Here is a 136,453-nt window from a genome sequence, read left to right as displayed (position 1 = left end):
GATGTTACATGCCCAGCTGTTACTTTGCACATGCAGATGGCAGAGCAGGAGCCACACCCTGCAGCTGCTGAGACCACAGCTTTCCAACTGCATGAACCTGCTGGGTCAGAACATGACTGTCATCAAGGGCCAGACGCTACAGGTGTCCCCCTGACCTTCCCCAAGTGGCAACCTCCAGCTCTATTTACCCTCATTGCCTCGGGCGTGTCCAGATCTGTCCATTTCAACCAGCAGTATCCCTGGCTGCCTGTTTTCTATACTCCTTCCCCATAGAAGGCATTGTCCTTAGCCCGGCGGTGGTGGTGCACGCCTTTAATCCAGCATCGGGAGCAGAGGCAGCGATCTCTGTGAGTTCGAGCCAGCCTACCGAGTGAGTTCAGGAAGGCACAAAGCTACACAGAGAAACCCTGTCCAAAAACAAAAAAAAAAAAAAAAAAAAAAAAGAAGGCATTGTCCAAGACAGGTCGAAGTCTCCACAGCCGGCTTTGGCCTGAGCCCCCAACTTATACTTCAGGCATCTGTTCTATGTCTCACTGGGCACCACTTGCTGACCCCTCTATCCAGACAGGACTCAGGGTCTCCACCTCCCAGGGCACAAAAACTGAGCCCTAAGAAGCAACTTTGAGTCTATCTACAGCCTAAGCAGAAACCTGGTCGGCCCCCCAATTTCTCCCTTCCCTCTGCCCCCAAACCCTGGCACCTAATCCAGGACAGTCCTTGAAGTTCTTCCAGGAAGGCATTCAATTTCCTTTTAGATAAGTGATGTAGCCCAGGATAGCCTTCTACTCACAATCCTCCTGCCTCAGCCTTTGGAGGGCTGGGATTACAGATGTGTTTCCCCAGGATCAACTCATCACTGAAACTCCCCTAGCGACCCTGTTTGAAGTCCCCACAGCCGTGACTGAGGTCTGTGCCCAATTCTAACCCCATCTATCTCGCAGACAAGGCATTGCCTGCTGTCCCCTGCCTCCTGCTTGAACCTCTGCTGTGTATTAATGATGGCCTGGGGTGGCTCTTCTTCCTTCTCCAGTTTTCTGCCTCTCTCCTGTTTGACTGTCGGCCTCCCCTCTGCACGGGCATGTCAAGGCAGGGGTAAGGCGACCTCCCCTCTGCACGGGCATGTCAAGGCAGGGGTAAGGCAGCCTCCCCTCTGCACGGGCATGCCAAGGCAGGGGTAAGGCAGCCTCCCCTCTGCACGGGCATGTCAAGGCAGGGGTAAGGCGGCCTCCCCTCTGCACGGGCATGTCAAGGCAGGGGGAAGGCGGCCTCCCCTCTGCATGGGTATGTCAAGGCAGGGGTAAGGCGGCCTCCCCTCTGCACGGGCATGCCAAGGCAGGGGTAAGGCGGCCTCCCCTCTGCACGGGCATGTCAAGGCAGGGGTAAGGCGGCTCGGCAGGTGCTTATCTGGGCTATGGGCATCTGGGTATGTTTTCTGAGAGCAGGTGACAAAGTAGTGGCATTTGATCCCCATGGTGGGTGGATAATAGTTTCTGGAAACAATACCTCCTAACTCAAGGGGCCTGCGAAGGTGAAACTGTGGGAGAAAGGGTCTTTCTTTTCTTTTTTTAATGTGTATTGATTAATGTGCTTTTTTTTTTTGTTCTTTATGTGTATTGGTGTTTGACCTGCATGTCTTTGTGAGGGAGTTGGATCCACTGGAACTTGAGTTATAGACAGTTGTGAGCTACCCTGTGGGTGCTGGGAATTGAACCCGGGTCCTCTGAAAGAGCAGCCAATGCTCTTAACTGCTGAGCCATCTCTCCAGCCCAGAGAAAAGGGTCTTTCTAGGTGTGATGAAGTTAAGGATCTTGGCAATAGGGTCATTCAGGTAGGTGATAACTTGAGTCACAGGTGTCCTCATAAGAGAGGCAGGTGGGCTTGGCATGTAGCTCAGGGGTGGGGCACACGCTGAGCATGCAGGAGGCCCTGGGTCCCATTCCCAGCACCGTGATGAGTGGGGGTGGGGGACAGTGGATGTGTTCTGAGACAAAAGTCATGTAAAGCTAGAGGCAGAGATTGAAGTGGTGAGACCATGAGCCAAGGGTTGCTGGTAGTCACCTGAGGCTAGAAGAGACAGAGGACGGTCTTGAGAAGCCCTGCATGAGAACTGGACGCCATCTAATCTCAATGGCTGGTAGTACTTTTCTTTTCTTTTTTTCTTTCTTCCTTTCTCTCTCTCTCTCTCTCTCTCTCTCTCTCTCTCTCTCTCTCTCTCTCTCCCCCTTTCTCTCTTTTTAAATTTTGAGACAAGGTTTCACTCTGTAGCCCTGACTAAACTATTTTATTTATTTATTTTTTTGGTTTTTCGAGACAGGGTTTCTCTGTGTAGCTTTGCGCCTTTCCTGGAACTCACTTGGTAGCCCAGGCTGGCCTCGAACTCACAGAGATCCGCCTGGCTCTGCCTCCCGAGTGCTAGGATTAAAGGCGTGCGCCACCACCGCCCGGCAGCCCTGACTAAACTAAACTCTGTGTGGACCACGCTGTCCTTGAACTCATGGCAACGCTCCTGGCTCAGCTGCGTGAGGACTGGAGCTACACATGTGAGCCACCCTACTTGGCTCCATTGTGGATTTCTCTCTTCAGTGTGGTGAGAGAACACAGCTCTGCTCTCTCATCCACTTGGAGTCTTTTGTCACAGCAGCCCCAGGACAGGACAGAGCAGGGTCCAGGAAGCTCCTTAATGATTTGATTTCACACTCTGCCCACTGCTGTTGGGATCTGGGATATTTTATTCACAGTCTGTGTGGGTTCCTCCATGGTTTAGTTTTCTTGAGATGGCAGCTCTACTGAGTTAGGATTCACACAGCCTGTAGCCTGCACACTGTCTAGCTTCACAACTGGGCATGGGAAATCATCTCTGGGACCCTCCTGCTGCTCTTAGGCAAGGCCACCCCTGAGACACCATCCTCTGGCCCCCTGGCTCACACTGTGCTCCCTTCCTGGGCCCACATTGGGCATTTAGCTCTAAAACTAGCAAAGATTCAGGGGTCAGGGGTTTGTAGTGTGCTGTGGCTCCCCCTGACTCAGATCCAACCACAAGGAAGGGTTATGGCAGACACCTGCTGGCCCAGAGACACCCTCTCTGCAACCCTGAACTGGGGGTGTATAGATGTCTGGGTCAGGGAGGGTGGGGACAGGGTCTGGCCATCAGTGAGAGACAGCAGCAGGGCCTGAGCTCAGTCTCCTGCTTCTCAGACCCGAGGAGAAGAACCTCAGTGAGTGTCCACAGACACACTGGGATCCACCAGTGCCGCAGCCCCAGAAACTCTGACTTGTGCCAGAAGCTGAGATCGCGTCTTCCCACTCCCAGGACAGTCTCAAAACAATCACAATTACACTCAGGTTAAATAACCCAGCTTGGTGCCACACAGAAAATGGGAAATACAGATATGAGTGACATCCACCTGGGTGTGCTCCCTCCCCTCACCAACAGAGTCTCCTCTACCACAGGCAGGGCCCCTTCCTCTGCCCCTGTGTGCCATTTGGTCACAGGTGGAAATGAAGGTGCCTCAATTATGCAGGGATACCCTGCTTGTGCATGCGTGTGAGGGTGGGGATGATGATGAACCTGTGAGGGCTTCCTGGAGGAGGTAGCATTGCTGGTAGAGCTCTGGTGAGGTTTGTCCTGGGACTGCCCCCTCCTGGGGGGGTTTTTCTCCTTCCAGCTAGCTTCCTGCCTGCCCCTCACAACTCTGTAGCCCAGACAGCAGCCTGCAGGTCCTGTCACTCCAGTTTCCCTCAGTGGAACCAGGAAGGAATTCTGATTGGAAGGGCGTAGGGTTTAAAGGCAGCTGCCCAACCAAGATAGAATCACGGTGCTATCTGGCGTGGGCGCAGGAGTGTGGTCGGGGGCACTTGGAGGGACTGGCAGCGGCAGAGGCAGGAGTCAGAAGGGTAGCAGAGGCGCTGCACATCTGGAGCCAGAATGTCCACCAAGGGCAAATACCCAGAAGCCGAGCAGAGGTAGGTGAACCTTCTGGCAGAGGACACTAGGGCCCCAGATTGGGACCAGTGGCTGATGGGAATGGGATGTCTTGGTCACAGGAGACGGGCAGGACCAGGACTCCAGGGGTTGAGACCACCAAGGAGCCTAGGTCTGCAGAGTAATAGGTGGCCCAGTGGGCTCGTGGCAGAGGTGTGGCCGCCTTCTTCCTTGCCCTGAGCCTCACATCCCTGTGACCCCTGTGACAGACAGGTTCCCCGGGGTAGGAACAAAACCCCATCTTTCCTGGAGGAGTTCCAGGCTGTGTGGGCAGACGGGATCCTGGCAGGATGCTGGAGCTGTGACCAGGTTGTGAGAAAGAAGGGGGCTTCTTGGGAGATGAGTCCAGAGCTGAGTTTCTGGTTCTGTGTTTAAAAGGGCCACATGTTTATTTTATTTTAGGGACACAGTGGCACAAACCTGTAATCCCAGCTCTCTAGAGACTAAGGCAGGAGTCTGAACTCAAGGACTGGGCTATGTAAAAAAAAAAAAAAATATGTATCAAAGATGAAGAGACAGAAGGGAGGGAAGGAGGGAGGCAGGGCGGTCTGGGAGTACAGATGAGTTTCCCCAGGACCAGCCCATCCAAAGCCACTGAAACTCCCCTAGCGACCCTGTTTGAAGTCCCCACAGCCGTGACTGAGGTCTGTGCCCAATTCTAACCCCATCTATCTATCAGACAAGGCATTGCTGGCTGTCCCCTGCCTCCTGCTTGAACCTCTGCTGTGTATTAATGATGGCCTGGGGCGGCTCTTCTTCCTTCTCCAGTTCTCTGCCTCTCTCCTGTTTGACTGTCGGCCTCCCCTCTGCACGGGCATGCCAAGGCAGGGGTAAGGCTGCCTCCCCTCTGCACGGGCATGTCAGTAAACAGAGTACTTGCCTAGTGTGCAAGAAGCCCTGGGTTTCACCCCCTAGCACCATGTAAATAGATCATGCTGACACATGCCAGTCATCCTAGCACTTGGGAGGAGGTGGAGGCAGATGGGATGAGGTGGTCAAGGTCATTCCTGGCTGCATAGCAAGTCTGAAGCCAGCCCAGGCAGCATAAGATTCTGTCTCAAAAAAAGAGCCAGCAGTGGAGGATGTTCCTGTGTTTCTTTTAATTTCTTTACATTTATTTAGTGTGTGTGCATGTGCATGTGCGCACCAGCAAGCATATGTAAGTGCAGTGGCCTGACTGTGGAGGGCGGAGACCAGAGCACAGTTTGCCTGAGTTATTCTCTTCTTTGACCATGAGGGTTCCAGGTCATCCGGCTCGGTGGCGAGTGCTCCTTTCTGAGACATCTCACCAACCTGAAGAATTACATTCTTATTATAGAAAAATCTTGAAGTTACAGAAAGGTGATGATGATGAAAATGTGCTCCTAGCACTTAGGAGCAGAGACAGGAGGATTGCCACAAGTTTGAGGCTACATAGAGAGTAGCCAAGTAGGCAGCTAAGGCTGCACAGTGAGACCCGTCTCTAAACACAGACCCACATGGGGCTGGAGAGGTGATTCAGTGGAGAAGGGATTGCCACACAAGTGTGAAGGTCAGAGATCAGAGTTCAGATCCCCTGCCCTCAAGAAAAAGCTGAATAGGTGTAGCAGCCCACGTGTTAACCCAGAGCTCAGAAGTCAGAGAAGAGGGGCCCCTGGGCCAGGCCAGCTAGCTAGACTAGCCAAGTGAGAGAGCTCTGGGTCAGTGAGAGACCTGCCCACAGCAAGAGAGGAGAGCCGCAGGAGACGGCACTCAGTGCCAGCCTGTAGTCTCCACATAGCTCCTCATGCACCTGCACATACACACGAGCTCACCTACATTTGAACACATACACACACCACGGTTTGCACATTGGCACAGGATCATAATGTTGGTGAGAGGAGAGGCCTGTGGGGTCCAAAAGAGCCGTTGTTTAGCAGCCACTGTGAGTAAGACACATCAGCTGGCCTCTCAAAGCCTCAGTTTCTTCATCCTTACAATGGGGTAGCAGTATCTGCCAGGCTTAAACATCGCCCCTCCTTCCATCTTTACCCCAGCTCTGTATTTGATGTCCACAGACTCTACCACAGCTCCCTCTTAGAGGTCCCATCACGACACCTGCCCCGCGGCATCTCATCGCTCAAAATCTGCCCCACAGGCCTTTGCACCGGCTGCCTCACATCCACAAAGCCCCGTGTCCCTGGGTCTCACCGCAGGGAGAGCCGGGCTGATGACTCTCTGGCCTGCCTCCAGAGGTGTCTGTGTGTGCTGATCCCGAATAATCACAGTCTCGTGCCACATCACTGACATGTTGGTCAGTGACAGTCAGAACGGACAACAGTAATCCTCCGGATTATAACCAAGCTGAGGGAAGTAGGCTGCCTCACACGAGGGAGCCCTGGGGGCCTCAGCACATCCCAGGTCCAGCCCCATGAAGGCAGCAGGAAGGCACGGACAATGCTAGAGCAAGGCCAGTGTGACCAGGAGAAGCTCATGGAGCCCAGGCAGAGCGAGCACTGGTGAAGGCTGGTGACGTGGGCCCCCCACAAGGAGCTCTCAGGAAGAGACCTGGAATGCTCTAGGGCCTAGCATCTAGACCAGCCATGCCAGCCGTCCAGGGAGTGGGGAACCGAGCATCCCCAGCCAGGCCCAGCTCCTCCAGGAGCCCCTGCAGGGAATGGCCCTGGTCCTCCTGGGAAGGGGTCTAGGTGGGGGCTCCCCCAGGCCTGGCTGTAAGGAGGAGGGTTTGGGTCCCCATCCAGCCCTGGCAAGAGTTGAGCCTGCTCAGGGACAGTCCTCAGCAACGCTGCTGTGAGCTGCCTCCTGCTGCTGGCCCCAGGGGAAGGGCACATGAATGTGGAGTCCTCAGCCAGGAAATCAGCAGCCCTGCCCTGGGGAGGGCAGTCTGTCTCCTGTACATTCTCAGCTGGGACAGGAGTGCTGTCTGTCACTTTCCTGTCTAGCGCCTCCGAATTCTTCAAGCTGCTGAGGACAGCGCCCGTCTGTCAGAGCCTGTCCCTGTCTGCTCAACTTTAGGCCTGTCCTGTGTTCTGTCCAGGAACAGTCTCTGTCCTGAGAGTTCTGTCCACAGGGGGCGCTGTCCTGAGAGTTCTGTTCACAGGGGGGCGCTGTCCTGAGAGTTCTGTCCACAGGGGGCGCTGTCCTGAGAGTTCTGTCCACAGGGGGCGCTGTCCTGAGAGTTCTGTCCACAGGGGGCGCTGTCCTGAGAGTTCTGTCCACAGGTGAGAGCAGTCTGTACATCCTGAGAGTTCTGTCCACAGCTATCCTGAAGTTTGTCGACTGTGAGTTTGTCACAGGGGGCGCTGAGTTCTGTATCCATTGTGTGTGTTAGTTTCCTGAGAGTTCTGTCCACAGGGGGCGCTGTCCTGAGAGGACATATGACTGGAGAGGCCAGGGAGTGCCTCTGCTGTCCCTGTAGGAGCTCTGCTCCCAAGGGCACTGTTTTGAGAGCTGGCCACTGTGGGGCACTGTCTGACATGAACTCTGTTCCCAGGGAGTGCTGTTGCAAGAGCTCTGTCTGAAGGGGTGTGCTGGCACTAGGTGAACCTCCGAGGGCCATGAGCAGATTCCAGCATGTGCAGCTCCTGTCTACACAGATGCATAGCACACATCTGTATTCATTCAGGTCATCACAAAAACCCAACAATGGTACACACACACACACACACACACACACACACACACACACACACACACACACACACGCTCATACACACAAAGACACTTATCCACAGATTCAGAATAGACACTTGTTCAGACACATGAAGACACATGGACACACAGCGATAGATGTAAAATGGCATCCAGCCTTGAAAGTTGGCTCACGCCTGTAACTTCAGCCCTGGAGAATGCAGGAGCAGGAGTATCAGGAATTCACAGGTCACTTCTACCTATATAATACTTTGGAGGCCATCGTGAACTACATGAGACCTTGTCTCAATAACAGCAACCAACAATTCAACAACAAAACAATCTCTGTCTTCACCAGCATTCAGAAGTTCTCAGCATCACCGCAACACCCGGCCTGGGGGGTCATAGGAGGGAGGAGACTCCCATGGAAGACCACAAGCTTCTGGGGGTGGCCCAAATCACGGGTAATTGGAACGTGTCTTAAAGATGGAGACAGTCCCCACCGCCCAGTTAACTGCCCTGTGTTGCAGGATGGACCCCTTTGAGGAAAAGCTGCAGAGGCTGAGGGATTCCTTCAACACAGGGAAGACAAAGTCAGCCAAGTTCAGGACTGAACAGCTACTGAGCCTGGGCCACTTCCTGCAGGACAACAAGAAGCAGCTGCATGATGCCCTGACTGGAGACCTGGGCAAGGTGCTGGGGGGGGGGGCACACAGAGGTGCCCATGTGTCCTTCCCAGCCTGGGCCACATCCTTTCTGAGACCTCGAGTCCCTAAAGAGAGTCATACCTTGCAATGTGATTGGCTGTGTGCCCAAACTGTATCCTGAATATCCATTCCATGCCTTGTATGCAGAATGCAACGTTAACCCAGGAACACACAGAGCCCCTCTGAGAGGCCAGCTGGATGGCTGTTCTCAGGTCACAAACAGAGAAACTGAGGCACTCAGGTTAAGTCTCTCGCCTAAAATTACAAGATCAGGCAGTGGCAGGTCAGAATCTCGGTTCCCATGGGACCACCATGCTGTCCTTACACTGCATACATTTATGTGCTCAAGGAAAGCACCTCATGCCCTTTCCAAACGGTGGACCCCAGCCCAGCCTTGACCTGACCTCCCCACCCCACCCACAGTCAGCCTTCGAGTCAGACATGAGTGAGATCATCCTGTGCCAGAATGAGGTGGACCTGGCCCTCAAGAACCTGCAGACCTGGATGAAGGATGAGTCTGTGTCCACCAACTTGGTGAGCCCTGTAGGCTGGGTGATGGTAGGTGGAGGAGGCAGTGGGGGGGGGCAGAGCACAGGGCAGCCTGCCCCAGGCCCCTTCCTGCCCTAGAGACCAAAGTAAGCCAGTCTTTTCACTGGGGACCCCATCAGCCAGGGGCGTGAGGACCCATGTGCGGGGGGAAGGGGGGGACTGTTCCTCACTTGACACCTGACTGTCATCCTGCATCCTAGCTCACGAAACTGAGCTCAGCCTTCATCCGGAAGGAGCCCTTTGGCCTGGTGCTTATCGTGGCACCCTGGAATTATCCTTTGAACTTGATGATCATGCCCCTAGTGGGGGCCATTGCTGCAGGCGAGTGGGGTTTTGGGGCCCCCTAGTCTGAGGGTCCTTCCCAAAGAGGGCATCCAGAGTTCCCTGGGGGGTGCAGGCTCCAGCCTCCCCATTGGCTCCTGCAGGGAACTGCGTGGTACTGAAGCCCTCGGAGATAAGCAAGAACACAGAGAAGGCGCTGGCCGAGCTGCTGCCCCAGTATCTGGACCAGGTGGGCATGGCTCTGCCTGTCAGCACCTGGCATCCCCACACCCGTGTCCCGGCCAGTGGGGAAGTCCCTGCTGTCCTCGGGGCTGCCTCCTGAGCTGTCACCCTGCCTTGCAGAGCTGCTTTGCTGTGGTGCTGGGTGGGCCCGAGGAGACCGGGCAGCTGCTGAAACATAAATTTGACTATATCTTCTTCACGGGTAAGGATGGCCCTGGCCAGGATCCTGGGGACGGGGGCAGCAGAGAATACAGTGTGAAGGCATTGAAGCATAAGGCCATAGGCCAGGGCAGGGAACCAATCAAGAGGTGCAGGTGTCCCAGAGGTCCAGTCCAGGCCCTCTGAGAATCTTGGAGATTGGATCCTGGGTGGTCAGGATAGGTGGGACAGCCCAGAACTTGGGCTGGGAAAGGTGTCTGTGGAGAGAGGAAGCCAAAATTCATGCCTAGACCAGTTTGCCAGGTGAAGATCTTGTCTCTTGACCATGTCCTCAGGAAGCTCTCGGGTAGGCAAGATCGTGATGGCCGCTGCTGCCAAACACCTGACGCCCATCACCCTGGAGCTGGGGGGTAAGAACCCCTGCTATGTGGATGACGACTGTGACCCTCAGACCGTGGCCAACCGTGTGGCCTGGTTCCGCTGCTTCAATGCTGGCCAGACCTGTGTGGCCCCCGATTACATCCTGTGTAGCCAGGAGATGCAGGAGCGGCTGGTGCCGGCCCTGCAGAATGCCATCACACGTTTCTATGGAGACAACCCACAGACCTCCCCCAACCTGGGCAGAATCATCAACCAGAAACATTTCAAGCGTCTCCAGGGACTGCTGGGCTGTGGCCGCGTGGCCATCGGTGGCCAGAGTGATGAGGGAGAACGCTACATTGGTGAGTCTCCTGCCCCCATCACTGGCACGCAGCCCACCCGGGCTGAGGCTCTTCTGCTGGAGGAGCCCATTCTGGACCTCAAGTCTGATCCTGCAACTGAATTCTCGTTTCTGGTGCTAGGAGTCCCCAGCACTGTGGTTCTTGGCCTGTGACTCTTCAGTGATAAACTGCTGTCCCACAGCTCAGCCCCCCTGAGCTACAACCTTATGCTTTTGCCCCATATCCCATAAGGCCAGAGTCCCAGGCACTAAGCCTGAAGTTCTCAGAGCCCAGGTTCTGTCTCTGTCAGAGCCCCTGTTTCTCAGAGTGTCTTGCCTATGGAGAGGCTGTCTCCTCTGTGTCTGCAGCACCAACAGTCTTAGTGGACGTGCAGGAGACGGAGCCTGTGATGCAGGAGGAGATCTTCGGGCCCATCCTGCCCCTGGTGACTGTGAGGAGCCTGGATGACGCCATTGACTTCATCAACAGGCGGGAGAAGCCGCTGGCGCTGTATGCCTATTCCAACAGTTGCCAGGTGCGCTCCGTCTCCGGGAGTCGGCTATGGGAGCGGTGGCAGCAGAGGGCACAGGCCCTCTGGACAGTGACAGAATTTCAGGGATGGTGGCTTCTTAGGCTCTTTCCCTGCCCTCCCTCCCAGAAGGCTCTGAGGTCCCCCTCCACCACATCCTATCCAGATTACACATATTCTCCTAGGCACCACCACATCTGGCTGAACCAAGAGTCTTTTTTTTTGAGACAAAGTCTCAAGTAGCCCTGGCCTTGAGGGCTCATACTTCTTATCTAGCTGAGATGGCTTCAAACCCCTGATTTTCCTGCCTTCACATCAGTAGTTCTGGGGTAACAAGGGGTGCACACTGTGCCTCGTTGAAGGTGGTCTGAGGAATCAAACCTAAGGCCTCATACATGTTGAGCAAACACTGCCGGCTGAGCTCCATCCTCCAGCCCTCAACACTGGTTTCATAAATACATTTTCATTTGAGAACACATTTATGGAAAAGCACATTTATCTTCAAAGAATCCTGACCACTAGGCTACTGCAGATATGTTCTAGACCCTGGGAGAAAGAATTGTCTCCTGAGCCATTTATCTGACTGGATGTGTGTATATACCTGTGTGTATGTGTGTGTACATGTGTGTATGTGTGTATACATGTGTGTATGTATGTGTACATGTGTATATGTGTGTACATGTATGTGTGTATACATGCGCGCATGTGTGTATACATGTGTGCATGTGTGTATACGTGTGTATACATGTGTGCGTGTGTATACATGTATGCATGTGTGTATACATGTGTGTATACATGTGCGCGCGTGTGTATACATGTGTGCATGTGTGTATACATGTGTACACACATGCTGTTTGTTTTATGAGGCAAGCTCTTGTAAACCAGACCAGTGTTCTGTTTCCTATGTTGCTGAGAATGACCTTGAACTCCTGGAGCCAATCTCAGGCTGCTAAGCCCAAACCTGAAGTTAGTGGCCCAAACTCACCCCACAAAGCCCCCCACTTCTTCCACCATAAGACTCAGCAGCCACCTCACGTCCCTCCGCTGGGATTACCATGACGACCGTACCTCACTACGTCCCCATTCTGACTACCTCTAGCCTCATGCCGCCCCCTTGGGGTTCTCTCCCAACACCTGCCAGGGCCACATACAGGCAGACACACAGGGAACACGTCCACAGCATAGGAGTCTGTGCGTCTGTCCAGACCCACCTTGGACCTCAGACCCTTCCTGAAACAAATTATAACCAGATGTTTTACAAGTTCCTCCTTCTCCCCCAGGTGATTAAACAGGTCCTGGCGCGGACCAGCAGCGGGGGCTTCTGCGGGAACGATGGCTTCATGCACATGACCCTGTCCAGCCTTCCTTTTGGAGGAGTGGGTAGGTGGCTGCAGAGCTCTGCCCTCCTGGGCTGCTCCACGGCTGCATCCACCCCCCGGCTGCTCGAGCACGCTAACTGCAGAACATGCAGCCCGCTCCCAGTGCAGCGGACACGGGAGGAAGTCCCTCTCCACAGTCCGTGTCCATCTAGCCTGCCCCCCACCTCCCTACAGCTGTGGGGGACCTTCCAGCTGTGCTTGCACTTGCATGTGTGGGCGAGGATCCGAGAGGCCATTTGCTGGGTTTTAAGAAAACCCACCTGAGGCTGCCAGCCATTAAGCGCTTTGACGTTCATCAAGAAACATTTGTCCTCAGCCACCCATCCCCCACATAACTGTGGGTGTTTTCACTCAAGTAGGAGGCTGCCTGTTTGCCCCGTCTGCCTTCCCTTGTCCCTGTGAACCAAGCCCTGGGCACCGCGGCTTCCAGGAGGCCTGGGATGTGGAGATGCATGCCCCACAGGCATGCATGACCTTGGTAGCCCCTTTCCCTCTGAACCCACTTCATTATTGAAAGGGTATCCTGGTCCCTCCACCTGGTGAGTCTCAGGAGTGGAATGAATGGCAGATGGCTCTGGCTCTCCTGGTCTGTCTAGAGGACTCGCTCCCTTCTCTTTCCCTCAGTTTTGTCTGCAATGGCAGCCATTCGTCTTGGCTCTAACATGTCACCCCCCTCTGAGGCTCCCTGAGCTGTTCCCAGCCTGAGTCCTTTTGGCTCACCACCCACTATTCCCCTGGTAGACCTCACCATCCTCTGGCCTCATTCACTCCAGAAATCCCAGCTTCCTGGACTTCCTGGGCTGGGTCTTTGTCCCTTTCCAGACACTGGGAACTCCATGGGGCTGAAGATGCATTTACTTTCTTCACCCTAGGAGGAGGGTGTCACTGTCCCAGAAGAGGAGCCTGAGGCAAAGTCACTTTCTCAAGGTGGCAAAGCTATTCAGGGCAAGGCTGGGATCCACCCCCACTCCCACCCTGGCAACTTGGCCTCAGGATACAACCCATTGGCCACTGTCCAGCTATCCTGTGTCAGCACCTGGTAGGCTGGTGCCCACAGGCTCAGGGCTCAACCTTTCGCTCACAGTGCTTTGTGTAGCCCAGTGGACAAATGGGGAAACAGAGGCCCAGATAGCCCCTGTCAGAGCCAGGTCTGTGTGATATCTCTTCAGCTGGCCACTGAAGGCCTGACCCTTTGTTCCATGCTGCCCACAGGATCAAGCGGGATGGGCAGGTACCACGGCAAGTTCTCCTTCGACACCTTTTCCAACCAGCGAGCCTGTCTGCTGCGCAGCCCCGGGATGGAAAAGCTTAATGACCTCCGATACCCTCCTTACAGTCCCCGTAACCAGCAGTTGCTGAAATGGGCCCTGGGCTCCCAGAGCTGCACCCTTCTATGAGCACCACCCTGACTCTCCCCTGCTGCCCAGCCCCTGACCTACCTGAGCTTTCAGCTGCTCCCACATCCCCAGTGGTTCCCGAAAGGCAGGTGTCTGCCTGTGAACACCCCACTTCTGGAACTTTTTCTGAACAGACCTGCAGCCAAGCAGGACCTCCAGGTGGCTGGTCCAATCCCTTCCCAGAGCACAGCCCCCTCAGCAGCCTCCTGACCCTCTGTTTAGACAGGTCCGCTGACAGAGAAGCCCCCTCCCCAAGGCTGGGCAGATCTGGTGACTGAGGAGGACTTCCTTTGTCAGATCATAGACAGGGTCCCAAAAGACAGAGCAGTGGCTCACAGCTCCATCCACACCCGGAGGGTGGCTTTGTCCCATCTGAAGTGACATGATCTTGAACCCAGGTCAGATTAATTGGTGAATCTGTCTGAAGTGTGTTCATTAGTTACTCTCCTGTTGCTTCCATCAAAGGACCTGACATGGGCAAGTTCAAGGGGGAAAGACTCTCTCGTAGCTCATGGTCAGAGGGTTCACTGTCATGAAATGTCGTGGCACAGGTGTTAATATTCTGATCTCGCCCCTTGGGGCCGCCTTGTGTCCTGATGTAGAAGTAGAAGCCTCTTTTTTTTTTTTTTTTTTTTTTTTTTTTTTTGGTTTCTCGAGACAGGGTTTCTCTGTGTAGCTTTGCGCCCTTCCTGGAGCTCACTTGGTAGCCCAGGCTGGCCTCGTACTCACAGAGATCCGCCTGACTCTGCCTCCCGAGTGCTGGGATTAAAGGCGTGTGCCACCAACGCCCGGCGAAGCTTCTTTTTAAGGAAAAACTCTGCCCCTTCCTCTCTCCTTCCACTTTTCCTCCCATGAGGTGTGCACTTCTCTCTCTCTCTCTCTCTCTCTCTCTCTCTCTCTCTCTCTCTCTCTCTCTCTCTGTCTTCCTCTTTCTGTCTCCCTGCCTCTTTATCTCTCTATTATAATAAACTCTCCATGTGGATGCACTGCTGGCTGGGTTGTGTATTACTGGCAGCTGCCTCTGCCGCCAATGCCTCTGCCGCCAAGCTTGCATGGCGTGCATCTGCCCAGCCTGCTGCTACATCTGCCCAGCATGTTTCCCTGCACACGTGAGATACCCTCCAGGGCTCCCTACATAACAAATAAATCATAACATTGGCACCCAACATTGCCAGGCAATCCCACTCCTTTCTCCTGCCCATGGGCAGTCTGAGGAGATCTTGGGACCCTGTACCACCCCCCATTTTTCCGGCTGGAGGACCGCGGGAAACTCTTCACCCTATCAGATTAGTATGGTTCTTCCCTTCCCTTTTCGCCATTTCCCCACAACTGAGAATTCACTCATCTCTCTCGATCGTGGTGCTGGTACTGCTTGTCTTTCGGGCTCCAAGCCCCTCAGGCCTATGTCCTCTACGACCCATTGCCATTGTGACCACCATTTGTTCCCGCTGGCTCTCTCGGATGCTGGCAGTCCGTCTCGGTTCTCTCGCTGGCACCACTTGTCTTTTGGGCTCATAGCCCCTCAGCCCCCCGTCATAGGGGCGGCCTGTGCCCCCTCAATTCCATGGCCCAGAGCCTCCGGGACGACAGTCCATCGACTAATTGCACCATTATACCTCATTGTGGAAAAATATGCCTACCCACTCCCAGCCCCCTCCCCGTCACCTACACACACACACACACACACACACACACACACACACACACACACACACACGCTCCTACAGCCTCCACTAAGCAATTATGTCATCACCGGCCACCGGGTTCCTTTGCGCACCATGTGAAATTGCCCACCAGGCAAAGCTCGCTGTCTTTGCCTGTCCCTGCCTCTAATTCCTCTCCTTGTCTTAATCTTTTCTCTCGGTTGCTTTGACTCTGTTATCAAAACCTCCTGTTCTAACGGAGGGCGTTTGGCGCACAGCCCTGAGCCCCGCCCACTGGCTGCCCGGCCCCTTCTCCCCCATCCCACCCCCCTCAGGCAGCCTGGGAACTTGCCACGCAAATATCTGGTCACCTGACTATTTCTGCCTCCACCTCCATGGCAGGCTGAACTCCACCGGCTGCTCCGCCACTGCTCAGAGCCCCCGCACTTCCTCCTCTGGCAGCCCCCCTTCCTCTGCTGCTGGGGCTTGGGAGATGGCCACATTAACTTGTTTCCGACTAACTTTTGGTTTGTTTGTTTTGAGACAGGGTTTCTCTGTGTAACAGCCCTGGCTGTCCTGGAACTCACTCTGTAGCCCAGGCTGGCCTCGAACTCAGAGACCCAGCTGCCTCTGCCTCCTGAGTACTGGGACCAAAGGCGTGCACCACCATGCCCAGCTCTGACTAACTTTTAAATGCTTCACTTTATCTGTTCCTTATCTGTTCAGTTTGTCTTGACAAAAAAAAAAAAAAAAAAAAAAAAAATCACATGACCATGTGCTCAGCTGCCATATGGGATAGGGCGATCACGTGATCAGGCTGCACCATCTTAAATACGGGCAACCACATGGTCTAGCTGCCATCTTGGCTAAGGTCAGAACAGGCAGGTCATATGACCTCGTCGCCATCTTTACTAAGGGCAGCGTGGGTGGGGCGCCTGGCACTCAGGCTGAAGGTAAGGAAGGAGGTTAGGGAATTGCCTCCTCCACACGGGCCGAGGAAAAGTCCTCTAGCCTTGGCCTGGTGTTCCCCAGCCGCCTCTCTCAGGCTGCAGCCATCTGGGCAGAGGGAAGTTCCGTCGCGGCTTGCATTCCTTCCTCCCCAGCCGCTCGGGTGGGCGGGGAAAGCACGCTCCTATGCTGGGATAGGGTAGCAGCACTAATCTTACGATTTTAAATTTCAGATTTTAACATTAATACAACTCTGATGCTATTTGAGTGACAAGCTCAGGATTTTAAACCTATAGGTATCAAGTCTACTGCTGCTTTTCAGATTTCCCATCTGCTCGAGTTCAGGAGTCTTTCTCACGTGTCTATTCCTGAGGATGACATTTTTCTCTCCTGGTCTCCAATTACAAAACTACAAGCCTGAAGGCTCCAAATAGATTCATAAAATTTTATCTCCCATCTCTAGTCTATATTCCAGCAGGCTGGCAGAAACATCCAGCAGCAGTTACGGAACCTGCGGCGCTTTCCCTGCCGCGGATGCCAACAGAGGTTCCCGTCTATGTGATGTGGTCCACAGCCAAACGTGATTGTCCCGGGCCTCTACAGCCAGGTCAGAGGACCACGGGCTTCTGACAAGTAACGCGTTGCCTGGGTCCTAAACTCCTGCACCCTGGTTCAGCTTGTGGAGAATACATCGCCCTGTGCTCCCTGTTCCCAGGACAGGCTGGAGGGCTAGGTTAGGGATGAAAATCCCCTGGCATCGACGACTGATGGGCTGTCTAATGCCCATTGATATTTATTAATTAAAATGGTTCTGCATTAATATAAGACACTTGACCTTCTTTATACAGAACCAGGGAAGTATTGTATGACCTTAAGGAATTATTATTTCTTCAGGATGGAGTTTCTGGTCCACCAAGAGGGTCTTTTCCTTTTCTCAGAGTTGGGCTGCACTCTGACTCACAAGCTCCTTTCTCCTGTTCTCATTCAGGCTTGGGATCTTTCCCTTGTTGCTCTTCTTTGCCTTCTCAGGAGACAGCTTAAGAAATAAGTATTTCCTGGGTTCCACTCGGCAGCTCACCACTGTCTGTAACTCCAGTTCTGGGGGGCGCCCAATGCTTCCATCTGGCCTCCACCCAGTACCACACGCACATTATATATAGACATACGTTCAGGCAAAACACCAAAACTGAAAAAAAAATTAAATTAAAAAATTTTTAAAAAATAAAAAAGTAAAGAAATAAGTATTTCTATATAAGTCATTCAGGATTATAATCTGGCTGTACTCAAAGGTTATGCCCCCTGTCCTTGCTAACTTCATTAAGCTGTAACTAACTGGGAAACATGTATATCCAGATTTAAGTCATATACATGCTCTCAAAGTTATAAATTCATCTAACAGATTTTGTTCCGCTCCGTCCTCAAACACCCGTAGAGATCTGAGAACATGGCATTTAATATGAAGGCGTTTTATGTTAAAGAGACATGTCAGCTCCCAGCTGCAGCATCCTGTATCATCTCCAAGAAGAAAAATGGCTGTAGAACCTTCACCTGGAAGCTTATGACAAGGCCAGCCATGCAGCGGAAAGCTGAGATCCGGTCCAGACCGGGAATAAAGAGGAGCAACAGGGGTCCATTGTTCTCTCTGCCGAAACAGATAGTACGCCCGACCTCCCCAAATTCCTACTCCACAGAAAAATCTGTCAGATTTTCTGGGCCTATCAGCTGAACAAATGCTACCTTTGGGACCTCTGTCCCCCAGTGACCTCAGAGAGACTTGAAATTGCTGCCTAGATAGCTGGAAAGCTGTCTCACTTCTTAAATTTATCCTTCTCAGATCTGACGATGTTTGGTAACTAGGGTGCATCAGTTTGACAGCTCCAATCCCAAGATTACTGACGGTTCATTAATAAGTTTCCTATTAAAATTAAAGACAGCGGGCTGGAGAGATGGCTCAGAGGTTAAGAACACTGGCTGTTCTTCCAGAGGTCCTGAGTTCAATTCCCAGCACCCACATGGTGGCTCACAACCATCTGTAGTGAGATCTGGCTCCCTCTTCTGGCCTGCAGGGATACATGCAAACAGAACATTGTAGCATACATAATAAAAAAATAAATCTTTAAAAAAAAATATGTTCTCTTAAAAAAAAATTAAGGACAGCTATACCTCATTCACAGACTTCATGGTACAGATAGACTGGTTTCAGATATAACTCCAGAGGTTCAAAACTTTAATATTAATAAATGCAGCTTTGATAAAATGATACAGCATTGACTACAAACAGTTCTTTTTTTTTGAGACAGGGTTTCTCTATGTAGCTTTGGAGTCTGTCCTGGAACTCTGTAGCCCAGGCTGGCCTCGAACTCACAGAGATCCGCCTGGCTCTGCCTCCGGAGTGCTGCGATTAAAGGTGTGTGCCACCACCATCCAGCTAAGAAGATTTTTTTTTTTTAAGCTGAGGATCAAACCCAGGGCTTCTACCACTGAGCTAAATCCCCAACCCAAACAATTCTTAAGAATCCTTAAATGTCTATGGATTTTCAACCCTCTTGCTATGATGTAAATCTAGTCCACTGTCTTACAGATACCTATAAGTCCCTGGGAAAAGTTCTGCTACTGCATCAAGACTCTGGTCTGACCAAACCTAGCAGTCTCCAGAGCCCACTTTAACCTCACCCATTTTTGAGAACCCTTTGCAGCCTCCCTCCTCCGGCCTGGGCCAAGGAGCTCTCCAGATATGCCAGCCCCTGCACCAGCTGGCACCAGCTCCAAGGATGCCAACCCCCAGCCAAGGACACCCACTGGGATGGAAGCACCCCCACCTCCAGAGAAATGACAGATGTGATGGTTCCTACCATCCTGAAGAACTCATCCCTCAATTCATTGCTGGTGCCACCTCTCCAGGCTCAGGCGGGCACCTGCCCAGCTACTGGAACCTGGTTTTCCAAGACGTCCCAATGAAGGGCATACCTACTCACGAGTCTCTTCTGTACAACCAGGGCCCTTCCCTGTTCCATTCTTTCTGGCAGTTATCATTCTACCCATGGCTAGCACAGCTCCTAAGGCCAATGATAACCATCTATTTTTTCTCCCAGCAACCTCAAGGAGCAGACACCTGAGATCTCCACACCAGAGATTTCCACAATGACAGCTAACACCGCTTCTTCACTCAGGCCTCCCACCGTGAGTGACTCCTGGCTTACCCCACACACACACTTTGCCCCTTGAAGTGGCCTTGGGAATTCGGTGCCCTTGTTCCCCCACTTGCTCCCCTAACTCACCTCTTTTTATATTAATCAAAATGGAGAAATGTTAATATTCTGATCCTGACCTTTGGGGCTGCCCTGTGTCCTAATGTAGAAGCCTCTTTTTAAGGAAAAACTCTGCCCCTTCTCTCTCTCTCCTGCTTTTCCTCCCATGAGGTGTGCACTTCCCCCTTCCTCCCTTCCTCCCTCCCTCTCTCTCTCTCTCTCTCTCTCTCTCTTCTCTCTCTCTCTCTCTCTCTCTCTGTCTCTGCCTCTTTCTCTCTCTAGTACAATAAACTCTCCATGTGGATGCAGCATCTGGGCTGCAAATTACTGGCTGCTGCAGCTGTCATACCCGCATGGCGGGCATCTGCCCAGCCTGCAGCTGCATCTGCCCAGCATGTTTCCCTGCACACTCGGGATACCCATGGGGCCCTGTCATAATAATTCATAACAACAGGGGTGTGAGTTCACACAGATCTGGGGAAAGAAAACTCAGAGGCACCTTAAGAATGAATTTAGCCTTTCGTGGCTGCAGGGGGATCCAGTCTCTAATGACTGAAACACTTTCCCTTCTCCCAGAGCATTTTTATTTTTCTCTATATTTACAGTTTAGCCAGTTCATTTCCATACGCTCAAAACAACCTGAATGAAGCCTCCAAAAATACAATGCCAAGCGCAAATTTCTCTATTCATCCGATTCATCAGGTACCACAGTTTTCTGGGTTTCCTGAACCAAGGTTTTGCATAGGCTTGTATCCTTGGGAGACTCTCAGACAAGATTCCCATCGGGCGACAAGAGAAACAAAGGGTATCTGCTGAACTTTTAAAGATGGATTGGGGCTAGGTGCTGCTCTCTGGAGGCGGGCCAGGCATCCCGGCAGGAATGTTGCCACAGTTCCCTCCACCACAACTTCTGATGGAGCTAAGGAGGGTCATCCACATGGTGCTAACTTCCGTCTCAGGAGCCTAATAAGAGAGAAGCAGGGGGCAGGGAGTAGCTCCATGGTAGACTATTTGCCAAGCATGTGGGAGGCCAGGATTGCTGAAAGAGAAAGGGGGGCTGGGCTGATGTGTTCTGAGACAAGACAGAGACAGGATTAGCTGTGTCCTGAGACAAAGGTTAAGTAAAGATAGGAGGAGACCGAGGTGGTGTGGCTACAAACCAGGATTCTTGACAGTTACCTGGAGCTGGAAGAAGCAAGGGGCCCCTCCCCCACAGGCTTTTAGGGATCAGGGCCTCAGCATATTTTTATTTACTTTTTCTTGTCTGAGATAGGGTCTCAGTATGTAGACCAGCCTGTCCTTGAACTCATGGCAACTCTCCTGGCTCAGCTGCGTGAGGACTGGAGCTACACATGTGAGCCACCCTACTTGGCTCCATTGTGGATTTCTCTCTTCAGTGTGGTGAGAGAACACAGCTCTGCTCTCTCATCCACTTGGAGTCTTTTGTCACAGCAGCCCCAGGACAGGACAGAGCAGGGTCCAGGAAGCTCCTTAATGATTTGATTTCACACTCTGCCCACTGCTGTTGGGATCTGAGATATTTTATTCACAGGTTGTGTGGGTTCCTCCATGGTTTAGTTTTCTTGAGATGGCAGCTCTACTGAGTTAGGATTCACACAGCCTGTAGCCTGCACACTGTATAGCTTCACAACTGGGCATGGGAAATCATCTCTGGGACCCTCCTGCTGCTCTTAGGCAAGGCCACCCCTGAGACACCATCCTCTGGCCCCCCTGGCTCACACTGTGCTCCCTTCCTGGGCCCACATTGGGCATTTAGCTCTAAAACTAGCAAAGATTCAGGGGTCAGGGGTTTGTAGTGTGCTGTGGCTCCCCCTGACTCAGATCCAACCACAAGGAAGGGTTATGGCAGACACCTGCTGGCCCAGAGACACCCTCTCTGCAACCCTGAACTGGGGGTGTATTGATGCTGGTCAGGGAGGGTGGGGACAGGGTCTGGCCATCAGTGAGAGACAGCAGCAGGGCCTGAGCTCAGTCTCCTGCTTCTCAGACCCGAGGAGAAGAACCTCAGTGAGTGTCCACAGAAACACTGGGATCCACCAGTGCCGCAGACCCAGAAACACTGACTTGTGCCAGAAGCTGAGATCGTGTCTTCCCACTCCCAGGACAGTCTCAAAACTCTCATGATGATAAGGGATTGGAGAGATGGCTCAGTGGTTACCAGCACTGACTGCTCTTCCAGAGGACCTGGGCCTACTTCCTAGCACTCACCTCAGATGGCATCTCACACCACCTGTAACTCCAGTTCCAGGGTATCTGATGCCTTCTTCTGGCCTCTGCGGGCACCAGGAATGCAACATGGTACACATATATACATGCAGGCAAAACACGAAAAATTATATATATATGAGACATTAAGCTTAGAGAGGGTAGGTAACTTGACTAGGATCACACAGTAAATAGGAAATGCAGACATGAGTGACATTCCCCCACTGGAGCAATTCCCCTGCCTGCAGAGTGTCCTCTACAACCGTCAGTGCCCCTTCCTCTGTCCCCTGTGTCATTTGGTCACAGGAGAGTGCAAATAAAAGTACCACAATTTCTCTTCTAGACAGGGACACCCTGATTGTGTGTGAGAGAGGATGGAGATGATTTAGCCTGTGGAGGCTTCCTGGAGGGACCTGGAGGGGCTGTCAGGGACCTGAGGAGGTTTGTTTTCACCTCCAACCCCCATGACTTTTCTCCCCACCAGCTAACTTCCTGTCAGCCTCTCCAGAACATTCAGACCCACAGAGAAGCCTGCACAGCCTGCCATTCCGGTTCCCTATAGCTGTACCCGGGAGGCAGTGCAGAGGGAGAGTGTGGGATTTAGGAGGCGGCTGCCCCATCCACCATCTGTTAGAGCTCCGGCCTGCACTGCCAGGGTAGTGTGGCCCTACTGTGGTCCCACCTAGAAGGATCAGCAGAGGCAAGAGAGAGCCTGGCTAAAAAAGGAGCCCCACATCTGGAACCAGAATGTCTGCTACGGAAACAGGCTCGGAGCCCTCAGTGGGGTAGGTAGGGTCACGGGTACTGGCGGCAGAGGGTCTTAGTGCAAAAGGCCTTGGGTGGGTGACAGTCACTGGTGGAAATGGGGTATGGGTCATAGGTGAGGGATGGGGCTGGGAGCCGAGGGGTTGAGATCACCTGCTGAGCTTAGGACAGGACAGTGGCAACAGGACCAGGGACTGAGGGCAGAGGTACAGCTGTCTGCTTTCTCCTTCTGAGCCTCATGTTCCTGTAACAGATAGGAAGCACTCAAGACCCCTAGGACCAGGGACAACCCATCCTGTCTGGAGGAGCTCCATACTGCTGAAGGTGACAGCCATATGAGCAGATGGAGACCTGGCAAGGGACACCAGAGCTGTGATTAGGGTGCCAGAAAGGAGGGGACTGCAAGGCCAGAGCTGAGGGTCTTGTTTGTTTGAGGTAGGGTCTCACTACGTAGCTCTGGCTGCCCTGGAACTTACTATGTAGCCCAGGATGGCCTCAGATTCACAGAGATCCACCTGCCTTTGCCTCTGGAGTGCTGGCAGCTCGTAACTGTCTGTAACTCTAGTTCCAGGAGATCCAACACCCACACATAGAGGACCCAACAACCTCACACAGATACACATGTAGACAAAACACCAATGCACATGAAATAAAAATGATTTTTTTAAAACAAAGATCCTATCATTGCGCTGAATGGCGCATGTCTTTAATCCCAGCACTCTGAAGGCAGAGGGAGGTACATTTCTATGAGTCTGAGGCAGCCTGATCTACGCAGAGAGTGCCAGGCCAGCTAGAGCTACATAGTGAGACTTGGTCTTAAAGAAAAAAAAAAGAGCCCTGTTCACTGTGGCTCTGGAAATGTGACATTCTATTAGAAAAGTTGGATGAGCCGGGCAGTGGATGAGCCGGGCAGTGGTGGCGCACGCCTTTAATCCCAGCACTCCGGAGGCAGAGCCAGGTGGATCTCCGTGAGTTCGAGGCCAGCCTGGGCTACAGAGTGAGTTCCAGGAAGGCTGCAAAGCTACCCAGAGAAGCCCTGTCTCAAAAAAAAGAAAAAAAAGAAAGAAAGAAAAGTTGGATGCTACCAACAGGCATGGAGGAGATGATAAAAACATGTAACTAGAGGCTTAGTGTGGCAGCAGGCACAACAAGTCACCTCCATACTCAGGGGCAGGAGGATTGCTTCAAGTGTACCAGGCTGGCTAAGGCTGCGTAATAAGACCCTGCCCCAAACCCATCACACATACATGGTGATCCCCCACACCCAAGCAAAATCCAGGGGGGCGTACCAGCCCACCTGTTAAGCCACTGTTGGGAAGCAGAGACAGGAAGCCCCTCGGCCACCCCAACTAGAGCAGCCAAAGTGGTGAGCTCTAGGTTCAGGGATGGCTTCTGGTTCATTAAATAAAGGGGCTTGGGGAAGGCAGCAGGTGTCAGTCTCTGGTCTCCACCCACACCCACACATGCATCTGCACACATACAAGCCCTCACTCATACATGTGAACACACACACCATACACACACAACCCCACACACACCCCGTGTGGGACGCACATTGGAACATGGTCACAGTGTTGGTGGAGGAGAGACCCATGGGGGCTGATAAGCTTGAGGAGGGTTTTCTCACTTCCTCTCTGTAACTGTGATAAAATGCCCGGCCCAGAAGCAGCTTACAGGAGGAAAGGCTTGATTTCGCTTACAGGTTACAGACCATCACTGAGGGAAATCAACGCAGGAGCTAACTCAAAGCCAAGGAAGTAGACAGAAACCATGGAGGGTGCCGCTTGCTGTAGCTCACAGGGTTCTTCTCAGCTAGCTTTCTTATACAGGCCAGGACCACTGACCTGGGGGATGGTGCCGCCCACAGTCGACCAGGCTGCCTATGTCAACTATCAATCAACACAATCCCCCACAGACACGCACACAGGCAAACCTGGTCTGGGCAAGTCCTCATTTGTGACTCGCTTCTCAGGTGACTCTAGGCTGTGTCAGGTTGACAGGCAAAGCTAATTAGGGTGAATCAGCTGGACCCTCCGAGTCTCACTTTCTCATCCTTAGTATGGGGTAATGATACCTCCAGGACTTAAATGAGATGGCACTGCCACCCTTCGGTCCAACTGCCAGCTCTGACTTCCTTCTAGTTTTGTTCCATATTGTATTTGATGTCCACAGACTCTACCACAGCTCCCTCTTAGAGGTCCCATCACGACACCTGCCCCGCTGCATCTCATCGCTCAAAATCTGCACCACAGGCCTTTGCACCGGCTGCCTCACAGGGACAGTCCTCAGCAACGCTGCTGTGAGCTGCCTCCTGCTGCTGGCCCCAGGGGAAGGGCACATGAATGTGGAAGCCTCAGCCAGGAAATCAGCAGCCCTGCCCTGGGGAGGAGGGCAAGTCTGTACTCTCCTGTCTCCCCACATTCCTCAGCTGGGACAGCCCCTCAGAGCCTGCCCTGTCTGCTCAACTTTGCCTCTTGTTCTTAGGAACAGTCTCTGTCCTGAGAGTTCTGTCCACAGGGGGCGCTGTCCTGAGAGTTCTGTCCACAGGGGGCGCTGTCCTGAGAGTTCTGTCCACAGGGGAGCGCTGTACCTGTCTGAGAGTTCTGTCCACAGGGGGCGCTGTCCTGAGAGTTCTGTCCACAGGGGGCGCTGTCCTGTGAGTTCTGTCCACAGGGGGCGCTGTCCTGAGAGTTCTGTCCACAGGGGGCGCTGTCCTGAGAGTTCTGTCCTCAGGGGACGCTGTCCTGAGAGTTCTGTCCACAGGGGGGCGCTGTCCTGAGAGTTCTGTCCACAGGGGGCGCTGTCCTGAGAGTTCTGTCCACAGGGGGCGCTGTCCTGAGAGTTCTGTCCACAGGGGGCGCTGTCCTGAGAGTTCTGTCCACAGAGGCGCTGTTGTAGGATTCTGTTCACTGCCTTGGTTGTGGATGTGTGTGGTGGCACTGTTCTGAGAGTATCTTTGTCCACAAGCGAGGCACCGTCTGCAGGAATGTGTGTCGGGATGTCATTAACCAGGATGGTGACCTGCTGAAGTCAAGGGAGGGTGTCGGTGTGCATGGGGCCGGACTTCAAGGGCACCACAGAGGTGCTGTTCCTGCCCCCTCTCGGGGCTGTGAGCAGGTCCCAGCATGTGCTGTTCCTGTCCACACAGATGCAAAGCAACACCTATTCCCACCCAACTCACCGCACAGGACACATGTACACAGACGCTCGGGTGTGCACACAAAGATAAATGCGCTGACACACACTCCTTACTTGTAGACACTTGAAAACAGTCACTCGTGGATACAGGCACACATGCACATTCACACACAAGCATATAAATATCAGCATCAGAGTTGGAGGCAGCCTGGGCTACTGTTGTGGGGCACAACTTCTACTTCAGGGACAAAACGCAAAGATCTGCTCACCCCAGACAGGGATCCCATGACGGACCAAAGTACGGCTACCACCAAAGTCCAGCCTGGTAAACCAATGACTTTGATTGCAGGTCACTCACAGGAGACGGGTGAGGGGTGGCTTACGAAGCAGAAATGACTCAGGGACAGCTGCATCTCCAAGGCCCACCCCAGCGTGGTGGCAGCTCACAAAGCTGGGAACCTGGAGCTCACTGCACAGCCTGAAGCTCGGCTGGTTGGAGAGTGGCCTTACCAGACAGCTCTACTCTGGAGCCGAGTGGATCTGCACTCTCGGGTGGGAGGGGGGGGGGCTGGTGAGATGAGATGGCTCAGCAAGGTAGACACTCACTTCGCACACGAGCTTGGTGACCTGTGTTTGATTGTGGGGACCCAGAGAAAGGTGGAAGGGGAGAATTGACCCCACAATTTGTCCTCTGACCTTCACACACACACAGTATGAGTGCCTCTCTTCACATCCCAAAATAAATACAATTTAAAAAAAAGAAAGAAAGCTATTAAATTGCTTATTTTAAACAATGACAAACAAAATGTCATTAAAACAAATCAGACACATACAATAACCCCATGTGCACACAACACCATTCTGTAGCAACTGGTCCATGGGGTATGAAACTTCATCCAAGGGATATGAAACTCAGGGTAGGGGCTTGGGAGAATGGGCAAGTGGGGCATTTGCGGGGCTGCCTTGGGCCCTGGGGCTGCTGAAGCTCTTCCCAAAGGTTGAGGGGTGCACAAGCTCCCAGTGAACACTGTCCCATCCTGCAGGGTGGACCCCGCTGAGGACACACTCCGGAGGCTGCGGGAGACTTTCAACGCAGGGCGGACTAGGCTGCTGAGTTCCGGACATCACAGCTACAGAGACTGGGCCAATTCTTGCAGGACAACAAGCAGCTGCTGCAGGATGCACTGGCCAAGGACGTGGGCAAGGTGCTGTGGGGGGATGGGAGGGGCACTAGACAGGTGCACCTGTGTCCTTCCCAAGCTGGGCCACATCCTTTCCGAGATCTTGTGCCCTTGATGAGGAGCAAACCTCCTGGGGTGTTTAACCCTTGCAACAGAATGCAACACTAACTTGACAGCACACAGAATATCACGGAGAGGCCCGCTGGATGGTTGTTCTCAGGTCACAAATAGGGAAACTGAGGCAAGTGTTAAGTTGCTTGCTCAAAGTCTCAAAGCCAGGCAGTGGCACTCCAGAATTAGTCCCTATGGAACCATATACTGCATTTATGTGCTCAAGGAAAGCACCTCATGCCCTTTCCAAACGGTGGACCCCAGCCCAGCCTTGACCTGATCTCCCCACCCCACCCACAGTCAGCCTTCGAGTCAGACATGAGTGAGATCATCCTGTGCCAGAATGAGGTGGACCTGGCCCTCAAGAACCTGCAGACCTGGATGAAGGATGAGTCTGTGTCCACCAACTTGGTGAGCCCTGTAGTCTGGGTGATGGTAGGTGGAGGAGACAGTGGGGTGGCAGAGCACAGGGCAGCCTGCCCCAGGCCCCTTCCTGCCCTAGAGACCAAAGTAAGCCAGTCTTTTCACTGGGGACCCCATCAGCCAGGGGCGTGAGGACCCATGTGTGGGGACGGGGGGAGACTGTTCCTCACTTGACACCTGACTGTCATCCTGCATCCTAGCTCACGAAACTGAGCTCAGCCTTCATCCGGAAGGAGCCCTTTGGCCTGGTGCTTATCGTGGCACCCTGGAATTATCCTTTGAACTTGATGATTGTGCCCCTAGTGGGGGCCATTGCTGCAGGTGAGTGGGGTTTTGGGGCCCCCTAGTCTGAGGGTCCTTCCCAAAGAGGGCATCCAGAGTTCCCTGGGGGATGCAGGCTCCAGCCTCCCTCCTCTACTTCCCCATTGGCTCCTGCAGGGAACTGCGTGGTACTGAAGCCCTCGGAGATAAGCAAGAACACAGAGAAGGTGCTGGCCGAGCTGCTGCCCCAGTATCTGGACCAGGTGGGCATGGCTCTGCCTGTCAGCACCCGGCATGCCCACACCCGTGTCCCGGCCAGTGGGGAAGTCCCTGCTGTCCTCGGGGCTGCCTCCTGAGCTGTCACCCTGCCTTGCAGAGCTGCTTTGCTGTGGTGCTGGGTGGGCCCGAGGAGACCGGGCAGCTGCTGAAACATAAATTTGACTATATCTTCTTCACGGGTAAGGATGGCCCTGGCCAGGATCCTGGGGACGGGGGCAGCAGAGAATACAGTGTGAAGGCATTGAAGCATAAGGCCATAGGCCAGGGCGTGGAACCAATCAAGGGGTGGAGGTGTCCCTGAGGTCCAGTCCAGGCCCTCTGAGAATCTTGGAGATTGGATCCTGGGTGGTCAGAATAGGTGGGACAGCCCAGAACTTGGGCTGGGAAAGGTGTCTGTGGAGAGAGGAGGCCAAAATTCATGCCTAGACCAGTTTGCCAGGTGAAGATCTTGTCTCTTGACCATGTTCTCAGGAAGCCCTCAAGTAGGCAAGATCGTGATGGCCGCTGCTGCCAAACACCTGACGCCCATCACCCTGGAGCTGGGGGGGTAAGAACCCCTGCTATGTGGATGACGACTGTGACCCTCAGACCGTGGCCAACCGTGTGGCCTGGTTCCGCTACTTCAATGCTGGCCAGACCTGTGTGGCCCCCGATTACATCCTGTGTAGCCAGGAGATGCAGGAGCGGCTGGTGCCGGCCCTGCAGAACGCCATCACACGTTTCTATGGAGACAACCCACAGACCTCACCTAACCTGGGCAGAATCATCAACCAGAAACATTTCAAGCGTCTCCAGGGACTGCTGGGCTGTGGCCGCGTGGCCATTGGTGGCCAGAGCGATGAGGGAGAACGCTACATTGGTGAGTCTCCTGCCCCCATCACTGGCACACAGCCCACCTGGGCTGAGGCTCTTCGATACTGAAGGGGGCTGCATTGGACCCTAAATGTGAGCTTCAACGTGAGTCTTGGATCCTTAAGTTCACCTCTTCTGGTGCCTTAACTGTGACTGAGCCGTGGCTCCTAAATTCCGACCTTGGGCCCCACAGCTTTAGACTTACTGAGCTGGAACCCAGATGTACAGGCTTAAACTTTCATTTGCTTTTCATTGCCCAGTGAGGCCCGGTCTCTGGGCACTCAGACCCTGGAGTCCTAAGAGGTCAGGTCCTCACACTCTCCAGTCTGGAACCTTGTTTCCATCCAAGCCCCGACAACCAATGAGGCTGTTTCTTCCTTTGTCCACAGCACCCACCGTGTTAGTGGACGTGCAGGAGACAGAGCCCGTGATGCAGGAGGAGATCTTCGGGCCCATCCTGCCCGTGGTGACCGTGAAAAGCCTGGATGAGGCCATCGACTTCATTAACAAGAGGGAGAAGCCGCTGGCGCTGTATGCCTATTCCAACAGCAGCCAGGTGGGGCCCGCCAGGGCTGGGGTCCACCAGGGCTGGGGCCCCGAGGAGCTGGAAAGGGGGCGATTGACCACACCTCCTGCTTGGGGCTTTAGACAGATGCTCTGAGTTTAGCAACCAACCTAGTTCCATTGAATACTGCACAAAGACACCCAAGGACAGGACACAGGCAGGGACACCCACGGACAGGACACAGGCAGGGACACCCAAGGACAGGACACAGGCAGGGACACCCACGGACAGGACATAGGCAGAGACACCCAAGGACAGGACACAGGCAGGGACACCCACAGACAGGACACAGGCAGGGACACCCAAGGACAGGACACAGGCAGGGACATCCAAGGACAGGACACAGGCAGGGACACCCACAGACAGGACACAGGCAGGGACACCCACAGACAGGACACAGGCAGGGACACCCACGGACAGGACACAGGCAGGGACACCCACGGACAGGACACAGGCAGGGACACCCAAGGACAGGACACAGGCAGGGACACCCACGGACAGGACACAGGCAGGGACACCCACAGACAGGACACAGGCAGGGACACCCACAGACAGGACACAGGCAGGGACACCCACGGACAGGACACAGGCAGGGACACCCACGGACAGGACACAGGCAGGGACACCCACGGACAGGACACAGGCTTGGCCACAGGTGCCAGGTGCATGTCCGGCCAGCTGTCTGTCCGTCCTGGCTGGGGCAGCCTCCACTTGCAGCAAGCGGTGTGTGAGGGAGCCCCCTCCCCCGTTCTGAGTGTGCAAAGTTCCTCATAAACCAAACTCCTATGGGATTGAAGGGCAATGCCGACCAGGACCGCACAGGCAGAGGCTGGCTGGTTGCAGTGGGGATCCACCACACCCTCACAAAGTCGGGACCTCCTCATGGTCTTGGTTATGGGCATGACCTTGTGCCCTACATATCCCTATGAAGTGCCCCCAGTGGGACTGCTCAGTGGAGGGAGGAGCTGGGAAAGGCCATGTAGGGGTGAAAACTCTCTGTTCCCCCAGTGGGACAGTCAGTCAGGGCTCACCTCCTGCCCCATGCGCTCCACCTCCCTCAGGTGGTGAACCAGATGTTGGAACGTACCAGCAGTGGCGGCTTTGGAGGCAACGATGGTTTTCTCTACCTGACTCTACCTGCCCTGCCCCTGGGGGGAGTTGGTGAGTTCCTGGCCCCCTCCACAATCCAGCCCCAGCCCCAGAAAGTCCTTTGCTATTCCATCTGAATGTAGGCCCTGGGCCTCATATGGCCTCAGTTTCCCTGTCTGTAAAATGGTTATTTGATTGCCCTGCCTTTCTCTGTTCTCTTGCAAACTTTGGACTTCTGGCCCGAGCAGGTGGCTGCTATCCAGGCTGCCAAGCAGGGCTACACAAGTGCTGTCCTCACACGCTCACTCTCCGTGTCCTTACAGGCAACAGCGGGATGGGCAGGTACCACGGCAAGTTCTCCTTCGACACCTTCTCCCACCAGCGAGCCTGTCTGCTGCGCAGCCCGGGGATGGAAAAGCTTAATGACCTCCGATACCCTCCTTATGGTCCCTGGAACCAGCAGCTGATAAGCTGGGCCATGGGCTCCCAGAGCTGCACTCTTCTATGAGTACCACCCTGACTCCCCGCTGCTGCCCAGTCCCTGACCTACCTGAGCTTTCAGCTGCTCCCACATCCCCAGTGGTTCCCGAAAGGCAGGTGTCTGCCTGTAAACACCCCACTTCTGGAACTTTTTCTGAACAGACCTGCAGCCAAGCAGGACCTCCAGGTGGCTGGTCCAATCCCTTCCCAGAGCACAGCCCCCTCAGCAGCCTCCTGACCCTCTGTTTAGACAGGTCTGCTGTCAGAGAAGCCCCCTCCCCAAGGCTGGGCAGATCTGGTGACTGAGGAGGACTTCCTTTGTCAGATCATAAACTGGGTCCCAAAAGACAGAGCAGTGGCTCACAGCTCCATCCACACCCAGAGGGTGGCTTTGTCCCATCTGAAGTGACATGATCTTGAACTCAGGTCAGATTAATTGGTGAATCTGTCTGAAGTGTGTTCACTAGTTACTTTTCTGTTACTTCTATCAAAAGACAAGTTCAAGGGGGAAGATTCTCAGGTAGTTCATGGCTTCAGGAGGTTCTATCCCCCATGACTCAGCAGACATGACAGAATACAGTTCAGCTCATAGGATGACAGGCCAGGAAGCATCATGAATAAGAAGGAAAGCATGGTTGATTAGTCATGTCTGCTCTGGCCCAGGGAGGGCTGTGTGTATGTGTTGGCTACATCTCTACTCCTAGAAAGAGGTAGTGAAAGGTAGAATATGAAATTGGAGACTTGGGGCTAAAGAGATAGCTCTGTGGTTAAGAGCACTGACTGTTCTTCCAGAGGACTGGGATCAGACCCCAGAGGCCACATCACAGCTCACAACCATCTGTAACTCCAGTTTAAGAGGATCCAACACCCTCTTCTGGCCTCAGCAGGTATCAGGCACACATACGATGCCCAGACATACTCATAGGCAAAACACTCATACATGGAAAATAAAATTTAAAAATAGAGGCTTGGAACCAAGTGTGGTGGTGCACGACTTTAATCCCAGCACTTGGGAGGCAGAGACAGGCAAATCTTTATGCTCTTTGTAATTTTAGCCTGGGCTACATAGTGAGTTCCAGGACAGTCAGGGGTATGTAGAGACCCTATCTCAAAAACAAACAAACAAAAAGCTGGAGACTTCATCTGAACATGGGAAACTGAGGTCTTGAGTCAAGGCAGGGTTGTACTGAGTTCACAGAGGAAAGCAGGGCTCGAGCTGAGAGACGGTGGGCTTTGTTGAGGATTATGGGGCTGGAGGCTGGGTAGACAGCATGCCTGGCCCTGGAATTGGTTCCTTGTTCTTCCCCAATCCCCCATCCCTACCCCTGACTCCAGAGCCACTTTCAGTTCCCAGCCTTGGCTTGCTGGGCTCCTCATCCTTAGAGTCACAGGAAATCTGAGCCAGTGGCCTGAGGTTGAGAAATTAAAAGAAGTGTGGTCTTAGACATTTTGGGTGATGGCATCTCCAGAATGGTACATGGGGACACCGCAGAGGCACCTAACAGGGACTTATGGATGAAGGACAGAACGAATACATGAGAGAGGAACAGATGGGTGTGTGGATGGTGGCTGGCTGGGAGGCGGTTGGATGGAGGGATGATGGGTTACTGAGTAGGTGGCCGGGTGAGTGGCAGGCTTGGGAGCTGCCCTGGGGCTCCAGTGGGTCGTGATAGGTGAAATCTAGCCATAGGTGCTGGGCCCACAGTGTCATTAGCTTCAGCTAGAGTGGCCATAAGAAAATCGACACTATCATCCTTCCTGGTCCAAACCCAGGACAGCAGGTTAGCAAGAAACCAGAAGGGCAGCACTGGAGTGAGAGCTGAAGGGAGGGGTCACAGTTCACAGTGAAAGCAGAGAGAGGTGGAGAGAGCGGGGGGGGGGGGGGGGGGAGAGGCCCGATTGTAAACGGGCTTTGGGAGGCCAGGTCTGGTGTAGGAGCATATATCTGTGTACAGCAGCCTCCCGCCCTTGTGTGGATTGTGCTGGCTAGTGTTTTGATAAGCTAGAGTCATTTGGAAAGAGGGAACCTCAATTGAGAAAATGTCCCCATCAGACTGGCCTGCAGGCAAGTCTGTGGGTTATTTTCCTGATTAATGAGTGATGGTGGGAGGCCCAGCTCACTGTGAGTGGAGCCACCCCTGGGCAGGTGGTCCCGGGGTATGAAAGGTTGAGCAAGCCCTGGGGAACAAGCCAGTAAGCAGTGTTCCTTCACAGCCTCTGTTTCCTTCCTGCTTTCAGGTTCCTGCCTTGAGTTCCTGTCCTGACTCCCTTCAGTGATGGGCTTGTGCAGGCCTGTTAACCCTTCCTTCCCAAGTAGCTCTGGTCATGGCGTCTTTATCACAGGCACAGGAAGCAGGACGCTGTCCCTTCAGAGGTGGCAGCTTTAGCTCTGTGAGGCAGCACCAAGTGCCAAAAGTCTTGCCTGGCACAGTGCAGAGGGCAGAAGACAGAGCCGTCCTCTGGGGCTGTACCTGCGCATCTCAGAGGGTTCTCAGTGCCCTCCAGAGGGATACAAAGAGACTTCCCATGCCCCCCTGCCCAAGGGTCTGTTCTCTAGAAAGTAGACACAAGGGGACAGAAGCCAGCTCTGGCTGGTTGCCATGTCCCCAGTACCCAGCCAGAGCTGGCCCTGCCTGGCACCTAAATCAAATTAATAAGGCAGGGTTGAGGGACAAGAAACAAAGGCACCCCTCAAACTCTCCCTCCCCCCAACCAGCCATGCACTCTTTGAGAAGTGTCCCCACCTCGGCATCCTCGAGAACTAGTTATGGTGGTCTAACCACAAGGTCAGTGCCCACATGGCTACCCTTCCAGGTCTCCACTTCAGCAAGACTCAAAATTTAAACTTCTCATTCAGTGAACCTTTCACCCGAGCTGGGCCCTAGCCTTCTTGTGGTGCTGACTCTCCTCCCCTCCTGGGCCCTCTCCCTGGTCCACTTCCTCAGCTCGTTCCCCCAGTGCAGGCCATGTGGTCTCTGACCTGGTCCGTGGTGGCACAGCCTCCCAGGTCCTCCCCTGGCTCATTCCCCGGGGCTGGCATCCAAAGCGCTTTCAGAGAAAGACAAAGCCAACTGTCATCCCCTAGTCCTTGGCAGAAAACACCAGGCAGATGCCACAGCCCTGCAAGGCCACAGCCTCCCTCTCAGAGTGGCCAAGCACTGTTGCCTGGGAGATTCCATCCCAGAAGGAAGCTGGAGGCGCGGCTACATGACACACAGTGTGTCTCAGATGTCACCTTTGGAGATGGGAGGCCATTTGTGAAGGATGGACAGGACAGAGCAGGCTGGAGAAGCTGGGGGGTGGGGGTGGGGTGGCCAGTGGCACTTCCCTGAGGACTCAGCGGACCGGGCACAGGGAGCAAGGCTGATGGACCTTGATCAAGATGTGACAGGCAGGCCAGAGGAGCCATAGCCTGGCCAGGAGAGTGGAGGGTCAGGCAGGGGTTCCAAAGCCGCTGGGTCCATGACCCTCAGGCATGGATCTCAGGCCCCAAGGCCCTCTTGGACCAAGATTTACAACTTGGGGAGAGCGGGGAGCTTGGTTCTGATGCCTTTCTGGGCCTCAGCTGCCCTAACTAGGGAGATGCTGGGCCTGTGGATACTGTGATGGGCATTGCTCAGGCCGTGTTCACCTTGGGGCGTTCTTGCCCATGCCAGTTTTCCAGGCTTGCTCTTGCTCCGCCCCTACTCCCCACAGGTGCCCCACCCCACTTCCCATACAGGATCCAAGGCCCAGGGAAGACGCTGACTCCGGGTCACACAGCTTCTCAGGGGCCCCTCTGTTTCCTTGGGTTTGGGGAGAGAGAGAGAGGAGAGAGAGAGAGAGAGAGAGAGAGAGAGAGAGAGAGAGAGAGAGAGAGAGAGAGAGAGAGAGAGAGAGAGAAGAGAGAGAGAGAGAGAGAGAGAGAGAGAGAAACTACGATTGTGTTTACATGTTGGCGCCCAGCCCCATTTCCAGTCTAGAAACCGCAGAAACAGAGAAGCCCAGGAAGTGAGGCACTCACTCCTCGCGGCTGCCCTCCCCGTAGCTCCGCGTCTCCTGGCAGGAAGCGCTAGGACACTGCCACCCGCCTAAACAGCCAAGAATTCCTTCTTCTGAGGCCCTGCGGGAGTCAGCAGGACCCCAGCAGCTGGCGGCTTTCAGATTGAACACGGAGGCTTTGGGCTGGAGCACAGCGGGGACTGGGAAGGGGACCGGCCCCCGGGGCGGGCGGACTGATCTGTTCCGATCTCCTCCGACACCCCCGCCACCTACGGGGAAAGGGCTTGGCGAACAGCTGCTAGGAACTGTCAACAAAAGGTTCGGTGACCCTCTGCGTAGGCCTCATGGAGGTCTCTGCCTCTCTCAGCTGAGGCCCCAGACTCCAGAAAGGGTGCTCAGGACCACACTCCACCGCCTCCAGCGCTCCGCCAAAGGACTGCGGAGGACTAAGGTGAGCCACAGGTGCCCACTCTCCTCCCCACATCGACTTCGCAGAGACACAGGGCGGGGGAGGGTAAGAGGGCAGGCTTAGGCCACGGGAGTCAGCGGTCTACGTGGCTTTGAGCAAAGTTAGCCCGGAGGACCCTGGCCACCCAGAAGCCCCAAACTGGTCAGCTTGAACCTACAGCAGGAACAACAAACAGATAAGCGGACTGCATGCTTAAGCGGACTGCATGCTTCAGCGGGCTGCAACAGTTCACTGCCTCCGTCTTGCCTCTCTGCTCAGCGACCTCTGAACAGTGCTTGGCTCCTGCCAGGGGACAGTTGAGCTCAGTGAGAGGGACGGCTCTGGTTCAGGGGACAAGGACTTCCCCTTTGCCCTTCCCCAGGACCCTATAGAGGCAGCAGGGAACGGAAAGGGTCAGACCCTGTCTTCCAGGTCCAACTGTCTCCTGTGTTCAGTGCACCCTTAGCTACTCTGCCTGGGCCTCAGTTTCCACATCTGTAAACTGAGTCTGAGGGCTGTTTCCCAAAACAGAGCAAATAAAGCCATTTCAGTTACAGCGTCCTTGGCGACCACAAAGACTAAAGCAAAAGCTTCTGCAATTTTGTTTGAAGCATCAGTGACCTATACTGAACCCCATGGGTCACAGCCTTAAGAAGTGGGAGAAGTGCCCTGAGAGATGCAAGGGCAGAGGGCGACACTAAAGAGGCAGAAGGAAGGTGGCTTCTTTTCTGATGGTCCCCAAGGTACCAGGCTGGTGCAGCCACGACCAAGTCACCACCCACTGCTCTCTGTCCTAAGCAGCTTCATGGAAAGCGCCTCTCCGGGTGGATCCAGGCAGGACAGCAGGCAGGCCTTGTCTCCCCGTGTCGAACCAGGGGGCTTCCTTGCCCGTTGGCAAAGCCCCATCCTTTCCGAGGACTGGGAGTCATCGGTCCAAGTCAGGAGTCTCTGGGATTCATTTTCCAAGGGTAAGTGCAGTTCCAGCAGGGGTCCTCAGCGGCCCTGGCAGGCAGAACTGTCCCCATTCCCAGAGGAGGAGCAGAGGGCAAGGACAGGAGCCTGCCCCAGGGACCTGGACCCATTAGACCGTGGGGAGTCAGGGCAGGTGGAGCTGGGGGGTGGAGGCGGGGCCCTGCGAACTTTGGCTGCTTGGATCTCAGCCCGGCCACCGCCCCCAGATCTCCACTAACTGGGTACAAATACTCCCTGCCTGCGGCCTCCAGGCCCGTAAATACAGCGGGCTAGGAAGTGGACAGACAGACACATAGGCCTGTGGCCTAGGGAAGCCCAGCAGGTAAGAGGCCTTGCCGAGGCTTCCTGCCAGTCCAGAGGCGGGTGCGGGGGTGGCCTGGGGCCCACATGCTTGCTACATAGCTAATGGGGTGACAGTCTCTTCTCCCTGGAAAGCTTGGCATTGGCTTACCATCTATAAAATGGGTGTATGGTTCTATGGTGAGGATGGTGTGGGTGGGACCAGGTCACCCTTCTGAATGTCCGAGTCCCTCTTCTCAGCTTAGGGGTGTTAGACCTGAGTGGGGAAAAACATTTCCACAGCTGCCTGATTAAAGCAAGCTGTATTTAGAGGTGTACAAGGGACTGGCCAGATGGCAGTCTCTCCCTAAGTCGGGGTTTCGGAGGGCAGCCCCTCCCTGGCTTTTGAGGTCCCTTTTATGGGGAAGGGTTAGGTTGATAGAAAACAGCTGTGGAGATTATCGGCTGTTAGCACACGGACAGAAGAGTGGGGGCCTCGGAGGTCAAGGCCGCCGGTGGGGTAGGTAAGTGCAAGAACACGTCATGTGGAAGGGGGGTCACCACCGGTGTTCAGGGGTTTAACAAGGCTGGGCATATATCCTGGGGTCACAAGTTCAGCACAGGTTGAAAAACATGGCTTGCAGGATACATTCGGTTTCCGGAACAGAAACTGCTTGTAAGGCTTGGAGACTTAGTAACAATGTATGACATCGTGGCTCCTTAACAAGGTGGCTCTCCTGTTGGTTTCACAGGTGGAAGAAACTTCTTCTAAAAGCATCAAGGAAAGTCTCCTCCAAGAGAAAATCGGGGAGAGCAACACCCACCCTCACAGAAAGTTCCTGAGGCGGGACTGAGGTTCCAAGTGGAACAAAAATTTGGCTGACGGTGTCCTTGAACTTGGCTTCTGGGTACAGGTGGGACACAGCTGACACTACCACCTAGCTACCTCTTCACGAGCAGCCCCCTGTCTCAGACTCCTCAGAGCCTGGGGAGCTCACCCTACTGTCCAGCTCTGTCTCTTGTGGACTCCTGACCCACACTGCGATGTGCTCCCTTCCTGTGCCCCGGGAGCCCCTGCGCCGAGTGGCTGTGACTGGGGGCACCCACGGAAATGAGATGTGTGGCGTCCACCTGGTCCGGCATTGGCTGCAGGCCCCAGGGGAGCTTCAGAGACCCAGTTTCTCAGCCATGCCAGTTCTGGCCAACCCAGCAGCCACAGCTGCCTGTCGCCGTTACATGGACCGTGATCTCAACCGCACCTTCACCCTCACCTTCCTCAAGTGAGTAGGCTTGGCCAGGTTGGCTGGTCCGCATCTGGGTACTAGCATCCCTGCAGACCCACCCCTGTGGAGAGCAAGCTACCCTTGCCTTTGCTCATTGACCCTCTGGTTTAGAGAGCTCCAGATCATAGTCACCTCTTCCAAAAAGTCTATCCTGATGGCAAGCTGGGTCAGTCACTGAACCTTAGGCCAGACTCTGGAGTGAGATTAGCATGGGAACTAGGACCAAGGTGTGAGCCTCAGGTTACTGGGGACACAGAGGAAGTGGGAGGGAGTGCTACATGAAGCCTCCAACCTGGCCAAAAGCAGTCAGGGAAGGCTTCTTGTAGGAGGTAGCATTCTCAGCCAAGCCCTCAAAGGTGAGAAGTTAGCCAAGAAAAAGGAGATTGATTGAGATGATGGGACTGGTGTCCCCTACTCCTTTCCCCACAGTTCCACAGTCACTCCCGATGACCCATATGAGGTGACAAGAGCCCGAGAGCTGAACGAGCTACTGGGTCCCAAGGGCACAGACCGGGCCTTCGACTTTATCCTAGACCTGCACAACACCACAGCCAACACTGGAGTCTGCCTCATCTCTGCAGGCTCCCACAACGCCCTCAACTTGCACCTGTGCCACTACCTACAGGTGGTCCCTAGAGGGCAGGAGAGGGAGGGCAGGGAGGGGACAGAGTGACCTGTGCCACCTCTGCCTGTCCCCTGTCCCCAGGGGCCTGCCACCTGCAGGTACTCCAGACTCTCTGGAACCTTCCAACCAAGGGAGAGAGGTGGGGCAGGGTGGATGACTCTGTGCTTCCTGTACACTGCTCTTCCCAGCCTCAGTGCCTCAGTTTCCCTCTCAACAAGGCCTGGGTCCTGACTGGCTCCTCTCACCCCACAGCGGCAGAACCCGGGGCTGCCCTGCCGCCTCTTCCAGTACGATCCACCAGGGATGGAGACCTACAGCTTGGAATCTGTGTCCAAGAACGGAATCTGTGAGGAGGATGGGGAATCAGCAGGGAGGAGAGGAAAGGGGCCAGAAGGGCGGAGTCAGGGCCTGGAGAGGCGGAGTTGGAAGGGGTGGGAAGACGCTCGGAGGGCGGAGTCAGGACCCAGAAGGGCAGGACCTCCTTCCTGTAGGTGTCTGGGCCTGGGACACCTGCCTGACATCTCCTTTCCTGGTCCCCAGGTCTGGAGATGGGCCCCCAGCCTCAGGGCGTGCTGCGGGCCGACCTGTTCTCACGGATGAGAACCCTGGTGGCGTCCATTCTGGACTTCATCGAGCTCTACAACCAAGGTGAGGCCCCACAATAGCTTGCAGGGAAACTAAGGAAACTAAGGGCTGGCTCCTGGAAAACGGAGAAATGGACAGACGGTTATACCCAACCTCTACATAGGCATGGCTTTTCCCGCCTTGAGATAGACATCTACAGGAACTTGGGCAAGGTGGACTTCCCACGCACCTCAGACGGTGACCTGGCTGGCACTGTGCACCCTCAGCTGCAGGTCGGTACTGTGGGGAGCGTGTGGGGGTTACCCTGAGAGTCAGACAGAGCCCCCACTACCTTAGAACCGTGGCTGGACCAGAGGCTGATCCAGTCCATGCCTGCACTTGTTGCCCCACCATGCACCTGGCATTTGGAGCCACAGTAATCTTCACACTCCTGGGTGGCTGCTCTTTGACAGAAGAAGCAGAGGGGAGGGGACAGGAACCAAGCCACTTGATTGGAAATGCAAATATTCTTTTCCCATGGATATGTGAGCAGACCCGTGTCTGTGAGCTAACTGTCCACAAGGGGTCGCTGTTGAACAGGGTCTTGTGCAGTCTTGACGGCCTTTTCCTGCAGCAGTCTTAGTACCTTCTAGAGCATTTGACACCTGGTAGAGCATCCTAACTGCCCATATGCTTTGCAAATGCTATGTAACAACAGTTACATTACAGCTATTTTCGGGAGTTTACCTTAAAAAATATAAGCATGTTCTATATTTTGTCCAAGAGGGGACTGTACAGAAGCAATTCTGGTGAGAGGGTATTTCCTGATGATGTCATAGCCATACTAATTTGCATAGTATACTCCATGAAGTTCTTGTAGTTGATGACACATCTCTCAGAACCAACCCTGTCTTCAGTCAGTGCTCCTTGGCAAGCCTGGAGTTACTCCCTCCTGGGGAGTATGGGGTGCAGAGGTCATGGCCCCAGCAACCTTGGCCTTGGCTCTTCTCCTAGGACCACGACTTTGAGCCATTGAAGCCTGGTGAACCCATCTTCAAGCTGTTCAGTGGTGAGGACGTACTGTATGAGGGGAACTCCACTGTGTATCCTGTGTTCATTAATGAGGCTGCCTACTATGAGAAGCACGTGGCTTTCCTGAAATCTGAGAGGATCCAGGTCTCTGTGCCTGCCTTGCCAGAACTGACCTCCAGCTCCACCCTGGCCCCCTAACCCAAGTCATACATGCCTGGTCTCATTCTCCCTTTCTGAACAATCAGTCCTAAGGCATAGTTCCAAGCCCAGGGTCCACTGTCCTACCCTGGGCACCACGTCCCTTGCCAGACAACCAATCTCATGATATAAATGCAATGTGCCTGGAGACCACGGTTCCTGTTCTCTGCCCAGCATGGCCTCTCTTCGAATAGGGAGGTGGGTGGAGGAGAGGAGGGACGTCCACAGGACTCTGCACGGACCTGCACGTGTGAGCATAGCATGCTGAAGGGGAAACTGGGGGACGGGCCACCGGTGTAACCCTGGACCTGGGAACAGTGGTAGCAATCTCCGTGCCCACATTTAGCCACACATCCTGGAAATAGAGAGAGATCCTATATGTAGAGAAAGATCTGGAGAGGGACTTCTAGGACCCCAGACATGTGCCCATGTAAGCATTCAGAGCTGTGCTTGTCCAGGTGTGTGCCTACCCAAGTGTTCTTAGCGTATGTGTGTGTTCCCAAGAGTCCTGGGCCCGCAAATGTTCTTTTTAGGTGATCTGTACGTAGCTAAGCACATGGCCCAGATGCAAATTTCCATGTGAGTCAAGGGATTCAGGACGCAGAAGGGGTGTGCCCAGGACAACTGCCCAGCTGCTGGGCACTGGGGGGAGATGGTTGGGTCGGGGCAGAAGGAAGCTTACCAGAAGCCAAAGTCCCTTTACCGCCATCACCACCCTCTCTACCTTCCCCCACCCACCAGCATCAGGGGAGTGAACATGAACTGAAATCTGAGAGGGTCCGGGTCTCTGTGCCTGCCAGGACTGACCTCCGGCTCCACCCCTGGCTCCCTAACCCTACAGCAATGTCCTAGTGGTGCCCCCCAGTCCTCACCCAGGTGCCCCCCTGGGCAGGCACAGCATTGCAAACCACCCAGGAAAGGTCAGGATGCTGGGGCCCAGAGCTCTGTGCTGCTGCCGCACTCTGGGCCTCTGCAGACTGCCTAGCCCATTCATCTCCCTGCGGCCACGGCTGCCATGCCGCCTCCTGGTATCGAGCTGGGAGATGAGAAGGTGTGAAGGATATGGGTGCGCCAGGGACCAGCTGGCAGACAAGATGGATGAGGGGGCAGCGGAGGCCAGCAGGAGCCTGGGGCAGGAAAGCAGGCCAGTTAGGGAGGGGCGCAGGATGGCTCGCCTTGCATAGTGTGCATGTGTTCACATGCCGGCCTGTGTCCCCGGTGTGGACAGACTATGAACACATAAAAGCTCCATCCACTGTCCTGCCATGACTGGGCCTCTGAGTTCATGAGTGTGCTTGTAGGCATGTGAGTTAGCATGTCTATGCTCACGTGTGTGTTTCCCATCACATGTATCAAAGGCAAGCACACACACGTCAAGACCCAACAGAAGCCCAGGCTGGCCCACTTTTGGAGGAGGAACTGCAGACTGGGAAGAACCCCCAAGCCTCTCCTTTACTCTCCTCCTCCCTCCCACCACACTGAATCCTGGGGTAGGAGCGCTGGGGCACACTTCGCTGGAGTTCCCTGGGAGACTCTGGCACCCTTACTTGCAGACAGCACCCCTTTCTTGCCTGACTGAGAGCTCCAGAGCCAACGTCAATGTCTTTCACACCGTGGAGTATGGATTTGTGCAGGGTGGGATCCTCCCTTCATCCATGTGTGTGTGTGTGTGTGTGTGTGTGTGTCCCCGTCCCCGTGTCCGTCCGTCCATCCGTCCGTCCGTCCAGCTTCAGGCTGGAATCTGAGGCTGAGGGCATGGAATGAGTGGCAGAGAGAGGCAGGACATTCCTGCCTGAGTACACTACCCCCAGAGAAAAGCACCCCTCCAGCCGTGGGTTTGGGTCCTACCCATTTGCCCCTGGCAGAGACCGTGGCTTCTATGAACCGAGCCTAGCACCAGACTCTAAGGAAGCCTAGGTATTCCCTCCCAGGGTGGGCTGAGGTGGCCTGGCCAGGTGAATTCTGTGGGCCATTTAGTACAGGCCACTAGTCAAGGGGTGCCCTCAGCTAAGGAAGTGTGGGCTTAGAGGAAGCCCCACCCCTGGACAGTGACTAGGTTTCCCTCAGAACAGATGGGGAAGCTTGGAGGAAGTGCCCGGCAAGGCTGGAGAGGGACCAGTGGGTCGAGTGGAAGCACAACCTGCCTCAGTTTACCTTAATGAAGATGACAGGTGACCATCGGGTGAGGATATGACCCCTGCTGTGCCGTTCTCAGCTAAGGCTGGATCATCCCAGACAAAGTTGATTATTCACTGAAGCCAGGGAAACTGAGGCAATCAGGACTGGTGGGAGGATCTGAATATCTTACTACCGAATCTGGAGCTCTCCCCGTCCCTCTTGTGTTTCCTGCTTGTCCCTTGCCCCATGCAATACCAGTAGGCTGGGTCCCAGGCTAGGAGGGAGGGCATCACCTCTGCACTTAGCCCTCATCAGCTGCCTCCCCTTCAGCCCTTCCATCTAGCCAGATCCTGGCCCCCCGTGGACACCAGGCTGTCCTCAAGATGGCACCCCACCCCCACCTGCACTGGGACCATTGATCAGGAATAGCTGGGGGGCTCTTAGCTGGAGAAGAGAGAGAGGGAGAGCTTTGCAACGTCACAACCTCCCACCTGCCCCCTTCCACATGCGCCTGCCCCTGGAGCTAAACCCAGCCAGTGGCCCAGCTCCAGACACTACGATCAGAGGTGGTTTGGAGACGCTCCCCTCACCCCCAGACATCCCAGAGCCAGACTTTCTGAACATCCAGACCAAGTGCCAGCTCAGGAGGACAAGCCTTGGCCAGGGACGTGGACAGTCGAGGAGTGAAGGACAGTCCTGGAACTGGGGACTTGGGCACGCTTGCGAGTGAAGTGTGCTGCTGAGCACAGAAGCCAGTGTCGCTGGCTACCCCTCCCTGGGTGAGGCTGCATCCCAGCCTGAGCAGAGATCCGCATGGCAGGTCGGTATGGTGCAGGCAGCAGAGGTGGCCTCATAAGTGGATGGGGTTCCGGGACTTGGGCAACTGGGTGGGGGACTCCCTAAGCTACGGCCTCAGATCCAGCCGATCTTTCCCAAAGGTCTCCACGCCCTGCCGCGATCCCAGGATCTTGTAACATGTCAGTCTGCATGGGTCAGGGGCAGTCAGGGCTGTGACAAAATCCTGTCCTCACTGCTCTGTAAGCAGTCCAGAGGCACTGCCTACCCAGCGTCATGTTAGACACCTCTAGCCACCTGTCTGTTTTATTGTTTATAATTATTGTTTCCTGCACATATATGCATGCTAGTGTGCATGGTAGGGTGGGGCAGCCGTAGAACTCCTGCAGGGGGTCAGAGGACAACTTTTGGGGAGTCGGTTCTCTCTCTCCAGCTTGGTTGGTTCTGGGAACGACACTCAGGTCGTCTGGCTTTCATGGCAACCATCTCCCCTGCTGAACCATCTCACCAGCCCTCCATCTCTCTCCATCTGTCTGTCCAGCAGCCTCCTTTGCTCAGGCTTACCTGGTGGCACTGTTGGGAATGGAGACCTGGCCTCCTGCCTCCCGGCCATCATGGATTCTGTGGGTCCTCCTGCCTCGACTGGAATGGTGCTCACTGGTTTTTGTTTTTCCGCATTGAACAGAGGTCTCACGTAGCCGAGGCTGACCTTGAATTCTGTATATAGCGACAGCACCTTCAGCTCCAAGCATTGGGAGTACAAGTGTGCACCCACCACATCTGGCTCAAAATAACCTGCTTTAGAATCCAGTGTGGGCATTGAAAACAAGTCCCCATACATGCTAGGCAAGTGCTCAATTGCTGAGCTATATCCCCAGCAAAACCTTTAAATTGTGGCAAGGATATATAATGTAAAATTTACTGTATTGACCATGTTTGAGCATACGGCATTAGGTATTAGGACATTCATGGCTGTGTATCCCTCACCACAGTCGGCTTATATCTCTTTGCATTTTATAAAGCTGGAACTCTCTCATCCCCACTGAACATTCTCATCCTCCTGGGTCCTGGAACGGAACTTTGTGTTTCTATAACTTTTTACCTTCTGTGAGTAGAATTACAGAGTTTGGCCCTGTGCTTCTGGCTTCTGGTTTATCTCACTGAGCAGAATGTTCACACACACACACACACACACACACACACACACACACACACACCCTCAGAAAGTCCTTTCCTTTGCAGGGTGAATAGTAGCCCACTGTGAGCTACATTTTATTTACCTACTCATCTGTCAGTGGACACTCAATTGCTTCTGCCTTTTGGCTATGGCAAGCCATGCTGCCCAGAGGTGGGTGGGCAGACACCTTTGTGTGGGCTCCTGTTTTGGTGACTCATGTTTAGTTTTGCAAGAAGCCTCTGATTTCCGCAAAGGCTGCACCATTTTAAATTCCCACCAACCCTAGGATTCCAGTTTCTCCATGATTTCACCCACACTTGTTAAATTCCGGCTTCTTTTCTTGTCCTAGCAGCCATCCTGATGGCTGGACCTGGTGTCTTACTGAGAATAGCATCACTCTTTTTTATTTGTAGGTTTTGAATCAGAGTCCTATCCATTCTGTTTGCTTGTTAATTTTCTTTTTATTTATTTATGTATTTATTTATGTATTTATTTATTTATTTATTTTGAGACAGGGTCTCATGTGGTCCAGGCTGGCCTCAAACTCACTATATAGCTAGGAAGAGCCTTGAACTTCTGATCCTCCTGCCTCTACCTCTCAAGTCCTAGCATTACAGGCATGTACTACCATGTTGCTGTGTTTTTAATGTGGTGCTGGGGATCAAACCCAGCATTTTGCGCACACTAGGCAGCAAGCAATCTAGCAGCTGAGCTGTGTCCCAGCCTATCGCCATTATTTTATGTTGATATTTATCTCCTTCCCGTGGGTGCTGGTTAGTTGTCAACTTCACGCAAACTAGAGACATTTGGGAAGAGGGAATTCACCTGAGGAACTGCTTCAATCAGATTGGCCTGTGGGCATGTCTCTAGGGCATTTTTCTTGATTAAAGATTGATGTGGAGGATGCAGTCCACTGGTGTGTGGTGCCACCCCGGGCAGGGGGTCCTGGGTCGTGTAAGAAAGCAGGGTGAGGGCCAGGTGGTGGTGGTGCACGCCTTTAACCCCAGCACTCAGGAGGCAGAGGTAGGCAGATCTCTGAGTTCAAGCCAGCCTGGTCTACAGAATGAGTTCCAGGACAGCCAGGGATATACAGAGAGAAGCCCTGTCATGAGAAACAAAAACAAAACAAAACAACAACAGAGAGAGAGAGAGAGAGAGAGAGAGAGAGAGAGAGAGAGAGAGAGAGAGAGAGCGCGCTGAAGGAGCCCTGAGGAGAAAACCAGTGAGCAGTGTTCTTCCCTGGCTTCAGTTCCTGCCTCCAAGCTCCTGCTGGCATTCCTACCCCGACTTCCCTCAATGATGAGCCAAATAACCCTTTCCTCCCCAAGTCACTGTCGGTCTTGGTGCTTACGACACCAACAGAAAGCAAACAAGCACAGCATGCATGAACGTGTGTGTGTGTGTGTGTGTGTGTGTGTGTGGTGTGTGTGTGTGTGTGTGTGTGTGTGTGTGTGTGTGTGTGTAGTGTGTACGGTTGGGGGTGGCAGGGGTTGCACCGCCATGAACATCCTAATGCCATGAGTTGTATGCTTAAACATGGTTAACACTGTACATTTTTGTACATTATGTGTATACTCCAGCCACAATTTAAAGGTTTTGATGGGGATATACTCAGGTTTCAGGTCTAAGGAAGATCATTTAGATAATTCGGATGAACTGAGATCTCCCCCCCCCCCCCCCCCCCGTCAGCCCCTTCCCTGTAAACAACACTAGGCAGCTGGGGTTCCACAGACTTTCTAAGCTCCTGTTGCCCTTCCTCACTTTTACACCATCTGTAAACATGTCACCTACGGAGAGTCTCCTATGTGTCACACTCGGCTCTCCGCACCAATGTGCATGTCTGCCCTAGGAGACAGGGAACCTGGGGGTCCCCTGGGGGTCCAAGAGCCGAGACAACTCGGCCAAGGCCATGCAGCTCTTGTCTCTGCTCTCCAGAATCTTCTGGGGAAAGACTTTAGATCAGGAACAGTGACTGTAATCCCAGCACTTGGAAAGCTGAGGCAGGAGGAATCCCTCCAGTTTGTGGCCAGCCTTGGCTCCCGAATGCTACCATGCCTCAAACTCCCATCCAGACAGTTGTGGTGACACATGGTTGTAACCCTAGGCCTGGGAAGTAGAGGCAAGAGGCTCCAAAGTTCAAGGATATCTTCAGTTACAATATTGAGTTTGAGGCCAGCCTGGGCTACCTGAGACTGTGTCTCAGAAAAAAAAAAAGTTTACTGTAACTGAATATGGGGTGATGTTTTATGACAAAATTGGGAACAGAAGCCTGGCAGGGAGGGAGGCCTTCCGGAAGAAGAGGTGTGTGGATACTACCTGAAAGATGAGGCTGAATGGACAGTGAGTCAGGCCGGCAAGGTCAGGGCTCACAGATTCACCCTCTCTCCACAGTCTTCCTGTCTGCTGGCCTAGGGGTACTTGCTCCCCCAGAGACCTACCCCCCACCTGTGACCGGTGCCAGCTGGGAGCCCCAGCTGGGGATGTCCTTCCCATCAGGTTCCTGCACCATGCCCACAGAAGGCCAAGCCATGGTGGAGCCCACTGGGCAGGGCCCCAAGAACCCACGTGTGTCCGGTGTGATGGTACAGTTGGAGATGAAGCCACTGTGGGAAGAATTCAACCAGCTGGGCACCGAAATGATTGTCACCAAAGCGGGCAGGTGTGGGCATGGACAGCGGGGGCTGGGCAGGGGTGGGGGCCACAGCCAGGCTGAGCACCTCCCTCCCACAGGAGGATGTTCCCCACCTTCCAGGTGAAGATCTTGGGCATGGACACATTGGCTGACTATGCTCTGCTCATGGACTTCATCCCGCTGGATGACAAGAGATACAGGTCTGGGCCCCGGGGGTGGGGGGTGGTCCTGAGGACAGGAACTGGACCCCAAGGGCAGGCGGGGTGATGTGGAGCCCTTTTGAGTTCATGCCCAGGAGGCCTAGCCTGGAGCAATAGCCTTTAGGCAGAAGGAAGCCCAGCACAGAGAGGTGGGCTAGCCTGAGGCAGGCACAGACATGCACACATGCAGAATTAATTCCAAAACGAAGGATGCTCACCAGGCAGCCTGAGCATGCTGGGTCAGGATCAGCCTCTTCACCATTCTCTTGGCCAGACTTGGCACTGAGCAGGACGGGAACAGTCCTTGACCCCTCACTATGCTCCCCCAGGTACGCCTTCCACAGCTCTGCCTGGCTGGTGGCCGGCAAGGCCGACCCCGCCACACCTGGCAGAGTGCACTTCCACCCTGACTCGCCAGCCAAGGGTGCCCAGTGGATGCGTCAGATCGTGTCCTTCGACAAACTCAAGCTGACCAACAACCTGATGGATGACAACGGCCATGTGAGGCGCAAGCCACGGAGCCATTGGGGAGGGGCTGAGCGGTTGGAGCAGGCTGGCACTCGGACTGGGATGAAGCCTGGAGCTGGGGCTGGCAGGGCTGACATATTTGAATGGGTATCAGAAGGAAGAGGGGGAGGAAGGTGCGAGAGGAGGCTGTTCGAAGCCCAGGGGACAGCCTGAGCAAGGTCCTGAGGCCAGAAAGTATGGAGTGAGTTGGGAGGCTGCCAACTGGGCAGTGGGGCTGAAGGGAAGACAGGGAGGTGGTGGGGAGGCTCTCACAGGGCCAGGTGAGAACCCTGGCTCTTCCTCCCCGTCCGTGGATGGAGCTCCAGAGGGTTTAGAGCAGGTGTGCGTGTCTCGCCCAGCTGCTGTGTGGAAACCGGGCAGGACAAGATGGGGAGGCAGGGAGGCCAGGCAGAATACAGCTGAAAGATGACGGGGCTGGCTAACATGGGGATAGGTTGGAGCGGTAACCAGATTCTACGTAGTTGTGAAGGGAGAGCAGAGATGGGCCATGGGCAAGAAGGGGCAGAAGAATCGTGGGCCCAGGGAGGGTGGCTGCAGCGGCTGTAGCCCTGCACTCGACTCCCACCCTCCTACAGATCATTCTCAACTCCATGCACCGGTACCAGCCCCGTTTCCATGTGGTCTTTGTGGACCCACGCAAGGACAGCGCCCGCTACGCCCAGGAAAACTTCAAGTCCTTTGTTTTCACGGAGACCCAGTTCACAGCTGTGACAGCCTATCAGAACCACCGGGTGGGTCATACCAGAGCTCATGAGGGCCAGCCCATCTCTGAGTGGTGGATACTGAGGTTGGGGGTTCCTCCTGTCCCCTGGACATCTGCCTTCATGTTGGCTCTGGAGGTCCTAGGCCAAGGGGGTCTGGGTCCTGCTGACTGGGAGTTCCCAGGGGACAGAGTGTCTAAGTCAGGGCCCAATGGCTGGAGGCCAGCCCACAACTATACTTTCTCTCTGTAGATCACACAGCTGAAAATTGCCAGCAACCCCTTTGCCAAAGGCTTCAGAGAGAGTGACGCGGACTCATGGTACAACCTCACTCCCTAATCTAAGCCCAGCCCTGGTTCCACCCAAGCAGCTCCAAAGGCCTTCACTCCTGACTTGTTTCACGGTCATGTCCTCTGGCTTGCCCCTGGGATCCCTATCTGACTCTGACCACAATGTCTGGGGTGGGGGTTCCCCTTGGCCTCCTACCTGATTCCTGTTTGCCGTATCTTCAGGCCTGTGTCCCCAAGGCCACTGCTCAGCATCTCAGCCCGGAGTCGTAGCAGTCTCGGTCCTTGCCTGCTTAAGGGTTCTGCAGAACGAGAGAAAGGTGAGAACCCAGCCCAAACACAATGACAGGGACACACAGGCCTCTAGGAAGGGGCTTCACCGTGATCAGCAATATCCCCACCTAGGCAGAAAGGCCCAGGGAAGAGAGAGCAGGGCAGGAACATGGTATAGAACACAGGAGGGGTGCCTGGTGGGCTTCCTGGAGGAAGCAGATCCTGAGCTGGACATTGGAGATGGAAGCCCAGCGTGGGACTGGGAGAGGGTATTGGGATAGAGGAGAAGGTAAGGAAGAAAGTCCAGGCAGAAAAGAAAACAAGGAGAAATACTGAAGCAGGCCAAGATGGGCGACCAGGGACAAGTAGGCCTCAGTATTAGGACCGGAAATGTGAGGGAAAACTGGGGTCCTCTGAAACCATTTTCTCCCTCAGAAGCCAGTAAAAATTCAGCTTCCAACTCCAGGACCCCTACCCAGCCGCACCATCAGCTGCTGCCTGGCCCAGAGCTCCTGCTGGCCCCTGCCACCTACGGGCCCCTCCCTTACCAGGACCTGTACCCTGGAGCCCCTGGCCACGTTGGAATCCCAAGGGCTCGGCTGGCACCGTACCCTCTCCCCAACATCGGCACTGATGGAGATCAGGAGGACCCAACCCTCCCAGCCAGACTGGGGCTCCTGCCCTCCTCTGCCTTGTGCTTGGGGCCTAGCCAGGGCTCCCAGTGATGGCCAAGTGCTTTGGACGCCCTTTTACCCTGTGCCCACCTCTCCTACCCTCCTCTCTAGAGACATCTTCCACGGAGAGCAGGGCAACTGTAAGCCCTGATGGCAGCGGTTCCTGCCTCAGAGCCAGTCTGGAGCCTGCCAGCCTTGGAAGCAGGACTCCTACCCAGAAGCCCTGAATTCTGCCCCCCTGCCTCAAAGATGACGCCTCTAAATCCTGCTTCGATTGTCCTCCCCCTCATTAAACTGCTTGACACCAGAGGTCAGAGCACTTCTGTTCACCCACAGGAACTCCCAGACCAGATAATCCCAGCACCTTTGTAGGAATCCAAAAGCTGGGCCCAGGAGCACAGGGTGATGGTAACGGTGATGACACCAGCAAGGCTGTGCTTAGCCTGGTGTGTCCCCCACTTTGTGCACCCATATAAGGACGTAGCTGGCTCAGAGAGGCGTCTGCTCACAGTCACACAGCAAAATACCGCTGACACCCATCACTCCATTTAAGTGATGTGCTCCAAGGCTGGTCCTGAAGGCTAGAGGCCATCAAGGGGTGCTTAATATGATAGGTAGGGATCACACAGGCCAGGGGAGGGACGGGTGTAGACTCGGAGAGCCAATCAAGGCCGGAGGGAAAAGTCCAGGTGGACAGGGGCTGGAGTCCTGCTCGGCAGAGGCTGGTGGGATAAGGCTGGTGGAGGCGCGTATCCTTCATCCTCTTGGAGTGGGCGCCCCAGGACCCGGAGGATCCGACTCTGCTTAACCCAGAGCTCTTCCTGTGAGACCTTCTGGAAAGCACCGACACCCACAGGGGCGAGAGACAAGGAGCCCAGCAGATCTTCAGCAGCCTGCAGACATCTCAACCCCCCGAACCTGAAGTCAGGACCCACTCAATTCAGGTCACCCAAGTGTTCTGGAAACACAAAGATCAAAACAGCAGCGCAGCTTTGATAGGGAAGTCAAACTGGCCGCTTTTCTGGACACAGCTCCACTAGCTCTAGGCCCGGTGTTTCCCTCAGGTGGCGCTCTGGTTCCGGTACGCAAAACCTCGTCTGCCCTAGCCTAGCAAGCCCCGCCCCAATCAACCTCCGCTGCCCAATAGCAGCAAACCCCGCCTTCACGCCCCCGGTATGCCCCGCCCCCGAAGCCTCCGAGACTGCCCCAGCCGGCTTCGTGTGGGACGCCTCCGAGGTCCCGCCCCAGCAGACACTGCCTTGCCCGCCTCCGAGGCCCTGCTCCGCCAGGCCCGGTCCCCTCGGCCTCTGAGGCCCTTGCTCCGTCGGTCCCCGGCCGGCCCGCCTCCGATACCCGCCTCCGGAAAGCCCCGCCCCGCCCCCGAGGCCCCGCCCCAGCAGGAGCCCAGGCTTCCGACAGCCCCTGAGGCTCCGCCCCTCAGTCCCCAGCAACACCCCCTGCCGACTCTCGCTTAAGTCCCGCTCCGCGCCTGAGCCTCCGCGCCGCCGCGACTCCTCCCTCGCTGGCCGGCACCTCCATGTCCCGGGCGTCTGGGACATGCTGCCTGATTGCTTGTCCGCCGAGGGCGAGCGGCGCTGCCGGCAGCTGCTAGCGGGGACCACTGCCCGGCTGCGCTCGCGGCCTGCGGCGGCCGCGGTGCTCGTGCCGCTGTGCCTGGTGCGCGGTGTCCCGGCGCTGCTCTACACGCTGCGCTCCAGACGCCTGGTCGGGAAGCACAAGGGGGAAGTCAGGTACGGGCGCACCACCTGCGGCCCGCACAGCCCGCCGAATTTTCCCCTTCAAAAACTGGACTCTGCCCCTTACCGGAGCCTGGAGAGAGGCCGTCTGGGGCTCCCCTTGAGGACACCCCAGGGTCAATATCTGTGCCGCTGGGACACCATAGGCAGACTTGGGGTGTCTGAGCAGCAGGATACTCTTACCCTGCTGTCGACCCTCATGTCCTAACTTGCATTTCCAGTGCCTGTCGTCCTCTCCTCCCCGCTCCCCACTTACTCTAATGATACAAGGAGGTAAACTGCCTCCTGAAGGCCTGTGGTTCTAAGACACCCTTTGCCCATTCAGTTTCCCAGGTGGTAAGTGTGATCCCGACGACCAAGATGTAATACAAACGGCCCTTCGGGAGACCCGAGAGGAGCTGGGCCTAGAGGTGCCCAAGGAGCACGTGTGGGGTGTCCTGCAGCCTGTGTATGACCGGGTGAGCCACCCTCATCCTGTCACACTCTGTGCCCCAAGTGAAGGGGTGAGCCAGCCCTGCTCAGGGTCCGGGAAGGCTTGCAGGGTAGGCTGCATTGATCTGGGCTTGAAAGTCAAGTGGGAGATTTTAGCGTCGTAAGGGAAGGAGATTGTAAACACTTCAAACCTGTGAGTTAGTGAGCATGGCGAGAAGCCAAGGAAGAGGATTGGAGGGCTTGGGCATGACTGCCCAAGACCTCTGGATGGCAGAGCGAGGTCTGCCTCTCAGCTTTGCGTCACCTGACTGCTCACTCTCCTCCTACCCTAGAGAAAGGCCACCGTAGTCCCTGTGCTTGCCAACGTGGGCCCACTGGATCTGCAGAGCCTCAGGCCCAACCCTGAGGAGGTGAATGGGGGGGCGGGTACTGAGGAGCTGGGATGTCCTACCAGGGGACTCAGAGGCAGCCCTCTGCCCACCCTCTCTTTGTCTCTTGCCCACAGGTGGATGAGGTATTTGAGCTGTCTCTGGCCCATCTGCTGCAGGCCCAGAACCAGGGGTATACCCACTTCTGCCAGGGTGGCCACTTCCGCTACACAATGCCTGTCTTCTTGCATGGACCACACCGTGTCTGGGGCCTCACAGCTGTCATCACTGAGTTCACCCTGAAGTTGCTGGCCCCTGGCATCTACCAGCCCTGCCTAGCTGTCCCCGAGCTGCCTAGGAGTTGAGGTCTGGCCTTTAGGGGCCTCTGCCTTCATTTGAGCAGGCTACTCCAGAGCCGATTAAAAGAGTCTTTGACAACTTTACCTTAGCATCTTCTGTGTGGAACCGGGGGAAAAAGCAGGGCGGGGTGACACACCCTTGTAATCCCAGCACTGGGGAAACAGATAGGTGGATCTCTTAGGGCTGCTGGCCAGCCAGGATAGGCTACTAGGAGAGACCCAGGCCAATGAAAAACCCTGTTTCAAAAGAAAAAAAAAAAAAAAGGTAAGGGCTGCTGAAATAGCTGGGTGGGTAAAGGCACCTGCCCCAAGGCCTGACAACCAGTATTTGATCTTTGGGACCCACATGGTGGAAGGAGAGAACCTACCCCTGAAAGTTATCTTCTGACCACTCCCTGCACGCTCACATCTGTGCATGTGTATACACACACAGAGTAAATATTAAGTGAGAGAAGCGGAGTATGGGGCACAGCCCTGTAATGCCTGCACGCTGGAGGAGAGCTAGGGGGTGGGGAATTCAAGGCCCCTCGTACTTGTGTTACATAGTGAGACTTGGTCTCAAAAACCAATAGGCTGCTGGGTAGCAGAGGGGGAAGGGTTGCTGGGGAGCTACTGTCAGTGAGATCCCCTGCCAGCAACACCTCAAAAAAGTGACCGATGGCCAGGGCAAAGGCCAGTCTAGGTAGAAGGTACTGCCTGGAAGGTGGAAGGGAAGAGCCATATGGAGATGGAGAGATAGGCCAGTTCCACCACACAGAGGGCCACCATAAGGCCAAGGGGACAGACTTGGGAGACAAAGGGACATGACTGCTTTGACTGTATCCCAGCCAGGGGACAGGGCCAGAGTGGCACGATTTCCAGCTGGTTTCCTCAAGGGAACTGGAATGCAGGGCCTTCCCAGCTGCTGTACCCACTTCTCCCACAGATGCCTCCCCATCCCTGCACACCTCCACAGCCCCCTCTCTCCTCACCTCCGTCTCCCCACATTCCTGCCCTTCTCACATGTCCTCTCCCGCCTACCCCCAACACACCCTCTTTGTCACCTCTAGCCCTGTGGCCTCCTTACCCAACAGCAGGACCACATGATGCTGGTAAAAATAGCTCTGTTTGACAGAGTGTGGATGGAGGGAGGGGCAGAGGCAGGAGACAAGGCTGGGCCCCCAGTGCTAGGGAAGGGCCCTTGGGTGGTGTGGGCTCCTGACCCCTCCCTGCTCAGTCACACATTTGCTCAGGTCACTTTAGTCTCGGGTTCTGTCACCCTAAGCATACACCCAGGACCAGCAGCAGCACAGCGGTGTGACAGCTGTCTCAGGTAAGGACCCCAGAAGGCTGACGCCAGCCTTGACCCTCCAGGTAGAGCCCCAACCCTGCCCTTTTAGTCTTAGGATACCTTGGTCTGTCCAGCCTTGGTGATGCTTCTTTCTTCCATCTTGGTGGTTAGGTGTGTGCCCAGTGTCTCCAGTAAGTGGGAGTTTCTCTGAGTCTCCATGTCTGAGCCGCCATGGCGTGTGCAGGGCGAGCCAGTGGGCGGCAACGGGTGAGCATGCAGGAACACATGGCCATCGACGTGAGCCCCGGGCCCATCCAGCCCATCCACCTCATTTCTGACTACTTCCCACACTTCTACCCCTTCCTGGAGCCGGTGCTGCGTGCACCAGACCGGCAGGCTATGCTGGCCCCGGCCATCCACCCTGCACCCCAGCTGCAGCCCAGCCCAGAGCCAGAAGGAGACTCAGATGACAGCAGTGAGTAGGGGGAGCAATGAAGGGGTGCTCCCTAGGACCGGGTCGGGGTGTCTCTAGCACCCATGGCAGAGGCCAGGCAAGTGGCACTGTGCCATGTGGGACAGGTGGGTGCAGGAGTGGGGTGACCATACCTGCCCCCGCCCGCCCCCTTAGCTGCCCTGGGTACCCTGGAGTTCACGCTTCTCTTTGATGCGGACAACAGCACCCTACACTGCACAGTCCACCGAGCCAAGGTGAGGATGGAGGCAGAGTTCCTGGGATGGGACGAGCCACAGGCCTCTCTACATCCACGTTCTGTTTCCAGGGCCTCAAACCGCCAGCCTCGGGCTCTGTGGACACCTATGTCAAAGCCAACTTGCTGCCAGGGGCCAGCAAGGTGAGGGTAAGATCTAGGCCCCCTTAGATGGCAAGGCCAGCTTAGGTACCCACGGGAACTACTTCACCCCTACCCCAAGAACTAAGTCTCAGTTGATAGGATCCAAGAGTCAGGGCAGGAGGCCAGGAGGGGACCTGACCTGCCTGCCTGGATCCAGGCCAGTCAGCTCCGGACTCGCACTGTTCGAGGCACGAGGGGACCTGTCTGGGAGGAGACGCTCACCTATCATGGCTTCACTCGCCAGGATGCTGGACGGAAGACCCTGAGGTGAGGACCAGATTAGCCACCAGTGGGGGGCAAGGGGTGGGGTTTGTATGATCAGGAGTGACCTAGATGGCCACCAGGTATGCGTATGTGAAGATTCACGGCTGCGGCGCCGGCGGCGAGCACCCCCTTTAGGGGAGCTACGAGTGCCCCTGAGGAAGCTGGTGCCAAACCGAGCCAGGAGCTTTGACATCTGCCTGGAGAAGCGGAGGCTGGTGAGTGGGGCTGGGGCTCAGGCTGGGTCCACAGGCCAGGATCCGTGTAATGAGAATGAGGTAAGGGACCTGGACAATATCCACTGAAGTAACTAAGTGCTATGCTTTTTCAGACCAAGAGGCCCAAGAGCCTGGACACAGCCCGCGGCATGTCTCTGTACGAGGAGGTATGTAGGAAAACTTGACTGAGCAGGTATGGAGACAGACAGGCCTAGATGGCCCGGGCTGGGATCAGGTGTGAGCTGGACAGGGGTCCAGGTCCTTAAAGGCTTGGAGGAATTTGAGTCCATTTCTCTCATAAGTTCTGTGAGTCCTCAAGAATTGGCTGGGCAGGGTGACAGTGACTCTTTTGCTAGGGTAGCCTGGAGATGAGGAACCCTAAGCAGGCCCTGCAGAGTTCTCAGAGGATATGCAGGCAGAGACCCATCTAGAGGCAGAACCTGAAAGGTGGTGCCCGTGGCCAGAGGAGGGACTGGCCCGGGTAGAAGAATTAGCTCCCAGGATGCTTGTCTGCCTAGTGTCAGCGCTGGGGATACCTCTGGGTGTGCCCGTCAGGAGGCAGTGAAGGTGACCAGTGCTTACTGAACCCCACCTGAGACCCTGCCCAGAAGCCCCACCACCCAGCAGGAAGGGCGTCTAAAGGCTGGAGGCAGGCTCTCCACCTGCTGCTGTCCAGAGTGGGTGCCCTGCCTCCTAGTGGAGGCCCAAGTTTCTGCAGCGGCTGATTAGCTAAGCCCAAGCCTTTGAGTCCCTCATAGTGGACATCACTAAGAACCCCCGAAACAGTCACAGACAATCCCAGAGCCTGTGTGCAATTGTGCCCTGGCACATGGAGGCTGCGGCAGAGCACTCCTGTATTACCGAACACCACCAATGGTAAGGAAGTTTGGATCTCTGCTGTCAGTTCTACCCCAAAGGTGGGAAAGAAGGCATGATCTCCCAGGCTATCATCCCAGCTGGGGGTCTCCAGTGTCTAAAGAATGTGGCAAAGGACATTCATAACATGGTCTTCCAGGCAGTGTTTGTGGAGGTGGGCTTAAGAGGTAAGAGACCTGTCTCTCCCCGATGACAGCCTCCCAGAGCTACTTCCATTGCATGGGAACAAGCCGGTTAGAAAGCCCCTGGCATGGCTGTGACAAACATCAGTTCCCTTACTTGACCTGACAGATGTGAGCAGCAAGCCCTTCCTTTCCTTGGGCTTTGGAGGGAGCAGACCTCTGAGTGCCACGAGAAGGTCTCTTCACTGGGTACTGGGAAATTGCTGTTTAGGGAAATAAACTTGATGGCCTGGTTTCTCTGTGGCCATTTGTGCTCACACTGGGGCCCAGCCCCTGCAGGTGGGGGCTCCAGACTAGACAGGGTCTGACCATAGCTTGCATCTGCAGGAGGAGATGGAGGCAGAGGTGTCTGGGGAGGACCGTGGGCGCATCCTACTGTCCCTGTGCTACAGCTCCCAGCGTGGCGGCCTGCTGGTGGGCGTGCTGCGCTGCGCCCACCTGGCCCCCATGGATGCCAATGGCTACTCGGACCCCTTTGTCCGCCTGTGAGTACAAACAGGCAGGTGGGCATGAAGCGTGAGAGAGAACCCTCGGCTCTGTGGGGTTCTAGCTGGCACATCTCTCCCTCCAGTTTCCTGCATCCAAGTTCTGGGAAGAAATCCAAATATAAGACCAGTGTTCGGAGAAAGACCCTGAACCCCGAGTTCAATGAGGTGGGTCACGGCTGGGAGAACCAAGTGTGGTCTTGATTTAGCAAACCAGGCCCAGCCTGAGCCTGTCTCTAAAGCTGCAAAGGACTCACCTCCCTCTTCCCTGTCCCTTTCCCTACAGGAATTCTTTTACGCAGGTCACCGGGAGGAGTTGGCCCAGAAAGCACTGCTGGTGTCCGTGTGGGACTATGACCTGGGCACTGCTGATGACTTCATCGGTGAGCAGAAACACGGGGTGCTGAGGGGAGCCTCAGGAGCCTCTGCTGGCTACTGAGCCATCCTTCGGCAGGTGGGGTGCAGCTGAGTAGCAGAGCCAGTGGGGAACGCCTTCGCCACTGGCGCGAGTGCCTGGGCTGCAGTGACCGCCGGCTGGAACTGTGGCACCTGCTGGACAGTGTGCCCCCCCAACTTGGCGACTAGCCAGCACAGGGCCTGCTCGCAGCCTGTTCAGGGGCCAAGACATCTGCTGCAGCTGCAGAGTGTAGGTTGGCCCCTACCTACTGTGCCCATTCCTGTCTCCTTTCAGTCACCCCACCCCCAAACACAACGCAAAATAAACATCTGCTTCTGCCAGCCAGGAGCCTGTCCTTTCTCTAGGACATCTGCCTCTTCTCTGCCCTCATCTCACAGGGCCGAGCAGGCCCATATTCTGTTTCCCACCCCTTAGAGCAGTGGTTCTCGACCTTCCTAATTGTGCGACCCTCCCAAACAGTTCCTCATGGTGTGGTGACCTCCAACTATAAAATCATTGTTGCTACTTCATAACTGTAACTTTGCTACTGTTATGGATCATAATGTAACTATCTGACATGTGACCCCAAAAGGGCCATGACCCACGGGCTGAGAACCACTGCTTTAGAGACTGCATTGGGCCAGGTTCAGGACTGGGGATATAGCTCAGTGGCAGCATGCACACCCGGCATGCACAGAGCCCTGGATGGATCCCCTAGTGTCACAAAAAGAAAAGTAGGCCATGCCCAGCCTTCACCTCCCTGTCCCATCCTGCTTCTCTCGCCCAGTGAAGGAGGAATCTTCCACAGGTGGATGGAGGAGAGTGGGGTGAAAAGCACAGCCACAGACAAGCTGTGATTGAAGAGTGGGCACACTTGTTTATTGTCCAGCTGCCCAAAGGATGTGAAATCACCAGGCCAGGGTACGGGCTCAGGAGGCTGACTGCCTGGCCTGGTGCTGCTGTGCGAACCGTTGCATCCGCTCCTCAAGCTCTGGCCGGAAGTGTCGGATCAGACCCTGGGAGAGAGGCAGGCACTGTATGAACCAGAGTTCCAAACTCCCAAAGCTCCGGGCTCTCAATGCCACCCACTTTAGAGTCACACAGCAGGGCAGTGTGTACCTGTACTGGCCAGGCGGCCCCATCACCCAGGGCGCAAATGGTGTGGCCCTCTATCTGCTTGCTGATCTCCCAGAGGGAGTCAATCTCAGCTGGCCGGGCATCCCCCTTCACAAAGCGGGCCATCACTTTGTTCATCCAGTCGACACCTGCAGCAGAGCAAGAGGAGCCTGAGGCTCCCCCACCAGGGAGGGGCAGCAGGAAGAGGAGGTCAAGAACAGCCCAGCAACCAACCCCAGCCTTCCCAGGACGCTCACCCTCACGGCATGGGGTACACTGGCCGCAGCTTTCGTGCTTGTAGAACTCAATGAGTCGAGCGATGGCTTTCACGATGTCTGTCTAGGGGACAAGGAGCAATGCAGAGACCTCAGCCTCCCACAGCGCCCCGACCTGGATTCCAGTGTTCCGGCCCCCACTTCCCACGGTACTGGGATCTCAGGCTGCCAGAAGGATTGTGGGGCATGGGGACTGCAATTACCGAGCGATCCATGACAATCACTGCAGCTGTGCCCAGGCCTGTCTGGGCCTGCACCAGTGCATCAAAGTCCATCAGAACCGTCTCACACACAGATTTGGGGATCAGTGGAGTGGATGAGCCACCAGGAATCACAGCAAGGAGGTTGTCCCAGCCACCTGTGACACCACCTGTGACAATTCCCCAAAGAGTGATCATAGCTAAGACTGGCACATCTGCTCAGGCTTAAGACAGGACCAGTGTCAGCCCCTGAAGCCAGCCCAGCTGCTGAGGTTTCCCACTGTGCCCTCTCACAGCACCCTGCCCCTCCTGGCTGGCCCCCAGGCTTACCCGCATGCTTCTCAATCAGCTCCTTCAGTGGCACAGACATCTCCTCCTCCACAGTGCAGGGGTGGTTGACATGGCCAGAAATGTTGAACAGTTTGGTACCGGAGTTGCGTTCTCGGCCAAAGCCAGCAAACCAGGTGCCCCCACGACGGCAGATGGTGGGGGACACAGCCACTGTCTCCACGTTGGCCACAGTTGTGGGGCATCCAAACACTCCTTCAAGGAAATGAGAAGAGACAGGTGACTGGTGGCTTCTCGGGAAAGGGAGCATGGTTTTTTTTTTTTTTGAGACAAGGTTTCTCTGTGTAGCCTTGGCTGTCCTGGAACTTGCTCTGTAGACCAGGCTGGCCTTGAACTCAGAGATCCTCCTGCTTCCGCCTCCCGAGCGGTGAATTAAAGGCATGTGCCACCACTGTGTGGCTGGGAACATGTTTCTTGCAGTGGGATGTTTTATGTCCTGGTCCCATGGCAGTTCCTGCTCTTGTCTCCTCGTCACTCTTGGCCTACACTGCACCCAGACTCCAGGGAAGCTCATCTCCTGTTCACCACCACTCCTAGCTCCTAGGACAGGTACTGTGAAAGAAAGCCCACTGCCAGGAGGGAACATGGGTCTGTGATGGTGGCACTGGTGGAGCCTGTTTAGTAACACCGTCCCCTATCAATCTGTCCTCCCCTCCAAAGGGCACAGAGAAATATTGTAAGAAGCACCCAGAGGGCACCTGGTCACATCAAGATCCCACAGAGCAGAGCTAAGGCAAGGCCTCACCCAAGGCCAGGCAGTCTTACCCACATCTGCTGGGAAGGGTGGCTTCAGGCGTGGCTTTCCCTGCTTGCCCTCAATGGACTCAATGAGCGCTGTCTCCTCTCCACAGATGTAGGCCCCAGCCCCACGCACCACGAACACGTCAAAATCATAGTCAGAGCCACAGGCATTCTTGCCAATCAGACCTGCTTCATAGGCCTCTCGGATAGCTACCTGTGGGACAAGGTGTGAGTTCCCCAGCCCCACCACAGCCCAAGAGTCAGCCTCCAACCCAGGGGCCATGGAACCCTTGAAGACTTCCTAAATGGACCTTTGGAGCACAAAGGAAGAACTCTGGGGCCAGGTCCTGTTGTTATGGACTAAGAAATGGACCCCTACCCCCTGCTGGACCAGAGACTGGAGCTACCATCTAAGGATGGCTGTGCTACGAGAGGGAGCATGTGAGGTGTGCATGCACTGGTGGCCAACACCCATGTGCTCACCTGCAGATTGGAGGCCTCATTGTAGAACTCCCCTCGGATGTAGATGTAGGCAGCCCGGGCGCCCATGGCCCGGCCTCCAACCAGGCAGCCCTCCACCAGCTTATGAGGGTCATGGCGCATGATCTCTCGGTCCTTACAGGTTCCTGGCTCCCCCTCGTCAGCATTCACCACCAGATACTTGGGCCTGTGGGGTCCTGAACATCAGTCAGGCTACAGACCCACCAGCACCCAGCTCTCAATCAAACTCCATGCCTCTTGGACCCAGAGAACCTCAGAAAAGCTGGTCCTCTCTGCCCTACCTGAGGCTCTCTGCCTCACCACCAATGCCAGGGCACTCCCAGCCTAGTCCATCTGTGGCCAGGTATGTCCACAAGCAAAGTCTTTGTTCTCCTTAGTCCCGACATCACTCCCTGTGCCTTCTCCTGAGAGTCAGCTCTTGCTCATAAAGACTCTTCTTCAGCCTCCACCACAGCCCTGAGGCCAACAGGAGGTCGAGTGGCTGACTAAAAAAAAAGGGCTGGACATGGTAGTCAACATCTTTAATCCAGACTCTCAAGTCAGTGGCGGATGGATCTCTGTGAGTTCGAGGACAGTCTGGTCTACAAAGCAAGTTCCAGGAAAGCCAGGGCACAGAGAGAAACCTTGTCTTGAAAAAAAAATTTTTTTTTTGTTTGTTTATGACATATTTACTGGTAGAGGCAGCATGTGAAGCTCAGGGAACAATTTGTGGGACTCGGTTCTCTCTTTCTTCCAAGTGGGTCCTGGAGATGACCTCAGGTCACCAGGCTTGGAGGCAGGCTCCCTTACCTCCTGAACCATTATGCTAGCCTCATGGCTAACTGTTACAATTTGTATTCTAGGTGTCAACTGAAGTTGCAGGTCAAAAACTGAACCAACAGTATCTTTTTAATTCCTGAATATCATGCTGAGGCACGAAAAAAGAAACTTGAAATTCAAAAGGGCCAGATTCCCCAAAACTTGACAATTACTAAAAGGCAAAGTTGGGATTTGAGTAATAAGGTCTGCCTGAATCAAGTCTTGTATACACTATAATCTCTTGAGTGCCTACTGAGGAAATCCAGAGATATCTGGTAAGTTCTGCCTAGAATCAGCCCCAAAGCCCAGCGCTTCAGCAGCTCTAGTCTGTCCTACAAGAGGACAACTCCCCACAAACCTGCCAAGGTACTCCCCACAAACTGCCATCTGAGGGCTTATTCATGAAGCTCCACTTGAGGCCAGTGGGGAAGCCAGCACCGCCGCGGCCCCGTAAGCCAGATGTCTTGATCTCACCCAAGATCCAGTCAGGCCCTTTCAGCAGGATCTCCTTTGTCTTGTACCAGTCACCCCGACTCTGGGCACCTTTCAGCCTGGACAGAGAAGGAAAGGATGTGAAGGAGAGGCCCTGCTAAGGGACCAGCAGGCTAAGGGCACTGTCTCACCTCCAGTCATGGCGGCCATACAGGTTGGTGAAGATCCGGTCTTCATCCTTCAGCGAGCCAAATGAGGTTTTCTTGGGTGCTGTCTGGGGAGATGGAAGGTCAGGAGGCCCCGCAGAGCTCTGTGGCCATGAGGGGTTGGGGCAGAGGCTTCAAACTCTCTGAAGCATCACAGCTACCTATCATCACTACCAATTCCAACGCTTCCTGTTTAGAAGTTACTGGGCTAAACATTCCATACTTCATCTCAATTCATCCTGGTACCAATTCCAAGACAGGAATGGTTTCCTCCATTCTACAAAGAAGGAATCTGAGGCCCTGAGCGAAAGGAACTTAGGGAAGGTCACAAAGCTAAAAGCAGATGGTCCCTGATGAGCCCATATCATACTTCAACTATGGCACCAACACTGGTTCCCCAAGCCCAGCATTTATTTGTCCAGCTCTTCCACCAAAGCAAAACCTCGTTAGAGGAGGGGTTTGACTTCCCTAACTCTGCTAAAGAGGCAGTATGTATTCACTGATGAAAAGGAAATGCCTCACTGGAGCTGGGACACAAAAGGGATGAGGGGTCTACCTGAGATTAAGTGGAGGGGTATGGATTGGATTGGCTCATGGTAGTAGAGAGTGGCCTGACTTCCATTCTTACCTCCTTAAAAGCATTTTTTCAGGTGTGGTGGTGGATGCCTGTGGTCCCAGGAGCACCCCGGGGGGCAGAGATAGGAGGATCATCACTAGTTCGAATACAGCGTGGATATAGTGAGCCTCTATCTCATAAAGCAAACAAAAACCACAAAAGCGCTTCCTGGCCACTACAGGAAGCAGAACACTGGCGGGGCAACGAGGAGGTCTACATCCTCTCCAAAGCGGTTTTCTGCATTTGCAAATGGGGCCATGACCCTGATACCCGGCAAGCGTGCGAGAAAGAAATAACAGACTAAGATGTCGCAAAACCTGCAAACCCTCACGCTAGGACGAGGCTGTTAAACAAAGGAAGCTGGGCCGGAGAGCGTCAGCCCTGGGTTGGGACCGTTCGTTTTTATCCAGGCTGGGCGGCAGCCTGGATTAAAGAGGACTCTGCAGAGGGGACCACAGACCCGAGGGAGGAGCGCGCTGCGCGGACACCCCAGGCCTGAACCAGGACGGGCCTCACCGTGCCGCTGCTGAAACGCACAGACACCCGCACGGGAAGCGACCCGCCGAGAAGCTGCCGTGCCGCTAGCATCGCCGGACCCAGGCGGGTCACCTCCCGCTGTCACCTTCAGAACTCCGAGCCGCGGGACCGGCGCGACTGAAAGGCACGGGGACGCACAGGAAGCGCGTCACACGTCTCTCAACCGGCGGCGCGCCCATGCACGCGCGCGCCTTTCGCGCTCCGCCCTCGGCCCCGCCTACTAAGGGGGCGTGGACACAGAGACCGGAACTTTACTTTAGGGCTGGGCCTTCTGGGAGGTGTAGTCCAGCTGGCCCAGCCGTCCTTTCTTAGCGACCAGGTTCCTCTCCCAAGTAAACAAATGCTCTGGTGTCGCCCTCTGCTGGATCCCGAGTATTCCACTTCCTACAGGCTCTGCGTTTAGTGGGCACAAACCGTATGCATGAAAGGACGCTGGGGAGAGAATCAGTCGGACCAGAGCCGAATCGACCTGATCTAGTGTAATTACACCGACACAGCCGAGCCCTGCTGGATAAAGCGCTCCCTCTGGACATCGTGTCCCCGGGAAAGTGCTCATTAACCACAGAACCGGGTGACATCTCTGCCCCCGAACCCCAAGGCTGACCGGGCATCTTTGCATTGATCTTCTCTGGATCAGTGTGTCTGCAGGCCTTTTGGAGTGATGCAGAGACAGTGGTCAGTGAGTGTCACAAACCACTTTCTCTCCAGTCGGTGCTGCAAGGCTTGCCCTCCCCTTTCCAGGGAATCTAGCCCACACTGCAGCCTGATCCCTCCTGTCCTCAGAATCCAACCCCAGCTTGGCATTTGAGGATTCCACCATCCCTTCAGCACGGTCCAAAACACTGTTGTCTCTTCCAAGACCCTTTTCTGGGCCTCAGTGGACATTAGCATGTGACTGTTGCTATCTCCTTCTGAAGGGACCAAGCAGATGCCATAACAGGCTGCTCAGTCTTCTCTCAGAGATCAGGCCTCAATTTCAGTTTCCTGAGACTTGAGCAAGCAGTTTCTGGGAGGGCAGTGAACAAAAGACATAGTCCTTGCAGTAACATACTCTGACCATTCAAGGTTCAGTCAATTGTTTACAGTCTGGGACCCCTCACCAAATTAGAGCTACGTGCATGGGTCAATGTGAACATTGACCAGCCAGCCTCCATGGCAGCTCAAGGACAAAGCCTGGGACTTGTCCAGGCCTGCCCCCAAATGATAACTGTAACCCCCAACCAGTAAAGGTTATGCACCCTCACCTAATCATATGATGCAAAGGTTTGTGCCATCCTGTTGCAGTTTTTCCCTTTAAAAACCTTACCCTGAGAGCTCAGGGCCGTCCTCCTCTACCCGATGTGTTGGATGTTGGACACGGACCAAGCCCGGGCTTGCTTGTTATCAATAAACCCCTGTGTGCTTTGCATCAGGTATTGGCTCTGTGGTGCTCTTGCTCAGGGGTCTCTCGACATGGCACAACACTTCCCCTTATTGTCTCTGTCCTTTTCAGTTCCAGAAAATACTGGGCACTTGATCGATCTGTAGAGGGGCCCCAAAACAGCTTGACCACACAGCTGCCATGACAGGCTTTAGGGGCCGAGACATAGCTTCTGTGACAGGCTTCCTGGCAGGCAACACCCAGATCCAGGAAAATCCTTAAGCTGACACCACCCAGAAATCCAGCCAGGGATGGGGAAGTACCTGGCATCCCAAATTTTCCAACCATTAGATAAGGTGGCCAGGTGTCTGAGTCTAGCACACTCCTTTTTTGTTTTACAGATACCCCTAGACAATTGCCAGCCAATCAGGATCCTGGACCCTGGAAATCCCCTCACCCCAAACTATGCTATGATAAAAACCCCACCCTGCCTAGCCTCAGGGCTCTCTGCTCTCACCGCTGCATCAGACAGACAGAGACCAAGCTCAGAGCTTGAAGAAAATAAAGGCTCTTTGCTTTTACATATAGGATTTGTGATGGTCTTTTGGGGGTCCCCGAGATCCGGGCATTACAGATCAATGCTTGTCTTTCTCAGCCTTCGGACCTTGCTCTGGTGCGACTTTTACAGAACAAAACTAAAAATATTTCATTTCGCCGGGCGGTGGTGGCGCACGCCTTTAATCCAGCACTCGGAGCAGAGCAGGTGGATCTCTGTGAGTTCGAGGCAGCCTGGGCTACAAGTGAGTTCCAGGAAAGGCGCAAAGCTACACAGAGAAACCCTGTCTCGAAAAACCAAAAAAAAAAAAAAAAAAATATTTCATTTGTTTTTCTTTCAAGATAGGGTCTCGTTTGCGTCCCCACGTGTGTGCGCCTTATCTCAGCTGGTCTGCCCGAGACTCCCTGAGCACGAACCCTAGTCCCTGCGCGTGCGCGCGCCCATTTCCACTCTGACAAGATGAAAGAGACGATCTTGGCCAGTTTCTCCTGGTTCAGTTTCTCCTGGCCAAACTTCAGGCACAAGTGCGCATTGGTGGAAAAGGAACTGCTTACAGAAAGAAGAAGGTGGTTCACAGAACAGCCACAGCAGATGATAAAAAACTGCAGTTCTCCTTAAAGAAGTTAGGAGTGAATGATATCTCTGGTATTGAAGAGGTGACCATGTTTACAAACCAAGGAACAGTGGTCCACTTTAACAACCCTAAAGTGCAGGCGTCTCTGGCAGCAAACACCTTCACCATTACAGGCCACGCTGAGACAAAGCAGCTGACAGAAATGCTTCCCAGCATCCTAAACCAGCTCGGAGCGGACAGTCTGACTAGTTTAAGGAGACTGGCTGAAGCTCTGCCCAAACAATCTGTGGATGGAAAAGCACCACTTGCTACTGGAGAGGATGATGATGATGATGAAGTCCCAGATCTGGTGGAGAATTTTGATGAGGCGTCTAAGAACGAGGCAAACTAAACTGAGGCGACTTCTGAAGAAGGTGACTCCTGCAGAAGTTATGGAGCTGCTATTTTATATCATGGCTGCTTTTTAAAATTCTCTTGTTTATGGATCTGATAAAATCTAGATCGCTAATATGTTTAAGTCCGAGCCCCTTGGATACCGCAGCTTTCAGTTTTTGCTTAAACACAATTCATTCTTTGCAGCAAATTAAGCTGAAGAAGCCTGGGAATAAAATTTGGGAAAGGGTTAATAAAATTCTTTGCCTAGTTAAAAAAAAAAAAAAAAAGATAGGGTCTCATTTAGCCCTGGCAGGCCTGGGATTCACTATGTGGTGTAGGTTGGCTTTGAGCTTGCTGTGATCATCTGACTTCCTGTTGCTGGTATTACAAGACAGACCCAGATATAAGATAAGAGTATTCCCTTCCTTCCTTCCTCCCTTCCTCCCTCCCTTCCATCCATCCTTCCTTCCTTCCTTCCTTCCTTCCTTCCTCCCTTCCTCTCTTCCTCCCTCCCTCCCTTCCTTCCTTCCTTCCTTCTGCTTTGCCAAACAGGGTCTCACTATACAGTCCTAGCTGGGCTGGCACTCACTGTGTAGGGTCAGACTAACCTTGAGCTCATAGAAATCCTCTGCCCACGTGCAGTGATTACAGGTGTGTGCCACCAGACCTGGCTTTCTTTGGGCCTTTCTCCCCATTTTAATCTTCCATTCTGGGTAGGAAGGAACTGCCCTATCCTGTTGTTCTGAACTCATTCTTTCTTTTTAAAGATGTACTTGCAGCAGCAGTGGTGGCACAGGCCTTTAAAATCCCAGTACTCAGGAGGCAGAGGCAGGCAGACCTTGGTGAGTTTGAGGCCAGCCCAGCCAAGGCTATACAGAGAAGCCCTGTCTCAAAAAAAAAAAAAAAAAAAAAAAAAAAAAAAAAAAAAAAAAAAAAAAAAATGGAGAAAGAAAGAAAGGACAAAAAAAAAAAAAAAAAAGAAATGTTTAAAAGAAAAAAAAAAAAAGAAAAGGACTTGTTGCTCTTGCAGAGGATCCAGGTTTGGTTCCCAGCGCCCATGTGGTGGCTCACAACCATCTGTAACTCCAGTTCCAGAATATTTGACACCACAGTCTAACCTCTGAGAGCACTAAACACCCATGGGGTACACAGATATACATGTGGGTAAAACACTCATGCACATTTTAAAAAATCTAAAAAATTAATTGTTTTTAAAAAACAGGATCTTGCTGGCTGATGATAGCACACAATTTTAATCCTAGCACTTGGGAGGCAGAGGCAGATGGATCTCTGAGTTCAAGGTCAGCCTGGTCTACAGAGCGAGTTCCAGGACAGCCAGGGCTACACAGAGAAACCCTGTCTCAACCCCACCACCCCCCCCAAAAAACCAAAAACCCAGGACTTGTTATGTAGCCCAGGCTGGCCTCTAACTCACAACCTGCTTCAACTTTCTGAGTGCTGGGATTGCAATGTGTGTAGGAGACTAGTGTGGGCCTGTTCACTCACACACTCCCCAGAGTTAGTTTCTTTGTTTGTTTTTGGTCAACTCGACATAAGCTAGAGTCATCTGGAAAGAGGGAACTTAACTGAGGGATCGCCTCCATCAAATTGCCTGTAGACAAGTCTGTGGGAGCATTTTCTTGATTAATGACTGACATGAGAAGGCCCAGCCCCTGTGGGTGGAGCCATCCCTGGGCGGGTGGTGCTGGGTTGTATTAAAAAGAAAGCTGAGCAAGCCACGGAGAGCAAGCCAGGTCGTAGTGGTTCCTCCGTGGCTTTTGCTTCTCTCGCTTCTGCCTCCAGCATCCTACCTCCAGTTCTTGCCCTTACTTCCCTCAGTGATGGACTGTGACGTGGAAGTGGATGTCAAGTAAACCCTTTCCTCCCCAAATGGTTTTTGGTCATGGTCACTGAAATAGACCGGAAACTAGGAAGTGGCCCTAGATGGCGTTAACTCCAGGGGCATAAAAATGAGGCTCTGAGGCTTTCCTTCCCACAGTGCTCTGCATACAGCAGACCCACAGCACTGCTGACATGCCTGTGACAGTCACTGCATTCATCGAGGCTCCTGAGAGAGGCACCAAGAGCATCCAGGTTCTGCCTGAAGTTTCACAGCCTGGCAGGACAGTCCCAGCCCCCCTCTCACGGGTAGAGGAGAAACGCCTGTGTAGAGCTAGGGATTACACAGTTAATCCAGGGCTCAGACTTAAGTCTCTGGATCCTTTGGGGACAGAAGGAGGGGGAGCAGGATGGAGCCAGAGGATTGCCCAACCCCCGTCCCTCATCAAGAGTACTCAAGTCATAATGGGAAGGGGCAGGGGTGCCAGGGACAAGAGATGGTGGTTATGGAAGTGATGGAGTGGAGCCTGAAGGACAAGTCCCACATTTGGCTAGTGTCAGGCTCAGTGCCAAGGCTTACCATGTGGTGTTCCCTTAATCCTTCCACATACAGAGTGTAAGTGATGAACCTGATTACAGAAGCAGACAGTGTAGCTCTGATGCCGAACGGTCCACCCAGCATGTTACAGCTGCCAGTGTACTTGCTTGCCCGGTTCCTCAAGTAAAGAAGGTCTGAGGCAGAGGCAGGAGGATTACTAGACATTCAAACCATCCTTGTGTATGTAGTGAATTCCAGGCCAACCAGGGATACATAGCCAGACCCTGTTTCAAATAGGGAAGGTTGCTTGCTTGCTTGTTTGTTTCTTTGTTTGTTTGTTTATTTGTTTTTAAGGAGGCAGCTGGAGATGTCCCTTAGCTTGCCTAGCATGCTCAAGGCCCTGCCTTTGACCCCAGTGAAAAGAAGTGTGTGTGTGTGTGTGTGTGTGTGCACGCGCACGTGCGTGTGCGTGTGCGTGTGCGTGTGTGTGTGTGTGTGTGTGTGTGAGAGAGAGAGAGAGAGAGAGAGAGAGAGAGAGAGAGAGACACAGAAGTCTATAAGCTGGCTGTGCAGACTCACATCTGTACTTCCAACTCTTGGCAACTAAGGTAGGAGGATTGTCAAGAGTCTGGGGAGGCCAAGTTAGGCTAGAAAAACAAATCTTTTGGAAGGTCCACTCTGGTGTCATCTCCTACGCAGGCTCCTCTGGGGTGCTTCTCCTTTCTCAGCCAGCTCCTTCTGCGCCACTCTCTGTTCACCAGGAGTCCCGGGGGAGGCCCGCTGTCCCACATGCCCCACGGTCCTTTCCATACACTCCTGCTTCCGTGTCCACAGGCTCTTCCTCATAACCGTGGCTTTTTGTTTTGTTTGTTGTTGTTGGTTTTTCGAGGCAGGGTTTCTCGGTGTAGTTTTGGTGCCTGTCCTGGATCTAGCTCTGTAGACCAGGCTGGACTCGAACTCACAGAGATCGGCCTGGCTCTGCCTCCCAAGTGCTGTGATTAAAGGCATGCACCACCACTGCCCGGCATAGCCATGGTTTTTTTATCTGCCACCTGGACATTTTCATATCCTCTAACGACCCCCACCCTGCTTCTCAGCCACTCCAGTTCTAGCTACCTAGGCAGCAATCCCCAGTCTTCCCATGGTCGTTGAGGGTGGGTGGGGGGGATGACAGAAGCCCCAAAGGCAGCACTTGTTCAGCTGATAGGCCCAGAAGGTCTGACAGAATTTTTGTGTAGAGTGGAAATTTGGGGAGACTGACCCACCTTGACTTTGCAGTATGGGGCAATCGGTCCTCCATTGTTCCACTTATTCACAGTCTGGACAGGATCTTAAATTTTTGCTGTGTGGCCAGCCTTGCCATAAGCTTCCGGGTAGAAGTTCTTCTGTGGCCATCTGTCTTCTTGGAGGAGATACAGGATGCTGCCAGGAGCTGACATGGCTTTTATACTAAATGCCATATTCTCAGATCTCTACAGGTGTTTGAGGATGGGAACAAAAACTATTAGATGTATTTATAACTTTGAGAATGTATGTATGACTTAAATCTGGATATACAGGTTTCCCAGTTAGTTACAGCTTAATGAAGTTATCAGGGACAGGGAAGTTCACATTCTTAAGCTGAATAGACCTTGAGTAAGGAGAGACATTTTTTTTTAAGCTGTTGGCAGTGATATCTGACTCTATTACCATTTTTAAGGCCCTGTAGCTGTAGTTCTGATCTTTGAGTACAGCTAGATTATAATCCTGAATGACTTATATAGAAATAATTATTTCTTTTTTTAAAGATTTATTTATTTATTATGTATACAGAGGAGGGTGCCAGATTTGATTACAGATGATTGTGAGCTACCATGTGGTTGCTGGGAATTGAACTCAGGACCTCTGGAAGAGCAGTCAGTGCTCTTAACCTCTGACCCATCTCTCCAGCCCTGAAATAATTATTTCTTAAGCTGTCTCCTGAGAAGGCAAAGAAGAGCAACAAGGGAAAGATCCCAAGGCTGAAGGAGAACAGGAAAAAGGGGGCTTGTGAGTCAGGGTGCAGCCCAACTCTGAGAAAAGGAAAAGGACCCTCTTGGTGGACTCTATGCCAGGGTTTCCATCCCTAACCTAGCTCTCCAGCCTGTCCTGGGAACAGAGAGCACAAGATGGTGTATTCTCCATAGCTGCTTCAAGCTGAAACAGGGCACAGGTGGTTAAAAGGACTCTGGTAATTAAAGGTAAGGAGGAAGCCAGGCATGCGGTCATCTGACCTGGCTGTAGAGGCAGGGAACAATTACGATTGGCTGGGCTGGTCCACATCACATAGACCAGAACCTCTGCTGGCATCCGCAGCAGGGGAAGCGCTGCAGGTTGGGGTCCACACTGCTGCTCCGATGTTTCTGCCAGCCTGCTGAGATGTAGACTAGAGAAGGGAGTTAAAAATGTATGAATTTATTTGGAGCCTTTGGGCCCATGGTCTTAATAATTGGGAAGAGCAGGAGTCCCAGGACCAGGAGAGAGAAAAAATACCACCCTTATGCATAGACAAGTGAGGAAAAGATAAAAAATTTAGATAAATTAGTATTATCAATCAGTACTGAAATTCAAATTGTGGAAAAGCAGGTAATGAGTAGCCAAAAAAAAATTTTTTTTAAATCCTAAGCTTGTGGCCCAAAGTGTATCAGAATTGTATTAATATTAAAATCTGAAATTTTAAATCTTAATAGAATGATACCGCTTGCATGTGGTTTCGCTGATACCCCAGAGAGGAGCCATACATCTCTGGGCCCACCCACATGAGCAACGAACACCAGGCCACAACTGGACCTCTGCCCCACCCAGATGGCTCCAGCCTGAGAGAGGCAGGCCAAGGCTGGAGGACTTTCCTTTGGCCCATAAAATGGTGGTGAAACAATGCGTGGTAGGAGATTCCATAACCTCCCTCTAGACTGAGTGCCAGGTGCCCCACCCATGCTGCCCTTAGTAAAGATGGCAGTGAGGCCATATGACCTGTCTGTTTTGACCTTATTTAAGATGGCGCCTAACGTCATGTTCATGTGTTTTTGTTTTTTTTTTTAAATAAACTGAGCAGATAAGGAACAGATAAATTGAAGCATTTAAAGTCAGTCAGAAAGAAATAGAGATGGCCATATCAGTCATACATTTCCATTCACATATAGGAAAAAAAGATGGAGAAGCAGCAGTGCAGCCGGGCAGGAGGACACACACACACACACACACACACACACACACACACACACCGGCCCTCCCAATGCGGCATGGTGCGAGCAGCTGCAGGGGAACGAACCCAAGCCGTGAGTCAGCAGCAGTAGTCAGGGCGGGGGGCCATAGGTGTATTTTTCCACAATGAGGTACAAGGCCCAGTAAACTGACCTCAGGCGACCCAGAGGATGAGCGAGGGCCAATGATAAGCGTGCAAGATAGCCAATAGACTGCTGTCACAAAGGCTGTGGGCCATGGAATTGAGAGTTATTCACTAAGTGGCACTGTTTACTGTGTGAGAAAAGCCACAGGTACAACAAAACCCAGGGGAAGGGGAACAGAAGGGATGTGCTTAGGTCTATTGAAAGATCGTGCAGGAAGGGGGGGAGGGGTATGTGTGACCCACTTTTATAGATGCCCCCCACTCCGCACAAGTGCATATGGGCTCATGTAGCTATGCCACACATGCACATAGATTACATGATCATGCTGTGCACAAATTATGTGACCATGCAGCGCGAGGATTACATAGGACACAAGGCCCTGGGATGACTAAGTGTCTTGCCGGTGCATGCGTGGTCATGGCGGAGTGGCTAGGGATTTTATCAGAGAGGGCACAGGCTTCTCCATATGCCAATGCATAGGGATGGGAGCCGAAGGGCTATGAGCCCAAAAGACATGGGATACCAGCAAGCAAAATCAGACAAATCTGACCCCCAGTGTCCCAGAGAGTCATCGAGGACTGATGAACGGTGTAAGATAGACAACGGACCGTCATCACAAAGGCTATGGGCCGTGGAGCTGAGTGGGCACAAGCTGTGTCCATATGCCGTTGCAAGAACAGAGGCCGAGGACTAAGAGCCCAAGAGAGACACAGTCGCCTGGTACCAGGACTTCGAGAAAAGCAGAGGTGAGGAGAGGACTGTGTTCAAGAAATGAAGCCTCACATCTAGGGAAATAGTCAGAGTGGTGGCCAACAGACCATCGTGTATGAATGGAAGACAAAGTTGGTGAGTGAGAAAGCAGATTTATTGCAGGTGGAAGAGAGCGGATCAGGAAACAGATTTGTTGCAGGTGTGAAGGAGGGGGAGCGAAAGAGTGAAAGGCTGCTTTGGATAGGGACTTAGTAAAAGAACGCTTGAAAGCAGGGTACCCCTTCCACCTCTCAGATCCCTGGCAGAAATTGCAAAGGTCCTGTAAATACCAGGATAGGAAGAGCTGGTCAGCGGCCATTATGATTGTTGTATGGGACAAAGTCTAGGCCCTTATGGATGGAGGTAGGCACATTTTCCATGAGTGAGGTAGAAAAAGTCCAAGCCTGGAATCTCTAGCGTCTCAGAAATTCAGCGAGGACCGACAAGGAGGCTCAAGCTGCTCTGTGGACCGTTGTCCAAAAACGCAGGGGCCGATGGGCTAGGAGCCCGAGTGAGACAGTCACCTGGTTACCAGGACTTCAAGAAAAGCCAGAAGGCGAGGACTGTGCTTGAGAAACAAAGCCTCATTTGTGGGAAATGGGGCGTGGCGGGGGGGGGGGGTGCTTACCAATCGTTGGTGTTAATGGAAAGTCCCAGCAATCCTTGGGTGGGACAGGAGGGCTGTTGCAGGCAGACCAGGTTCCAGGGTCCTAGCACATTTCAGACTACCGGGAGAGCCTTCCCGGTCAGGGAACCAATGTTGTATTTTAAAAATAATGAGCCGGCAGACAGGAGTCACACCATACAACAGGGCCCACGTAGGAGGTTTATTGAGGGGAGGGAGAGAAGGAGGCAGAGAAGGGAGCAGGGACTGGTCCCTGGGAACAAGGAAGGGAAAGAGAAAGGAGAGAGAGAGGGATAGGAGGTGTACAAGGCCTGCCTATTATACCGGAACATGGCGAATGCACACAGGGGGTGCTTTTAGTGGCTGCAGCTGAGGTACATCCTGTCAGGACCCTAAGGGCGGCCAGTACAGATGCCTGAATGCTAACACGGATGGTAGTTTTCCCACTGTACTTTGAAGCCTGTGTTTAAACTCTAAAGTCTCTTCATTACTTTTTTGTTTATATTACATCTATGCATGTATCTATGTATCTTTCTATGTATCTATTTATCTATCTATCTATGTATCTATCTATGTGTGTGTACAGACATGTAGCTGCCGTGGCATAAGTGTGGAGGTCAGAGGACAACTTACAGCAGTCAGTTCTTTCCTTCTACCACATGAATCCTAAGGGTTGAATCCAGGTCTCAGACCTGTCAGAAGCACCTTTACCAGACCCGCCCTGGCCCTGCTTGTTCCCATTTGCTTGAGAGTGGGCCATTCTATGTAGCCCAGGCTGGCCTCCAGCTCACCTTCGTCCATAGTCAGCCTGGTGAGTGCTCAGAGCTACAGGAGTGTTCCATAACACCCGGCTTCCCTTTGTGAATTCCAGCCATGTAGTTCGGTGCTAGAAGCTCTCCACGGCATTGCTTCACATTTTACTTTCGTGAAAAGCTGAGACAGGCTTTTGTTCTTGTGGTCTTTGTGGTCAGTGGGAGGGCAGCCTCTTGTGTGGGAGATTGCAGGCATTTCCTCTGAGCTAATCATCTCTGATAATCGGATACGCAACAATGAGCCTTGTGCAGAGGAAATCCTCAACTGTTTTTTTGGGGGCCTTGTTTAAGAAACATACCCCAGGCCTAAGGTCACAAGGGCATTGTCTTCCACTGTTACTGTTTCTTCCTTTATTCATTTTGAGACAGGGTCTCACTACGTAGCTCATGCTGGCCTTGATTTTGGAATCCGAGATCACAAGTGACCGCAGATACAATCTGACCACCTGCCTCTTGCCTCTGCTGCCGTGACTTCCTCATCATGACGGACTGTGTACCCTTGAACTGTGAGTCAAAATGGGCCCTTTCTTAGGTCGCTTTTGTCAGAGAAAAATGAACTAACACAAGGGATGTGATGTCTTCTAACAGGCCCCTCAGGGTCACTCCCTCTGCACTGCCCCCCCATGCAGTGCAACAGCTCACCCCCCTTCCACAGAGAAGCTGGAAGACAAAAAAAAAAAATTTTAACTTGTTTGAAAGTCACCCACCCCACCCCCCAAATCTAACACAATTCCCTGTCGTCTCGTGCTTTGCTCTTCCGTGTCTTAAAGGTCATCGTGTGGGACGGTGAGTGTTAATGCTAACTTCACAGAATCTGGAGTCACCCAGGAGATGTCCAGGCCTGCCTGTGGTGACCTACCTTATTAGGTTAATAGAGGTGGAAAGACCCATCCTAACTGTGGACACGCCCATACCCTGACAAGAGCTTCTGGACTGTGTAAGCAGGGAGGGAGCTGAGCTGGCAGGCTCACATATATCCCCCCCCCCACCGTGACCGTGACTGAGACGTGACCCACTGCTTCATGCTCCTGCTGCCTTGACCTCCCAGCCGTGATGACTGGTGATCTTGACGTGTGACAGAAAACCAGCCCTTCTCCCTAAAGTCACTTTTGTCATAAGAACAGAAAAAACCCAAGACACTGGGTCTTCACTCCTGAGAGCTCTGGACTCCACACTGCTGTCAGGCTTGGTTGCTTCTCAGCACTTCATTGCTCTGGGTGCTGAGTGTCCTTTGTTCTTCAGCCCTGGGAACCCAACTCTGTGTTCAGTGAACACTTGGGACATGCAATTAGAGTCCTGCCTGCTCCTCTCTCCCTCTCTCTGGACTCATCAAACAACACTCCCCTTTTCTTGTATTATCACAGCTTTATCTGCTCCATTTTACACATATTCTCAACTTTTCCTCCCAATATTTCTCATTATAGGCTACCCTATAAAGACCCCCCAAACTCTTTCTCTTCTCATATTTATATCCTGGATGTAGTAGTATCCATGAAGAAATTATTAATGTTGTCTTGGAGGTGTGTTTCCATTGTCTCTTTTTTCTCCGGCTTCATTTTCCTCCTTCTGTATTACAGATTGCTCTTGTGCCAGTTGTTGTTTGTCAGCTTGAGAGCACTTAGGAAAGCCAAGTTCTTCTGCTGCAGAACAACCCTTTTTAAACTATGAATATGTATTATTCTCATTGGTTAATAAAGAGCTGACAGACTGGTAGCTAGGCAGGAAGTTAGGTACAAAAGCCAAACTGAGAATGATGGAAAGAAGGAAGGAGAAGTTGGGGGAGACACCAGCCAGCCACCCAGGAAGTAAGACATGCCAGAGGACAGGTAAAGCCTTGAGCCATGTGACAATACATAGATTAATAGAAATGGGTTAATTTAAGTTCTAAGAACTAGTTAGTAATAAGCCTGAGCTACAGCCGAGCATTTATAATTAATATAAGCCTCTGTGTGGTAATTTGGGAAGTGGCTGCCAAATATTTGGGAACAGGCAGTCAGGACAAGAAAACATCTGTTTAAACTTTCTTTTTTAATTTTAATTTTATTTGTATGTGTATGGTGATATTTTATTTGTGCTGAATTGTGATTTTATTTGTATGTTAATAAATAAAGTTGCCTGGGGGTCAGAGCTAATAGCAAGCCATAGCAGAAGCCGGATGTTGGTGGCGCACACCTTTAATCCCAATCACATGACAGGCAGATCTCTGTGTGTTCAAGGATACAGCCAGCATGGAGACACACGCCTTTAATCTCAATACCAACCATAGAGATATGCCTAGAAGTCTGTATAGACAGGCAGTGACGAGGAGGTCATGTGGTTGGGTTTACAACCAATAAGAAGGCAGAACAGAAAGTCAATAAAAAGACAGACACACAGGAAGTAGGCCTCTCTCAGAGGGGAAGGACAGTAGCGGCAGGAAGGGTAAGAAGGTGGTTTTACATCTCAGCTCTTAGCTACTGCTCTGACCTCGTGGGCTTGTAACTCTGCATTTGGCTCTGTGTTTCTTATTTAATAAGACCGTTCCATCTACAGTGTGGGTGTTTTGCCTGAATGGATGTCTGTGCACCACTTGTGTGTCTGATGCCTGTGGAGGCCGGAAGAGGGCTCAGATCACCTGGAACTAGAGCTGCAGATTGTGAGCTACTACGTGGGTTCTGGGAATTGAACCCAGGTCCCCTGGAAGAACAGCCAGTGCTCGTGACTGCTCAGCCACCTCCCCATCCTGATATTATTTCAGTTTTGATTCACCTTACCTAAATCCAAAAGCCTATGGTAATATGGGCTGCAGCCACTGGCCTATTTCCTTGCCCTCCTGGGCGATATCTGGTGTTATCTCCAACTATTCTGTGTACTTGAGATTTGCCAAGTTGTTCAGGCATCCTACCTTGATGCATCATCCAAGATGGTTCTGGGTTTTGTTTTTTTTTTGTTTTGTTTCTTGTTTTTTGGGTTTTTTGTTTGTTTTTTTGGTTTTTTTTTTTTTTTTTTTTTTTTTTTTTTTTTTTTTTTTTTTTTTTTTTTTTTTTTTTTTTTTTTTTTGGTTTTTTTTTTTTTTTTTTTTTTTTTTTTTTTTTTTTTTTTTTTTTTTTTAGGTTTTTCCAGACAGGGTTTCTCTGTATATGACCTGCTCATACCCAGTGCCTCTATCCTCCAGCAAAAAGGGTGATAAGAGGGGGCAGTGGAGAGCTGGGATTGCCCAGTTAAGATGTTCAATCTACTGTCAGTTTCACTGAGCCATGGGATGCTTAGATAGACATATGAACATTATTCCTGGATGCTCTATAAGGTTGGTTTTGTAAGAGACTAGCATTTGAGTCTGAAAAGGAGACTGGTGTTGTGTCGGGTTTGGTTCACACGGGTCTGTGGAAGAAACAGGGTCACTCTGTAGAATGCTTACGTCAGTCTCTAGCAAACTTAGCAGTTTGAATCTCTTTATGAAGTGCCAGTCCAGCTGTTGTAGCAGTAGCAGTCAATAAATAATTCCCATAACCAGAGTGAGAACCTGTCCAAACATTTGTGTGTTCTTAATATTCTCTCAGTGAGCTTCTATACCAGGATCATCACGGGTGAGTCTTGCCATGGCCTCAGCAACTTCACCAGTATCCAGACTGCTGTCCTTGCTCAAAGAATGTATAAACTTTCAGAGGTTACATTTAAAGACATACTAGAATTAACACAGGTATGAAGGGTACAGTGTTCACAAGTGATGCTATAATTATTAGTGTACCATTGTACAAGCTCCTTCAGTAGCAAATAATGGTACACATGCTATAAAAGGATGGCTTTGAGCTGGACAGTGGTGGCACACGCCTTTAATCCCAGCACTCAGGAGGCAGAGCCAGGTGGATCTCTGTGAGTTTGAGGCCAGTATGGTCTACAGAGTGAGATCCAGGACAGGCACCAAAACTACACAGAGAAACTCTGTCTTGAAAAAAAAAAAAAAAAAAAGATGGCTTTGATTTAGTCTAAAGAACAAAGTATGCTTATCATCTTTTAATGTTTAACTCTCCATCCCATGCTTTAAGAGAATGGAAGGCACTTGTTAATTTTCACAAGTTAGTCTGAACTGAATTGCCAAATTGTAGGAGAGGACTTGACATTCCAATTCCATGCCATTGAATAGGTTCATTAACAGTTGAACTAATTTCTACAATTCCATTTGAACTATACCTGTGCCATCTTAATTCTGAGTGAGAATATTTTCCTTGAGGGATGCCATAAGGGCCCAAATCAATGGCATTTCCATAGGAGATATTAATTAGCACTCAAGGTTCCTCACTCTTACACTGTCACCAATGTACCCAGTCAGACTCCTTGTTGGTAACCCACGTCTCACAAAATGGTAGATTTATGGAACTGATAGCATTACTCTCCTGTCCTTTAAAACCAGGTGCATGAAGCATATAAAACTTATTATGATAATCTTGGTAATTAACTATAGATAGCCACATTTGAAATGCTATATTTAGACACTGAATTTCATTTCCCATGCAAATAGCAATTCCTTGTACTCCCTAATTTCCTTACCCTCCTCCATAGGCTTATCAGGTCCTCAGTTGTCAAAAGGACCAGGTAGCCAAGAAGATTCATTAACCATCACAGAGATATCCATCTCTCCCTAACTTACTCCTGGAGGATCAGGAACATAGGCCCAATATGTATAGTTGGCCCTGGTTACCTGCACAGTTACCACCGATAGCAGAGCAAGGGACAGGTTTGTGGTTTTCAAAGGTTTCTGAGCTGGTCCAAGCACCATCTCCCTTTCTCAAACAGTTTTTAATGTGTCCCCAGATGGGAGGATTATCTGTCCACATTTCTTTTTTCCCAGAGTCATGTCACTCATCCCAGCAGCCAAAGCTTCCTAGAGACTCCTCTTGCTCACGCTGGACTTTTATCAATTTTGATGGGATCCATAACTTCTGTAGAAATACAAGCATACCCTCGGCCCCATCTTAATAATTTTCCTGGTTCCCATTTTGATGTTAAAACATCTTTATAATACACAGGCTGACTCAATCCAGCAGTTTTTTTCTGCAGTCCAATGCCTTTCAGCAGCTGGTGTCCCTGTTTCATTAGCGTTTAAAAAATTTTAAAGTTAGTAAAGCATTATGGAATCTATCCCTGGGGGGTCCTCATATCCCCTTCTGTTTAAAAGGCATCTCTTTTAGGGTGTGATTAGATCTTTCAATAATTGCTTGTCCTGTAAAATTATATAGTATTCCTGTAATGTGTTTTGTGTTGTTTTTTTTTTTTTTTTTTGTTTTGTTTTTTTTTTTTTTTTTTTTTTTTTTTTCTCTTGTAGCTTTGCGCTTTTCTGAACTCACTTGTAGCCAGTGTGATCAAGATCGCTGCTTGCTCCGAGTGCTGGGATTAAAGGCGTGCGCCACCACCGCCCGGCTATGTGTTTTGTGTTGTAACGTGCAAAAAATTGTTTCATTTTACTGGAAACATAAGCTAGGGCATTATCAATTTTAATTTGTATCAGTATGCCCATTATGGCCATTGTCTCTAATAAATGTGTAATTATAGAATCATCCTTTTCAGAACTTAAGGCAGATGTCCATTGAAATCTAGAGTATGTATCAATGGTATGATGAATAAGTTTTAATTTTCCAAATTCTGTTAAGTAAAATACATCCATTTGCCAATTTTAGTGTGTGTGTGTGTGTGTTTGTAGGATTATTTCCTGCATGTAAAGGAACTTGATTATGCAAAGAACAAGCAAGACAGTTTTTTATAATTTCCTTAGCTTGTTGCCAGGTAATGGGAATTTTTTTAAGCCTTTACTGTTATGAAATTCTGAAGCTTCCAACACATTTCCTATCATAATTGATCAATTTCTTCGTTTCCTTTTGTTAATGGCCCAGGCAATCCGGTATGAAATAAAATATGAGTGATACATAGTGGATAATTTCTGTCCCGGGTTGTTTGTTGCAGTTGCATGAATAGCAAAATTAATTCTGAATTATCAGGAATAAGTTCAGCAGTTTCTACATGCAATACAATCCTTTCTGCATATTGAGAATTAGTAATTATATTAAGAGATTCATTGAAGTCTAATAAATGTAAGCATTGCAGCTTGGATGGAAAGGGATCCTGGCAGTTGGGAGCCAAAGAATACCACAAAGTCACTGTAAGCCTGGCTCCAGGGAAAAGTTCCCAGTGCAAGTGTATCAACTCTGCTCCAGTAGGCGAGGGTTTCCCCAGTGAAATTGTTACAGTTCCAGAGAAGGGTTACAGCTCTGCTTGGGTCCCCTGGAGTGTAACAACTCTGCTCCTTTAGGCAAACGCTTCCCCTGTGAAAGCGTTACAATTCTGTTCTTCTCTCCTCTGCTCCCGCTCTTGCAAAAGTTGTTATAGCTGGGCTCTGCTTTGGTGAAAGCATCCACCGGGCAGCAAACCTCACTCAAGAGATTTATTGGGAAGGAAGAATCCAGGAGTGTGATTGCCTCGGGTGAGAAACAGCAGCAAACTGAACAGGTTACAGACCTTATATTAGGATTGCTTGGGGGGGGGGGGGCAGAGCTTTCCAAGATGGCTTGGGATTGGTGGATTTTTATAGCCTGATTCTGGGGCAAACTCAGCAATTAGTAGGATTTCATGTTCGGGGATTGGTGGAATTCTGCAGCCTGGCTCTGGGGCAAGCTCAAGGATTGGTGGGATTTCAAGCCCTGGTTCTGGGGTCAAGTCAGAGTCGGAGTGTCTTTCCTTGGCCCAGGTCTTGGATCTAGTCAGGGGCAGGGTGTTCTTTCCTTGGCCTTTTTTTACCCTACAATAAAACCATTAGAATGGCATATAACTCTGATTTTTCAACTAAAGCATATGGACTTTGAATTACTTTATTGATGTTTCCTGCTTTATAACCAGCTATTCCTAATTTATTTGCATCAGTATAAAATGTGAGAGCCCCAGAAATGGGTGCTTTTTTTCACTATGCAGGAAAGAATCCACTCAGCTCTTTTTATAAACTGAAGTCACTTACTTTTCAAGTATTTGTTGTTAATTTCTCCTAAGAAATTACTACAAGTTCTTTGCCAATCATCATTTATCTCCCACAATTGCATGATTTCAGCATTACTATAGGGTACTACAATTTCAGCTGGATTCATCCCTGACAATTGACAAAGTCATATTCTTCCCTTTATAATTAATTCAGAAACCTTTTATATATAGGTTTTTAACTTTTTACTCTGTGAGCTAGGAAAATCCATTATAAAATATTATCCTCCCTCTGAATAATGAGTATAGTGTGTGTGTGTGTGTGTGTGTGTGTGTGTGTGTATAGTAGGAGAATGGCTAGAAGGCAAAATTACTAAAATACATTTAGTTGTGAGATTTAACTGATCCAAATAGGCATTTTGTAATTTTTATTCTTCTTGGGCCAATTCCTTTTCAGCCTTAGCTGTTAATTGTCTTAGACTGTTTAAATTTGAGTCACTTTGCAAAATTTGAAACAAATTACTTAATTCTTGAGTAGATAATCCAATGGTAGGCCATAACCAGTTAGTATCACCCAAAAAAATTTGAAAATCATTTAAAGTGTGTACCTGATCTCTTCTAATCTGTACCTTTTGTGACTGGATTCTCTATTTACTTAATTTAAATCCTAAATTATTAAGAGAATCTCCTCTTTGTATTTTTCAGGAGAAATTCGTAATCCCCAACAGTGTAAAAATTTCTGTACTACATTAAACATTCTTTCTAAGGTATCTGTATCAGAAGCTGCCAACAAAATATCATCCATATAATGATCAATAATAGATTGAAAAAATTATTTACGAACCATTTCCAGTGGTTGATGCACAAAATATTGACATAAAGTTGGACTGTTTAACATTTCTTGAGGAAGTATTTTCATTGATAACTCTTTACAGGCTGGGATTATTATAAGTAGACACGGTAAAAGAAAAATTTTCTCTATCTTGTTCTTGTAAAGAGATAGTGAAGAAACAATTCTGCAAATCAATCTGTAGGCGCCATGTCGGGCCTCGAAGGTGGCAAAAAGAAGCCCCTGAAACAGTCCAAGAAACAGGCCAAGGAGATGGACGAGGAAGACGAGGCTTTCAAGCAGAAACAGAAAGAGGAGCAGAAGAAACCCGAGGAGCTAAAAGCCAAGGCCACGGGCAAGGGACCCCTGGCCACAGGTGGAATTAAGAAATCTGGCAGAATAAGCTGTTCCTCATATCTGAGATGATGGTGACCCTCTTCCCTTCATATTTAAACATCTGGATTCCCTGCCATAACATCTTTGCCACCTACAGCTAGAATGAAGTGTTATTCTGGAGCCTATTGTACATTACAGTAAACTTCTGAAAAATAATAATAATAAATAATACAATGGCTCATTGTCTCTAGTGTTCAGCAATTCCTACCTCAGCTGTGAATTTAAAGTAAACTCAGTCAGAGATCCTACCAGAGCTGTTTCATCTTTGTTGTACTCTGAATTCTGTATCACTTCAAATTAATTAAACCAACTCAATAAAAGGCTAAAAAAAATTCTGCAAGTCAATAACTATACTAGGCCAATCTTTAGATAATAAAGAAAGTAAAGGACTTCTGGGCTGTAAAGGTCTCACAGGTTGAATTACCTTATTTACAGCTCTCAAATAAGTTAATATTCTCCATTTTTTAGATTTCCTTTTTATTACAAATACAGGAGAATTCCAAGGACGAGTAGTTTCCCCAATGTGCTTAGCATCTAACCATTCTTTTATTAGTTGTTCAAGTGCCTATAATTTTTCTTTAGTCAAGGGCCACTGCTCCACCCATACAGGCTTATTAGTTAGCCATTTTAAAGGTAGAGTAGTGGCACTTATTCCAAATTTGGATAGCCAATTCCTATTTTGTCTTGCTGTTGAACAACCTGTATAGCCTGTGATTTTCCTTCATACCCTTTTCAGAAGCATATCCCATTTTTAACATCATTTTATGAGCTGTTTCTAAAATTATAGGAATATTAATTTGAGTTCCACATTGTTGTAATAAATCTCCCTCCCCCCCATAAATTCATGGCTATATCAGCCACATAAGGCTTTAATATCCCTATTTGCCCTTTAGGCCCTATACATCTAATCCACTCTACACTTGGTTTCACCTGAGGTAATAGTTCAATGCCTAAAAACTTAGTGGAGACTTCTTGTAAAGGCCAGTGGGATTTCAAGACTCTTGTGAAATGACAGACACACTTTAGCGTCCACTAGGCCTGCAATCTCAATGCCGCTCACTTGTAATTTTAGCTTTGGCCTCTTGTCACTAATAACAGTTTGCCAAAATGCCTTTTTTCTAGCATTTTCAAAACCCCCTGTTCTACATAGTGGAGTTGTTTTACCTTTAAAACATCGGAGTGATAACAAGTGAGCAATTTTATCACCAACTTTCATCTGTACAGTTCTTACACAAGCCATCTACAAAAGCATTAAAAACAATCTCTATAGGATTTTAAGAGGTAACTTTAGGCAATACCTATAGAGTATTTTTATAAAATCTTAAAAAGAGGATCCTATTCTACAGATCCCAAGTAACATGTTAATGTAATTTGCCAATTATTAACAATGTGGAACAATTTATCTGTATTTTATTTAGTGAAAAAATAATTTTTGTAGGCTCTGTATCAGTAAGAGATTATTTTTATGAGCTTTTGCCTTAGTAACCACATTATCTAATAAGCTAACAACCCAATCTGTTTTGGGTATTACATTTTTACAGAATTTAACCAAGAATTTCCAGAAAGTAACTTGAAGAGCAGAGCCCAATTTTCAGTAATGATCAACAGATGAGAGCATATCCAATAATATAGTTTAAAATCATGAATTTTGTTCCTTTAGTTCAATTACTATGAAAATTAAACATTCATTTAAAATTAATTAGACAATCAAGAGAAGAGAACATCCTCCATATAATGAATGACTAATATTTCTGGAAATTCAAACAGCATTGACTTAGTACTTTATGTCCTGACCACAGTTGTATTTTACCTTTCCCATGAATTCTGAGGGAAAAAACAAAACCATTTAAACCAAAGTTAAGCAAATAAACAACAAGGGAATTCTAAGCTCTGAGGCGGCCATGCCAGCTCAGGCCGCAGCAGTGAAGGCCCACTCCTCATCGTGAAATTCGGATGCCCCAGCTCTCCGCTGTCAGGCAGAGTGCAGCCAGAGAGACCTGAGTTCCAGCTAGCCTTGATTTCTTTCTTTTATTGGAAAGAGCTCAGTTTTGTTCTCTATTTCTACTGGGAAGAGGATTTTTCCTTTCCTTTATTTTTTTGTTTACGGGGCCTTTTAATTTTTAGACCTTAATTTAACATTTTCCTTTCTTTTTAACCAAGAAAACCTTTTTTTTTTCTTGATTAAACATTTTTCCCTTTTCCATAGAGAAATGCCCCTTTTGAGTTCCTTCCTTCCCTTTTCTCTACTGAGAAGGGCCTTTTTTCCTTGATTTTCTCTTTGTCTCAGAGCCATTCTATTCTTACCTTTGATATTTGCAATGACTGTGCAGTTACTAACTTTTTCTTTTGACAAACATTTTAGCAGCCGCACACTTTATTGCTCCTGAGATAGGAGTTTAAATTCCCCATGACCGTGCCAAAATCTGGATTCCTCTTATCCTGCACAATCGTTTACTTCCTGTCCTTAAGAGTGTTCAGATCCCTTTCTTTTCAAGCTTTGTGTTGGCTGCCAAATGTTGTGGCAGGCGGATCTCTGTGAATTAGAAGCCAACCTGGTGTACAGAGCAAGTTCCAAGACAGCCAGGGCTACACAGAAAGACCTTGTCTTGAAAAACTTTTTAAAAATTTCTTGTTTATTTATGTTTTTTAATGTGTATGTAAATGTGTCTGAGTGTCTGTATGTGTACCATTCATGGGCAGGAGGCAGCAGATATCAGAAGAGGGAGTTGAATCTCCTAGAAAGGGAGTTACAGGCAGTTGTGAACCACTATGTGGGTGCTTGGAATTGAACTGGGGTCTCCAGAAGAGCAGAACATTCCCTTAACCTTTGAGACATCTGTATTTTTTTTTAAACCAGGAATTGAAATTTAAAAAATATTTTTAACTTTATTTTTATGGTAATAGAGGTTTAACTCAAGGCTTCAGACACATGCTAGACAAGTGCTCTACCACTGAGCTACATCTCACCCCCCTTTTAAAACACTTTAGTTATTTTGTATGTCAGCATGTCATGTCCAGAGCCAGCTCTACCTGGAAGATAGCTCTGGGATTCAGCAGAAGAATAGTAAGAAGTAACCTGTCTTTGGGGCTGGGGTGACAGTCAGTAAAGTGCCTGCTCCATAAGCATGAGGACCTGAGTTCAATCCCCAATGTCCTGGAAAAGCCAGGTGTGGCCAAACACGCCTCTAATCCCAGCACAGCGCACAGCAGACGGCCCCTCCCCCGGGGCTCACCGGCCAGCCAGGCTAGCCGACTCAGAGAGACCTGGTCAATATAAGGTGGCAGCAGGGAACAGTGGCACACACTTTAATCCCAATACTCGGGGAGTAGATGCAGGCAGATCTCTGAGTTCCACGTTAGCTAGGCTAGATGATGAAGCCCTGTCTCAAACAAACAAACAACAACAGCAGCAACAACAAAACCCAAAACAGTGGAAAGTGAGGAAGATACCAGCTGTCAATCTTGAGTCTACACACACACTCATTTGGACACACGGACACACACACACACACACACACACACACACACACACACACAAACCTCCCCTTGTCTCTCTGTCTAAATTTAGATTGGTGGGAGAATCTGGGTGATTCCATCTCGGAGACTCTTGCTTCTCTTGGTCCTTTCCACACAGTTATGGTCATTGTTCTTTGTCTTTTGTGTCACTGGTCATGTGACGGGAAATCACAGGGTAGAACCAGCAGTGATCTGTGAGCTTGTGACTGCAGCCCACTTGTGGACTGTTGTGGGATATTTGTACACTGTGTGAAGATATAGTGCTGTGATTGGTTTAATAAAGAGCTGAACAGCCAATAGCTAGGCAGGAGGTATAGGCAGGACTTATGGCAGAGAAAGAAGTAGGAGATGAATCTAGGTGCATGGGCGATGCCAAGAGAGACAGAGAAAAACACAGCAGGTGCAAGATGGAAGAGAGGTAACGCCACGTGACAGAACACAGATTGATATAAATGGGTTGATTGAAGTTATAAGAGCTAGTTGAGACAAGCCTAAGCTAAAGGCCAAGCTTTCATAATTAATAAGAAGTCTCCATGTCATTATTTGCAAACTGGTGGCCCATGAGAAACTATGTCTACAGCAGACTAAAAAGCCGGGATTCTTGCCCAGCTTACATCTATGTGGACAAGCTTTGCTGTAATTCACCAATAAAATGAACCCGAATGGTTCTGTCCCCTTATTTCACATGGAGAACCTTTATCTCAGTGACCACCAAGAGTATCCTTGTAGCTGCAGAGTTTTCTCTCCAGCTCCTCCCAAGCCCCTGCAGTCCAACAGCCCACTTATAAAATAAACACATAGACGCTTATATTATTTAAACTGTTTGGCCTAATGGCTCAGGCTTCTAGCTATCTAGTTCTTACATCTTAAATTAATCCATTTCTATAAATCTATACCTTGCCACGTGGCTCATGGCTTACCGGCATCTTCACATGCTGCTTGTCATGGCGATGGCTGGCAGTGTCTCCCTCCACCTTCCTGTTCTCTCAGTTCTCCTCTCTGTTAGTCCTGCCTATACTTCCTGCCTGGCTACTGGCTAATCAGTGTTTTATTTATTGACCAATCAGAGCAACACATCTGACATACAGACCATCCCACAGCATATTCTCTTTAGTCTCTGTCATTCAAGGGGGAGAAATAGTTGGCCCAGGTCATATGGCCAACAGAACAACCTGGGAACCCAGGTCATGAGGGCACAGGGATATTTTATTCACCTGTGCCAAGTCTCTGGGGAGCTTGTCATAGGGAGATGTTCCAATCTGAATGGCCATTCTCTCCTCAGCCTTCACTGTCTCCTACACCAATCTCATCTCTGCCTTCACAGGCTCCTCCTATACCCATCTGGTGCTGGAAATTGGCCAGTCTCTGGCTTGGGCACTTTCAGTCTCCCAAATGGTGTTTTTGCTGTGTGTGGTAACATGGTCTTTGCTTTCTTGGACTGCCCTTGAGATGACCTCTTGGGTAGTGGGAATTGTGTCTTCTGCATCTGCTCCAGGAATACCTTTGCCTCCCCCCACAGGAGAGCTATCTTAATAGAACGAGACTGACACACATCTGTAGTCCCAGCATTTGGAGGAATGGACAGGAAGACCAGGAGTTCAAAGGCATCCTTGGCTACATAGCAAGTTTGAGGCCAGCCTGAGCTATAATGAGACCCAGTCTGGGGAGGATAGGGAGAGGGAGGAGAGACAGAAGAGAAGAAGGAGGAAAAGGAGAAGCAGGAGGAAAACCGTTTTGATTGATAAAGTGGATAATCCCTAGGCAGAAACTAGCTTGCAGTTTCTGACTGCTACAGTTTGTATTTCTTTCTTTCTTTCTTTCTTTCTCTTTTTCTCTCTTTCTTTCTTTCTTTCTTTCTTTCTTTCTTTCTTTCTTTCTTTTTTATTTATTATACATACAGTGTTCTGTCTGCATGTGTCCTTACAGGCCAGAAGAAGGCATCAGATCTCATTACAGTTGGTTGTGACCCACCACGTGGTTGCTGGGAATTGAACTCAGGACCTCTGGAAGAGCAGTCAGTGCTCTTAACTACTGAGCCATCTCTCCAGCCCCTACAGTTTATATTTCTACTTTACCAATTATACTCAGCTTTGTAGGAGTCTATTCATGTAGGAATTAGGATCATAACATGCCAGCACATTCATCGAATGACTTCCAAATTAGATGATGATGATGATGGTAGTGGTGGTGAGGATGGTGAGTTTTAGGAGCACAGCATGAAGATCTTCACACCCACAGTTCTCCAGAGAAATCAGGAATGTTAAGCAAACAGGATTGTCTTTCCAATGGAAAAGATGAAAAGCCTGTTCTTCCATCCAGAAAGCTGGAAATTGTATGTGATTAATAACCTGGTGATCTGTGTTATCTTTTGGACCAGGCCATATCAAGCTCCTACAACCAGGACCAGAGGTGACTGGTAATCTAAATGAACCTTATAGCCAGGGGCTCCCCAAGCTCCCACAACCAGGACCAGAGGTGGCTAGTAGCACAAATGACCTCTACCCTATCTGTATGACTGAGACCAGGCAAGACCTTTAGGCCCTTCAGCTAGTACAGATAGTCTATCTCTAGAACACATTTTTGTTGTTTTTTGTTTTTTGAGGCAAGATTACTTTGTATAGCCCTGGCTGTCCTGGAACTTGCTTTGTAGACCAGGCTGGACTTAAACTCACAGAGATGTGTTGAGGAATATTATTTTAAGATGTGTTACATTTGTTTATGCTGTGGAAATTTGTTTAATGTTGCAAAGATGTGTTGCATTATTTTATGTTGTATTTGTTTAACTCTGTGAAGCTGTGTTTCTTTGCTTGTTTAAAACACCTGATTGGTCTAATAAAGAGCTGAACAGCCAATAGCAAGGCAGGAGAAAGGATAGGTGGGGCTGCCAGGCAGAGAGAATAAATAGGAGGAGAAAGCTGGGAAGAGAAGGAGAGGAGAATGTCAGGGGTCAGCCACTCAGCTATACAACCAGCCATGGAATAAGAAGTAAAGAAAGGTATATAGAAAGATAAAAGCCCAGAGGCAAAAGGTAGATGGGATAATTTAAGAAAAGCTGGCTAGAAACAAAACAAGCTAAGGCCAGGCATTCATAACAAAGAATACCTCTGTGTATTTGGGAGCTGGGTGGTGCAGCCTCCAAAAGAGCCAAAGAGCAAAAACAAGAGAGATCCACCTGCCTCTGTCTCCCAAGTGCTGGGATTCACACTGGCTTTTTAAATTGTTTTTTGTTTGTGTATCTCTGTGTGTGTGCATGTTAGTATGTGTGGGTGGGTGCCTACAGAGGCTAAAGGAGTGGCAGCCTGTTGTGGTGGCACAGGCCAGCAGGGTTTGCTGAAGGAGGCAGACACAGCAGGATCCCAAGTACAAGGCCAGCCTGGGCTACACATTTTAAGGCCGGGCGGTGGTGGCACACACCTTTAATCCCAGTACTCAGGAGGCAGAGACAGGCAGACCTCTGTGAGTTCGAGGCCAGCCTGGGCTACAGAACAAGATCCAGGACTGGCACCAAAACTACACAGAGAAGCCCTGTCGTGAAAAACCAAAAAAAAAAAAAAAAGTGACAAATCCCTAAAGTTAGAGTTATCTCCAGACGTGGATACTGGGAGCTAAACTTCAGATCTCTGTAAGAGCAATATGTATTCTTTACCTGCTGAGTCTTCTCTCCAGCCTGCCTCTCCCCTGTAGCAGGAATCTTAAAAGTTCTTATTAATAAAATCAAACCTGAGGGCAGTTATTGGGGTGAATGTTGGAAGATCAGAGAAGCAGAACAAGCCACAGCTACCTCACCTCGCCAGTTCCTCAGCTTACCCTGTTTCCTCAGACTGGAAGCCTCTGTGTCCTCATCTGAATGGGTCTCAGCTGAACTGCTGCTCAAAAGCCTAAAAGCTTAACCAGTCAAAAGTTTCTAGTTCCTGGTCTTCACGCCTTATAAATCTTTCTGCTCTCTGCCATCACTCCCTGGGATTAAAGGCTCACTTCTTGGGATCGAAGGCGTGCGTCACCATGCTTGGAATGCCGTCACCATGCCGTCACATGTTTCCAATGTGGCCTGGAACTCACAGAGATCAGAGGGATTTCTGCCTCTGGAATGCTAAGATTAAAGGCGTGTGCTACCACTGCCTATTCTCTATGTTTACTATTGTGGCTGTCCTGTTCTCTGACCCCAGATAAGTTTATTAGCATGCACAATATTTTGGGGAACACAATACCACCACACTCCCCCACTTTTTTTTGGAGTCAGGATCTCATTTCATAGACCAGGCTAGCCTGGAACGCTCTGTGTTACCAGGAAAGTTCAAATTTGGAATGCTTATTCTATCTGAACTGGCTCAGTGCTGCACTGTGGGATGCCTTTCTGTATGCTATGAAGATGTGTTGCTCTGATTGGTTGATAAATAAAACTTTTGGTCTATGGCAAGAAAGCTGGGAAATCCAAGTAGAGATACAGAGAGAAGAAGGGTGGAGTCTTGGAAACGCCAATCCACCACTGAAGGAACAAGATGCCCACAGACCAGTAACATATAGATGAATAGAAATGGGTTGACATAGAACATGAGGTATATAATAGCATGGAGTTAGACGATGTTATAATAAACGTTTATCAATAAAAAAAAAAATAGCAACGAATGGAAACATGAACTATGAACCAAAGGCTGAGGCCCCAGTGGATCAGGCTCTGATAGTGAACAGTTGATGCTTATCTGTTGAAGCACTAGGCATAGAGTCTGTGTCATTGCATGAGTGGCTGAAACTGAGCTTATACAGGGACGCTTGGTCAGTCTGGAGAGGGACTGGACTGCTGGATGAGTCTACAGGTTGATGCAGCTCGGGGGGCTTGCCTGGAGGGGGGGGGGGGGGGGGGGGGGGGGGGGGGGGGGGGGGGGACCGTGGCTATGTAGAAATGATGGTATGTAAAAATAAAAGAAAAAAAGAAATGGGAGTAAGTAATAAGATACTAGCAGAACTGACCATAGCATACAATATAAGTAATATGACTCTGTGTGAACTGGGCAAGCAGTGTGGACCGGGGGGAGGACTGTTGGACTCAGAGGCTGGTAACAATGTGGTACTTGTAACTAATCCTAGCACACAGGAATCAGAGATAGTTGGACCGTAAGTTCAGTGCTAGCCTGGGCTACAAAACAAGACTATCTCAAACTACCAAAACTCAATTATACTGGTTTGAAGGTGAAATGTCCTTTACAGGCTCGTGTGTTTAAACCCCTGGTCCCCAACTGGTGGCACTGTCTTAGGACAGGGGCCTACCTGGCTGACTTAAGTCACTGGAGCGGCCTTGAGGGTTATAGCTTGGCTCTGGTTTTGGACTGAGTTCTCTTTCCTGATCCACCAAGACGTGAGCAGTCATGGCTGATGCTCCTGATGCCATGAATCCCACCACGACTTCCTGCTGTGGTGGACTGTAGCTTTGGGCCTTAATAACCCCACTCCAAGCTGCTTCTGTCAAGTATTTTGTCCCAGACAAGAAAAAAGTCACTAATGTCAAAAATGAAACAAGTGACAACAACAGCTAGTCATGGACATCATTCCTCTGGTCACATTCTTCTGTGGGGCCAATCAGACAGAGGAACTCACTTGATATCAGGAATCTGCCCCCCCCCTCAGGCAAAGACTCGGGCACTTTCATCAACATTCACCCCATACCACCCCCATCCTCAGGGTAAACATAAAAGCCAGATTCAAACACACTTGAAAAGCCAGTTGAGAAGCTGGGTTCAATCGGCCGGCAGCACTTATAAAAATTCAGACTGGGCTGAAGCAATGGCTCAGTTATTAAAAGTGCTGTGACTCTTCCAAAGGACCCAAGTTCATGTCCCAGAACCCTCATCAGTTGGCTCATGACTGCCTGGAACTCCAGCACCTGGGAGCCTGACACACTCTTCTGGCCTTCAAGGGTAGGTGCTCACACTCACGTGCATGTCCGCCCTCCATACTCAGCCATATACATGCAAGTACACGTGCATGAAAACACACAAAATAAAAGACACACGTAATTCAAATGTTTCCTTTTATTTTTATTTTGTGTGTTTTGCTGGCCTGTTTCTGTGCACCATGGCATGCATGGTACTCATGGAGGCCAGAAGAAGGTGTCAGATCCCCTGGTACTGGAATTACAGACAGTTGAGTCACTATGTGCATGCTAGGAACTGAACTCTGCTCCTCTGGAAGAGCAACCAGTGCTCTTAACTATTGGACCATTTCCTCAGTCCCAAATAAAATATAATTAAAAAAAAGAAAGAAAAAAGAAAAAGCCTACCTAATATACCTAGCTCTTCTATTTGAAGTAGTCTAAATTTTTAAAATTTATTTTATTTAGTTATGTGTAGGAGCTGGAGACTTGGATTCAAGTCTCAACATCCACATGGCGCAGCTCACAACCATCCTAACTCCAGGTCCAGCAGCTCTAATGCCCTCTTCTGGCTTCCACAGACACTGTATGTTGTGGTGTACAGACATACGTGCAGGCTAAACATCCAAACACATAAAATAAATAAGGCTGGAGAGATGGAAAGGTGGCTTAGTAGTTAAGAGCACTGGCTGCTCTTCCAGAGGACCCAGGTTCAATTCCCAGCACCCACATGGCAGCTCCCAACTGTTTATAACTCTAGTTCCAGGGTTTCCAACACCCTCACACACACACCCTTGCAGGCACGCGCGCGCGCGCGCGCGCACACACACACACACACACACGCGCACAGGCAAAACACCAGTGCACATATAATAAAGCAAATGCAGGGTGGTGGGGGTGCACACCTTTAATCCCAGCACTGAGGAGGCAGAGGTAGACAGATCTCTGTGAGTTCGAGGCCAGCCTGGTCTGTGGAGCTAGTTCCAGGACCACTAGGACTACACAGAGAAGCCCTATGTTGAAAAACTAATTTAAATAAATAAAAATAATTTTGAAGAGGTGTGGGGGCGCTATGTGTGTGTGGCTGTGTGTATATGTACATGAATGTATCTGAGGGTGGGTGCTGTGTTCACAGACAGGCTAGAAAAGGGGGCATCATGCTTCGTTCTCGATCACTCTATTCCTTTGAGGCAGGTCCCCTCCCGGAATCTAGAGTCGAGTTCTTAGACTAGGCTGGAAGTCAGAGAGCTACAGCAGTCCTCCTGACTTCAGGCCCTCTCTAAGCTGGGCTTACAAGTGCACTGGCTTATTTCCTAACTGCTGAGATCCAAATTCTGATCTGCATGCTCAGAAGAAGCTCAGCTTAAGTAGGACTGAGGGCGAGGGGTCGGCTCCGCTTTGATCTGTTTGTTCATCATCTCTCTCTATCGTCATGCTCTCTCTTTGTTACTAATCCACCTCTCGCTCTCTTTGCTCTCTTTAGCACATTCAGCTTTTTGTTCTTTTTGTTTGTTTTGTTGGGACAGGGTCTCTCTGTGTAGCTCTGGCTGTCCTGGAACTTTGCATTCCAGGCTGGACTCAGAGATCTATCTGCCTCTGCCACCAAAGTGCTTGGATTATAGGCATGCACCACCACCACCCGGCACAATCCAGAAATTTTACTTGGGGAAATTTCGCATGGGGATAAAGGAGCTATGCGTGTGCCATCCCCAAACACAACTCCAAACCGTTGACTATTTTACACTAAAAACATTTTAAGGATCTGGTGAGGTGGCTCAGTGTTTACGAGCACTAGCTGCTTTTCTAGACGACCCAGGTTCAGTTCCCAACACCGGTGTTGCATTTAGAAGGTAGAGACAGGAGAATCTCTTGCCGGGCGTTGGTGGCGCACGCCTTTAATCCCAGCACTTGGGAGGCAGGGGCAGGCGGATCTCTGTGAGTTCGAGGCCAGCCTGGGCTACCAAGTGAGTTCCAGGAAAGGCACAAAGCTACATAGAGAAACCCTGTCTCGAAAAAAAAAAAAAAAGGAGAATCTCTTGAGTTTGAAGCCAGCCTGGTCTACAGAGTTCCAGGACAACCAGGACTACACAGAGAAACCCTGTCTTGAAAAATAAAAAGGGAAAAAAGAAAAAGAAATCCTGGGGTCAGTAAGAGGTGTTGGGTGTTGGGACAGACCCTTCAGGAATGCTTTTTCCATGGGGTGAGTTAGTTTGCTGGACTCCCATGACACCCGTGTCCTTCCTCAGGTGTGTGCCTTCCTTGCCGGAAGCAGCGAGGATTCAGATACTATGCTTTCCCAACTCCAGAATTCTGAACCCAAATAAGCCTCTTTCCTGTAGACAGATGTGTATTTTTTTCAAGGCGTTAGAATGTATCAAATAATGAAACAAGCCTCTTTCCTGTAGACAGATGTGCTTTTTCAAGGTGTTAGAATGTATCGAATAACGATGGCTCATACTCAGCATTGTCTCTGCAGGCTGTGATTTACCTAGTAATTGCAGTTCCCTGTGACAGATTGACTGTTGGCGATAGCTTCTTTCCTCTTAGTCCTAATTGATAATACTAATTCTCAGAATGCTCCTTGGAGGCTATGGACTTCAAAGAGGAATTACTGAAGGACACGCAGAGAGCCAACACAGAGGCAGAGCAACAAGCAGGTGGTTGGATATTAACAAAGCCAGTTGAAGAGGATTGTAGGGCTCAGCTACACAAGTGCAGGACCCTCAAGGCGAGGACCAGGGGTCCAGAAGGATGGAAAGCTTTTCAAATGGGCCTCATTGGAATGGGGCCATGCAGAGCGGGAACTCAGAGCACACAGAGATTTTCTGCCAGGCGGTCACTTGATGCCCATACCATGTGTTTGGATGACAGGTTGGTAAGGCCATTGCCATGACAGTGTGCTTCTTTTTATGGGGTCTGGTAAAGGTGTGGCACTTTTCCTTAGTCTGGGGTGTTTGGTGAGTTCATGGGCTGTTTTTTTTTTTTTTTTTTTTTCTCACATGGTTTTAGTATACCCGTGTTCCCAAGTGTTCCAGTATACATTGGTACATTTATAGATGGTACCAGTCAGTGATTCACGGTGGTGCTGGTCAGATAGTGGTACTTATATGCACAAAGGAGATGCAGAGTCATCCTGTGTCTGCACTTACACTCCACACGGAACCTCCCAGCCTGAAAGGCGCTGTCTCATACAAGTTAAACACGGTAGTGACTCAACAGTTGGAGTGTGGCTCCAATCTCCACAATTACCTAGCCTTGGGTGTTCTGTTATAGCAATAAAAAACAGACTAAAAAAGCAGAAGAATGTCCTTCTTAGCATCAAGTACAGAATGTTGAGGCCAAGGGAGAGATCTGCACGAACAACCTGAGCATGGCGCTCCACACCTGTAATCACAACGCTGGCAAGATGGGCGGACACGGGAGACTCGGGAACTTAAGCCAGCCTGGGACATAGCAGAGCCTGTCTTAAAGAGCTGGGGAGATGAGTGGGTAAGAACATTTGCTGAACAGGCAGGAGGATCTGAGTTTGAATCCCCAGTCCTTCCGAAAGTAAGAAAACTGGGCAAGGCCACGTGTTCAAGTAGCGTGTAACCACAGAGCAGGGTGGGGAGGGTGGCAGAGACAGGGTCTGGCTGGCTGCCAGCCTGGCTTTACTTTTAGAGAGATCCTGTCTCAAGGGAACAAGGCAGAAGGTGGTGGAACAGGATACTCACTTCCTCCTCCTCTTGCCTCTACATGTGCATGAGCACAGGCATGTGCACACACCCGTTTGAGTCAGGGTCTCACTGTAGCCCAGGCTAGCCTTGAACTCAAGGTAATCTTGCCTGAGTTGTGATTACACGTATGACCTACCGCACCTGGCTCCTTCTTAATATAACTCTCAGGCCTAGTCACACAACAAACAAAAACCACTAAAAGGCTAGCTGTGTTTAGGGATAGGATTTTACCTTCTTGGTATCTTTCTTATTCTGAGAACTCTTGCTAACACACCTTGGCTTGTATGTGTAGGGTGCAACCAAGCTCATGCATCATCAGCAAGCCAAGCAGAGCCCCTCTGTAGAGTTTGTGACCCCCATCAGGCCAGCCTAGGGGGGCGGGTCACAGTGCCTCAGCCTGTGCCAGGCCAGGGAACTGACTCTGGCTTGCAGCCAGGTATTCTGTTGTGTGTTCCTGGGACTGACTGGCAAATCAACCTAAGATCCTGCTCACTGGGGTTGGATTATTCTTCCTTCTATTGCTTTTCTCCCTTCTTCCTGTCTCAAAAGATCAGCAAACATTAAGCAGGAATGTGCCCTGGTCCCACCCTTGTGTGCAAGTTTCCTGGTCCTCTGCCCTTTCCAGCACTGCCGCCTGACTGAGGGTCCCAGAGTCCCCTGCCCAGGAAACAGCATCTGCAGGCCCTCCTCTGTCTTACAAACTTTATTAGTCCTGGGAAGGGGGACAAGCCGCTCTTATCTCTCCCGCCCATTACTGTTTGCCATTGCCGTTGATGGGACGGTTCACATGGTCGGGGGAGGACAGGAAGGCCTTGATCTTGGGCCGGGCACTGAGACGTGCCACGTAGGCAGAGAGCAGGGGGAAGCTGTCCAAGCAGCCAGGGGCCAGGACCTGGTGGATCAGCAGCAGGTCTAGCAGGTTGTAATCGGCAAAGGAGATCTGCATGGGTGGAAGGTGTGGGTATCAACAGGGGGAGCAGACTGGGGCTGGGGAGCAGAGAGCCACCCCCCCTCCTCCTCACCCCCACCCCACCCCGCCTCCATTTTTCAGCTGGCTCCTAAGTCTCTATAAGGCAACACAGGAGTTGCTCACCTGGTCACCCACGATGAAGGCTTTACCTCCTTGGTTCTGGGACAGCAGGGTCTCAAAAGGCTTCAGGTGTCCAGGCAGGGCCTTCACATAGTCATCCTTACCATCCTCCTGCCCGAAAGATACCCAAAGCTGTACCACCCTCCCAGTGCAATGGGCACTGGAATCCTGCTGCCCTGTAATGAATTCTACCCTCTCTGGATATACCCCACCCCCAGGGACATGCCCCACCATTAACTACCTCTTAGGCTGCCTGGAGACAAGAGCCCTAGCCACCCCTCTGCCTGCTGCCCACACCCAGGTTATGACCTGGTCTCATTCACTTCAAGTTGCTAATTCTTTCCCACTTCATTCTACCAGTCCATTCTGCTAAGATCTCCCTGGATACCCTAGGCTGGCCTGGACAACTCACCATGAAGTACAGGCTTGGCCTTGAACTTGGAGTAGTCCTCCTGCCTCAGCCTTCCAACTACTGTGATTGCAGAGATGTGCTACCACCCCCAGCTAAGATCTGTTATCTTTATTGCTGGAAAACTCTCAGAGCTGGTTCCTCTGAGGATCATTCTGTGCTTCACATTTAGATCCAGCCGCGAGCAGACTCTTCAACAGCTCCTCTGCCCTGCCAGGTCCAAGCCAACTGGTTCAAAGGCTTGAGGACCTGGCCAGCTGCCCCCAGCTCTGTTTCCTCGTGTTCTGCCCCTATGACACACCCACACACTGTGGACTTCCCACCTGCCACCACCAGCCCTCCCACTCCTGAAGTTGTCTCCCGGTCCTCTTGACACTGCCCCAGCCTGGCCCTGGAGCTCTCACAGAGGGAGGGAGAAGATGGAGTCAAAAGTGCACAAAACCCCTTTGCTTACACCCCCCAACCCTGTGTGTGTGTGGGGGGGAACGGGACTCACATATTTGGTGTAGATGAGGGTGACGTATTTGCAGCGAAGGTCTTCCACCCCATCATTCACCATGTCCACCAGAGAAGCCTCCCTCTGGTCTTTCCCATAAAGCCCTGCGGGTCAGGAGAGAATGGCATGACTGACATCTGATTTCTCCACCTCAGCTCCCTTCCCCCAGGCATATTATGGCTGTCTGTGGGTCCCAGTCTGGGAGGGAGGGGGATATGGGCAGTCATGTGAGTCCGGAGCTCATGAGAGGCAACAGGAAGTGATGGCAGGCAGAGCACAGCTGCAGCCTGAACGAGTCTGATCTCTGTGTATCCCTGTTTGCTGTCTAAACTGGAATAAAATGGGAGTGGCTGGGAGGGTAGATACCCTGAAACCATGACTGATGCCCCACCACCACCACCCTGCCCACCGCCGGACCACCTGAGGTTCAGGACTTACCTAAGGATCGGCCCAGGTGCCTCAAGATGGCATTAGATTGGTACAGGGTGAGGTCTCCATCCTCAAACTTGGGAAGCTGCCCATACAGCTGTGGGGAGGGGCAAAGCTTGGTGAGGCTGCCGTCTCCCAGTTACAGCCCTCTTAAGGCCCCGCCTGTGGTTCCCACCAAGTGTGTCACTCACACAGGAGGACTTGAGCGAGCCTTGCTTCCAGGTATCCACGGTCACCACCTCCTCCTTCCAGCTCTGGCCCTGGTCAGCCAGCAGGATGCGCATGGCCTCACAGCGCCCTGTATGGAGGGTCAGCGCAAGGGTTTGGGGACGGTGTACAGGCCCAGCCTCAAGCACCTTGGGGTGGGGGGCCTGGGCACGGTGAGGGAGGCACAAACTTGCAACAAGAACGGTCAAAGATGAACTGGAGTTTCCCCAGGGTGGATGGGAACGGTGGGCCAACCCGAGACCTCCCCTTCCTGCAGTCCCTGGCTCATACCTCGAACTGGGAAGTAGACAATGGTGTACGGCGGCACTGGGGATCACAGGAGAAGAATGTTAGTTGAGAGAAGGGGGCTGACTAGGGTTCAGAGTTGTGCACCCTCCTGCCCATCTCCCGGATCCCCTCCCTGCTCTGGGCTTCCCAAGACCTCCTGAAAGTCCCCTCCGCGCCCCTCCGCGCACCCTCGCCGCCCCCCTCCCCCGCGCGCGCCCGGTGCAGGGAGCTCTGAATTCCGAGAGAGCCAGGACCCGGCCAGCTGCATGCTGGTAATCTGGGGAAGCAGGACAGCGCGGACTCACTGGCTGCTGCGTAGATGGAGGCACGGACTCCTGAGCTGCGTAGACGGTAATGGATCTTGGGTGCTGGAAGAGAGCACAGGCCCCAGGGCCGCCAGCCTTATAAGGGGCATCGCGCCCCGCCCCGGATGCTGTGTCAACAAGGTGGAGGGAAAGGGGGGTTGCGGAGTTCCGCAGCTGGTGCCTCCGACCGGAGACACTCACGAGCTGCACCCGAGTCTGCAGCACGGGCTGGGTTCATTTTTGGGTCAAAGGCAGGTCCTGCTCAGAGAGGGGTGTGTCCAGTTCCCTTTCCCTTTGTGCTGGAGCTGGCCAGCTTTTTGCAGCATCCATCAAAGCTCTTCCTGCAGATCCCACCAGTGACTAACCCAACTCACCAACCTCCTCCTCTCTCCTGCCGAAAGAGCCCATTTGACTTCGCCAGAAGTAGCCAGAAAACTGTGATCCTGGATCCTCCATTTTTTGATCCTGGATTCTTCCTTTTTGAATCTGAGGAGCTTCAAAAAGAGAAGAAAAATGAAGCGAACGGACAAAGTTGTGGTTTTATGTCAAAAACCTTCACAGTTGGTGCTTCCTCTACTTTCTGCCTAGTTCTTTTCGCCCTTCAAAAACAACATCTGGAGCTGGAGAGATATCCGAAGTTAAGCGCCCTGAGGACCCAAGTTCACTTACTTCCCAGGCCCCACATGAGGTGGCTCACAGCTGTTTGGAACTCCAGGGCCCGAAGGATCAGACGCCTTTGGCTTCCTCGGGCACTTCACTCATGTGTACAAACACAAGGACATTTAAAAAAAATAAATCCTAACGAAGCAAACATCCGTCCCCAAAGGCTACCACACACAACCTCACTGTTAAACCCATCCAAGCGTGTGAGCACGCATACAGAGGCGGCCATGCTCCTGTCTTTCCTCAGGCTGCTGCTTGCTTCCAGCTACCTTTCTCCCTAGCATCTCTCTGCCCTGCGTCTCCCTGTGTCAATCAGGACTTGGACTATGGAAGCAGCTGTGGGTGGCTATGACCGCGTCTCACCCTTTCCTCCCCAACCCTGCCGGTCACTGTCCTGGGGGCCGGAGGGAGGGAGCAAAACCGCTTGACCACACAGGCAACACCTGGACCCAGGAAAAGCCATAAGCTGACCCCACCCAGTGGGGCCTGCATCTAAGAGGAATACCTGACACTCCGAACATTCCCCATACTCCTAGACAAATGTCAGCCCATCAAGGTCCTGAACCCTGGAAATCCCCTCACCCCAACTTCTGCTGTGATAAAAAAACCCCACCCTGCCTGGGTTCTGGGCTCTCTGCTCTCACAGCTGCATCGGACAGAGTCCAAGCTCTGAGCTTGAAAATAAAGGCTCTTTGCTTTTACATACGGGGATTTGGTCTCTGTGGTGGTCTTCTGGGGTCCCCGCGATCTGGACATAACACTAGCTGGTGTCTCTGACCCCTACCCATTTCTCCCACTCTGGCTACTTCAAAGGAGTCCAAGTCAGCGTCTCATTTTGGACTGAAAGAAACATTTTACACCCTGGCTTTGTCCCTGTGCCCTGTGGACCATAAATATTGGCCAGTCACTCCCTCTTCCCACAGCACAGGCCACGCCTTTCTGTCCCCTCAGTAGAGCACAGACTCGCGTACGGGGCTGGCAAGATTTCCTGGATTCCTGCTCCATACTGGACCCAGGTCTGAGCCCTCTGTTCTTGCAAGTGTTCATCTACTCCGCTCTCCCTTCCTGGCTGTGTCTGGGATGCCCCGGGTGGAAGTGCTGGTTCCAAGGTTTGTGGACCCTTGATTTGCATAAGTAGAACCAGGTGGCCCTCAGGAAGAGATGTATGTGCCTCTCCAAACCTCTTCCCGTTCTGAGCTCCCTCGGGGCCCACTGTTCATTACTGAGGATTTGGGCCCTTCCTGTGTTCTTTGGGTTTTTTCCTCCCCTTGTGGAAATAGCATTTTCCTAACTTTGGGCTTTGTTCCTTGAAGTTCCTGCTCTCTGTTCCTAAGCATGAGGTCTCCTATCCTACAGGTTCATCTCTTACTGATTTTTTTGCTTTTACTTTTTTATTTATTTAACAAAGCTCAAGAAGCCCTGACAGGCCTTGAACTCACTATATGGCTGAGGATGACTTTCAACTCCTGATCCTCCTGCCTCCACCTTCTGAGCGCTGGAATCACAGGCTTGGGTCACCTCCTCGGGTTTGTATGGCACTGGAGCTTGAACCCAGGGCTCCATGCATGCTAAGCAAGCACTATAGATTGGTGAACTTTAGTTTATCAGGGGACTCGGCCTCAATTTAAAAAAAATAAAACCCAGAGCAATTGAGGGTGATGGCCTGGTGTCAATTCCAGACCCCTACACACATGTGTACATGCATTCATACACATGCAAACACACACACACGGATATCACATACACATGCAAAAGAAAATTGATCTGAGCTGAGCATAATGGTGCATGTCTAGAATCCTGGTGCTCTGGAGGCTGAGGCAGGAGGATTGTGACTTCAAAGGAAACCTGATCTATATACCAAGGCTCTGTCTAAAATCTCTTCCTAAGATGGTGTGGAGGGCAGAGAATTCTGTTTCCACCAATGTCATGGAAGGAATTTCTGCATCCTCTTCAGCAGGAACGAATCACATCCCAAGGAGAGATGAACTCCAGTTCCAGAAACTGCATTCTCATGCCTGTGACACTGAGAAAAAGCTGAAACTCACAGGAGCAAACAGGTGAAGGATGGCCAGGAGCAAGGAGGTGGGTGAGGATGTGATAGTTTTGTTGCTGAATCATAGTGAATCGACTAGATTGCTGCAGTTCATGCGTTTGCCAGACGAAGCTTGCTGGAGCTCATGGAGAGGTTGGAGCCAGCCACTCTAAGTGGCTGCATGTCGGCTGAGTAAACAGCCGGGCTCACCAACGAGTATGAAAATGGCTGAGTCATGCAGGAAGAACAGGAAGAACATAGCGAAATAGCCGAGACAATGGCCGTTGCCCTTAACAACCCACAATCTGCTGACGATTCTATAATTTTCTTGCTTGCTTGTCCGCCCCACCTTGTGTTTTTAAGAGTATAAAATGAAAATACAAACTGGACCCAGAATCAAAGCCTCTTGTGAGCTATCCTGGTTTCTCTCGGAATCTCCTCTCTTCCACTCCTACTGACACTGGAGTGCTTATTCCAGAAAGAGCCTTACATTTCTGGGGTCCCACCCAGTGAGATCTCCTTCACCTATTGGTGGAAAGAGGCAGCAGCCCGGGACCTCTCAGCCCACCGAAGGTCTCAGGAACTGGGAAGGGCACGCCCCCAAGGGGATTCCCGGGTCCCCTTCCAGTAGCTTAAAGGAACTGTAAGACCCAGGACCGGAATCTCTTGGTGGAAGAGGAGACTAAGCTAGGCGTCCGGACCAGATAAAGTCGCCCGCATTAGAAGACAAAATTAATAAAAACAAACAGTTTAAACAGTTTAAAATGTATCAGTTGTGGGCTTTTTGTTATTGTTGCCTTGTTTCTGGATTTTTGTTTTTGAGACAAGGTCTCTCAATGTAGGGTAGGTTTGCCTGGAATTTTCAGTAATCCTCCTGTCTCAGGCTTCCACATGCCGGGATTATAGGCATGAGCCACCATGAATGACAACCATCACGGTTTGTCAAATTTGAGAAGTCTGCCTGATCTAAGAGAGAGGGTGATTTCTGAGTCAGGCATGGTGGGGCACAGTTGGTCTACACTGGAGGCCTAGAGAACGATGCTGTGTTCTGTCTCTTGGCTTGTTACCACTTAGAAAACATACACCATGGTTCTGGTGTGACTTCTCTGATGGTCCCCACCGCATCTGCCGCTCACAGTTTTATTCTGCAGTTTAAGCTCCTTGAAATGCTATGTATTTGTTTATTGGCCATGTCCACTCTAACACAGGCGACCTCAAAGCCCCCCTGTAGTGGAGCATGACCTTGAACCTCTGATCCTCCTGCTCCTGCCTCCCTGGGAACGCAGATGTGCGGCACCACACCCAGTTTCTATGGTGCTGGGGATGGAACTCAGGACTTTGCACAAGCTAAGCAAACATTATGCAAAGGCCCAGCACCCTTGATTTGTATTTAAGACAGGGTCTCGGGATGTTGCTTAGGTTGGCCTTTGGCTCCCGGCTCTAGCCATCCTCCTGCCTCAGCTTCTCATGTAGCTGTAACCAGTGCCCCTTACTGTAACCAGTTTTTTTAGCCATCAGTTTTATGTGGCAAATGACTGTTATTCACTTTCAACTCTGAAAACTTATTTATTTCTCTATTTATTGTGTTGTGTGAAGGCATGCCACAGCAGGCATGTGGAGGTCAGAGGTCAGCTTGCAGAAGTCAGTTCTCTCCTTCTACTTGGATTCTGGGCACTGCAGGTGGCCAGGTTTGGCCACGAACCTCTTCGTCTGTTGAGCCGTCTTGCTGGACTTTCAACTCTTACTTTTGCATCCACTGTTTCTTCTGTTTCGCATTAATAGCTGTCCTTTTGGTGCTTCTGTGTTTCTAGAATGCGTGTTCTTGTGATACCTCAGTAAACCCCCCACTCTATCCCCTACAGACAAAGAGAAGCTTAAACCAGGGTTCGTAAGTGTAGATAAGAACTTAGACCCCTTTTCCCCAGGTGGCTGTATCTGCTACAGGGACTTTGGAAAACACAGTCAGGATATTCGACCAAAAGACTAAAAAGGGAGGTGGGTTAAAATAAATTATATGGTCTGTGCCTTTAAGAACTAGCCTCACAATGACAGGGGAGTGCTCCTTCCAACCTCCCTGCTGTGAGTGAAGAGATTTAGAAGAACCTCCCTGGAGGCTTGCAAACTTAGAAAACACCTTACTTTTGCATTCTGTACCTAAAGTCTCCAGTGGCAGCTTTGGGGATGTGATCTAGGCACAACAAGACCCTCACTCTATTGTCTCAAAAAGGGGGCCTTAGACAAAGATATCTCAATATAGATAGACCCAGGCCAGTTTCAAGTCCCCAGAAATGATGGCGCCAGCCCCAGGAACAAAAGAACAGAGTCAGGATGTCTGATGGTAACCAATTAACCACAAGATGCCCCTCTCCGGAGATAACATGACCAGACCCCGGAGAGGAGTTGTAAAACTCCTGACAGGGCAAACAGATAAGCTAGAATAAGATAAAGTCCAGGCCTGGGAAAAACTGGACCAATCAAGGATGGACCCGTACTAACCCCTCCCCTCTAAGAAATTTTATGGGTTTTGTCTATACAAACTAACTTCCCCAAGAAAGAGTAACTCTTCTCTGCCTCACTTGAGATGGCTTGAGTTGAGTTCCCTGTCATGACTTGTAACAGATAAACCTTGCTTTTGCATTCTGGTATGCTCGTCCTTGGTGGTCTCTCTGGGGGTTACAATCTGGGCACAACATTCTTTGTGTGTGTGTGTGTGTGTGTGTGTGTGTGTGTGTGTGTGTGTGTGTTTCTGCAGAAGGGTGAGATGTCATCTGGGACTTGTAAGCCTGTGCCCCTGGTGGGCTTGATTTAGTCTGTAATTGTTTCCTTTGTCAAACTATGGTTTACTAAAACTCTGGTTTTAGTTGCCAAACAAGCCAGCCTATGGCTTCAAGAGGGAAGGAGCTGAACAGCAGGGAAATCTTGTATGCCTCCCTTGTCACCCCCCAAGCAGAGACCCTGGGGGCAGGGAGGAAGCTTCTGGGCTCTAATGTGTCAGTCCTAGGGCATTTCAGGGGAGAGGAATTCCTTGGCCCCCAGTGCCTCAGCCCAGCAGTCTGCGGCTGTCCCTGGGACTGGGAATGCCCGCGGCTGGGCTGGGCTGCATTAGTGTGGGTGGCAACAGTGACAGCCCTCCCCAACCCTGGCAGTGGTAAAGACCGAGTAACAGTGGCCTCTTAACTTCCCTTTCTCAACACACACACACACACACACACACACACACCTATATACACAAACACACAGGTTCAAACCAACCATCTATCTCTAAGAAGTGTCTGCTCAACAACCCCCAATGTTTTATCATTTTCTTAAAATATTGATTTATCTTTCTAAAAAAATATTTTAGTATTTTTTTAAAGATTTATTTATTTATTATGTATACAGAAGAGGGTGCCAGATCTCATTACAGATGGTTGTGAGCCAACATGTGGGTGCTGGGAATTGAACTCAGGACTTCTGGAAGAGCAGTCGATGCTCTTAACCTCTGAGCCATCTCTTCAGGCCAAATATTGATTTATCTTATTTTATGTGCACAAGTGTTTGCCCTGCATATATGTATATGCACCACATGCATGATGGTGCTCTTGGAGGTAAGAAGAGGGCATCAGATACCCTGGAACTGGGGTGGTGTATGGTTGTGAACTACCTATGTGAGTGCTGGGCACTGTACCCAGGTCCTCTGGAAGAGCAACCTAGTGCTTTTAACCACTGAGTCATCTCTCCAGCTCCTGTCTGGTTTTGTTTACTCCATTTTCCCCGACACTCCACTTCTCTCTGCAGTTTCCTGCTGGAGTTGAGGTTAGTGTGTGCTAGTTTACCATACAAAGTGAGGGCTGCCGTGTGGTGGACCTTGGCCATCGCCTCCTCTATAAAGTTTTGTGGGATCCGGGTCATGTTTGTTTTTACATGGTTATCTGTTTGCTTTTGTTAAAACAGCAGCAGGAACAATGGGCCCCACAGCTTTTGCTCTGTCCCCAGGATTAAACAATTGCTCTCTGCCCTGTATAGAAACCATGGAACCATGGTGACCCCTTATACAAACTCCAGTCTTCTGAGACACTGAATCGCCAGCAACTTTCAGTATCATTTGCTTCACCAGGTCGGTTGCTTTGGGGTGCCCCATAGCAAAGCCCAGCAATTCCCAACATCCCTGAACAGACCTCAGGGTCCAAGCCAGGGTGGGAGCCACAGGGGTATTCCTGCAGGGTGGGAGTCACAGGGGTATTCCTGCAGGGTGGGAGTCACAGGGGTATTCCTGCAGGGTGGGAGTCACAGGGGTATTCCTGCAGGGTGGGAGTCCACAGGGGTATTCCTGCAGGGTGGGAGCCACAGGGGTATTCCTGCAGGGTGGGAGCCACAGGGGTATTCCTGCAGGGTGGGACCACAGGGGTATTCCTGCAGGGTGGGAGCCACAGGGGTATTCCTGCAGGGTGGGAGCCACAGGGGTATTCCTGCAATAGGCTCAGAGGGTTGTCAGGCAGCTGAAGATCCTACTTCACTGCTCAGGGCCACAAAGAGAACCCTGCTGAGCTGGCTGAAGACTTACATTTTCACAGACCATGGTCCCCAGAGTGAGCTCTTCTCTCCCTAGAAGAATTAGGGCAGATCCCACTGCCAGGCAATGTGCTGAGGTCATGAGAGCCTCCCAGGAAGCAGAGGGCACCGGTGGGCTCAGCAAGGTTCTCTGCACTTTTTAAACACTTTTCTGGTGTGTGTGTGTGTGTGTGTGTGTGTGTGTGTGTGTGAGAGAGAGAGAGAGAGAGAGAGAGAGAGAGAGAGAGAGAGGGGGGAGAGGGGACAATCAGCTGAAGTTGGTTTTTCTCACTGTACCTTGTGAGACCCAGGGATAGAGCTCATGCCATCAAGCTTGGTGGCAAGTACCTTTATTCACTAAGCTATCTTGATAGCCCACGATTCTCAGTTCTTATTCTGTGCAAGTTAGACTTTGATGCAGAAGTCCAGATAGAGAAGTGTTGTGGAATATTATTTTAAGATGTGTTATATTGTTTATGCTGTGGAGTATTTGTTTAATGATGCAAAGATGTGTTGCATTCTTTTATGTTGCATCTGTTTAACTGTGAAACTGTTCTACTTTGCCTGTCTAAAACACATGATTGGTCTAATAAGGAGCTGAATGGCCAATAGCAAGGCAGGGGAAAGGATAGTCGGGGCTGGCAGGCAAAGAGAATAAATAGACGGAGAAAAAAGGGATCAGTAAGCAAGAGAGATCAAGGAGTGAGAAAAGAAGGGGCCAGCCACCCAGCCACTCAGCCACTCAGCAGCACCAAATAAGAGGGAAAGAGAAGATATGCAGAAATAGAGAAAGGTAAAAGCCCAGAGGCAAAAGGTAGTTAAGAAAAGATGGCTGGAAATAAATCAAGCTAAGGTCAGGCATTCATAAGTAAGAATAAGACTCCACGCGTATTTATTTGGGAGCCGGGTGGTGCCCCCCCCCAAGAAGCCAAAAGAGTAAAGAGTAAAAAACAAACACCAGGGAAGCATTCCACCTTCTCCCTCTCACTCGTCACCTCCAAGGGCTCGATTTAGAGGTGAGGAGGAAAGGGGGAATGAAAGCTGTGCAATGGAGCCAGTGAACACTGGCGTCTCCTCTGTGACAGACGCTGTGAGGATCACCGTAGCTTAGAATCCCAATTGTAGTGACAAACTAGATGATCACCATCGTCAACCTTGACTTTGAAAGACGTTAATAACAAAAGTTAGGGGTGGAGGCTGAAAGGGAGGTGCCATCCCCGAGAACTTTGCAAAGAAAATGATTATAAATTGATATTTGTAATGTACTACATGAGTAATGGAGACCTTGGTTTTTGAGATAGGTTTCACTGAGTAGACCAGACTCACAGATCCATCTGCCTCGGCTTCCTGACAGCTGGGGTTAGAGTGTGTTTATGTAAGTATAAATAAAAAATAAAAATGTTATTTTTTAAATGTGTGTGTATGTGTACCCACATCTGTGTATGGGTATGTGCATGAGAGTGCAGTGCCCACAGAGGCCAGAAGAGGGCATCAGATCTCTTAGTGCTCAAGCGGTTGTGAGCTGCCTCACCTGGGTAATGGGCTCCAACCGTCAGTCTTCTGCTGTGGCATTGTTCATTTTTTTTAAATAACTTGTTTATTTTTATTTTGTGCGCATTGTTATTTTGCCTATATGTATGTCTGTTTGAGGGTGTCAGACCTTGGAGTTACAGACAGTTGCTAACTGCCATGTGGGTGCTGAGAATTGAACTCGTGTTGTCTGGAAGAGCAGTCAGTGCTCTTAACCACTGAGCCATCTCTCCAGCCCCTCATTATGTGATCTTAACTGCTACACCCTCTCTCCTGCCTCATAGTTTTGGTTCTGTTTGTTCAATTTAAATTTTTCATTTTGACTGTGTGTGTTTGTATGTGCATGATATGTGTTCGTGGGCATTTGAGTGCCACGGCACACGGGAAGGTCAGAAGACAACTTTGTGGACTCAGTCCTCTCTTTCTACCTTCTGTGGGCTGTGGGGATTGAACTCAGGTGGCCAGGCTGCACCACAAGCCCTCTTACCAACCAAACCATCTTGCTAAACCTACTTTTAGTTTTTTGTGTGTGCTGGAGTTAAATCTCAGGGCCTTGGACTTGCAAGTTATTACTCTCCTGCTGAACTCTAACCAATGACATGGTTGTTTGTTTTGGATACATTGTTCTTTTTTCTTTCCTGAGACAGATTCTCAGTATGTACCCCAGACTGGCCTTGAACTAATGACCCTTCCGTCCCAGCCTCCCAAGTCCTGGTACTGCAGGCAAGTTTCACCACTCAGTCCAGTTCTACGTAGTTGTTGAGGTTTCTTGTTGTTTGAGACAGGTTCCTCTTTGTGGTCCTGGCTGTTCTGGAGGTGTTTTTTGTTTTTCTCCTAGTTCAGGAAGCACGACTCTATATTAAGAAGGTAATGTGGTTACTATAATCTCATTTCCAAAATAGAGGAACTGAAAATGGTGTTGTGCTTCCTGGGCGAGAGTAGCAAAAGTGATGGGACACTTCCCACCTAGGAAGCAGATCTATAGAGACCACTCCAAGCTGACAGGTTAGAAAACAACGGTAATAAAGAGTAATTCATTCACTTTCTCAACAAAGAGTAAATCGCTGGAAGCCCAGATCTATGAGTGTTTGCCACCAGAGGGCGCTGGCGTACAGAGGCCGAGACAGGGCCGCTTCCATCCACCTGCTCTCCTGAAAAAAAAAATTTTTTTTTTTGAAGACTGCTAATATTCTATCAACATGTTTCTATTTTTTGAGTCTTGCATCTTGCAGGCTCTCATGGCCACAATTGCAGGTGACAAATGAAAGTCTAGGTCCCCAAGTGCTTTCCTGCATTCTGCCCAGGAGAGGGCGTGAGCATTCCGAGTCACTCTGTCCCTTCCACAGCTCGACCCTTGTAGGGCTTCATCCTGAAGATTTTTCTCAATTGTGCCTTTTTTAGCGACTACATGATGTGAGTGAAATTTTGCCAGAGGTCTGAGAGCCATTTCAGCAATTTAATGAACCTGCCGAGGAGGCCACTGGGACCCCCAGTTTTGTAGTAAATTTGTCAGGGTACAGGAGGTCTAGGCTTGCTTTCAAATCTCACCACTGGGGAGACAGAGACAGGTGGATCTCTGTTAGTTTGAGACCAGCCAGGTCTACATAGTGAATTCTAAGCCAGCTAGGTCACATAATGAGTCTCTGTCCAAAAAAAGAAAAAGAAAAAAGGCAGGAGGCCCGAGGCTTGTGACTGGTGGACTGGTTCTGAAGTGGGGGTGATCGATGAGACTGAGTCCCCTTGGGGATCTGTGCTGGCTTGGGGCAGCTGAGTGTCAGAATGGAGTTGAACTGTGAGCCTACAGCTACGGTGGCCATCTGGTAGTGAGAATGGAAACCATAGGTGATCCCTCAGATCTGGTGCCCACACCACTCCACTGCCTGCTGGCACTGCCCGCTTTGATCCCCTTGTAGAAAGCCCACCCTCTGCCCTGGGCACTGGTGCATCAGCCTGTGCTGGAGCGTTTGTCCAGTGTGCATGTAGCCCTGGGCTCCACCTCTAGTGTCACGTTAAAAAAAAAAGGAAGATGGCGTGGGGTGGGGTGGCGGTGGGGGTGGACAGAGGGATAGGGAGAAAAGAGAAGGGAAGGGAGGTTAAAGGGAGAGGAATGTAGTAGGTAAGAGAGCAGGCACTGGGCATATTGAAAATACTCGACCCAGTACCTGGCATACAACACATCATCAGCAGAGATCTGAAGACAAATTCTGTGAATCAAAGGTCTGATCAGAACCATTTAGCTCTGTGGCTCTGTGTCATATCAGCTTCTTGAGAAAACAGGGTATTTGTTATTATAGCATTTTCCTTCTCGGTTCTTCCCCCCCCCCCCCGAGGCAGGGTTTCTCTGTGTAACAGCCCTGGCTGTCCTGGAACTTGCTTTGTAGATCAAGCTGGCCTTGAACACACAGAGATCTGCCTAGCTCTGACTTCCATGTGCTGGGACTAAAGGCATGTGCCACCACTGCCCGACATTTTCCTACATGTATGGCTTAGCTAGTATTCACCCTAATATTTTATTTAGTATTATTATTACTATTACTATTACTTTGGGTTTTTGGGACAGAGTATCTCTCTGTGGCCCTGGCTGTCCTGTGTAGATCAGGCTGGCCTTGAACTCACAGAGATCTGCCTGCCTCTGCTTCCCGAGTGCTGGGATCAAAAGTGAGCGTGGCGCTGCCACCACCACCACCACCACCAAGCTCTTACCCTAATATTTCGTTGTTTGTTTGTAATTTTTTCTTGTATTCTTTTTCTTCTCTCTCTCTCTCTCTCTCTCTCTCTCTCTCTCTCTCTCTCTCTCGGTCTCATGTAATCCAAGTTGGCCTTGAACTCTGTATATAGCCCAAGTTGGCCTCAAACTCATGATCTTCCTGCATCAACCTGCCTACTGCTATGATTACAAGCAAATGCCACTATGCTGAGATTGACAGCCCTTTTATTAAGAACTAGAACCTCACAAATCAAAACCAAAGAAGTCTACAAAAAGTTTGCTCAGGGCCGGAGAGATGGCTCAGTGGTTAAGAGCACTGGCTGCTCTGCCAGAGGACCTGGGTTCAATTCCCAGCACCCACATGGTGGCTCACAACCGTCTGTAACTCCAGTTCCAGGGGATCCAACACCTTCACACAGATGTACATGCGGGGAAAACACTAATGCACATAAAATAAATAAATCTTTAAAGAAAAAGTTTGCTCTCCAGAGGCTGAGAAAACCCCTCCTAGGCTTTTCTACTTGTGTGTGTGTGTGTGTGTGTGTGTGTGTGTGTGTGTGTGTGTTGTATGCACATATACACGTTTATGCACAGGCTTGTGTGTGGAGGCAGGGGGTTGATGCAGGGTACTTCCTCTGTTGCTATCCACCTTATTTTTTAAGGCAGAACTCTCCATGAACCTGGAGCTTATTGATTTGATTGACTAGGTGGTCCCCAAGCTCCAGGGATCCTCCAGGCCCTGCTTTCCCTGAGACAACAGGTGTATTCCCTGTGTCTAGCTTTTTACCTGGATATTGGTGTCATGGAATATTAATTTAACTAGGCAAAGATGTGTTACATTTGTTTCTGCTGCCTTTGTTAATGATATAAATATGTGTTACATTTGTTTGTGCTGCATTTGTACAGCCAATAGCAAGGCAGGAGAGGGATAGGCGGGGCTGGCCGGCAGAGAGAATGAGTAAGAGGAGGGAGGAATCTAGACTCGAGAGAGAATGAGGGAGAAAGAGAGAGAGACACCTGGGGCCAGAAGACAGGCAGCTGCGCAGCCAGACATGGAGACAGCAGGAAAGTAAGACATACAGAAAGAAAGGAAGGAAGGAAGGAAGGAAGAAGGAAGAAGGAAGAAGAAAGAAAAAAGAAAGAAAGAAAGAAAGAAAGAAAGAAAGAAAGAAAGAGGGAGGGAGGGAGAGAGAGGAGGGAGGAAGAAAGAACGAAAGAAAGAAAGAAAGAAAGAAAGAAAGAAAGAAAGGAAGGAAGGAAGGAAGGAAGAAGGGAGAGAGGCGGTAGTGGTGCACGCCTTTAATCCCAGCACTCGGGAGGCAGAGGCAGGCAGATCTCTGTGAGTTCAAGGCCAGCCTGGGCAACAAAGTGAGTTCCAGGAAAGGCACAAAGCAACACAGAGAAACCCTTTCTCGAAAAACCAAAAAAAAATTTTTTTAAAAAAAAGGGCTGGAGAGAGAGATCAGTGGTTAAGAACACTGGCTGTTCTTCTAGAGGTCCTGAGTTCAACTCCCAGCAACCACATGGTGGCTCACAACCATCTGTAATGAGATCTGGTGCCCTCTTCTGGTGTGCAGGCAGAACACTGTATGCATAATAAATAAATCTTTAAAAAAAAAAAAAAAGAGAGAGAGAGAGAAAGAAAGAAAGAAAGAAAGAAAGAAAGAAAGAAAGAAAGAAAGAAAGAAAGAGAAAGAAAGAAAGATAAAAAGCCCCTCAGCAAAATGTAGATGAAGAGAAACAGGTTAAGTTATAAGAGCTGGTGGGACAAGCAGAAGATAAGGCTGAGCACTCATAACTAATAAGTCTCTATGTCATGATCTGGGAGCTGCTTGGTGGCCCAAAAGAAAAAGCCTGGTACATACTGGGACTCAGTACCTGCTCAGACTCAGTACCCACTGGGACTCAGTACCCGCTCAGACTCAGTACCCACTGGGACTCAGGTCCTCATGCTTGTGGGGCAAACAGTCTATTAACTGGCTTGCCTTCCCAGCCCCTACCGCTCCTTCTTGTTTACACATTGGGTTCTGTATAAATCAGATCAATTCAGATTCAGTGACAGAGACTTCCAATTATGGCAGCTAATGCTTAAACACTTTCCTTAGGCCGGGCGGTGGTGGTGCACACCTTTAATCCCAGCACTTGGGAGGCAGAGCCAGGTAGATCTCTGTGAGTTCAAGGCCAGCCTGGTCTACAGAGCCAGATCCAGGACAGCACCAAAGCTACACAGAGAAACCCTGTCTCGAAAACAAACAAACAAAAAACTTTCCTCGCCGGGCCGTGGTGGCACACGCCTTTAATCCCAGCACTCGGGAGGCAGAGCCAGGCGGATCTCTGTGAGTTCGAGGCCAGCCTGGGCTACCAAGTGAGTCCCAGGAAAGGCGCAAAGCTACACAGAGAAACCCTGTCTCGAAAAAAAAAAACAAAAACAAAAACAAACAAAAAACTTTCCTCATTCAGTCACAAGTCCAGGACATCTGGATGGGCTGGTGTACACCTCATGGTGTTATGTGCCCAGTCTGCCATCCCTGTCACAACGATGGCTACCTCCATATCCCACATCCCAACCCCTGAGATGGGAGGAGGTGTCCTCTGAACATCCCCTTCTGAGGAGGCAGATTCTAGGGCTTACAATGTCAATGGTAAAATATTCCATGTGCCTGTTTTCCCACCGTGTCTGTGAGGTAGAGGCAGGAGTTCAAGCCTAGCCTGGGCTATATAGGTAGATCCTGTCTCAACACTTGTCAACACACAGCCTGACCCCATGGTGTGGTGTGGAAATTATGACTCCCAATTGACAATGACGTCTAGGGATCACCACAGAGAGTGAAGAGAGGTGCCAATGTCATTAAGAAACGCTCTTTTCTCCCTCTTGTGGCTGATTTATAGCCCACTCATTATTTAAGGGATCAAGCGGAAGTAGGTGGGAGATATCACACCACATGCAGGTTTTTCCATGACATCTGTCTGCTCCTGGGTAAGCTCCTGGTGGTCTCTGATTTTGTGAGATCACAATCCTGACTAGTAGCACAGTCCTGGGCCCAACCCCAGCACTACACACTCCCACATATGAGTTTGCACATGCAATTCCTTCAGCTGTCATGGGTTTACATTCTTTTCTTTTTTTTTAATAGGCTAATGAACTCCAGGGACCCACCAGGTTTCCGCCTCCTAGTTCACAATTGCTGAGAATTCAAGCACACGGCTGCTACAACTCAGCTTTTACGTGGATTCTGGGATGGACATCAGATTCCCACCCTTTATTTATTTATTTTGGTTTTTCAAGACAAGGTTTCTCTATGTAGTCCTGGCTGTCCTGGAACTCACTACGTAGACCAGGCTGGCCTCGAACTCACAGAGATCCTCCTGCCTCTGCCTCCCGAGTACTGGGATAAGGGTGTGTGCCGCCATGGCCAGGCACAAATTGTACTTTCAAAGGGAAGTGTTTGTGGTTCACACCACCAACCAGGAGAAAGATGGAGAGAAGGTAATGTCTCAAGCCTGGAACCAAGAGCCTAAAGTCTCTTCATCCTGCTCTGCTGGTGAAGCAGGGAGAGACAGAGAGGGGATAGAGATGTATATTTAAGTGACCAGAATGAAGCCCACCCCAGCTGACCCCCACCTCAGAGGAGGCCTCCTCTCTCAGAAGAGGCTCCACTGCAGAGGAGGAAGAAGGAAGGGCCACGGAGGGGGTGCTCCTGGCCTCTGACCAACTGTGCCAGCGAGATGAGGCAGTCCATCAGTGATGACTCAGTTTGGCCCAGTTCCGTTCCTTGGGAGCTGACCTCTCTCTGCTTCCATCGCTACATTCGGAGCTGGGGCTCTGTGATTGGCTAGCCTGGGGTCACATGTTAATCCTGCATCTAGAGCGCCAGGCCTGGCCCAGGAGGAGATAGTGGAGCAGGGAGGAAGAGGTGCCCGGGTGGTTGCCAGGTCGGAACTGGGCAGCCATCCCAATGTGCATGCAACTGTTGCCTTGGCCGAGTTTATGAGCCGAAGGTCGCGGCCGCCCTATTTTTGGAACAGCAGGAAAAAGCAACTGCTTCAAACTTGCAAAATGGTAACTTTCCACAAAAAACAGCCTAGGCAGATTCGTGGGAAGGCCTCAGCCTCCTGCACCTGAACCTTGGAGAGGCGGCTACCTCAGGGGGTCACCACACTTTTAAGATCAAAGCAGTCCCAGGAGCAAAAGTCTTCCTGGCATTTTCTCTCCTGCTCTGACAAGAACCAGGGTCAGGACAGAAAATAAGTCGAATGGAAACAACAAAGCTTGTGCCCATGGGTCCAGGGCCACATCTCTACCTTGTGGTAGAAAATAGCCATGCAGGCATGAAGTAGAGCTCCTCCCTCGGGGCTCTGTCCAAAGTCGACAGGAGTGTTCAGAGCTCAGGGGCGGGGGTGGGTTTGGAGGACTGGAATGTCCGTGGGTAGGTGAGAAGAGGCTTGTGGCTCGAGCCCCACTCCGCCCCCAGACTTCGTCCCCCACCCAGGCTACCGGAGTTTGGACGTGACCTGAAATTTGTACCACTTGACTTCAGCCTGAGTAGTTAATATCTAACTACCGCCCGTTTTAAATAGCCACGGCACTTGTCCAGGGGACACGCAAAAGCAGTTCCTGGGGCTGGTTGGGAAAAGAATGCAGGCTTAGTATCCACCTGCCTGGGTGCAAATTCCAGCTCTGGTCTCAGTGTGAGAGAGCACTCCCAGAGAGGGCCAGCTACATTTGCAAGGGCCCACGTTAGGTAAGAGCAGTCAGAGTCCCCTCAGGGTATGGAAAGTCCTCAGGACAAGGTGGGGGCAGATAGCAGGTGCTGTGGAAGCACCACTGAGTGAGACGGTGGAAATTCCCATAGATTTCCTGCCTTCGTGATGTAGCTGAGGCATGCAACCCAAAGGGTAAGCTCTGATCCCAGGACTGAACCTTCATCCCGGAGCTAAGCTCTGATCCCAGGACTGAACCCTAATCCCTGGACTAAGCCCTGATCCCTGAGCTGAATCCTGATTCCAGTCCTAAGAGCTGCTCTTCATGGTGAGCCCTGACCCCTGGGTTAAACCTACTGCCTGAGCTGATCCCTGATCTCAGGCTGGAGACCTGAGCCCTTCTTGTTTCCCAGCCCTCTCCATCCTGGGAGGGCTATAAAAGGACGAATGTTTGTAGAATGAGGCCAGGCCCTTACGGCCACCCTTTCTGCTCCATCCCAAGCAGCACTGGGCCAGCGCTTTCCACCTGTGAGCACAGATCTAGCCACTAGTCTCCAAATGTTCCCACTTTCAAGTCAGCGGGGAGCCCTCGGCCTGCCTGCCTTGGGACCCTTGCACTGGAGACCTGCTCATTGCCTGTCCTGGGACAGAAGCATCCAACTTGTCCTCAGAATGCACATGTGACACACCCAAGTATGTGTGTCACTCCTGAGGGTAAGTGTCCGCTCAGAACCAAACGGAACAGCAACTAGCTGATAGCCTTAGGGCTATAGCTGTCTTTTTCTTGGATGAAAGAACTCTGGGCTTAAAGGTCAGCTATTCCCCAGCAGGGACCCCTCCAGTGGGACCTAGGGGTTTAGATCCCCAAAGGCCTTCTTCCCCAGCAGCTCTGGGCCTGATACTGTTGCAGGGGTGACCTAGATATCAACCCTGAAGGTCCCCAGTGCCCTCGCACCTACCCGTAAAGACCACAGTACAGCTTCCTGCTATTGTTTTTCTTTTCTTTTTCAAAGTTTTTCGAGACGGGGTTTCTCTGTGTAGCCCTGAATGTCCTTTAACTCACTCTGTAGACCATCGAACTCACAGATCTCACTGTCTCTGCCTCCTGAGTGCTGGGATTAAAGACGTGCCGTGTGCCACCACCACCCGGCCCCTGCCACTGTTTTTATTGGTCCATGAGTAGGGGTGGCAGGAGGCAGGTGGGCTCATATCTTTAGGCGAGCAGAAATGGGCCGGTTCACATGCTCAGGGGACTCCAGGAAGGCTTTGAGCTTGGGTCGGGCTCTGAGGCGGGCCACATAGGCGGAGAGCAAAGGGTAGTCATTCAAGTAATCAGGGTACAGGAGCTCATGGTTCAGGAGCAAGTCTAGCAGGCGGTAATCAGCAAAGGAGATCTATGGGACAAAAGTGTAGGACAGGGCTTGAGCTGGGGCTGGAGAGAGAGAGAAGCTCCACGGAGCTAAACACTGGACGCTCCCTGCCTCCACCCCTCCATCGGGGAACTTGGCCTCAGTTCCGAGAAAGGATTTGATATTGAGTAGAGTGGGAAAGGTCTGACCCAGTGCTCACCTGGTCACCCACAATGAAGGACTGGCCACCCTTGTTCTGGGCCAGCAGAGTTTCAAACGGTTTCAGGAGTCCTGGAAGTTCCTTGAGGTACTGGACCTTGGCCTCCTCCTGTGGACAGAAGTGACCCCAGCTGGGGATGTGCAGCCAGACTGAGCAAGGTGATCTCCTTTCCTGACCACCCTGCCTGGCGCTAGCCTGCAGCCCGTACGTACATAGTTATGGAGGAACTGCTGTCTAAGGTGCTGGACGAGGTCTTCCAGGCCATCATTCACCATGTCCACCAGAGCTGCTTCTTGCTGGTCTCTGCCATAGAGCCCTGGGTCAGGAGGCAGCAGCAGGCTCAGGTTCTGTATTCGTCCCTAAATACCCACTCGGACCTCAGCCTGGGCCCTCCGGACCCTACTCTCTAGCTTTGCTTTGGAGGTCTTCCCTGCCTACCTCGGCCACGCCACCTTCACAAGGGAAGAGTCTACCAGCTCCCGGGGCCACAAGCCACTGAAGCCCAGGCCTGTTTTCTGGGCCACACCTGTCACCTGGAACTGTCACACCAAGGTAAGACAAAGACTCTGGTTTGTCCCTCCCCTAGAACAAGCCGTCTAAGGACCTAGACAGACTAGGGTATGAAGGTCGCTATCCAGACGCATCATCAGATGCACAAGGCAGATGAGAAGATGGCAGGCCCCACCCAGCCCAAGCCCTCAGTCCGCTCTCTGGCTCCTGCAGAAGTTGGAGTTGGCCTGAACGACTCACACTACCCATCTACTCCAGGTTACCACGTCTTTATGGAACTCCAGCATCCCTTTCCTAACGAGGCGCACAGAGAACAGTGCCTTTGCTACCTTCCTGCCATTCTTCAGACAGGCTGAGGCCTCCTCACTGTGACTGTGGCTTTCCCAGACTCAGGCATGGCCAGATTAGGAAGAAATGGGCAGGAAGGTCTACTGGGAAGTATCCAGTCCCACTGTATCGTCACATATAGAAGCTGGTGGCCTCAGCCAGGCGGTGGTGGCGCACGCCTTTAATCCCAGCACTCAGGAGGCAGAGGCAGGTGGATCTCTCTGAGTTTGAGGCCAGCCTGGGATACAGAGCGAGATCCAGGACAGTCACCAAAAGGCACTACACACTACACACTACACAGAGAAACCCTGTGTCCAGAAAATAAAACAAAAACAAAAAAAAAAAAAAAAAAAAAAGAAAGAAAGAAAGAAGAAAGAAACTAGTGGCCTCTATGAGATGTCATCTAGGAAAAATGATACAAGTTCAGTGGAAACTCACAGCCAGGGCTCAGCACCACACCTGGGAGCCTGGAACCTTCCTCTGGGGTGACCCACTTGTCCTTTATCCAGGTGGGATCTGGTTGCTGCAAGTGAGGCAGCTCGAAGCCCCAGGGCATTTTGCAGGACATCTGTCAGGTGTCTTTCAGGACTGAACTCCAGGACTCACCGAAGGTGCGGCCCAGGTGCCGCAGGATGGCATTCGATTGGTACAGGGTGAGGTCTCCATCCTGGAACTTGGGGAGCTGCCCAAACAGCTAGGAGAAGACAGCTTTGTAAGGGGTGCTGAACCTGGCTGCCCCCAACCCTAGTCACAGCACCCTGAGGCTGCGCCCCAACCCCATCCCTGCTGAAGTATAATCACTCACACAGGAAGCCTTGAGTGTACCCTGCCCCCAGGCATCCAAGGTCACCACCTCCTCCTTCCAACTCTGGCCCTGGTCGGCTAGCAGCATGCGCATAACCTCGCAGCGCCCTGTATTGGGGTACAGGACAGGGACTGGGGAACACTGAAGAGACCTGGGAGAGTTTGGAAGAGTGGAAAGCCGACAGGGGACTGAACCGAAAGGCTAGCTTCGGAGCTTCGTAGGGAGGGGAGAAATGTGGTAGAGGCCATGTCCTAACAGTACCTTGGAGAGCCGGGGCCCAGCCCCACAACGGCCCAGGAAAGCAAGCGTGATAAAGTGCAGCGGCCTAAGGGGGCTGCAAGGGCAGTGGTGGCCCCACCAACCACAGCTGTAGTCCCGCCCCAAGTCTCGGTCCCGCCCCAACACGGCCTTGGCCACGCCCCTCCGGCTCGACTGGAGCCCCCGGAGCGCTACAGCTTGTGCCCTTCATCTTGAAAGCACTGAGTCCACACCTCGGGAGGGGAAATAGACGATGGTGTAAGGCGGCACTAGGAGAGAGAGACAGAAAGCATGATGAAGAAACCTCATGGGGGTTGGGGGTAGGTATCAACTCTGCCCAGACCCCGCCCTCACCGCCCAGACCCCGCCCTCACCACCCAGCTCCTACTTTTGGACGATGCAGGGCGGTCGGTGCAAGCTTAGCGGGAAGAGAGGAAGTGACCCAGGGCCTTATATTTACAGCGCAGCTCCGCCTCCTCAGACCTCCCACCGTGCCCCAGGAATATGCCGAGTCACCAGGCAAAGGTCAGGCCCCGAGATGGGGCAGTGCGGACCAGATCCACCTGTACCTCTGCAGTGCTGAATAGACTGGGGCTTTGCAAGAGGCGCGTGTGCTAAGCCTCACACGTTCACACACCCAAAGTACACGGTTCCTCGTGTCCTCAGGGGCTTGGACAGTGCTTTGCACACATGAAGGTCTCCAGCCAACAGCACATAGTAGATGCTTAATAAATGCTCGTTGTAAAATGTCACCCGGCGCCTTTAATCCCAGCACTCAGGGTGCAAAGGCCCCCAGCTCTCTGTGAGTTAAAGGCCAGCTTGATCTACACCTAGAACACCATGACAGCCAGAGCTATACAGTGAGACCTTGTCTTCTCAAGAAAAGAAAAGAATAAGGAAATTTTAACAAATGAACTGTCCCCTCCTGTCTTGGTGATACTGTAACAGAAAACTCTTAGGCAGCAAGAAGAAGGCATCACTTCGCACTGTTCCCATTTATAGAGACGGGAACAGAGACGTAAAGTGGCATGCCCAAGGTCACACAGCTAGTGAACAGGATTCACACTGGCTCGGTCTGGCCAATTCCCTGGGAACCTCACTTTTTAAGCCCATTATTTTTTTCTCTTTGATACCTCCTTGTTGAAGAAAAACAGAATGCGTCACTTCAAAATATGCTCCTATGACATCAAATGTATCTCTGAGGCTGCCCATGGTGGTGCACACCTGGACTCTTAGCGTTTGTGGGGTCCAAGAAGGAAGGTCACAGGTGAGACCAGCCTGGGCTGCATCACCTTTTCTGAGCAGGAGGACAGGTCTCTCAGTGGCCGGGCGCAGGGTAGGCTGGTCGGCCAGCGAGCCCCAAGGACCATCCTTTCTCCTTCACGCGTTCTGCCTGTTGTTTGTTTTATTTTCATTGGGTCCTGGGGGGTTCCAGTCAGGTCCTTGTGTTCACAAGGCAAGAAGCTGACAGACTGAGCCGCCTCCCAAGCCTGGGAAGCTAATTGCTTGAGCCCAAACCTCATCAGCCCAGAGGAATCTGGAGACCAACTCCACTTGCTGGTCAGTGGAACCGCAAGCCGCCGCCTGCCTTTTCTGCCCAAGTTTCTCCCATGACTTACTGCTTTTATAGTTTTTGAAATATGTTTTCATCTATTTATTTTTGAGGGTCTCACTATGTAGCCTGGCTGGTTTTCCCACAAAATTCAGCAAGGCTGAGGGAAAGCATTCCATGCCTCCAGTATGGTGTCTCCAAACCACTTCCTGAACGCGTGTGTCCTATGCCCTTTCCATACAGGCCAGATGCGGGGTCAGAACAGAACAGAATACAGGAGAGCTCAGGCCTACTGGCATGCCCAGGACCCTAGCCAGTTCCCTGCAGGTCTCTCGATGGAGGCTCTCAGTAGGTCAGAGCCACAAGGAAAGTGGAGGGGCAGAACCATCCATCTAGAACTTGGGGGGACCAAAATGCCTCATCAGGAGAACCCCAACAACCAAGGCTCATGCTGGGGAAGCCCTTCCCCTCCCTTGAGCCCCCGGCTTTGTGGGGCTGGGAGCAAGTGGAGGAGGTGGTGCCAGAGCCGGGCTCTCATCCCTGGCTCACAGCTGGAGGAACATCTGCCCAGCACGGAGCCGCTTACTAAGAGCTTTCATAGAAACGATCTCATTTCATCTCCCATGCAACCCTGGGAAGAAGTTAAGGAGGAAGGGAGGGAGGGAGGGAGGGAGGGAGGAGGGAGGGAGGAGGGAAGGAGGGAGGAAGGGAGGGAGGCTTGTTGCCATTATGCAGGTGGGACATGGTGTCTGCAAGACATTCCTTCATTAGGTAGAAGCATCACAGACTTTGGAAAGCAGGTGCTATAGTTTGAATAGGTGACCCCAAAGGTCTATGTATTAAAGACTTGGTTATCAGACTGTGTGGTTCTGTTAGGACAGTGGTTCTCAAACTGTGGGTCACGCTCTTTACATTACATTACGATTCATAACAGTAGCAAAATTACAGTTATGAAGCAGCAATGAAATAATTTTGTGGTTGGGAGAGTCACCACAGCATGAGGACCTAGCTGTATTAAAGGGTCGCAGCATTAAGAAGATTGAGAAGCACCACCTTATAGAGTTCCAGGTGACTGCCTGAACTCACAGGCCTTCGGTTCTACAAGCCCAGACCTTGATCTGGCTCTGGGATGACCCCAGAAGCATATCTTTGACAGTTCAATGGACCAAGCAGTTCCCTCTGTCCATCCCCAACATCTAGACTGTGTATCTATCCACACCTGTTTCTAAGACAATTTAAAGGCACATACAGCCTCGGTTTATGTAAAATTTACCCTTATATAATGGATGTTCTGTGGGTTTTATTATGTGCAGCACTGAGTAATTGTCACCACCATCCAAGTCCAAAAGATTATCATTGAGCCCAGAAAGAACCCCATGGCCAGTAGCAGTGGCTCCGCATCACCAGGGTACCGAGGGTTCACTTTTCTGATGAGGCCTATGAAAGGACTCAGACAGTGTTACCTTTTGTCTTTCTGGCACCTTTCATTTAGCATAGCATTTTCCAAAATTCATCCACGTTTGGGTATGTGTCAATACTCTATTTATGGCTGAAAAATACTCCATTGTATGGGACTGGAGATGTAGATCACTTGGGAGAGTGTTTCCTATGCACAAAGCTGGCCTGAAAACTCAATCCCCAGCACCATAGAAACCAGGCATGATGGCTCCTTCCTGTAATCCTAGCATTCTGGAGGTGGAGGTGGAAGGTTCAGAAGTTCAAGCTCATCCTCCACTACATAGAGAATTCATGGGCAGCCTGGGCTACGTGAGAGTCAGAAAAGAAAGCCACACAAAGCCTGGAGGTGATGGCACACATCATTAATCCCAGCACTCAGGAGGCAGAGAAGCAGGTGGATCTTTGTGAGTTCAAGGCCAGCCTGGTCTACAGAGTGAGATCCAGGACAGCCAGGGCACAGAGAAGCCCTGTCTTGAAACCCCCCCCCCCAAAAAAAAAGAAGCCGCATCACATGTATGACATTTCTTGAGACAGAGTCTCATTATGTAACTCAAATTACCTTAAACTTTCTTTTTTCTCTCTCTCTTTTTCTTTCTTTCTTTCTTCTTCTTCTTCTTCGTCTTCGTCTTTCAAGGCAGGGTTTCACTGTGTATCCCTGACTGTCCTGGAACTTGCTTTGTAGACCAGGCTAGCCACCTTGAACTCACAGAGATCCACCTGCCTCTCCTTCCCGAGTGCTGAGATTAAAGGTGTGCACCACCATGGTCCAGAACTCATTTTCTTGAGTATGTATCTAGGAGCTGGCTTTTGGGGTCATGTGGCCACTTGTTCTAAAGGATGCTGGACTCATGCGGCAGTGCTCACACCACGGAGAACAGCACCACCAGGCTGGAGTGCTCCAGCTTCCCTGATCCTTGCATCTTTCACTGCAGCTCGCGTGTGGTGCTTCTGAAGTGCCAAGCTCTGCGCTCGACTTGTGGGGAACACAGGAGAGAGGGCGCTGTCTTTGTCACCAGAGGTGTTGCAGCTGACAGTCAGGGGGATGACAGACACATCTTCAGTCATGTGTTGATTAGTAAGTGTCAGTCAGTGACATGGCGGGGGGCACCCATTGGGCTATGGTTTCCACCCTAAGCCATGATTTATAAACAATATAACCCAAGAGCTAGAGAGGTGGAAAAATTGGGAAGTGCTTGTGGTGCCAGCTTGAGGACCAGAGTTTTACCTCCAGGACCCATGTAAAAGACACTGGGTATGGTGGCATGTAGTGCAATCCCGGGCACGGGAGAGACGGCAGGTCTCTGGGGTATGCTGGCCGGCAGGTCTACCCTTCTCGGTGAGTTCCAGGCCAGTGAGATATCCTGTCTCAGGAAAGCAAAGTCAATGGTGCAGAGGACACTTTTGACATCCACATACATGTCACACACACACACACACACATACATGCATACAACATACACACAGAGATACACACAACTACACACAGAGACACACACATACACAGACACACAGAGACACACACACAGACACACATGTGCACATAATACATACACACAGACACACACAGAAACACACACAGACACACACATGTGCACGCACACACATACATACACAACAAATACACATACACACACACACACACACACACACACACACACACACACACACGCATAAGGATAAACAGATTATAACTCAGGCACCGTGGCTCACACCTGTAAGCTCAGCACTGAGGTGGCTAAAGCAGGCGGTTGCCCTAAAGCAGGCGGTTGCCCTAAGTTTGGGGCTAATCTGGGCTACATAGTGAGTTCTAGGCCAGCTTGGGTTACAACATGAGACCATGTCTTTAATATATATATATATTCCTGCACTTATTATCTACCTGCTTCCATTCATCTGTCTTCTCATCTATCTAGTTATTCAACAAACATTCAGCCCTCAGTCCACATACTCATTTACCCGGGCAGTCAACCTCCACGAGCTCATCCAACCCTATTTTCATCAGCCCTTTCAACATCTGTCTCTGCAATCCCCATCTATCCACCTACCGGCATTTGTCTCATCAGATGTCATCCATCTACCCATTTGTACATCCAGCTATCCAATTTCCCCTCCACCGACACAACTGCCTATCCATTAACTATCTGTCCATTCATCCCTCCCTCTGTCCACCTATTGATTATCTATCCTTCCAACTACTACCACTCAAATGTCAGTGTATCTGGCCATACATCTCCCCATCCTTCCTCTCCCCCATCCATTATCCACCCATCTACCCAGTGCCAAAGGTGCTGCTCCTGCCAGATGGAAGGTTCTAGAAGCAAGGCTAATCTCCTGCACCGAGCACTTGGAGCTGACACACTGCCGACACCACCCTCTTGCCGTCCATCCCCTCTGTAGAGGCCACTGACCCTCTTTGTGCCTCCTGAGGGCCTCTGCCCAGCGTGCCCTGACCTATTGATCAACAACCCTGGACCCCAGGGCTGGAACCTCCGTTTGGCTAAGTCAAATTGAGGTCATGGAGATGAGCTCTCCAGGACACTGCTCTCTGAATGCAAGCCAGGAGGGGCTTCCAGCCAGGAGACAAAGCCTCTGTCCCCGTGGGAAACTTTCACCCACTAACTTGTGGCCTCTGTGGACTGCACTTTGAGACACACATTTCTCATCACTTCCTTCCTTCCTAAAGGCAAACACAGGTTAGCCTCCATCTTTTTTCTTCTTTTCCGATAAATCACTGAAGGTACTGAGTGGTGCATGCCTAGGATCCCAGCTGCCTGACGGAAGGGAAAGAGACGGGGAGAGGAGACCCAGCTGGCAGTGGAGCCCACTGGTCGAGCATTTGTCTAGCATGTGTGAGGCCCTGAGTTTAATCCCCAGTGCTGGAAAAGATTGAAAAGAGGGTCACAGGGCAAAGAATTCTCCCAGGGGGCCCAGCCTATCAGCTCCCTCTAAGATCTTGGAGACTCAGGGGAATGTTTTCAAGGATGTCCCTGCCCAGTGCAGAGGGGCTGAAGAAAGCCACATGCTGAGTCACTGTGAACAATAACAAGATGCCCTTCCCCACCTTGTCCGCCTTGGTCAGAGTCCACACACCTCTCAGGCTTGACCTCTAAGCTGGGTGCAGAGTTCCCTCTTTGTGGAGGCCACCTACAGGCACCTTATCTTGTCTCCAGGCACAGCAAGGTCTCCTTCTGACAGCCTTTGGGACTGTCCTTGAATTTCCCATCGACTGTAGTCCGACATTGCTGAAGGTGCTGTTCCTACCAAGCCAAAAGTTCCGGAAGTGAGGCTGGCTGCCTGCTCCCAGGATCAGAGGGTTCAGGGCTGACCCTCAACCGACACCACCCTCTGATGCCCCCATCTCTTGCTGCTCATACCTTCTACAGAGGCCACTGGTGCCCTTCCCTGCCTCCTGAGGCTTCTGTCCAGTGCTAACTGAGGGTTCCAGCACCCAGACACTGCCAGGTCACTAGTGATGACTGTCGGCCTCAACCAGGGCTAGCCTGATGTCAGCGGACCCAGCCTTTGCCTTCCTCTTACCTGCCTGGGTGGATGTTCCCAAGCACACACAGACAGCTTGGTGGCCCTTGTTTGAGTTAGAGTCACCCGAAACTGGAGTCCTTAGGGCAGGTGGGATCTGTTATGTGGTCCCAGCTGCCGGCCTGGGACTAGATACCACCCTGGGTTTTCATGTAATCCAGGCCGGTCTAGAACTCACTATGTAGCCAAGGATGACCTTGAACTTTCGATTCTTCTACCTCCACCCCTGGGTATTTTACAGGTGTACTCCACTATGGCTGGTTTATTGGGTACTGGGAATTGAGACCAGGGTCTGTCTGCCTGCTAGGCAAGCACTCTACCTAGTGAACCAGAGGCCCAGCCTCTCTCTTTTCCCCCATCCCCTGGCCTTGATGTTTGCAAGAGAGTCATTGATGGATGATAGAGTCACCAGCTCAGATGGCAGACCTGGCGTGGGATCTGGTTCCCCGGGACAAAGGCTGGTGCAGAGGGCAAGTGAATAAATCATGAGGGGCCCGCAGCAGGCCAGCAGGCCACAGCTGACCTCATTCTGGAAGTGAGGAAGGAGTGAGCAGCTGTGTGGTGAGTGGCTGGGGTGTGGCAGGGGCGAAGGAGGTTTGGTGGCACCTCTGCCCTTGTTCCTTGAGAAGAACTTGCAGGTCGGTGGGGAGGTCCACACAGGAGGTGGGGAGGTCCACACAGGAGGTGGGGAGGTCCACACAGGAGGTAGGGAGGCAGAGGTTGGAACACGGGTGCCGTAAAAGAGTAGGAAGGGCAGACAGACAGAACAAGGTGAGAAAGAGCCTCCAAGAAACAATGAAAGGGGCCGAGGGGAGCAGGCAGGGGCCAAGGGGAGCAGGCAGGGGCCGAGGGGAACAGGCAGGGGCCGAGGGGAGCAGGCAGGGGCCGAGGGGAGCAGGCAGGGGCCGAGGGGAGCAGGCAGGGGCCGAGGGGAGCAGGTGAGAAGGGTAAAGGCACAGAGAGAGACTGCAGAGCCTGAGGGTCATGGGAACACTGCTTGACCAAGACAAAGATGGTCGTTAGCAAAGGCCAAAGCAGATGGAGAGTGAGCAGGAAGATACTTCTCAGACCACCAGCCAGAGACGTGCAGACAGGACATGGGGACGGAATGAAGCCAGCCGGCTTGGGAGCCCCAGGATGCAGTCTGTGAAGTAGAGGAGTAGTGTAGGAGGAAGGTGAAGATTCCAAAGGTGTACAATGGGAGGGGCAATGGAAGAAGACAGTGACTTTAGGGGAGTAGGCTCTGCTAACCTCCAGAGCCAGGTGTGGATATATATCCCACTGAGCCCCCTACCTACAGGTCGAGACCCAGCAGGAACAGAAAAGATACCACACCCATGTCCATGGCCCTGCCTGAGGGCCCGGCAGATGGCAGCCTCCCTGAAGGGGACTCCAGCCCATCCACAGACACTCCAGGACCCAGCCAGGACCTAGCCAGCCCCACTGCCCGCAGGCGGGCCCTCCTCCGTGAGCTGGAGGCCCAGGTGCAGGCTGCCTATGGGCAGGTAAGGGGCAGGGGCTATCCTTTACTAAGGGACCCCACATCCCAGCTAGAAGTAAGACAGACCTAGGGCCAAGTTCATACCTAGGTGACCAGAGGGGTCAGGAGAAGTTAGGGACCCATCTGCCATCTCTGTTGATACTGAGGGATCCAGTCAGTGCCTAGAGCTGACCTTTATGCAAGGTACCGAACACTGGTCCCAGCACAGGGTCAATGAGCCCTGAATGGAGACAGGGTCCTGGCGCAGAGACTTCAGACTGGGCCAAGGCAAAAGCAGGTAGGCTCTCTCGCCAAGGACTTCATCCCCCAGCCCCCAGTTGCCACTCAGGGAGAGCTGGGATCCAGCTGGCCCAGGCATGGAGTGCTAGCTTCTTCTGTGGGGATCCAAGTCTGCTTCTGAAGGTGCTGATTGGGGAGATTAGTGCAAGTCTGAGAGGAGAAAGGCTGGGGGCGGGGGGTGTACAGAAGACCGGGAGGCTGTGCCTTCCAGGGGCCTTGACTCTGAGTACCCCCCCACCCTGGCAGAGATACTCAGAGATAATCCCGGATTGGATTAGGGCCCAAGCCCCAGGCCCAGGGCTCCCCGCCTGCCCACCCGCCCCTGATCTTGCCCACAAAACCCCAGGAAAATCCTCTCCAGTGCTCCAGGCTGTCCCTGGAAACAGCAGGGGGCTGGCAGAATCCACAGCATCCTCCCAGGACTCAGGGCCTGGCATGGTTCAGGGACCCATGGGGAACTGTGCCAAGCGGCCCTGGCGCCGGGGGCCTAAGGTAGGAAGACCAAGGGGAGACCTAAGGCCAGAAATCTGGGTGGCCCCGTGTGCTGGGCAGGTAGTAGATGGAGACTTGGAGGTGCTGGGCTGGGTTAGAAGTGGGCCACGGGCTTTGAAGAAGGTAAAGGAAGTGTACGCATACATACATGTATGCGTTCCTTGAAGGAGCTGTTTTCCTGGACAACACTCCCCCGCAAGCCTTGGCTAGGTCTCCCCTGCTAAGTTAATAGGCCAGCTGCCCGTTCTGTGCAGACCCTACTCTCTCAGCCTTGGCCAGGGTGACCAGAGCTACAGGCCACGGGTCACAGGTTTCCACCAGGACCTGGCCGAGGCCCTCACCTCTTAGAGTCGAACCCTTCCAGCCCAGGGTGTTACCGGGTCTTGTGTAGCCAGAGGCCCCGCCCCCTCTGTCAGGCCCTGGGCTCCAGAGAAAGGAGCAGCTGAGAACTGGAGAGGGGTCGGGGGAGAGGGGGCATTGCTTCAGCTCATGGCTGGCTTTGCTACAGGAGCGCTGGCAGTGGCCTGGAGCCCCCCTAGGGGACTCCAGCCCCAACCCCGGCCCCAGAGTTGAGGAGCAGGAGGGCACACAGGGCTACTCGGTGCTCGGCAGCCTGGTGGGGCCAGCCTGCATCTTCCTCCGACCCAGCATCGCCGCTACCCAGCTCGTATGTACAGTCACCCCTCTGCCAGCCTGCCGCTCTGGTCCCTTAGCCTCACCGCTGCCCGAACAGGAGGGAGAGGCTGGAGAGGACGCCAGACGATAGCCATGCAACCCCGGGGTGGGGGGCCGAGCGGTAACTTCAGAAAAAGTTAAGAGTTCAGGGAGCCCCCAGAGCCATACCAGGCATGGGGGTGGGTGGGTAGGGACCCAGAGAAACAGGCACCCAAGGGTTGGGGTGCAGCCCAGTGGCAGAGCACTTGCTTATAGCAAGGCCAGGGTTATACCCTCATCACAGCAAAAATAGAAAAGGAAGTACTTCCAAGAGGAAGATGGCTAGAGGTGGCCGGCTCCTCAGGAGAGGGACAGGGGACAAGGCAGACTTGCAGTGGCACTGAGGCCAGCTGGGTTGAGTCTGTCTGACCCTGGGATCTACCTCTGTCAAAAGGAGGCACGGACCTCAGGAGACAGTGTGGGAACAGGGGTCCTGGGGGTCCCCTGGAAGGCTGCAGGGAAAGGGAACCCCAAGACACCCAGGCAGGTGAGCAGGACTGGGCAGACTATGGCACAGGCCCTGGGTGTGCTGTGGTATGGGCTGGCTGACAAACCCCAAGAAACAGAAGGAAGGTGCTGAGGCCCGGGTGGGCCGAGGAACCCCAGGAACCCCTAAGCCGTCTGTGCCCTGCAGGACCGGGAGCTGAGACCAGAGGAGATCGAAGGTAAAGGGTTCAAGGAGGGAGGTTTGGGGCTGGGGCCTCTGCAGGGCCCAGGAGGGGTAAGAAGGTCATGGGGTGAGAGTGGGGAGGGAGGGGTGGCGAACCCTCCCTTCTGGTGCCGCCAACCCCTTGGGCTCAGCGACCACACTGGTCAAGGGCTGCTTTCGGATTTGTCCATCTGGCTGACACTTCCTGGCTGCTCACTGTAGGCCTGGTCCCTCACTGAGAACCAGGAAACGCTGCGAACCCGGTAGATGAGGTCCCCACCTTCTGAGATGGCTGCTGCTGCAGCTGTGTAGAGCACTCAAGGAAACCAATGCATGCGCTGGAGGGAAGAGCAGGGACATCTTCCTGGAGTAGGTGACGTTGAACCAGAGGAGGAGAATGTAGCCACCCCGAGGTCATAGCTTTTCTGTCTTTCCTCCCTCCCTCTCTTCCTTCTCTTTTTAATCCCCTAGAGCAGAAACTGACACATAGTAGATGCTTCTTAAACATTACACAAGAGAACAAAATTTTAAGACTCTATGTGCAAAGGCGCTGAGACAACAAATAGGAACTGAGGCTTAAAAGCAAGAAGTGGCTGGAACAAAGAGAATAGCTGGGCTGGTCCCAGATGGCAGCCAGGGAGGGTTTGGGAAAAGGACTAACCTCCCTCTGCCCGGCAGAGCTGCAGGTCGCCTTCCAGGAGTTTGACCGAGACCAGGATGGCTACATCGGCTACCGGGAGCTGGGTGCCTGCATGCGGACGCTGGGCTACATGCCCACGGAGATGGAGCTCATCGAGATATCACAACAAATCAGTATGTACTTCAGACCCACCCACCCTCCTACTCCAGCCCTGGCCCAGACCCGAGGCAGCTGCATGGGCTGTTCCAAGAGCCCAGGGCATAATTGTCATCAAAGGGAGAGCTGCCTCCTAAGAATCAACTAGGAGAGGGGGGAGGCTGACACAACCCCCCCACCCCCCCACCCCCCCACCCCCCCTCAACTCCCACCCCCCCACCCCCACCCCCGTTCACCAATAGAGACTGAAGCTCAGAGAGGTGAAGTATTTATCTAGAGTCACACAGCAGAGGCTTGGGAAAGAACAGTGAGTCATAAGAGCCCGTTGGAGGACAAAGTCCCGCCAATAGCTGAAGATGATGCAGCCATTGGTACCCAGGGATGAGAGCTCATCTATGCCATGTAGGAGGGGGCCAGGGGCCAGATGGAAGGCAGTGGGCTGGGGAAGGCAGGTCAGGTGCTAGGCCTGGGTCTTTAATGGACAGATGTACCCTCAGGTGGTGGGAAGGTGGATTTTGAAGATTTTGTGGAGCTGATGGGCCCCAAACTGCTGGCGGAGACTGCAGATATGATTGGCGTGAGGGAGCTTCGAGACGCCTTCCGGGAGGTGCACCTGGGGCGGAAGGGGTGGAGGGGGGGTGAGACGGTGGGGCTGCAGGGGGGTGAGAGGCTGAGTAGATGTAAGGCTCAGTCGGTGACCCCCCATGCCCCCATCAACGCTGCCACAGTTTGACACCAACAGAGACGGCTGTATCAGCGTGGGGGAGCTCCGAGCAGCCCTCAAGGCCCTGCTAGGGGAGCGCCTCAGTCAGAGGGAGGTAGATGAGATCCTCCAAGACATCGACCTCAATGGAGACGGCTTGGTTGACTTTGAAGGTAACGCCTCCCCTGCTTAGCTGTATGTGCCCTGGAAGATTCTAAACCATCAGTTCTCCACCTGTGGGTCACGACCCCTTCGGGGTTGCGTATCAGATAGATATTATGATGATCAGATAACATTATGATTCATGACAATAGCGGAATTGCAGTTATGAAGTATCCATGAAAATAATTTTATGGTTCCTCGCCACAGCATGAGGAACTGTATGAAAGGATCACAGACAGCGTCAGGAAGGTTGAGAGCCACTGATCTAAACAGACCCGGGTTAAACATGGAGGACCAAGGAGGCAAGGCTGTTGTTATACTCCCTACTGTCAAGGGAAGAAACTGCTGTTAATTCTCAGGAAAGCTGAAGTGCTCACTTAGGAACAGGAAATGGAGGGAGCCAAGATTGTAATCTGGGCAGCTGAGGCCCCTCCTGCCTGACTCACAGATGTCTTTGAAGGTCTCCTCAAGCACACTCTAGCCCACCCTCGGGCAGGCACATCTGCCATCCCCAGTGGAGTCAGGAGGGCAGACCTAAAACCTTGGCTTTGTCCTGGCAGAATTTGTTCGGATGATGTCTCGATGAGCCTGTATAGAAGCTGGAGTGGACCAGCCCGGAGGAAAACAGCCTCTGAACGGCAGAGGATCCCATGTGTTCCTTGAAACTCATTATGTACAGGACTGTGTGTCTCCTCTCCATCCCTGCCTGGACACAGTGCCCTCTCCTGTCGTCACCCCTTACCTCTCCCTGGTTCTCTGACAATAAAGCATCTTCCAGCTTGTGGAGAAAGAGTTTTCCCCTACTTGTCCATCCTGGAGGCCTGGCATGTCACCCCAAAACTCAACTCCTGGAGCTGGACTTTCTAACCACAAGTCACCTCAATTGTGAGCCCTAGGAGGTATGGAGATCCCCTCTTCTTCCTTTCTGGATCCTGGGCTCAGCCCAAAGCAAGTGCCAAAAGGTATCTCTGAGCTAGGCATGCTGGCACGCACCCTTAATCCCAGCTCTCAGGAGACAAGCAGATGGATCTCTATGAGTTCGAGGCCAGCCTGGTCTACAAAGTGAGTTTCTGGCCAGCCAGGACTACCTAGGGAGAACTTGTCTTAAAAACAAACAAAACAAAACAAAACAAAACAAAAACCCAGACATCTTTGGGCTGGTAAACACACACACAAACACGTGCATACACATGCATGTGCACACACAGACATACGTACATGCGCACATCAGTGCTTCTGAGTTCTGTGCTTGAAGTTCCCAGGACAGAGACCTTCTCCCAGCTCTGTCACATGTGTTTTACTGCCACAGCCTGAGAAGGGCGCTGCTCAGAGCTCAGCCTTCACCTTCCAGAGGGAGGTAGCAGACAGATGAACCCCCCAGGCGGTGCCTCCGTCTGAAAGCTGGGACTTCCTTCCTCCGGGAGCCCCCAACACTTCCCGAGCACAGTGGGAAGGGAATAGCCTGGCCAGCCCTGCCCAATTCAAGGCCCATCTAATGGACAGTCTGTGTTGGGGGCCTTTTAGGTCAGTGTAACCTAAATCTTCATGCTACTAGAGACTCACATCTCTGCACAAAGAACCTTCACACAAAGGTCTTGTTCTAGCCCTTGGATGCTGGGAAGCTGTGGGTCTCCATCCAATGCCATTTTTGTCTTCTTCCTGAGACAGGATTTCTCTGAGTAGCTCTGGATCTTCTGGAACTCGCTTTGTAGACCAGGCTGGCCTCGAACTCACAGAGGTCTGCTTGCCTCTGCCACCTGAGTGCTGGGATTAAAGGTGTGTGCCGCCGCCACCGCCCGGCTTGTAGAGATATTTTAATTTAACACTCTCAGGTCTAGAAGCTGAGAAGCCCAAGATCAAGACTTAGGCAGAGGCAGGAGGCAGTGACACACTCTATAACACACTCAGAAGGCTGAGGCAGGAAGATCAAGAGTCTGAGGCTAGCCTCAGCTATATAGTGAGACCCTGTCTCAAAAAGGGGAAGGAAGGGCAGTTGGTGTGGTGGTGCACGCCATTAATCCCAGCCAGTCTAGCCAAAACAGGGGGCTCCAGGTTCAGTGAAAGACCCTGCCTCAAAAATAAGGAGCCGGTGGGGCACGCCTTTAATCCCAGCACTTGGGAGGCTGAGGCAGGAAATCTGTGAGTTTGAGGCCAGCCTGGTCTACATAGGGAGTTCTAAGGCAGGACTACATAGAGAGTCTCTGATGATGATAATAATAAGGAGAAGGAGGAGAGTGGTTGGGGAAGGCATCATTGCCAACCTCTGACTCACACACACAGTAAATAAACTAAAATGGCTAGGAGTTGGGGGCACACTGGTCCTCACAAGGTGGTCTCAGGCGGAGCATGCTGGCAGGCCCAGTGCCCTGAGCAGCAGCCTGGGATCTGGACTCTGAGGTGCCAGGGCTGGCTTCAGCAGCCTCAGCAGCACCCACCCATCTTGCAGATCCCAATTAATCCTTAATCCTCAATTAAGTGATGCCTCCTGCCAAGCCTACAGCCCCAGTCCCGTGGCTTTTTCCGGAGCTGGCACAGGTGGCATCACCCATGAGAAGATGTCTCTGCAGGAGCTGGGGGTGGCAACCACCACAATCGAGGGGAAAGCAGGCAGGGTCCATCACCCACTGCCCCCCCAGGCCCCTCCCAAGCCTCTGTGGGTGGATGGTGAAGGCCACCAAAGAAGATCTTAGTCACTGCGTGTTTGCTGACGCTGAAAGTGCTCATGGATCCCCCAGAGGTCATGTGTGCCCCCTGACACACACGCACAAAAAGGCCTCTAGTACAGATGTCCCAAAAGATCCTGGTTGGAGTGGGTCAGGGCCAAGAGGGGAGCCAAAGGTAGGCCTATACTGGGGGCAGCAGGGTGCTGTGTGTGAGCCTGGGTTTCCCAGTCGTTAATGTGTGCTTCCCTGGGAACACGTCACTGCCTGGCTCCCAGGGCTCGGGTGTTCTGTGGCCTTTGGCCTTCCAGGTCAGCGGTGGTCCACTCCCAAAGTGGCACTCCTTCTCTATCTGTGAAACAACTAGGTTCCCCACTTGCTTTCCATGCTCCGTCTGACTTCCTACATGAACTTTTTTTTTTTTTTTTGCGGGGGTTGAGGGGTGTTGAGACAGACAGGGTTTCTCTGTATAGCCATGGCTGTTCTGGAACTCACTCTGTAGACCAGGCTGGCCTTGCACTCAGATGTCCATCTGCCTCTGCCTCCAGAGTGCTGGGATTAAAGACTTGCACCACCATGGCCCCAGATGAACTTTTAAAATTTATGCACATTAAAGTCTGCTCATTGACAAATATTCAGTGACTTCTAGCGACCCTGATAAAATCATATGAAACAGTTTCACGCTCCTTAAAACACTACCTAGACTTAACCCTTCCCCACCCCCAGACCCTTCATCAACCCTATGACAGCTAGTTACCTGCTAGTCTAAGGATAATTTCCCTTTTCTAGCATGCTGTACAATCGGAATCATCCACGCTGTAGCTTTTTCAGGCATTTCTTTTACTTAGCACCATGCACTTAAGATTTATGTATGCCGAGCCAGGCGATGGTGGCTACTGCTGGTGGTAAGCTAAAGTTAGGTGGCTCTTTGTTTATTTATTTATTTATTTATTTATTTACTTACTTACTTATTTTTTCTATTTTCAGCTTGATACAATACAAATTCTTATCCTAATAGTGAAATGTTTCACTGAGGCTTGCCCAGTGATTGAATAAAACCAAAACTTATTATAAGCCACAGTCATCCTAGGGTTCCCCCTGCTATGGAGCCTCCCTGGATCTGTGGGTTGCAGTCTGATTGTTCTTTGCTTTATATCTAGTATCCACTTATGAGTGAGTACATACCATGTTTGTCCTTCTGGGTTTGGGTTACCTCACTCAGGATGATATTTTCTAGTTCCATCCATTTGCCTGCAAATTTCATGCTGTCATTGTTTTTCTCTGCTGAGTAGTAATCCATTGTGTATATGTACCATATTTTCTTATTCCATTCTTCAGTTGATGGGCATCTAGGTTGTTTCCAGGTTCTGGCTATTATGAATAGTGCTGCTAATGAACATAGTTGAGCATGTATCTTTGTGGTATGATTGAGCATTCCTTGGGTATATGTCCAAGAGTGGTATAGCTGGGTCTTGAGATAGATTGATTCCCAATTTTCTGAGAAACCGCCATACTGATTTCCACAGTGGTTGTACAAGTTTGCACTCCCATCAACAGTGGAGGAGTGTTCCCTTTGCTCCACATCCTCTCCAACATTGGTTGTCATTGGTGTTTTTGATCGTAGCCATTCTGATAAGTGTAAGGTGGTATCTCAGAGTCGTTTTGATTTGCATTTCTCTGATGACTAAGGATGTTGAGCATTTCTTTACATGTCTTTCAGCCATTTGAGAATCCTCTGTTTAGCTCTTTAGCCCATTTTTTAATTGGATTGTTCAGTATTTTGATGTCTAGTTTCTTGAGTTCTTTATATACTCCGGAGATCAGTCCTCTGTCAGATGTGGGGTTGGTGAAGGTCTTTTCCCTTTCTGTAGGCTGTCTTTTTGTCTTATTGACCGTGTCTTTTGCCCTACAAAAGCTTCTCAGTTTCAGGAGGTCCCATTTATTAATTGTTGCTCTCAGGGTCTGTGCTGCTGGTGTTATATTTAGGAAGTGGTCTCCTGTGCCAATGCGTTCAAGAATACTTCCTACTTTCTCTTCTATCAAGTTCAGAGTAACTGGGTTTATGTTGAGGGTTTTGATCCACTTGGACTTGAGTTTTGTGCATGGTGACAGATATGGATCTATTTGTAATCTTTTACATGTTGACACCCAGTTATGCCAGCACCATCTGGGGAAGCTACTGTTGGTGGTGAGCTAGAGCTAGGTGGCTCTTGCTCTGATCTCTTTGGCTTTAGCTCTATATTTGGGTCTGTGTTTCTTATTTAATAAAACTGTTTAGAAATCCGTCAGCACACTTATTTATTTATTTATTTATTTATTTATTTATTTATTTATTTATTTATTGAAACGGAGTCTCTCTACATAGTGCTGGCTATCTTGGAACTTTCTGTGTAGACCAGGCTGGCCTCAGACTCAGAGTTCCACCTGTCTGTGCCTCTCCAGTGCTGGGATTAACAGCATGAGCCACTAAATCCAGCTGTTTCTATTCACCTATGGAAGGTGTTATAGTTTGTAAATTATTTTTGATACAAAGTCTGGCTATGTAGCCCAGCCTGGCCTCAAACTCATGGCAATGGTCCTCAGTCTCTCACTGAGCTCTGGGATTACAGGAGGGTACCACACAGCACCCCTAAAGCTTGCATCTGAATGTCTCCCCAAAGGGGAGGGTTCGGTTCCCCAAGCTCATGGCACTGCTTGCTAGGGGTGGTGGAAGCCCTGGGATGTGGGGCCTCCTAAGGCGAGGTCCCTGGCACTGTTCTTCTTCTTCTTCTTCTTCTTTTTTTTTTTAAATATAATTTCCTTGTTGTTCTTTGGGAATGTCACATCATGCACCCTAATTCCACTCACCTCCCAGTTCCCCCTTATCCTCCCCCTAAGCCCTTCAGCAGCCCCCCAAGAAATTAAAAAAACAAAACAAAGCAAGCAAGCAAACAAACAAAAGCAAAAATAAAAAATCTCTTCAATGCTCCATCTTTCCCGTCTGTCTGGCACCTCTTCGTTTGTCCTGTGGCATTGGAGCGGTGTGCCACACAGTGTACTCTTTAGTCCAATCAGCTTTACTGGCAAATGTTCATTGCAATGAGTCCTTGGTCTGGTTCAAGGCCTCCGGTTTCTGGTACACCATCATCACTGGATCCTCACTGGAACTCCTCTGGGATATCCCGAGGCTGCCCCAAGTCATGGAGATCCTGTGGGTGCCCTTCCACACCATTAGTTCCTTCACAAGCTCCAGGAGGTCCTAGATGGGGTAGATGTTAGGGTAGGCCACTGGGTGTGGTGATACTTGGCTTGTAATATAAGAAATAAAGCTTACCTGAAGATCAGAGGACAGAACAAGCCACTAGATTAAATAGAGGCCAGGCAATGGTGGCACACACCTTTAATTCCAGCACTTGGGATCACACACCTTTAATCTCAACACTAGGAAGGGTAAAACAGGATATGGCTGGGCAGAGAAAGGCATGTAAGGTGTGAGGAGACAGGAACTCTCTCTTTCAGGCTGAGGAGTTGGTGAGGTAAGAGGTGGTGGCTGTGGCTTGCTCTGCTTCTCTAATCTTCAGGCAAAATTTATTTATTTATTTATTTATTTATTTATTTATTTATTTATTTATTATTTATTTTTGGTTTTTCGAGACAGGGTTTCTCTGTGTAGCTTTGCGCCTTTCCTGGAACTCACTTGGTAGCCCAGGCTGGCCTCGAACTCACAAAGATCCGCCTGCCTCTGCCTCCCTAGTGCTGGGATTAAAGGCGTGCGCCACCACCGCCCGGCCAAAATTTATTTTATCAAAATACCACCACAGACTGGGGGCTGGGGGTGGAGTCAGCTCCCCTACACCCATGCCATCAGGGTCAGTTCTCCTGTGACAGGGCCAGCTAGCTCTCTTGCTGCAGTGTCCCGCACTCCTCCTCCAGGCCCGGGGAGGGTTCCCTTGACAAACTGGCCAAGGGGCCTTTGCCATCTTCCCCCAAGCGAGCAGAGTCTGCTCTGGGTAGGCCACAACTGTCTGCTCTAACATCCCTCAGACGCCTCGTTCCTCAGCGAGGACCCACTTTCTAAGGAGGAGGAACATGTAAAATCCCTGTTCAGCCCCATGGTTACTTCCCCCGAACACAGATGTTAGGGCTGAATGTTGTGTGTTCCCTTAGACTCAGACGCTGAAGCCTCGGTCCTCACTGTGGCTGAGTCTGGAGGTCGGTCTCTGAGGAAGTAATCAAAATGAAACGAGGTCAAAGGGCAGGGCTCCTACCTAGAAACGCTGTGTGGGGCCAGGAAGAAAGTCCAAATCAGGAGCTCACCAGGCTGGTACCCTGACCTCG

The 136,453-nt window shown here is 51.4% G+C and overlaps 12 protein-coding genes and 1 long non-coding RNA gene across 19 annotated transcripts; 9 read left to right on the top strand and 4 right to left on the bottom strand.

Annotated features, from left to right (window-relative positions):
* Positions 1-3,828: 3,828 nt before the first annotated feature.
* On the top strand, positions 3,829-13,942 carry LOC114695284 (aldehyde dehydrogenase family 3 member B3). Of its 2 annotated transcripts, XM_028872580.2 has the most exons (10): positions 3,829-3,963; positions 8,122-8,284; positions 8,722-8,832; positions 9,048-9,168; positions 9,273-9,358; positions 9,472-9,553; positions 9,846-10,232; positions 10,580-10,746; positions 12,021-12,120; positions 13,332-13,942. In XM_028872580.2, the coding sequence occupies exons 1-10, from the start codon at positions 3,926-3,928 to the stop codon at positions 13,514-13,516; spliced, it is 1,440 nt and encodes a 479-aa protein (XP_028728413.1). In that variant the 5' UTR covers positions 3,829-3,925; the 3' UTR covers positions 13,517-13,942. The 2 variants fall into 2 exon arrangements, with proteins under 2 accessions (XP_028728413.1, XP_037064413.1); XM_037208518.1 differs by lacking the exon at positions 3,829-3,963 and having other exon boundaries at positions 7,636-8,284.
* A 4,625-nt stretch (positions 13,943-18,567) lies between these two features.
* Positions 18,568-31,699, top strand: LOC114695306 (aldehyde dehydrogenase family 3 member B2). The gene is given in 11 exon segments (XM_028872597.2): positions 18,568-19,287; positions 26,528-26,689; positions 27,077-27,187; positions 27,400-27,520; positions 27,638-27,723; positions 27,837-27,918; positions 28,211-28,281; positions 28,283-28,598; positions 28,981-29,147; positions 30,218-30,317; positions 30,569-31,699. Coding segments are annotated over 9 exon segments (1,221 nt in total). The 5' UTR covers positions 18,568-19,287; positions 26,528-26,689; positions 27,077-27,094; the 3' UTR covers positions 30,754-31,699.
* Positions 31,700-34,625: 2,926 nt separating this feature from the next.
* On the top strand, positions 34,626-40,257 carry Acy3 (aminoacylase 3). Its single transcript, XM_028871746.2, is given in 9 exon segments — positions 34,626-35,157; positions 35,956-36,122; positions 37,158-37,685; positions 38,118-38,313; positions 38,566-38,659; positions 38,854-38,961; positions 39,062-39,076; positions 39,079-39,170; positions 39,892-40,257. Coding segments are annotated over 7 exon segments (957 nt in total). The 5' UTR covers positions 34,626-35,157; positions 35,956-36,122; positions 37,158-37,449; the 3' UTR covers positions 40,108-40,257.
* A 6,166-nt stretch (positions 40,258-46,423) lies between these two features.
* LOC119088524 lies at positions 46,424-48,939 on the bottom strand. The gene is made up of 2 exons (XR_005092179.1): positions 48,745-48,939; positions 46,424-48,428 (listed from the first exon to the last, which is right to left on the bottom strand). It is a non-coding gene; the product is annotated as an uncharacterized LOC119088524 (long non-coding RNA).
* Tbx10 (T-box transcription factor 10) lies at positions 46,509-49,787 on the top strand. The gene is made up of 7 exons (XM_028871793.2): positions 46,509-46,856; positions 46,928-47,029; positions 47,359-47,530; positions 48,133-48,288; positions 48,511-48,578; positions 48,771-48,865; positions 49,254-49,787. Exons 1-7 carry the CDS (start codon positions 46,531-46,533, stop codon positions 49,541-49,543), a joined length of 1,209 nt encoding a protein of 402 aa, XP_028727626.1. The 5' UTR covers positions 46,509-46,530; the 3' UTR covers positions 49,544-49,787.
* Positions 49,788-50,943: 1,156 nt separating this feature from the next.
* Positions 50,944-52,492, top strand: Nudt8 (nudix hydrolase 8). Its single transcript, XM_028871783.2, has 4 exons — positions 50,944-51,243; positions 51,575-51,707; positions 52,014-52,091; positions 52,187-52,492. The coding sequence occupies exons 1-4, from the start codon at positions 51,050-51,052 to the stop codon at positions 52,412-52,414; spliced, it is 633 nt and encodes a 210-aa protein (XP_028727616.1). The 5' UTR covers positions 50,944-51,049; the 3' UTR covers positions 52,415-52,492.
* A 104-nt stretch (positions 52,493-52,596) lies between these two features.
* On the top strand, positions 52,597-57,314 carry LOC114694714 (double C2-like domain-containing protein gamma). 4 transcript variants are annotated; one of them, XM_028871762.2, is made up of 11 exons: positions 52,597-53,720; positions 53,850-54,153; positions 54,307-54,386; positions 54,458-54,529; positions 54,687-54,798; positions 54,875-55,008; positions 55,122-55,175; positions 56,394-56,551; positions 56,638-56,719; positions 56,838-56,934; positions 57,006-57,314. In XM_028871762.2, exons 2-11 carry the CDS (start codon positions 53,910-53,912, stop codon positions 57,134-57,136), a joined length of 1,164 nt encoding a protein of 387 aa, XP_028727595.1. In that variant the 5' UTR covers positions 52,597-53,720; positions 53,850-53,909; the 3' UTR covers positions 57,137-57,314. The 4 variants fall into 4 exon arrangements, with proteins under 4 accessions (XP_028727595.1, XP_037064394.1, XP_028727603.1 ...); XM_037208499.1 differs by having other exon boundaries at positions 54,458-54,535; positions 54,687-54,796; positions 54,873-55,008; XM_028871770.2 differs by having other exon boundaries at positions 54,458-54,535; positions 57,017-57,108.
* A 486-nt stretch (positions 57,315-57,800) lies between these two features.
* Positions 57,801-62,869, bottom strand: Ndufv1 (NADH:ubiquinone oxidoreductase core subunit V1). The gene is made up of 10 exons (XM_028871801.2): positions 62,698-62,869; positions 61,551-61,633; positions 61,308-61,478; positions 60,112-60,295; positions 59,653-59,842; positions 58,870-59,082; positions 58,543-58,709; positions 58,322-58,403; positions 58,068-58,213; positions 57,801-57,964 (listed from the first exon to the last, which is right to left on the bottom strand). Exons 1-10 carry the CDS (start codon positions 62,767-62,769, stop codon positions 57,878-57,880), a joined length of 1,395 nt encoding a protein of 464 aa, XP_028727634.1. The 5' UTR covers positions 62,770-62,869; the 3' UTR covers positions 57,801-57,877.
* Positions 62,870-64,056: 1,187 nt separating this feature from the next.
* On the top strand, positions 64,057-65,667 carry LOC114692355 (transcription factor BTF3-like). Its single transcript, XM_037202615.1, has 2 exons — positions 64,057-64,060; positions 65,094-65,667. Exons 1-2 carry the CDS (start codon positions 64,057-64,059, stop codon positions 65,597-65,599), a joined length of 510 nt encoding a protein of 169 aa, XP_037058510.1. The 3' UTR covers positions 65,600-65,667.
* A 15,622-nt stretch (positions 65,668-81,289) lies between these two features.
* On the top strand, positions 81,290-81,794 carry LOC114695318 (translation machinery-associated protein 7-like). Its single transcript, XM_037203285.1, has one exon. It carries the CDS (start codon positions 81,494-81,496, stop codon positions 81,707-81,709), a length of 216 nt encoding a protein of 71 aa, XP_037059180.1. The 5' UTR covers positions 81,290-81,493; the 3' UTR covers positions 81,710-81,794.
* Positions 81,795-95,464: 13,670 nt separating this feature from the next.
* Positions 95,465-98,111, bottom strand: LOC114694764 (glutathione S-transferase P). The gene is made up of 7 exons (XM_028871808.2): positions 98,002-98,111; positions 97,700-97,735; positions 97,393-97,499; positions 97,211-97,298; positions 96,773-96,876; positions 95,871-95,978; positions 95,465-95,717 (listed from the first exon to the last, which is right to left on the bottom strand). Coding segments are annotated over exons 1-7 (633 nt in total). The 5' UTR covers positions 98,003-98,111; the 3' UTR covers positions 95,465-95,528.
* A 17,187-nt stretch (positions 98,112-115,298) lies between these two features.
* LOC114694770 (glutathione S-transferase P-like) lies at positions 115,299-118,080 on the bottom strand. 2 transcript variants are annotated; one of them, XM_028871820.2, is made up of 7 exons: positions 118,022-118,080; positions 117,867-117,902; positions 117,376-117,482; positions 117,177-117,264; positions 115,946-116,049; positions 115,734-115,841; positions 115,299-115,558 (listed from the first exon to the last, which is right to left on the bottom strand). In XM_028871820.2, coding segments are annotated over exons 1-7 (633 nt in total). In that variant the 5' UTR covers positions 118,023-118,080; the 3' UTR covers positions 115,299-115,369. The 2 variants fall into 2 exon arrangements, with proteins under 2 accessions (XP_028727653.1, XP_028727662.1); XM_028871829.2 differs by lacking the exons at positions 117,867-117,902; positions 118,022-118,080 and adding an exon at positions 117,637-117,754.
* Positions 118,081-124,651: 6,571 nt separating this feature from the next.
* Positions 124,652-130,262, top strand: Cabp2 (calcium binding protein 2). Of its 2 annotated transcripts, none has more exons than XM_028872632.2 (7): positions 124,652-124,741; positions 125,481-125,685; positions 127,801-127,831; positions 128,494-128,628; positions 129,109-129,218; positions 129,340-129,487; positions 130,037-130,262. In XM_028872632.2, the coding sequence occupies exons 2-7, from the start codon at positions 125,518-125,520 to the stop codon at positions 130,060-130,062; spliced, it is 618 nt and encodes a 205-aa protein (XP_028728465.1). In that variant the 5' UTR covers positions 124,652-124,741; positions 125,481-125,517; the 3' UTR covers positions 130,063-130,262. The 2 variants fall into 2 exon arrangements, with proteins under 2 accessions (XP_028728465.1, XP_028728455.1); XM_028872622.2 differs by lacking the exons at positions 124,652-124,741; positions 125,481-125,685 and adding exons at positions 126,340-126,452; positions 126,961-127,119.
* The last annotated feature ends 6,191 nt before the right edge of the window (positions 130,263-136,453 follow it).

The sequence above is a fragment of the Peromyscus leucopus genome, chromosome 1 (assembly GCF_004664715.2).
Source record: "Peromyscus leucopus breed LL Stock chromosome 1, UCI_PerLeu_2.1, whole genome shotgun sequence".
Classification (NCBI taxonomy): Eukaryota; Metazoa; Chordata; class Mammalia; order Rodentia; family Cricetidae; genus Peromyscus; species Peromyscus leucopus.
This window is presented reverse-complemented; position numbering and strand designations above follow the sequence as displayed.

What these genes read in the sequence shown, in the direction of transcription:
- LOC114694764 (XM_028871808.2), bottom strand. An exon ending in GCACCTGGGCCGATCCTTAG is followed by an intron (nt 96,877 to 97,210) that starts GTAAGTCCTGAA and finishes CCTGACCCGCAG; the next exon opens with GGCTTTATGGGAAAGACCAG. An exon ending in CCCTCATCTACACCAAATAT is followed by an intron (nt 95,979 to 96,772) that starts GTGAGTCCCGTT and finishes TCTTTCGGGCAG; the next exon opens with GAGGATGGTAAGGATGACTA.
- LOC114695318 (XM_037203285.1), top strand. Translation starts at nt 81,494, where the DNA reads ATGTCGGGCCTCGAAGGTGGCAAAAAGAAGCCCCTGAAACAGTCCAAG.
- Ndufv1 (XM_028871801.2), bottom strand. Translation starts at nt 62,769, where the DNA reads ATGCTAGCGGCACGGCAGCTTCTCGGCGGGTCGCTTCCCGTGCGGGTG. An exon ending in ATGAGGCCTCCAATCTGCAG is followed by an intron (nt 59,843 to 60,111) that starts GTGAGCACATGG and finishes CTTGTCCCACAG; the next exon opens with GTAGCTATCCGAGAGGCCTA. An exon ending in GCTGATTGAGAAGCATGCGG is followed by an intron (nt 58,710 to 58,869) that starts GTAAGCCTGGGG and finishes GAATTGTCACAG; the next exon opens with GTGGTGTCACAGGTGGCTGG.
- LOC114695284 (XM_037208518.1), top strand. Translation starts at nt 8,078, where the DNA reads ATGGAGACAGTCCCCACCGCCCAGTTAACTGCCCTGTGTTGCAGGATG. An exon ending in AGTCTGTGTCCACCAACTTG is followed by an intron (nt 8,833 to 9,047) that starts GTGAGCCCTGTA and finishes CCTGCATCCTAG; the next exon opens with CTCACGAAACTGAGCTCAGC. An exon ending in CCTTCCTTTTGGAGGAGTGG is followed by an intron (nt 12,121 to 13,331) that starts GTAGGTGGCTGC and finishes TGCTGCCCACAG; the next exon opens with GATCAAGCGGGATGGGCAGG.
- Nudt8 (XM_028871783.2), top strand. Translation starts at nt 51,050, where the DNA reads ATGCTGCCTGATTGCTTGTCCGCCGAGGGCGAGCGGCGCTGCCGGCAG. An exon ending in AAGCACAAGGGGGAAGTCAG is followed by an intron (nt 51,244 to 51,574) that starts GTACGGGCGCAC and finishes TTGCCCATTCAG; the next exon opens with TTTCCCAGGTGGTAAGTGTG. An exon ending in TGCAGCCTGTGTATGACCGG is followed by an intron (nt 51,708 to 52,013) that starts GTGAGCCACCCT and finishes CTCCTACCCTAG; the next exon opens with AGAAAGGCCACCGTAGTCCC.
- Cabp2 (XM_028872622.2), top strand. Translation starts at nt 126,396, where the DNA reads ATGGTTCAGGGACCCATGGGGAACTGTGCCAAGCGGCCCTGGCGCCGG. An exon ending in GCATCGCCGCTACCCAGCTC is followed by an intron (nt 127,120 to 127,800) that starts GTATGTACAGTC and finishes TGTGCCCTGCAG; the next exon opens with GACCGGGAGCTGAGACCAGA. An exon ending in CGAGATATCACAACAAATCA is followed by an intron (nt 128,629 to 129,108) that starts GTATGTACTTCA and finishes ATGTACCCTCAG; the next exon opens with GTGGTGGGAAGGTGGATTTT.
- LOC114694770 (XM_028871820.2), bottom strand. An exon ending in CGTCTATTTCCCCTCCCGAG is followed by an intron (nt 117,483 to 117,866) that starts GTGTGGACTCAG and finishes ACCCCAATACAG; the next exon opens with GGCGCTGCGAGGTTATGCGC. An exon ending in AGCAGTTCCTCCATAACTAT is followed by an intron (nt 115,842 to 115,945) that starts GTACGTACGGGC and finishes TTCTGTCCACAG; the next exon opens with GAGGAGGCCAAGGTCCAGTA.
- Tbx10 (XM_028871793.2), top strand. Translation starts at nt 46,531, where the DNA reads ATGGACAGTGAGTCAGGCCGGCAAGGTCAGGGCTCACAGATTCACCCT. An exon ending in CAGCCTATCAGAACCACCGG is followed by an intron (nt 48,289 to 48,510) that starts GTGGGTCATACC and finishes TTCTCTCTGTAG; the next exon opens with ATCACACAGCTGAAAATTGC. An exon ending in GAGAGTGACGCGGACTCATG is followed by an intron (nt 48,579 to 48,770) that starts GTACAACCTCAC and finishes CCGTATCTTCAG; the next exon opens with GCCTGTGTCCCCAAGGCCAC.
- LOC114694714 (XM_037208499.1), top strand. Translation starts at nt 53,910, where the DNA reads ATGGCGTGTGCAGGGCGAGCCAGTGGGCGGCAACGGGTGAGCATGCAG. An exon ending in GCCTGGAGAAGCGGAGGCTG is followed by an intron (nt 55,009 to 55,121) that starts GTGAGTGGGGCT and finishes ATGCTTTTTCAG; the next exon opens with ACCAAGAGGCCCAAGAGCCT. An exon ending in TGAACCCCGAGTTCAATGAG is followed by an intron (nt 56,720 to 56,837) that starts GTGGGTCACGGC and finishes CTTTCCCTACAG; the next exon opens with GAATTCTTTTACGCAGGTCA.